A 144,179-nucleotide genomic window follows, 5' to 3' on the forward strand; every position below is an offset into this window, starting at 1 on the left:
AACTGACAAACTGTTGTTTAGAGGTTATAAATAACGTATAACTTCTTCGACAGTATAACTTGAATGAGTTAAACCAGCTCGTACTTCTAGCTGGATTCAGATATTGCTGTCAACGTAATTATTGTCACTAGTTTCCGCGAGTCAAAAGTTTGGGTAAGACAGAATTGTTAAAGAGTTATTTTTGATTTTATAGTGCAATCTTATTCATATTTGATGATTTAACGGTGATAATTGTTCAAACACTTCAGTTTCATATAAGTGGACGACTTGATATATGATATATAACACTTCCCCCACCTTTGTATCAACTTATCCTCCTGGATAATGTTCAGTTAATGTTTTAATTTATTTTAAAATTATTTAAAAAGAAGCAATTACTTTAAAAATCCTTTAACAATATAAAGAAACATTTGTTCCAATTAACTAAAATTAAATAACAACAATTATCACAACATGTGGTAAACATAGAACTCTTTATATTATAAACTATATAATCTTTTAACTTTAAATAAAGTGTTTTATACATCTCTCCTCATCACTGGTAGGTCAAGGTCACTTTTCAAAGTTATTTTAAGTCAATATGATAAATATTTTACAAATTCAACAGAAACACTTTAAACAGGAACAGTCTACAATAGTCAACTAAATGAAGTCTATTTCTTCAATATTATTAAATAATGTTCAATTTTCACAATGAACTCTAAAAGCGCCTCGACTTATTTACTCGTATTAATAGCTCTGACGACAGTCCATTTAAAATAACAACATTATTCAGTTATTTTTTAAATATAATAAACTTCAAACTGAATAAATTTTCTCAAGCTAAATTCACTAAGTTCAAAACAGTCAAATCATAACTTAAAAACAAACGTATTTACACCTGTTATTTTCACTTAATACTTGTCACAATAACACATATATTTTATTAATTAAACTACAAGTCTTAGTGGAATTTCCAGTAAAGCTAATTGCCTCTGCAGCTCTCCTGTATTTTTTACTACCTCTAAAGTAATGATTTGTGATTTCTCTGCTTCAGAGGGATTCTTGCCGTTTGCTATTTCGCTCAGCATTTGATACAAATAAAATCTCGCCCTGGCAGCCCCTTTTTCATTTTCTTCACGTTTAACTTTACCGGATCCTGGCAGCGCAAGAAAGTTATATTTGTCTAACAGAAAGCTTCTAGACATTGTTGGACTAAGAACTCCATTCTGCAAATATTCGAGTTGGAAAGCCGTGTGCTCCCAGGCCATTAGTCGACGGTCAGGGGTCATTTGTTGCCATTGTTGTGGAGGCCAAGTAAAATCGCAGCCATTTAGATGTATATGAAATTCATTATCCCCTTTCCAATCTCTTCTGCCCGGTGGCACCAGTGGCATCACTCCTACTTTCAACAACTCTGATGCTTTCTTACAAAAGTCATTTCCATCTGATTCACTGTCATTCTCTTTACTTTCTAGATCTACCTCCGTATTATTTTCTTCAAAATTAGATTCAGTTCTACCTATTTCCTTTTTAAACACCCTTCGCAACACTCCATCTTTTGACCTTTTCCATACCATCTCTCTCTTTGGCTTTCTTACTATTTCATCTAGCTCTGTCAACTTCTGATCTTCTCTACTCATTTCATCTAGAATTAATTTCGTAGCACGATATATTTCTTCATCTTTTTCCTTTTCTTCACCTAACATCTTTATTTTGTCATCAACTTCTTTTTCGACTTCATTCATCTTAACATCCTTTTTAACTTCATTATTCATCTCAACTTTTTCGTCTATCTTCTCTTCATTTATCTCATTTCCATCATCATTTTCATCTCTTATTTTACACACTTTCATTCTATTACCCATTACTTCATTCAATATACCATTGTCACATTTTCCTTCTCCACTAACACTTGAACACCTCTTATTTTCATTATCTTCACCTTCATTACTCATATCACTGACACTATTAACATCATCTTCAACTTTAAAATCATCATCATCATATTTCTTCTCATCACTTTCTTTTAAACACTTCTTTTCTTTATCACTTTCTTTTACACTATTATCATCACATTTCTTCTTCTCATTGACACTTAAACACTTCTTTTCTTTATCACTTTCATTTACACTATTATCATCACATTTCTTCTTCTCATTGACACTTAAACACTTTTTTTCTGCATTACTTTCGTTTACACTTTTATCATCACATTTCTTCCTCTCATTGACATTTAAACACTTCTTTTCTTTATTACATTTATCATCATTGGGTAAGACAGAATTGTTAAAGAGTTATTTTTGATTTTATAGTGCAATCTTATTCATATTTGATAATTTAACGGCGATAATTGTTCAAACACTTCAGTTTCATATAAGTGGACGACTTGATATATGATATATAACAATATGAATGACAGGGAAGGGTGGGGTTTGAAAAAAGAAGGGTAAAAGGGGTGATAATTACCGTAGACGAGAAAAACAAGAAGGGACACAATTCGGTTACCAAAATTGCAAGTAAACGATCAACAAGATATAATTTATAAGCAACATAGAGGTGCGCCGCATGGAGTAGTCCGCAGCATAAGCACTGCCAGGCAGTTTAAACCGGTTAATAGTGCACCAAGCCTCCCTCTTAGCCCTAAACAAATTCCCGCCAAGCAAAATTTAACGGTCCCCGTGGTTGCAAAAGGTGAAATAAGTATAATTTAAAAAAAACTTTTTCCCTAAAGAACGCAAAAAAGAAACATACAAAAGTTAACCGGATGACCATAACAAAAGTACACAATGTCTTATAGGAAGGCAGAGCAGCAAGAAAATCATCCACATGGGCCCGACGAAGCTAAGCTAGCTTACGGAACGTCGGTGGTTTTACTCAGGTGCCCGTTCGTGCCTGAAATAATGCACGGAAGGGCACCTGAGGTCTTCCTCCACCAGTAAAGCTGGAACGTCGCGATATGACCTATACTGTGTCGATGTGACGTTAAACCCAAAACAAAACAATATAAAACATCTTAAACATTTTGAAAAAAAAAGAGATTTTAGCTTTGTCAAGTAGACATTCAAAAGTAACGTAGATCATGAGAACAGAGTCTACATTGGATGCACCCCGATATTTAACTTACTTGTACAGTAAAGATGTAAACATACCTCTTAAAGCTTTGAGTTTTAACATGTAACGTCATCTTGTAGTCTTCTTTAATAGTTTTATAGTAATTCCCATGGGGCCATAATTGGCCCAGCCTGGGGTAACTTAGATTATTAGATTATATAGACCATAGTGAAACAATTAATTAATTCTTCTTGTGTAAAATTACCCTGTCAGGAGCATAAATATTTATCTTGAAGCATTTTGTAGCAGACATCTAAAATATTTTCTTAATGACAAACTCTATGCAGCTTCATTACTGGCTCTACAGGAAACATTAAATTTTATAATGGCCCTCTTGTTTAATTTTGATATTATGTCATCAAGAACCCGTTCATACACAGAACACACTTTTATTGTGGCATTTTGTCAATCAAAGCGTATATAGTTAGTAAATAGGTTAAAGTGAAAATAACTTTACGTTTTGCCGTAATTCCTGTCAATGTCATGATTTGCTTCGCATAAACGGTCGAAAACTAACGTGACCCAGGGAATTTCTATAAATATCCATCGGAATTAACTTGCATCGTCAATTTATAAAAAAGGGTGGAACAGCCTTTTTATTGTCTAGCCCGCTTGCGGTGCACTCGACTTAGTCGCCACTTTTTACGTATAGTTCGGTGTATTTGCGTCCGTGCGTAAGCTCTTCCGCACGAATTTTCCGGTGTATATCTTGCTCATTCTTTAAGGATTACAAAATTAATTGGTACAAATGTGCACCATAATGGGCTAGTATTTCGCACACAAAACCCAGGTTCACCGCTGAAAGGTCAAGGTCACATTTTGGGGCCAGCGCAAAACCCGTGTCAGGAGCATGACTTCGACATTTATGAAGGGATTTTGATAGAAATTCGGAATATGTTCTTCGTAGAGAGGCGGAGTGCCGCGCGAATAATTCAGGTGTCTATGATAATGTAGGTCACAATAAGTGGTCAAAGGTAAAATAACAACAACAAAAAACATTGAAAGTATACAGTATATATGGATGCATTTAATATAACTTAGCTCAAATGTTCTCCATGTCTCGCGCAAAATAAAAGTCAAGGTTATAAGAGATCAAAGGCAAAAAAATATTGAAATTTGTTTGTTGGCGCTGTTTCTTCTTCAGTCTTTGAAGGATTATAGAATAATTTGTCTGTACAAGCCATCACCATAATGGGTTGACATGTCGCCGCACACAAAACCCAGATCCACCGCTCAAAGGTTAAAGTTACACTTTGGGGTAAGCGCAAAACCCAAGTTAAGAGCTCAACTTTCACATGCATAGAGGGTTTTATATATAACTCGGGACAAATGTTCTCCATAGGGAGGGAGGCGGAGTGTCGCACGAAAAGTTCATGTGTCTGTGGTAAAGGATAATGTCACAGGGGTTTAAGGTCAAAAACAAAATATAAGCATTTATTTGCGAGTATAACTTTTTTAAACATAGATGAAATTCAATAATTTACCACAAATGTTATCCATGTTGACTTGAGTTGTCTCACGCAAAAATAAGGTCAAAGTCACAAGAGGTCAAAGGTCAAATAGAAATAATAACATTTGTTTGTTGGTGCTGTATCTTGCGTATGCTTAGAAGTATTATGCATACTAGTTAGAAGATTTTTAAATTGGTGAGCCCCCTTATGATGAGGTCAACTTAGTCACCACTTTTCTCTTTTGGCGGTTAAATAAGTATGTCCGTCAGTCCGTGCGTTCATTTAGATTTGTTTGGGTTATATCATTCTTATTTCCTGAAGGATTACAAAATAGTTTGATACAATTTTCACCATGATGGGTTGGTTTGTCACACACAAAACCCAGTTCCGCAACTCCAAAGTCAAGGTCACACCTGGGGTCGACCCAAAACACAAGTCCAGAGCGTATCTTCTAATTGTTTGACGGAATTTTAATATAACTGGGGACAAATCTTCTCCATATTGAAGCGGATTGTTCTTCGAAACATTTAGGTGTCTATGGCAAAGGTCAAGGTCTTACTTCATGACCAAAGGAAAATTACACATCAAAGCATTCATTTGTGAGTATAACTTCTATATACATGTACATAGATTGATTTTAATATTACTTAAAACAAATGTTTTTTATGGTGAGTTGAGTTGTCTTGCCTATTAATCAATCATTATTTGCTTTCTTTTATCTTGATTTCCTTGTCGGTTACTATTATTTCTTATATAACATTTTAGTGATAAGCCTCTCCCTTGCGCCCTGTCTTGTTTTTGTTTTGGGTCCTCCTTGGCTCCTTGCCGCTGTTTCTTGTTCGTGGGTCGTGTGGGGGTTGCGTTTATTGAACGCCGCTTTTCCTTGTTGATCTTGTTTGTCATATTTTTCGCAAAAGGTCAAGATCACAAGAGGTCAAACGTCAAATAAAAACAAAATTTGAATGTCTGCACTGTATTTTGCTTAGTTTTAAGAGGATTTTTGTTAAACCTGCTTGCTCTGAGCTCAACATAATTGTCAAAAAGGCTTCTTAGTGTTTGTGTGTGCGTGCATGCATCCCAACTTGTTCAGGCAATAACTTCTTTGTGCAAAGAGAAATTTTCAAATAACATGTTTTGAGTTTTAAGGCACAAATGTTCATCATGAGACTTTGTGTCATGCACATTAACCCAGGTCACCAGATCAGAGGTCACCTAAGATGATGCAATGTCAAGATTTTGCCTTGAGTATAGAGATGTTGTGATGCGCACTTCTCACCTTGATCTGAATTTTATAGGTTCAGGTTTGAATTAAGACGAGCACACGTTAGCATGACATGTATTATATATTTTTTTCCGTTATCAACTGCTGGTCAACCATGATTAGAACATTTAATCTTTCGAAATATATGGTCGACTCAGCTCAACCATACAATGACAAAATGAGCATAATGGCACTTTAACATTTGCAGTTATTGATTCTCCTTTTTCCAAGTAACTTTTTTTAAAGAGATCAAACTAAGATGTCAAACATAAACGTGTATCTATACGTATTTCTATTTAAGTGGGCTTTATTATATGTGGAAAATATAGACAACATGATATATATTCGATTTTTATATCTTTACGAAATTTATTTAATCATCTTATGAATGATTTGAGTTTTCTAGAAAATACGGGGTCATTATCAACTACTAAGCATAACATGCCCCAAAATGAAATAAAATATAATTATTATAATTTATTGAACATTTGTGTAAAAGTTTTTTGCGTAACAGTTCAAAGTTCAAAAGCATTTTTGTTTCAATTTAAGATCCGATTTAGTAGGCATTAGCTGTCGTAGATTTTATTCGTTCGTCTGTGGTGAATTGTATGCTCAAGCTGGCACTGAAATACATACATATAACAGTTTAATCCTATAATATATAATCAATTTATTCCTCTATCTAAATCTCACCAACTTTAATGACAGATGGTGCATTCTTTAATCACATGCTTTCGTTTCATATGACTCCATCGACATATGAACTGTACCAAGTAAATTACACAAATGTATATGAAATATAAGCAAAATATAGTTTGAGTTGAAAATTCGTTAAATTGGTTTTACTTTTTCTTGAGTTTGCCAATTATTTTATGCAATGTTTCAATAGTTCACATTCAGTTACAGGTACACTTCGTTAAGAGATGTACTTGGTGCGAAGTAACATTCCCACACAACTTCACCCCCCCCCCCAAACACACACCAGTCGAATGTAACTTTTAATCTCAATCAAAGTTTAAACATCATTAATTTTAAACTATTGGAAGGGAAGGTATTACTTCCCATTTAACTTTCGGGCCATTTTACCTTACAATTTCCTTAACTGACCTTATTACTAAACAATGCACTTTGAGTCAAACTAGAGTTTCTATCTATAAAGACAAACATACTCTGTCTTATATTTAGATTAAACAAGTTGATTAATGATCATTAATTTTGTTATACATTGATGAACCTCAATATTTTGGAAAGAATATTATTTATTTAAGTAAAAGGGACTATTTAATATGCAATTAAATTGAACTATAAAATAAATGAATTTTTTATCCTGACGCACAGAAAAAATTGCTAGTGAAGAATATAATGAAGGACAAGAACTTGTTCCAGAGTAGAAACATCATGCAAGTTTCCATTTATATATGGCATAAATTACACTGTAAATAAAAAAGATGTAATATAATATTGTAACATATCATGTTTTATAATACATGTATATGATATTAAATAACTGCTTGAAACAATTGAATAAAATGAATATATTATATATAGAAGTATTTTAATTTACGGACAAAAATATAACAAAACGTACAACAAGCTTTCTCGGTACATGCAAGAACGCCATCAATGCAGGTACATGTATTACACTCTATCTGTATGCTCTCTCCGTGTTGAATGTTTACTTTAACTTTATCACTCCCTTCACCAACTTCATATTTACAACTTTTACCGCCTGAAAAATCAACAGCTTATTTATTCATGCATGCAACTTTATTATGGTTAGATATACATTTGACAGAGTACCTATTTTTCACTTTTGTTTTTTTGCCCCTTATAACACAATGCTGGGACGTTGCTTTAGCAGATCGTTTTAAATTGCCGGATATATTTAAGAAATGATATCAGTTTTAACGGTGTTTATCGGCTATTTAACACCGGTTTGAAGTTTTTCAAAATAACCGATAAACACCGCTCAGACCTATATTTTCGATTCTAACATGATAAAATAATGAAGATCATTTAATGTCATTTTTTAAGCGGAGATTACTTCCGGTGCCGATTTTCGTTTTGCGCTGTTTGATTTCGCACCCTACTGTTGCTAAGTTATAGAAATTATTAAACAAAAGAAATAATAAGAAAAAAAGTTATTTTATCAAGTTTTCACGTCTCATGCTGGATTGTTTGATTAATCATTCTTGTATGTTTGAAATGACGTCATTGTAGCGCCTTTATGAATGAGATGTATAATGAGGATTACGTCATTACGCTGCATTCGGTTTGGCGCCGTTTTGTAACTGATATTGATCAAATCTGTGGTGTTAGTGTATAAGAGATACTATTTCAGTATTGTATGAAAAGAAAACATTATAACTTAAATATAAGAACTGAAAATATCAATTTAATGTTGTTGTTGTTTTTTTTCATTATTAAATTGCTTTATAAAGCTTTGTAAACTACATTATCTAGGAAGAAAACATAACAGCCGATTATACAAATAGACCCTAACAAGTGTTTATTGGCAAGTAAACACCGTTTTTTTTTTCTTTGTCTGTAGTGACACAATCACGAAGAGTGTTAGAATTATCATTGAACCTACACAAATATAGATAATACAGTATGTTGTTTATTACATATACAAAGTAACAGCTGCATCTAAATATCTTATTACTTACATTTTAATTGCAATTTATGTGACGTGATCTATGGTAAAACAATTGATTTTGGAATCATAAAACAAATAACACTCACATATACTACACTACTGTTAGAAAATAACGTATACATTACATATATTATTATCAAAGTAATGTCAAAGGTCGAAACAAATCCAAACGAAACGATTGTGAACGGGGGACGGAGAGTCTCGTTACAATATCATAGGACCATTTGGTAAATTACACAAATGGTATCGAACCAAGAATCTCCGGACTATTGGTAACTTAAACAAATGGTCCTGTGATATCGAACGGAGACATTCCAGACATTTGGTAACTTAAACAAATGGTCCTGTGATATCGAACCGAGACTCTGGACATTTGGTTATATCGAACCGACATTCTCCGGACTTTTGGCAACTTAAACAAATGGTCCTGTGATATCGAACCGACATTCTCCGGACTTTTGGTAACTTAAACAAATGGCCCTGTGATATCGAACCGACATTCTCCGGACTTTTGGTAACTTAAACAAATGGTCCTGTGATATTGAACCGAGACATTCCGGACATTTGGTAACTTAATCAAATGGTCCTGTGATATCGAACCGACATTCTCCATACTTTTGGCAACTTAAACAAATGGTCCTGTGATATTGAACCGAGACATTCCAGACATTTGGTAACTTTATCAAATGGTCCTGTGCTATCGAACCGACATTCTCCATACTTTTGGCAACTTAAACAAATGGTCCTGTGATATTGAAACGAGACATTCCGGACATTTGGTAACTTAAACAAATGGTCCTGTGATATCGAACCGAGACATTCCGGACATCTGGTTACCTAAATGCATGGTCCTGTGATATCGAACCGAGACATTCCGGACATTTGGTAACTTTAACAAATGGTCCTGTGTTATTGAACCGAGTCTCTCTGGACATATGGTAAACTAAACAAATGGTCCTGTGATATCGAACCGAGACATTCGGGACATATGGCAACTTAAACAAATGGTCCTTCGATATCGCACCGTCACACTCCGGACATTTGGTAAATTACATAAATCGTTCTGTGATATCGAACCGAGACATTTCGGACATTTAGTAACTTAAACAAATTGTCCTGTGATATCGAACCGAGACATTCCAGACATTTGGTACTTTAAACCTATGGTCCTGTGATCTCGTTTTTTCCGAACATATGGTAAATTACACAAATGGTCCTGTGATATCGAACCGAGACATTCGGGACATATGGCAACTTAAACAAATGGTCCTTCGATATCGCACCGTCACACTCCGGACATTTGGTAAATTACATAAATCGTTCTGTGATATCGAACCGAGACATTTCGGACATTTAGTAACTTAAACAAATTGTCCTGTGATATCGAACCGAGACATTCCAGACATTTGGTACTTTAAACCTATGGTCCTGTGATCTCGTTTTTTCCGAACATATGGTAAATTACACAAATGGTCCTGTGATATCTAACCGAAAATCTCCGTCCCCGTTTACACAAAATATTTGTTCATTGAATTTTTCTGACCATGTTACATTCCGTTTTAAAGCAATGTGATGTAATGGTCAGTGATGAACATAGTCTAAAGGGAAATATTAACTTTGATAGTTTGTAGCAGCCACATAATGTGCATAGACCAATAAGATCCTGAGATCGGGATACATATTTTTTTTAAAAAAGTAGTTGTTTGCTTTTAACTTCAAGGCCAGGATTCACGCTTTAATATTTCTCGAATAAAACATTTTATAGACATATCAGCTCACCTGGACCTTAACGTATTTTCATCTAAATGGTAGTGCATACAGGTGTAACATTTTCCGAAAATAAACAGCAATTGCTATATGTTTGTTACGCCTGAATATCTTTATAAAACCGCCACATTTGTCAACAATTTAGATGAAAGTATCGTTTATTTAATGCTATAATGTGATCAGTTGTTTAGTATGTAAATAACAAGATTTATTATATACTAGTACTTACAAATGAAATATTGAGAAATATTGATAAAATAAAATGCGTATTTTCATTTTCCGTATTTTCACTGTAAAAATTTATTTTTCACTGCAGTGCAACATATTTTCCGTATTTTCACTTATGTCTTGCCGGACTACTTTCTTTTAATTTCTGCCAGTACACAAAATTTAAGGTAAAGTCTTTCAAATTTTAATGTCAAAAAAGAGAAAAATGTATATAATAAACAGAAAATTCAAGTTTTTTTTCTATAAATACATGATTTATTTTCATCTTGTGGCATGAAAATTACCATATTTCACTTGTGGCTACCGCCACTCATGAAATATTTATTTTCATACCACTCGATGAAAATAAATCATGTATTTATAGAAAAAACTTGAATTTTCTGTTTATTATATACATTTTTCTCTTTTTTGACATTAAAATTTGAATAATAATAATAATAATAAAAATAATAATAATTGTATCATACATAATTTTACTCTCTAAAACTTAAGTGATTTTATAACTCCGCTACATCACTGACCTGATGTTGCAGTTTTTCATCAATACATTTATTGTGCGTCTATACAACGAGTTGAACAGCTTATAATATATATTATTTTAATAATACTACATATAGTGAAAAGGTCACGACAAGGTTTTGAATAGCAGTGACATTCATACACTCAATGATTTAATTTAAAACATGGTATAAGTTACTTAGTTAAATTGAAATTTTGTCGTCAATCATTTCCTCATAACCATTATTTGTAATAACAAATACAAATACAAAACACACACGAGTTTATGAATGAATAAATTAATATATAAATTAATTAATTAATTAATGTTTGTCTGTTTGTAATTAATTACAAACAGACAAACAAACATTAAACAAATAAATAAATGAATAAAAAAATTGTCGTCAAACATTTCCCCATAACCATTATTTGTAATAACAAATAAATAAAACAGGTACGATATTATAAATGAATATAAAAAACAGTCAAACAAACAACATAAAACAAACAAAAACAACAACAACAACAGTCAATAAATGGAAAAAATTCGGAATGATAATAACAACACATACCTCTGCACTTCGGACAACATTGTCCCTCAGCTGGTATCTCTTCGCAACCAGGTGGATAATAACATTTTATCACGGCACAGTCCTTTGCTCGGGCTCCTTTCACAATCATTAAATTAGAAAGGAGAACGAATGCAAGTATTATTTTGACCGAATCCATTTCTAAAAACAAATTTCAAAAAAGATAAATATACTCTGATGGGGCTTTACATAATTACGTACGAAATGATGAAGTTGTAAACAAATCAAAGACAATGTTTTATATTTTATAACATCTTTTCTTTGTTTTTCATAATCATCAACTATCTTATTTAACAACAAGTACTTTAGATTATAAAACAATTATTTTATTCTCTTGTCCTTTGTCACAATATGATTCTAGAAGATTGCTTCTTAAAACTTAAAGAATTCTTGTATAAGTCACATCATAAAATTTATGTGAGCAACTGTCTATTAGAACATAATTTTGTCTTTATTATATAATTTTTCATGCTTTTAATTAATTTTGATCTATCTTACAATTATAATATGATATTCGGGTTTTTATCTGAACTTTTCTTATAGTTTATTTCGAAATTATCTTACATTATTCTGATTACTTATCACTATATTTCCCGAATATGTCTCTTAATATCAAACACACAACAATTATGTAAATATTTACCTAACAACTTTCAAGATATATCCGTCTTATTATATAGCAAAACAGCGTAAAATAAAGAAAGTATATTTATTTAATGTTGATCAACAGGTATGACGAGGCTATATGCGTTATCTAAAATGTTTATGTTTTTTGTTACAACATCTGTTTATTTATTTTATATGATTACTGCCATGAGTCACGTATAATATTTTACATAAGCATCTATCTTATTGCCTTTATACATATGCACTCCTAAAAAGCAAGCAAATTGTTAAAGTGTATCTTAAAAAGATATTATCTAATTGCACTGTTTGTTCTAATGTTCTAGTCTAATGTTTTTATACTTTATAAATGATATCGTCGAAAATTTAAACACGGACATCGAAGGAATATTTACTCTAGACGAGCTAAAACTGTTCATTTAACTATTTGCCGATGATTCGGTACTTTTTGCAAACACTCAAAATGCACTTCAAGATTTACTAAACAAACTAGAAGCATATTGTGATACTTGGGGCCTAAAAATAAACACCGACAAAACAAAAGTAATGATTTTCGAAAGGGGCCGTCATACACAACATAATTTTATTTTATGTGAACAACAATTAGATGTTGTTAAATCCTTCAAATACTTAGGAACACACCTATTTAAAAATGGTTCTTGGTTCAGAACGCAAAGCAGGATAGCACAGTACGCATCATATGCTTTACACAACTTGTTCATTATTTTCAACCAAATTGAATTAACCAATAAAGATAAATGTAATCTGTTCGATAGCCTAGTTAGATCAGTCCTAAATTATAATGCACCAATATGGGGAAATCACGAATCAAAAGCTATTGAGTTGATACATTGTAAATTTTTACGTAAGGTGCTTGGTGTAAAAAAATCTACAAATCTAGAAGGGCTGTATGGTGAGGTTGGAAGAGTACCTATGAAAATATATAGAAAACTATTGATGATTAAATACTGGATTAAAATATTGACATCTTCCAATGTATTAATAAGAAAGGTTTATGATATGTTGTCAAATGATGCTAATCAAAATATTACATATAACAACATGAATTGGGCTTATCAGATAAAACGTATTCTAGAGGAAATAGGATTAGCTGACATATGGATTAATCAAACTAATATAGTCATCCCTTATTATTTCATCAAACAGAGAATCCTTGATATTTATAAACAATCTTGGTACACTAATATCAACAACTCTAACAGATTATCTTCATACTGTCTATTTAAACATACTTTTTATCTTGAAAAATATCTAGAATGTATAGATGAAAGAAAATATCAAATAGCATTATCTAAATTTAGATTGTCTTCTCATCAACTAGCTATCGAAACTGGAAGATACACAAATGTCGATCGACAACTTCGAATTTGCCAAGAATGTAATATGCGCATGATTGAAAATGAGTATCATTTTTTATTAGTATGCCCGAAATATAGAGAACTAAGAACCAAATATTTTAAACCATATTATTGTAGATGGCCATCAATCCAAAAGTTCATAACCCTTCTTTCATGTGAATTTTCAAAAAGTATTACCAATGTTGCTAAATTCATATATTCTGCCTTTCAACTAAGAAATACCAATAACAATGTTTAAATACACTGGCGATTTCTTTAGTATTTTATACTATCATACTATATAATGATCAAAGAAACGCAGTTTTTAATAGTTAATTTTTATTTACTGATCTAGTCACAGTTGCAGAAAATTTGTATTGTTTTTTTTGAAAATTGACTGAATGTACATGTTATCAATATACTTATCCTTTTTGAATTGATCATGTTCTTCTGTTAAAAATTTCATGTCTGTACTTCTTGCATTGTAAATGGCTATGTATGTATGTAAACACATATTATGCTAATAAACTATATATGTTATGTTGTAGTTTTTTATTTTTAACACGTCAGAGCACGCCTGGTAAACGATGTTTAGAGCTACCTCTTTTAGAGGTATACGGTTAATCGCTCTATCGCTACTTCCTAGCTAGTTCATTTTGCTTAATAATCAGGTGTCAAGTGTTTTCATTTTTTAAATATATTTTGTAAACTCTTCACCAAATATCGAAATTCGGAGAATACAATGGCAGGTAGATTTGATTATGATTTCAAAAAAAAACATCGTTGTTATAATTGTGTTTGAAATGTAGTTCTGGAGGCGTTTCCCAGTTAAGAAATTTTGAAACGGACCCTTTCATCATGAAATAGATTATTTTCTCTTTAATTTTCATCTAAACAGCGATTCATATCAAAAACAAAAACGTTTCAAGTAGATATAAGGTCTATAAATGAAATAAGATTGAAATTTGATCAAAACATTAGTTAATACAGAAAATATAGGATATTTGTTCTGGGAGACAGCTCTGTCGTGGAGCAAGTCGTCATGTCGCTAAGGAGACAGCTCTATGGTTACGTACAAAATACATTGTATGTAATTGTTTGTGTATATTCTATTCATAACAATTATCACGGCACAAAAATTTAACAAAAACAATAACAAATGTAATTTTATATATGTATATCATCGCGTAATGAAACATTACATTTACAGCGTTTGAATTGTTATCGACTCATTTTTTTCACTGCACACAGCTTTTACTTTTTATATGTAATAAACAGCATACAGTTCTAAGATATATGTGTAGATTCAATTAAGAAATAATATCGGTCTGATCGGTGTTTATCGGCTATTAAACACCGGTTTGGAGTGTTGATGGGTAGGAATTGACCACCTGGGTGGTTCATTTGCTCGCATCAAAACGACCACTCAGACCGATATTATTCCGATTCTAACAAGATAAAATCAGGAAAATCACTTTTTTTTCAAGCGGAGATTACTTCCGGTGCCGATTTTCGTGAAACGCTGTTCGATTTCGCACCCTACTGTTGCTAAGATATAGAAATTATGAAACAAGCGAAATAATAAGAAAAAAAAGTTATTTTATAAAGTTTTCAACAATAAAAACTTACTTATAAGTCTAGATTTTTTTATATACTTATAAATGAAATATTGAGAAATATTGATGGAATAAAATGCGTATTTTCATTTTCCGTATTTTCACTGTAAAAATTTATTTTTCACTGCAGTGAAACATATTTTCCGTATTTTCACTGGTGTCTTGCCGGACTACTTTCTTTTAAATTCTGCCAGTACACAAAATTTAAGGGAAAGTCTTTCAAATTTTAATGTCAAAAAAGAGAAAAGTGTATCTAATAAACAGAAAATTCAAGTTTTTTCTATAAATACATGATTTATTTTAATATTGTGGCAAGAAAATTACCATATTTCACTCGTGGCTACCGCCACTCATGAAATATTTATTTTCATACCACTCTATGAAAATAAATCATGTATTTATAGAAAAAACTTGAATATCCTCTATGTATTGTGTTTACAGTGCTCAATTTATCATTCTTGTATGTTTGAAATGACGTCAGCGTTTATGAATGAGTTGTATACTCACGATGACGTCATTACACTGCTTACGGATTGGCGCCGTTTTGTCAAAATATATATTAACTGATATGGATCAAATCTGTGGCGTAAGTGTATGTAAGTTATTATTTCGTTATTGTATGAAAAGAGAACAATACAAGAACTGAAATTATCAATAAAATGTTTTTTATTTTTGCTTTAAAAAGGCTTTGTGAACTATATAATCGAGAAAGAAAACATAACAGCCACATATACAAGTAGTCCCTAACCAGTGTTTATTGTCAGTTTAACCAGTATTTTCTTCTTTGTTTATAGTGACAAAATCACGGGGAGCGTTAGAATTATCATTATAAATATATATAGACAATGAAGAAAGAAAAGGTGTTTTAAAAGGGAAAAAGGAGAATAACTTTTTGACTAGCTTGAAACAATGTTAGATATTAGTACTTTAGCTAAAATGGAAACTCCCTAAGCATTTTAAATAGGGAACCAAGTCTTCTCAGAAAGCTTGAAAAACAAGTACATCAAAAGCTCAATAAATATTTCTTGTTACAACTGTCATATTCATATTTCTATTATCCCATATGAACGGTTACTATGTGACGCTTCAAATTTTCAGGGATGCTAAATTGTTAAGAGCAATGTATACATTATGTGTTCCTGTTAGATAATTGTGTGTGTACATTTGAAATGTGAAATCTGTAAACAGTGTTCACATTTGTACAGCTTACTACTCATCCTGGAGTTGGAATAAAAGTAAGCTCACTTCGTGAATGGTGTAACAGGAATAACTGCTAATATAAAGGAAATATTGTCAAGTAGTTTCTTTCTTTCTTCATAATGAAACCCGTGGTATCAACATCCTATATATCTTTTACATCGGAATCTTTTGACATTTTTTTGCAGATATCATTTTTTGTTCTTTTGAAACCATAAAGCTATCGTCTTGGCGACATGACTACCTCCTTCACGACAAAGCTATCTCGCAGAATAAATATCCTACATTTTCTTTAATAAATAGCTTTTGTGGTGATTTAAATTTAATTTTGCTTCTAGACCTTATATCTATTTGAAAAGTATTTGTTTTTAATCTGAATCGCTGTTTAGCTGAAAATGGGAGGAAAATAATCTGTTTCATGATGAAACAGTCCATTGAAACGCTAAATTCGCAACATTTTACTTAAAATCTTCTTACATGCCGGAATCAATTTTAAACAATGATAATTTTACACATTTCAAAGCATTCCCACTATTGACGAATAACAGTTGTTTCTTAAACCAAGTGAATAGTTTAAACAAAATGCATTTATGTATTTGGAGACTTACATAATTATATCCCTTCCAGTAATGTATACGAACAGATTCAATCAAAAAGAGAATCTTCGGGTTCATTTTTCCTTCTTAGTGTTGGTAATAGTTTTGTTGTAAAATGCTGAAGTAATGAATAATTCAACAATTTTTTTTTTGAGATTTGATATAAAATATATAGTTGATCTTTGAAATTATGGTTAATGCTGGAGGTATGTCAATAATTTTAGTAAACATATTTTAACGCCAAAAACTGTATTATGGAAAAGGATGCATACGCGGTTTGATTGAACATACTTATGGATGGTACAGGAGAGCGCATGCTAACACCCACACCCCATTACACCAGCTGAAGTAGAATTAAAAAATGGTGAAATGTTACGACGGTTATCAGGGACACGTCTTTGCCATTTATGAACAGAGGCATTTGGCCTTAAGTAAAAGAATGCGTGTGTCCTTTACGGGAAGTTCAAGTGTAAAGAATTAATTAAAAATACCACAAAAACAACATTTATGTCATGATGAGCGCTTTTCAAGGATTGACAATGTAACATCTTTGATTTAATGTACACGGTGACTTTTTACGGCCTTAACACTGCACAAACAAGACAGGCACAGTTTGATTTAGCCTATTCTTGAAAAAGGTAAAATTGAAAAATCTTGATAGAGATTCAACAGACTATGCCTTATACAAAATATCTATGCTCTGGGCCTGGTGGGTCTGTAGAAGATTTGTTTTCTTATAATTAAATTTGGTTGTCATGGCAAAAACAAATTATACATAGAATCATTCTTTGAACAACTTTGGAAGCACTATACCAAAGAAACAATCATGCCAAGTTTGGTTGACATGGGTATTTTTCAGGACCGTCCATGAACAAGCTCAAATAAAACCGAAACCTGTAACATTTTCAATTTTGCCGTGTATGATGTTCTTTATGGATTATTTTCTTTATTTTATTTTTCTATTCCATTAAAAGCCCAAACAAAAATATTTTGCCTGCTTTTAATTCTTTCGTTTTGTATTCCTTTTTATTGATTCCCCTTTTCTTTTTTTCCATTTTCAGTGTTTTCATTTTCATGCAATAAGGTAGACTGTCTGTCCAAATGCTACACATTTTTTTCACTTTTTTCAAACAAAATTATTAAACGTTTCGAGAAATGGTGGATATCACTCTTTAGTTTTATAATATACCGTCTATTGAATTTATACACAAAAGCAAACGCTTAGATATTAGGAAAATATTTTATTAGAATAAATGCGCTGCAATCTGCGGTCCCATTCCCGTGGTGAGATCTTTGTTACATGTTTAAACCTACGTTAATCACAAATTACAAATGTCATTTTCACGGTTGATTATATCACACACGTGTTACTCTTTCGATCTGTGACATATACAACTCAAAATGACATTTAGATATTTGTAATATTCACACATGTGTTGTAAAAAACATTTATTTTACGTGAGTCATCCCCCGCCATAAAATGTAATTCTTTAAATTTGAAGTTCACAAAAATGATACCACTGTAAAAAGCTGCTTTTATGTATTTTTTTCTTTTGTGTTATTAGAATAAGGTCTAGAACAAGTAATGTAAGTTTTTTCGTAAACAGGTTGCAGAGAGAGAGAGCAAATATATTGGTGAAAATTATACATTATACAAATGTTGTGCAAAATGTTTTGAAAGAAAAATGATAACGGTATGAACTTAAAACTAATTAACAGTCTGTTTCAAGTACAAAATATGGTAAACAAGAACCTTGAGCGTATTTATTTCACTCTTTATTGAGATGAAGTAAAAGAATTTAATAAAGACACATAGTCAAGTAAAAATACATTAAATTCAAATTAAATTCATCATTATGCCCTAGAAATGATTTTATTTCTTTTTCTAAAAAGCTTTTTTTTATTTTTTGTGTACTTTATAGTTTCCAAAAAAGTACTGAATTACCAATTATTATAATATTGTTTTGACAATTAGTACAGTTATATTGATTTAGTATTTTGTATGGAAGTCAAAATACTACTTTTTAAACCTTTTGTCATTTTTTGTGACAAATAATTTCACATTTAGCACTATGTCAAACATGCCCTAAGACCAATATTTAAACAATTTAAAAAACTCAAGTAAACAATTTGTCCGTTTCTGAGGCAAAATTTCCCTTTAAAGTAGCATTATGCCTATCCAAGGATAAACAGTGAGTGAACAATTTCAATAATTCCTTAAAAAAAAATAATTTACTTCGCGCGAATGATAAATGACTCATGTGTCCCAAATAATATCCATAAATATTCCTTGGATGTTGATGTTGATGTCCTGAACAATTTCCAATATCGAATGTTGATAAATCACTATTATAATAGCCTATTATGTAAAATACATGTATATGAATGTAGTCAATGCAGCCCAACTTAACAATAAAACAAGGGAAAATTTTTTGCCAAATACGTCCGTCACAAAATCAATTGACAAAGATGTGAGCATTTTAGACATATATAGGATATATGCTCCGGACACTATCCGGACAATATCTGGGTATTTTATCATCTCCAGTGACACCTTGTATATATTAACTTTAATAAAATGGTTTACAACCGTAGTCATGATAATGACCATTTTTGTTTCAATCCCTTAAATGATATATGAATAAATACCGGTAGTCTAAATACACATTTTCATATTTTTATCTGAAATTTGACCTCTATACTTGGTCTTAACCCTATCCGCAGTGACCTAAATTTGCACGTGGCACTCCGCCTCATAATGATGATTATTTTTGACAACATGTATTTAAATCCCTTCATACATGTAGAAATTTTGCTCCGGACAAGAACTTTTCAATGGCCTCTCAGTGTAACCTTGCCTTTGACCCAGAGACCTGGTTTATACTCGCGACACATTTCTCATAGTGGTGAACATTTTCTATGAAGTTTCATTGAATTTCATGGGTGAAGGAGATATGCTCCGGACAAAATCTCTATATTTTAACATTGACCTTGCTTATAATAACCTCAATTACATGTTTTACGTCCGAAGTAATGATAATAACCATTTGTGTTTTCAAACCCTCCATAATGATGACTTAATGGTCCAATACACATTTCATATTTTTATTTAAACGTTGATTCCTATGTGTGACCTTAATCTTGGTTGAAGGGAGCTGAATTTTGTACGCCTTATAATGGTGAACATTTGTGCGAAGCTATATTGAAATCACACACCATACATGTAGAAGATTTGCTCGGACAAAATCTTAATATTTTATCATTTTTAATAAATTTGACCTTGCATATACATGTATAAACCTAAATTACATGTTTCACAACCGTAAACATAAAGATGACCATTTGTGTTTTTATCTCTCCATAAATGATAACTAAACTAGAACATTGAACTGTATGTGAGACCTTGACCTTGGCCGTAGGGACCTAGGGATGAAGAAGATTTACACCGGCTCTTTGAAGTTTTATTAACAATCCCTCAATGTGTGTAGGAGCTATGCTCCGGACACAATTGGTCGCCGCCCGCCCTTCCGTTCGCAAGGGGCGTTCCTGTATTACATACCTTTTTTCGAATGGGCGTATAAAATGAGCAAAATGTCACTATAACATCTACAGGCATGCAAGCACTCGCTGATACACCATTAGGGACTCTTATTCACTTATGGCTGTTTATTAGCTCTACATGTTTTCTTCTTTTTTACAATTTTACTGTGCAGCACTATACTTCACTGACTTCTGGAAATAGTGTTTACAAAAGTTATATAACCTTATCTTCCACTGAGCCGGTATTTGAACAAAAAACTCTGATGATTAAGAGATAACTAAGAGCAATGAAACTATGTTCATTATGGTCGAGTATTTATTAAAGATACTTTATGTTCACAGTCATGCTATATTTTCAAGTCCTTGCATATGTTTAAGAAGATGCATGAAATGATGTTGATGTTATTAAAGGGATCTGAAAGAAGTTAAACGTAATACGTGATGCTTGACAAATTTCATATAAACTAGATAACCAGATGTTGTGAGATTATGTGTATCGTAGAAGCTTCGTCAACCGTCAATATGTATACCTTGTCATTTAACGTGCTGTTGCTATATTAAATTGTAAGACTGATTTATTCTTAAAACTGAAAGGTCAAAATTTACAGGTTGATTCAGTGTTTGATCATATTCGGAAAATATAGGGGTAAGTAATTAAAAAACTGTAAGAAAAGTTAGGAATAAAAAAGTTCGGATAAAAATTCCTACACGAGATACCAAGGTATTTATTATTATTTATGTTAAAAAATATAAAATTACAAGTAAAACAATTGTTTTGTCAACAGTCGGACAATACTTGTTAACTTATTTTGTAATTTAAAGGACCTCATTGATAATAAGGAATAGATGGTATGAAATACAAAGAAATGCTTATATTTTAGAAATTTGTTTTCAGACAAAGGTGGAATAGAAATGGATTCGGTCAAAATTGCGCTTGCATTTGTTTTGCTTTCTTATACAATGGTTGTCAATGGGACCCCTGTGAATAAGTGCGCATTAATTTTATGCTATTTACCAATCGATTGTGACAAATCGCCACCAGCTAACGGACAATGCTGTCCAAAATGCAAAGAAGGCAAAGGTATGAACAATGAGAAGTTGTTATATCATTCCGTAATTTTTTTTGATAAAGATTCATAAGATTCATAAATACGTTAAAAATGTATACAAAGTTATGTTTTCAGAACAGTATACCAAATTTAGTTTTATCTAGTAAATGGGCGACAAATTGAAGTTAATTGAATGATTAGAGTAAACCATATTAAATATAATCAAACTTCGCTTTTTCTGTATGCAAAATAAAAACATTTGATAATACTCCAAGGAAACGGAATGAAATGTTATAAAAGATGTTATAATGCAATAGTTCGTACATAGAAAGACGGAAAAAAGGTTTAAACTGTCCGACAAATGTGAAGCTAGAGAGAACGTGCTATCGGGATTATAATGTAAGCACCCTTTTTCTGAATGAATATTCTTTTAAAAATCATATTCTGTAAAAGAGCAATAAACATGATTGTACTGTATAAAGAATTACAAGTCTAGCTTATACTAGTACAATATTATCGCAATTTTTAGACCAGCATTATTTCCCATAAAATTGTTAGAAATAAGACTGACTTACTATTGTCTTCAAGAAATGAAATTTCAACACAGACGTATAATTAAACATTGCTTTCCATGAATGCCTTTTGAATTGCCTACGAAATGTTATTGTAATGAAAACATGTCTGCCATGACCCTCAGAAGACAAAATTAAATAACTGTCCATTTCGAACGTCAATTTTTCTTTCTGTTCCAAAACAAGCCTTCATTTTCAGTTTGAATTTCACTCATATGTAAGACTTTATTTTGCCACGACCTTTTGCATTAAATGTAGTGTTATTAAAAAAATACATTTTATTAGCTGTCTAACATGCTGTATACATGTATGATTAATGTATGGATTAAAGACTGCGACATCAGGTAAATAATTATCTTCTGAAGCAGTGTCACATTTATGTCAAAAAGGTAATGTTAAAAAGGTATGTTAAAGGCGTATGCCACATTAACATGTAGACATATAAGCAGATATGCTAGAGGGGTATGCCACATTAACATGTAGACATATAAGCAGATATGCTAGAGGGGTATGCCACATTAACATGTAGACATATAAGCAGATGAAAACTTCGCTTTGAAATTATATAAACTTTGCACGATTTTTGAGTATTTTAACAGAATCATTTTAAACAGAAAGATTGGGGAACGGCATGGGGGGGGGCAGGGCGATGGAGTACCGGGATCATTATCGGATCGTCTGACCTTGAAGGACATTTTGCTTATTCCAATATATCCTTGAAATATTTTTTGTAATACTGGTAAAGATGATTGAAATGTTGATTCTAATTTTGATAAAAATTTATTGAAATCTATCAAATTCTTTATGAATATGCCTAACTTCAATAAAAGAATGAATAAACTATTTATGGGAAGATGTGTTTCCTATAACAGGTCAAGTAAATTTGTGCTGTTCTTAAAAAAAAACACTTCAGTTTTCTAAATGACACTATATATTCATATTGTGACCACCAATATAACAAATCTGTTTATTTTATATTTACTAAGGAATTGTGTAGAAATTATCAATATTCTTTTTATCAAATTTGAGCAAAGTATATCTTTAAAGAAAATGAGTAGAATATATAGTTGAACAAGAAATCATTGGTTCGTTTATGAAGTATTATTTTCTGACATTTCTTTCAAGTACTGCTAGCTATACAGACAACTGTAAAATAGCACAAATCTGGAGTCAAGTGATTTGTATTATATGACGAGGGATATAAACGAGTTTACTCGTTAGTATTCCTAACTCCTGTTCATACCTACTAGACTTAATTGATGACAAATGTTTTTTTTTGTTTTTTGTTTTTTTTTCAGGCCTGACGAATATAATTATGTAGATATCATTAGTTATTTTTGCCAAAAGTTTAGGTTTCAGATACGTTCATTGAATGCCGCCCTGCCTCGTTGATCTTTGCTTTCATATTTTACAAACATTTTAACTAAAAGTTATTTTCGTAACAGGTTACACCCGAATTTAACAACCATTACATTTCATATCAGATAGAAATACAACATTATCGAGAGAATTCATTTGTAAATAAAAATATTTTATCCGAGACACTTCCCAATTATGTAATCACTACTTGATATGAAATGTGTCATGTCTTTTGCCATTGAATGTATTCCATGGGGAAGAAACTGTTATACGAGATTAGGTGCTTGTGATAACTGTCATGGACTTTTGTATATACTACAAAAACACTCATCAAAATGATAATATTCATCTTTAAAAAGTGAGTTTTAGGTGCTTAATTAAGCTAAAATGATTACGTTTGCCTTACATCTTGTATTTTATGTCAAAAACTAATTCATACGCTATTTTTCATGGCCTCTTGCTTAAAATTTTGGTTGTTTTGAGTCAATTTCACTCAAAACAATAGGAGAGAGATTATGCAGTCATTAAAGCTAGGGACTCAACTCAACTGAGACTTTTTATTTTACATAAAAGAATTATAACTATTTTTTCGGAATTTGTTTGCAATTTGATGTAGGTCAACAGCATTAATTTGTGTGTGCGATCATTTACTGATGTAATAAAGACATTGTGACGTATAATGATAACTTAGATAACAATATCTAAAAGATGTAGCATCTAAAACGATAAATCTTCAAAACAAACACAAGCACCCAAGTACTCACAAACCGTCCATGCGGGTGAAAAAGAGACAAAATACTCTGCCAAATGTATGTTCAATATCGATGAGTTGCAAACATTCACAAAGAAGCTGTGATTTTTCAGGACAGTCTTGTGACTATGAAGTTGGTGAAGGTAGTGATAAAATAAAAGTAAACATTCCGGACGCGAAGAGCAAAAAGATAGACTGTAATACGTGTACATGCAGTGACGGCGTGCTTGCATGTACCAAGATTGCATGTGGTAATTTGTTTTATATTTGTCCATGAAATCAATTTCTTTTTAAAATATTATACTTTTTATCATTTGAAATACATGTAGTCATTTACATTATGTTTCATAACATTTTCAATATTATTATGTATGCAATGTAATTTATGTTTATAATTAAGCGCAGGTTAAATTTCAAATCCTTACAATGCAAAAAAATGGAAGGGATAACGTTTCAACTTATAATTCGTCAAATTGAATATGTTATAATTGTATTATGTTACTCGAAATAATCTAAAAGTTAATTGAGTGAAATAATTTTCTAGGTTAGACTTAAACTGGAAACTTATCTAGATATATCAAAAACTATCTGATACTTAAAAAGTTAACAAACACAAAAGTTTTATAGATAAACAGATACTTATCTATTATTTAACTGGTAAGTGTTGGCAGTTCTGGGCACTTTTTAGTGTTTTTGGAAGTTAGATACTTTTTCGTTATCTAGCAGAAAAAAATATCTAGTTAGTCTGATAAATATCTGTTATCTTGTTAACACGAAAACTATCTAGTTAGTCAGATAGTTAACGCGATAATTGTGTGGTTAACATCGACAGACATATGCCACCATTAGTACCTTATTTTGTTGACGTCAAACAAATTGAAATAGTCTTGATGTGAAAACTGTCCAACGTTGGTAGAAAACTGCCAAATGTAAAGATTACAACTTCAATGATCTACCGAAATGTTTTTCAACTTAAAATATACACTGTTGTTATCTTTTTGTGCAGTTGGCCTTATAAAGTTTACATGTCGATGGGACCATATTCAATCAACAAACATAATGAAAACATGCAACAAAATTACAAACTTAAACATCTCTTGCTTGCACAGGATTTCTATATGTTAACTAATATGCTTTATTTATGTATTTACAGTGGACGCTTGAAAATAAATCTCACCATAGATGCTGACCACAAACGAAAGGATATGAACTTCTATTGCTAATATCTGTTAAATCAAACTTTAAAATGAAACTTTTACCTAATTACGGTTTGTTTTATTTACATTTACAGTACATATTTTTAATATTTGACCATACCCCGTCATGTACATTCCAGAACTGTCATAGGCGAAAAAAGAATATTAATTGGCATATTGATAATATAATTGTAAAAAAAGCTTAATGATGGAATAAAAATAAAAAAGATATAAAGTGTCTATATCATGTTGTTTTGATGATTTTTTATTCTTTCACATACAGTGAAATGCAAGATAAGGAGGTATAAGAATACGTGTATCATATGCAAGAAAATAGAGGTATAATAATACGTTTATGTATTAAATGCAAGATAAAGAGGAGTAAGTGTACGTTCATGTATTATATGCAAGATAAAGAGGTATAAGAATACCTTAATGTATTATATACAAGAAAAAGAGGTAAAAGTATACGTTTATGTTATATCAGTTATAGTTATATTGTATTTTGTATGGAAGTCAAAATACTGCTTTGTTTACATTTTTGAAATTTTCTTACAGATAGTTTCACATTAAGTACTATTTTCGACATGTTACACGCGTCTAACATGCCCTAAAACCAATATTTAAACATTTTAAAACTCAAGGTTGCCCTTTTTAAAAGATGCAAGAATAAATTCGTCTCTGAGGCATAATTTATCTTTAAAGAAAAAACATTATGCCCATCCAAGGATATACAGTAAGTGAACAGTTGCAATAATTCCTTTTAATTCTATAGGTTATTTCGCTTTAACGACAAATAACTCATGTGACCAAAGGTAATATCCATATATAGAGATGTGGGCATTATAGATATGCAAAAATGCAAGAAAGAGAGGTATAAGAATACGTTCATGTATTATGTTCAGGATAACAAGAGGTCCAAGATATCACTAGATCGTTCTACTGACCCATCGAACTAATCCAAGCAATTACCTAGACAAGCATTCTGACCAAGTTTCATGACAGGTGAGTCAAAAATGTGACCACTATGTGTTAACAATGATGTTCCATATTTGAACAGTTTTACCTAGTTTTTGACCCCAGGTGACCCATATTCAAACTTGGCCTAGGAATCATCAAAACATATTTTCAGGCAAATTTTCAGGATATTTGGGAAATATGAACGATATTTTACTCTTGTGAGCAAAGGTAATATTTATAAATATCCTTGGAAATGTGCCTACTATGTTCAAATTATGAAAAGAGTGGAACAGTCCTTTTATACTTATGATTAAGATGTATGTTATATCCTGAACAATTTTCAATATTAACAGTTGGTAATTCACCATTATAATAGTCTATTATGTAATATATATATACATGTAATCCATTCAGCTCAACATTACAATAAAACAAGGGAACATTGTTGAAAAATACGCCCGTCACATACGCTTTTGACAGAGTAATCATGAAAATGATTTGTGTTTCAAAACCCCAAAATGATGACTAAATGGTCCAATTCACATTTTCATATTTTTTTATCTGAACTTTGGTCCATATGTAATGACCTTGACAATGGTCTCATGGACCTAAATATTGCATGCGACACTCCGTCATACAATGGTGAACATTTGTACCAAGCAATATTAAAATCCCTCTATATATGTAGAAGATTTGCTCCGGACAAGCGATTTTTAATGTCCTTTACGTGTGAGCTTGACGTTTGACCTAGAGAACCTAGCGCGAGACCAGCTTCTTATTGTGGTGAGTATTTCTATGATTTTCATTAAATATCCTTCATGTGTGTAGGCTATATATTCCGGACGAAATCTCTATATTAAATCATCTTTAGTGACCTTGACCTTGCAATATTAAGCTGAGTTACATGTTTCACGTACGTAGTCATGAAATGACAATTTGTGTTTCAATCCCTCAGTAAATGATGACTTAATGGTCCCAGTTCACATTTTTATCTGAAATTTGTATCCTTTGTGTGACCTTGGCCTTGGTCGCAGGGACCTGATTTTAGCATACGATGCTCATCATTACAACTGTGAACATTTGTTCTTAGATATATTGAAATGCCTCTATGCATTTAAGAGTTATGTTCTAGGACAAACGTCTGTCAATGAACTCTTAGTGTGACTTTTATCTTTAACCTAGAAATCTGCGCGCGAAGTAGCTTTTCATAGTGGTAAACATTTCTATGAAGTTTCATTAAAATTCCTTCATGTGTATAGAAGATATTCCCCGGAAAATATTGGACGCCGCGCGTCCACCCGCCCGCCAAAGGAGTTCGTTTTTCAAATGGACCTAAGGTCACTTTAACATCTACAGGCATGTAACCACACGCTGATACGACAATAGGGACTCTTATTCACATATGACTGTTTATTAGCTCAACATGTTTTTTCAACTTTTTAAAGGATTAAAAAGGTTGCACGGACGGAAATAGTGTTTACAAAAGTTATATAGACTTATTTACCATTGATCCGGTATTTGGTATAATAAAAACTAAAAAAAATCTGATGATTTAGAGATAACTAAGAACAATAAATTTAAACTAGTCTCGTTAAGGCCAAGTAATCATACCGTTTGTTCACAGACAAGCTATCTTTTCAACTAATCTCTTATGTTTGAGGAGTTGTATTAAATGTTTATATGTTATTAAAGAGATCCTGAAGAAGTTAATAATAACCGAAACACGCGATGCTTAACAACTATCATAATAGGCATAGACATCGGTTACTTGAAGTTATTTTTGTTAATGTATGCTGATGTTATTGTAATATTTGCTTCTTCAAAAGACGAATTACAGGATAATCTTAATATTTTGCATAAGTATTGTAATCGTTGGAAATTATGTCTTAATAAGGCTAAAACAAAAGTAATTGTTTTCAGGAAAGGGGGCCGCCTGCCACAAAATCTTAACTTTTATTATGATGGATATCCTTTAGAAATAGTTAACAAATTTTCATATCTAGGTATTGTTTTTACGACAGGTGGTTCTTTTAGTGAGACTCATAAAACTTTATCCGGTCAAGCACAGAAAGCGATTTTTAGGTTAAGAATGTATCTGTACAAATACACTAATATTACAATTGAACACACTTTAGAATTTTTTGATAAAATATTTAAACCGATTTTTTTTTGTACAGTTCGGAGGTATGGGGTTTCACTAAAGCTCCACAAATAGAAAGAATTCATTCTTTATTCTATAAATCTATTCTTTATGTTAAAACCTCTACTCAGAATGATTTTATCTATGGTGAACTTGGTAGATCTTTATGCACAGCGTATTTTTAGAATAATTAAATATTGGTTAAAAGTTACAAGTAGTATCGAACGAAAATATATCAAATTGATTTACATGCAAATGTTAAGTGATATAGATAAAAAACCAAGGGTAATTAACTGGGCATCTCAAGTCAGAGACGTTTTAGGAAATTTAGGATTTTTCGAAAATTGGCTAACGCAGGGTGTTGGTAACCAAACATTGTTTTTATCTAAGCTAAAACAAAGAATTTCAGATGTTTTTATTCAAGAATGGACAAGTCGTATAAATTTATTATCAAGAGCAGGATTTTATAGAGTATTTGCAAAATTTGAATACAGCTTTTATCTAAAAAATGTTAACATAAGTAAATATTTTACAGCTTTAACCAGATTAAGACTGTCAGCTCATCATTTAAGTGTAGAAACTGGCAGAACATTTCCTTTAAGCATGTCAAAAATTAGAGGACGAATTCCACCTATTGTTTGAATGTAAATTGTATAATTCTATTAGGGAGTGATATATCAACCAATATTACGTAATAAACCCAAATATGTATAAAACTGCAGAACTTTTTTAACTCTCATTCAGTACAAATTGTAAGAAATTTAGCAATGTTTGTCTATAAAGGTTCCGGGATTAGAAAATAATCTACATTGCAATCTTAAAAAGTAATAAATATTTATATACTGTATAATTCTAAAGTTCCTTTCTGAACTTTCATACGTTCTTCTTTACATGTAAAAACATTTTCCTATTTCCAAACTTTACCCAGCAGGCACTTGACGTTGTTTCAACGTTGAAACAACGTTGAAATATGGTCGTGACGTTGTTCAACCAATATTCAACTATGGACGACCATACGGATATATTGCCAATGTATATACAACGTTGATTCAACGTTGTTTATGGTCGAAGTTTTACATTTAGTTTAATCATTATATAAACTTTTATACCACTAATTTTGTGATATTATTCCTTTATTGAATTAGTCTGTAAGTGATTTTTTTCAGGAAAATTTGCGTTACAATCTTTTTCCGTATATTCAAAATTAGCGCTTAAACAAATAAAGTTGGAAATAATTTTTCACTTCCTATTAACGCTTTAAATATTTGTTAATATGTTTTGTTGTTTGTTGTTTTATTTTCTAGTTCTTTATGAATAATATTAATTAATAAATTGATATTAGTCAAAACCCCGTTTATAAAATAACGCTGGCCAGGGGAAGTAATTGTTGCGGTCTATGATTTTGTTTGTTGTCTATGATTATCGTTCGTGCATATGGTGGCGCTGTTTGGAAAATTTGAAAACAACACGATTGGCAATTTATTTGGATTTCGAAGGTATTACCGTTATGTTTTACTTTAGTTTACTGATTATTTTCTAAAATATTATTATTTATTCTTTAAATTCTACTTTAATTTACTTTATGAAATAAATGAGAGATATAAACACATGAATGAGTTGATTTGACACGTTTTCGCGACCTAATTGAATGATTTGGGTTCGGAAGGCCTTATAAGAAGTTATTGATGTCATTGACAATTTATGATTTTACAAATCTTGTCTTTCTTTAATTTATTTTTCATATTATTAAACATTTGTCTGTACTATATCCTATTTAGAATTTAATCAATTTTAAAATTGAAACCTATAAAGTAGTTCGGCCCACTTAATTTACGTCCCAAAACGATTCGTCAATATATATAACTATGTTTATATTTTATTGATAGTATAATACAGTGTTAATTAGTTTGAAAAAAATACATTATAGTGATATAGATAAGTTAAATAACAAATTTGAGTGTTAAACTTTAAAGTTTAATAGTCGTAAATTTAATAATAAATCTATTTCTATTTTATTATATATTATTTTATATTCTAGATCCTGGTCCTGGCTGAAATTTAGAGTATTGCAGCTGTAGCCTGTATACCATACATTCAACACGAAAGGGACTGTCAGGTTTGTTAAATTGAAATTTATTCTTATTAATTTATATATTTGAATTTCTTTACAATACAAAGTATAAATTTTTCAACTACTGGAAATTTATCTTGTCTTAAAATATATTTCTATCGGAATATTCCTGTAACATTATTAATATAAAATTTACATGTTTGTTGATTTCAGGATGCTGCACAAAATGGTCTTAGCTAGAGCCTAGAATGTTAATTTCTTGGGAATATGCTGCAAGGAACTGACGGGGAGCAGTTTTTCTTACAAATCATAGGTGAGACTTTTAAATTATATATAAATAGCTTCTTTTTAAAAAGTTTTTGTTGTCCTATATACAGTATTTGCTGTCAATATCAAACTTAGCTATGTTTCAATTTCTATGCTGTTTTATGATGTAAATCTTAGAGAAAAGCATTTTAAGATAAAAACAAATCACTAAGTTGAGTAATTATATGTATAATTTGAGGTTGACCTAGTCACTTTTAACTACAAACTTCTTATTTTTATTTGCAGAAGCAGTAAGAGACAGCCAAAGAAGTACTCGAACACTCGACATACCCAGAAAGATCTAAAAGAAAAGATTGGAACAGATTGTAGCTTAATTGTTAAAACTATTAAAATGAATTTTAGCTGCACTTGAACTGTATTTTTGAAATAAAATGTCTGAAGTATTTAATATTGTCTTGATATTTTGTTAAACTTGCTTACTTTGCTTTATATCCAAAAATTAAAGTATGGTGGGTTTTCAACGTTGAAATGACATTGAAACTTCAACGTTGTGCCAACGTTGAAGCTGCAACGTTGTATCAACGTTGAAATTTCAACGTTGTTTCAACTTTCAAATCCGAATATAAATCCAACCTTATTTCAACGTTGAAATCTGACCATAATTCAACATTGAAACAACGTTGATGTGCCTGCTGGGTATTTGATACCTTTTAAATGTTCAATATGTTGTATCATGTTCGTTATTTTATTTTTCCTTTTTCTTGTCCTTTTCATAGTGTTTTTATTATCCTCTTGTTAAAACAATTTTTTATTATAGCAAAAACTAAAGGTAAACAAATCTTGATTATTGTTAACATTAAAATTGACATGGTTATTTCCCTTGTATGCGTCATACGCGTCTTGTACTTTCGTTTTCGATACAAGGCAATTTTTCAAATACTAAAATCCATATTTGTGTGTCAAAATCTGATTATTCATATCTGACATAAAAGCATGTCATGCTTTAGATTTTTAGTAGTAAAAATAATGGTCTTGTAATTTCATTTTCGATACAATGCATTATGTTACATATATGTTTATGTATACATTTGATACCAAATTTTATAAATATTTATATATGAGCATATTATGATAAAACAAGTAAATATTTATAACCATTGATGTTTAGTAAAAAGAACACATACACAACAAGGTAACAAACAAAATAATCAAAGAGATAAATATGTATGAAATTATAATTGATATGAATTAAAATGTGAATGACATCATATAGATTTGATAATATATGAATGTAACAATATGTTGAAAGCGAGTAATATTTTTATTCAATGTCCGTCAATGTATTGTAATGTATTGTGTAATGTATTGTATTTCTGAGAAGATTGTAATTTTTATTTTGTGTCAGGTCAAGGGCTTATTAGCCTAAACCAGACCGTTGTTATTGAAATGTGGATTTTGACATAAAAATTCTTCTTCTATATAAAAACAGATAAACAGATGTTGTATTTTTTAAAACACGTATTCGTCAACTGTTCTTATATACCTTGTCATGATACACGAATTTTACAAAGTAAGTCGGACTTATTCTGGAAATTAATCTTTACAATTTGTTAAGTGTTAGACATATTCGGAAAATATAAAGGTAAGTAATTAGAATGCAGTAAGAAAAGATGGGAAAAATAAGAAAAGTTAAAATACAAGCCCCCTTTATCAATAGTGAGATACCATATTATTCATCATTTACGATGTTAAAAAGCTCGAATTAAAAGTATTAAAACCTATCTCTAAACTGTCCAAAAGTCTCAACATTGAAAATATTGGAAACGGATTATATTGAGAAAAAAACAAGAAATTCCCTTTTTTCTTTTTTTTTTTTTCTTTTTTTTTTTTTTTCATTTTTGAAAATCACAATTGGACAAAGGACAATGGAATAAAACAACTGTTTAACCAACAGTCGTTCGATGCTGTGTATTATTATTAGTATATTATCGCAATTAATCGACGACATAAAGTAATAAAAAAATTCAATTTAGACCTAGTATTAGAAATTGCTTTCAATGAATGTCCTTTTAATTGCTTTCAAAATATAATTGTAATGAAAACTGAATGAAATGATTGCCATGTCCCGTATTTGACAAAATAAAGACACAGTGAATTTTCAACGTCTATTTTTCTTTTTGTTTCAAAACACGTCTTCATTTTCTGTTTGAGTTTCACTCATATGTAAGACTATACTTTGCCACGTCCTTTGATTTGCATGAAGTGTTAATAAAGAAATACATAATCTGAGCTGTCTTAGGTTATATCAATTACAAGTACACTTTAACAAACTGCTAGAGTATTAAATAGTTGCATTTTGTGTTTAAAAGGCATTTAAAGAGATCCTCAAGTGAAATTTTATACGTGACTCATTGCAGTGATCATATAAAATGATCATAAATAAACAGATGTTGTAACAAAAAACAAACAAGACATTTTAGATATACCGTATATAGCAACTGCCTCGTTATACCTGTTGATCAACGTTACATAAATATACTTTTTTTATTTTACGCAGTTTTGCTATATTATAAGACGGATATATTTTAAAAGTTGTTAGGTAAATATTAACATATTAATTGTATGTTTGATATTCAGAGACATATTTGGGAAATATGATAAGTAATTAGAATTATGTCAGATAAGTTTGAAGTAAATTATAATAAAAGTTCGAATAAAACATCCGATTATCGAGACTGGGATATTATTAATAATATAATTGTAAGCTAGATCAAATTAGGGCTTGAAATTTTTCTGAAATGACCCTAAAGGTCGCAATTTTGACAGTGCTAACGTTAATAATATGATGTGAATTATACAAGAATTCTTTAAGTTTTGAGAAGCAATGTTCTAGAATCATTTTGTGACAAAGGACAAGAGAATAAAATAATTGTTTTATGATACATATCTTAAAATCTAAAGAACTTGTGGTTAAATGAGATGGTTTATGATTATGAAAAACAACAAAAAGATGTTATGAAATATTATACATTATTCCTGACTTGTTTATAGTTCATCATTTTGTACATAAATATGTAATGCCCTATTTTTTTCGAAATTTGTTTTCAGACAAGTGCAGAAAGAAATGGATTCGGTCAAAATAATACTTGCATTCGTTTCCTGCGGGGAAAATTTTTAATGATATAAAGATATTTCATTTGACTGTTTTTAACGTTGTTTGGGGGGGATAAATAAACGTTTGTTTCAAGAATATAGTTGACAATTATCGATCAATATAGAAGAAGGTCTTTGGAAACTAGTGACCGTTGAAGACCTGAGACCGGAGAAGGTCGAACTTTAAACAATTATTCCTTTTCAAGAAAATGATAGAATACCATTTTCTGAATAATTCCGAGCAAAAAAATTAAAGTAAACACACAAGTTTACGCAGAAAATATCTATATTTAGTATGGCAGATGCCACTACGAATATTTTAATTTTGTAGATTTTCAGTGTAAACAATTTATTGTTTATAAAATTTGAGATAGATATTAAAAAAAATTGATAATTTTCAAAAACATCATTCAAGTTTTTCCATTTAAACGGTTTAATAATTATAGAAAATTAGAAATATCACGTAATAGTTTTTTGTTGTTAATTATGTGTAATTCGGACTAACTCCCTAGAGGTAATCCGTAACTTACCGGCAAACGGTATTTAGCAAGGTTTTCGAAATGGTCAATTAACCAATTATGTACGGCTTACAGATCACATACTCATCCATATACATAAAACATGTCATGTGCTCATCCATGTCTCAAAAGTTAAATGCGTACCAATACCCTGCGGTCTTCAGACCGCAGGGAATTACCCTTGAGATTGTGTTCATCGCTGTCAATTAATCACATTTCTTTAAAACTGAATGTGTAATCGTCAGAAAAATTCAATGAACAAATAGTTAAGTAAGTAATAGTTACCGTACGAGGAATAGGTCTGCATAGTGTTTACAGACACGGGTGGCGATTTGAAGACCGAGAGAGCGTAGCGGTCGAGGTTTTTAAAAGGCAACCGGGTCTGTAAATACTATGCAGACCTATTCCGAGTGCGGTAACTATCTTACCTACATGCTCTTTTGTTTTTCTATCCATACATCAGTTTTTAGCTCAGTATTTATTAATATTACTTACAAGAAACATATTACTTATGTATTTTATCCTGTTTAAGAAAGCATTCTAAAGCCAAGCAAAGATACCATCCGCTACGCTCTTGTAATTCATTCGTTCACAAATCAGGTGTTATTTGAATATTCTCGTGATTCTCGTGGGGTTTCATTAGGTAATGTACTTGTTGAGTTGAGTCACAGAAAATGAAAACAGAACTTGTCGAGTAGGGAAAGGTAAGATCATTATTTTGATATATGAATACATAACATATCAATAAAATAAACAAATACTGAGGAAGATAAAAAATATTTTCTAATCATAAAAAACGGAACACTTTATCTTTATACATAATAAATGTCCTGGTAAATAGATGATCAGGCTATTTCTTATATAATTAAAATATACTTTTTTCAAAAGAAAGTAAAAGACGGGGTTCTATAACTAAATATTAGTAATACATGTAGTTACACCGTTATGTAAGTTGGGTTTTGTTGTTGTTGTTTTTTATGATGGCTGATTTTAAATGTTCTTAGAATTTCATCCATGTTTGGAAGAATTTTCTTTAGGTGTATTCTTAATTAGCATCATCCGTTATAAGACCGCATGTAAGCACGAGGTCAAGAATGGAAGCGAAAGTCGTATTCTTGGTACTGGTATACAAAATCTAAATTGTGATGTAAAAATAACTAAAAAATGAGAAAAACGATCTTATACTTAAGATGAACTATACTCGCACTGAAAGCAATATTTTGGGAAAGAAAGATGCAGACATTGACTTTGATTCGATATGCACCAGTAATATAATCGTCGTATATATCCTATAAATGCAGAATTGTTAAAATAATGCAGAATTGTGCAAATTTAGACATAGTTGTGGAAATAAATACCGAAAACTTGTATCTTATGAAGCTATATAGTTCGGCAAATGTGTTAGGTATACCGAAAAGCAAACTTTAAAGAAAGGCTTAATGTGCGTCGTTATACGCCAGAACAGTAGCCAGTTCGTTTTTCTCACAAATAATCTGGAATATAAGTTATGAGGGTCCTTACAGTCGTATGCGCTAATTTATTTCGATTAATCTTTAAAATATATATCGACCCTTTTTCCTTTTCAAAATTGCCATTACCCCCCCCCCCCCCTACAATTCAGCGTTATTTTACGGTGAATATTGTGTAGTGTAATGCACGAGTTTCTCGACTTCACATATTTTCTATTGTATAGAGAACAATAGAACAATAACCGGTCGGTATCTATTTGCAGACCTGTTAACCGGTTGGTAAGTGATTTACTAGACCGCTTTTAACAAAGGAGCCGGTATGGAACGCCATAGCTGCCTTATATAAACACTTCTAAAGTGGTCATGTCCTTTTAACAGATAGTGCTGTGGTTCTGATAAAAGGTTATGTGGTTTTGATAAATGGTGATGTCGTGGTGATAGATGGTCCTGTAGTTTAAATAAATGGTCCTGTGGTTTTTAAAAATGGTTATGTCGTTTTGAAAGATTGTGCTGTAGTTTAAATAAATGGTGTTGTGGATTTAATAAGTGGTGCTGTGGTTTTGATAAATGGTTATGTCGTTTTGACAGATGGTGCTGTAGTTAAAATAAATGGTGCTGTGGATTTAATAAGTGGTGCTGTGGTTTTTTAATATGGTTATGTCGTTTTGACAGATGGTGCTGTAGTTTGAATAAATGCTGTTGTGGATTTAATAAGTGGTGCTGTGGTTTTGATAAATGGTTATGTCGTTTTGACAGATGGTGCTGTAGTTTAAATAAAAGGTGCTGTTGTTTTGATAAATGGTAATGTAAGTATGTATATGGCGCTGTTGCTTTGATACATGGTGCTGCAGTAATGATAAATGGTGATGTCGTTTTGATATATGGTAGAGTCACTTTGGTACCTGGTAGTGTCATTTTATATACGGTGTTGTTGCTTTGATAACTGGTGCTGTAATTTTCATAGATGGTGCTGTTGTTTTGATAAATAGTGCTGTGGTAATGATAAATGGTAATGTAAGTATGTATATGGCGCTGTTGCTTTGATACATGGTGCTGTGGTAATGATAAATGGTGATGTCGTTTTGATATATGGTGGTGTCACTTTGGTACCTGGTAATGTCATTTTATATATGATGCTGTTATTTTTATAAATGGTGCTGTAATTTTGCTATATGTTGATGTTGTTTTAATAAATGGTTATACTATTTTGATATATGGTGATGTTCTATTTATAAATGACGATACTATTTTAATGTATGGTGATGTTCTTTTTATAAATGGTTATACTATTCTGATGTACGATGATGTTCTTTTTATAAATGGTTATACTATTTTGCTATGTGGTGATGTTCTTTTTATACATGGTGATACTATTTTGATGTATGGTTCTGTTATTTTTTATTACGATGATGATGATCTATTTATAGATGACCTGTTTGTTTACTGGAACATTTTGATCGGTTATTTTAAATTATGGAGACCTTTGTTTTTCACCAACTTTTATACACTCTAATCTGAGTTTCATCATATCTTGACTGTTATTTATTCTAAAGTATTTCATTTCCTGCATAGATAACTTGCAGACAAAATCAGGCATGATCTTTTCATATTCAAAAAATGTCCACAAGTTAAAGGTTTTTTTTAAATTGCTTCCATTGTTTTCATCAGTTAAACATTTCAATTTTAATTTTAATTTATTAATCTCAGACATTAAACTCTTTCCTTCATGAGCATATTGTGAAAAAATGGCCGTTTTCATTGAAAAGCCTCCTGTTACAAGTTCAACTGCTATGGAACTATGAAAAATGCTTTGATACTGATGAAAATTGGCACAAGTGTTTACTGGACAATAGCCTGTGTCTTAAATTTCCTGTAAAATTGGCAACAGGGGAACGTCTCAAAATTGCCAAAAATCACTATTTTGCATTGGTTTTTCTTTCCATCAAAACAATCTGAGTTCAAAGTGCTACAACTTCTCAATTGATTGAGATGGAGCAAAAGGCTTTTCAGCGTTGATTACACGTTACCTTACGATCGACCTAAGGCTATTTTAGCCTGTCACATGTCCAAAATTTTCTTGGCGATGAGGGCGACTGTTGCCTACTTCAACCCCCCCCCAAAAAAAAACACACTAGAGGGCACATCCCCTTGAAGTACCATTTTGATGGGGTCGGCGCCGAAAAAATGGTCATTTTTTTAACAACATTTCTCAAACGAAAAACAGTGTCTAGGGTGTAATTAGGGCATTTTTTCACTGTTTAATGCCTCAAAAAGGGGAGGGGGTCTACAAGCCGTCAAAACACGTCTATATGAGGTAAAGGGTTAAAGGAGGTTACGCCATATTTTTCTCAGAAATAAGTTAATGACCATCTCCACAGTTCAGAAAGACATCACCATGTACAAAAATCACAGTACCATGTATAAAATGACAACACTATATACCAAAACAGTATAACCATATACCAAACGGCATAACAACATTTCAAAACGACATTATCATTTATCAAAAGCACAGAACTATTGATTAAAACCACCTCACCATTTATCAAATCCATAGCACGGTCTATTGAAACGACATAACCATTTATCAAAATTACAGTACCATATATAAATACCACAGGACCATCTTACAAAACGACATAACCATTTATCAAAATAACTGCACCATTTATAACAACCATTGCATCAACTAAAAGAACGACCTAATCATTTATCAAATCCACAGCACCATCTTACAAAACGACATAACCATTTATCAAAATTACAGCACCATCTATAATAACCATAGCATCAACTAAAATAACGACCTAACCATTTATAAAATCGACAGCACCATCTAACAAATCGACATAACCATTTATCAAAATTACAGCACCATCTATAACAACCACAGCACCATCTAACAAAACGACATAACCATTTATCAAAATTACAGCGCCATCTAACAAATCGACATAACCATTTATCAAAATTACAGCACTATCTATAACAACCACAGCACCATTTAACAAAACGACATAACCATTTATCAAAATTACAGCACCATCTTACAAAACGAGATAACCATTTTTCAAATTCACAGCACCGTCTTTTAACATGACTGCAACATATATCTAAATTACATCACCATCTATCTGAACGACATCACCATATATGAAAAAAACATCACCATCTATCAAAACCATAGCACCATCTATAGAAACGACATCATCATTTATCCAAAGGACATTACGACTTGATAAGAGTAAATATAAGGCAGCCATGGCGTTCCATAAGCCGGTAGGTAATTACGTATCTAATGTATTTAGTAATTCAAAACGATCGACCATTTTTTTGTTATAAGTGGCAAATATTACAAAGTGTAAAATACGAACTCTGTAAAATGTAAATCTAACCATAATAAAGTTGCATGCATGAATAAATAAGTGGTTGATTTTTGCAGGCGGTTAATTTTGTAAATATGAAATTGGTAATGGGAGTGATAAAGTTAAAGTAAACATTCTACACGGAGAGAGCAAACAAATTGATACATGTAATACATGTTTATCACATAATACGCGGCGCAGGAGTGTAATAAAGCCATTTAATAATCAAAAAAGGGCCATAATTCTCTAAAATTTGGTCGCAGCAAAAATTCCTTCCTTTACTACCATCTACACATTAAGGTTGTTCATCCCTGGAAGTTTAAGCAAAATCTGCCATCTGGTTTAAGAGGAGTTGCGTTCACAAAATTTCTACATTGTATATAATGAAAAAATAAAAAAAGGGCCATAATTCTGTTAAATTTGGTTGCAGCAAAAATTTCTTTCTTTACTGCCATCTACACATTAAGGTTGTTCATCCCTGGAAGTTTAAGCAAAATCTGCCATCCGGTTTAAGAGGAGTTGCATTCACAAAATTTCTACATAGTATATAGTGAAAAAATCAACAAAGGGCCATAATTCTGTAAAATTTGGTCGCAGCAAAAATTCTTTCCTTTACTTCCATCTACACCTGAAAGTTGTTCATCCCTGTAATTTTAAGCAAAATCTGCCATCCTGTTTAAGAGGAGTTGCCTTCACAAAATTTCTACATAGTATATAAGTAAAACTAGAAATGTGTCCATAGGACACGGATGCCCCCACACGCCAATGTTCTGTCAATCTTATGACTCTAGGTCAAATATTGTTTTCATTAATTTTTTTGGAAAACAGTTTGGTTTGTGAAATATACATTAAATAGTATGTAAGTACCTGTTGTTTGTAATAATCTTCTAGTCTTTGTTTAATCTTATACTGTACTTTTTTCTAGCTACATGTACCAGCCTTTCCAAGTGAATATTAAAGTAAATGATCTTTTATTTCCCTGAAAATATCAATTTAGAGATTTCATTTTCAAATTCATCTAATACTACTTTCTTAGTGTGTGTATATACAATGTATATATGTGTCTATACAATGTATATATATGTTTACACAATAATATGATTGTGTACAGCATGTAATGACATAATTAAAATTTGAAAAATTTATGATAATAAAATATTAATAGTATTTCTTCATATTACTCCACAGTATTACGGTACCACTAAAATAGAAAATGTTCTATCATTTTATTATGATATTTATTTTTTTACATGTAGATTTGTGAAAAAAATGTGAATATCAGTAGTGTCAAAAATTGTTAAATCATATAAAATGTCTAATTAACACTGATAAATTACTTCAACCATGTATTGAGAACAGGTATAGATCATTTTCAACAGTCTTGCTGTTGTGTTGACATTTTCGCGACATGGTTGTGTGCCTGCCTTGTAATCAAGAGGTCTTGGGTTCAAATCCCTTTAAGTGCCTGAAGATTTTTCAGGTTAACAATTATCAAGGTGGCAGTGATTTTTTTTTCAACTTTCAAAACAACCTGTGGCTTTATAAATGGGAAACTATAGCTTGATTAATCAGAAAAGAGGAAAAATTTCAACCACTGAAAATGGAATTTACCCATACATTTAAAAAAAGTGTAATTCAATTTAAAGGGGTTCCATTGAGGTATTTTGTCATGATGGGACTGAAATATTTTTTCCAGATAAATAATAATAATTTATAAAGGTCAAAATAAAATTATTCTGAAATATTCAAGAATGTGCCCCATTTGGTAGAGACGTAACGGCCGTGACAGACAAAAAAATGTAGGCGTATATGCCGGTTTTCCTGTAAAGGCAGACATCTGTGTAATATCAATTTGTAAAATCTGTCGATTTGCAGTCTAAGTATGATCGAAATGTCTTGGGTACGAAAGACTCGAGATCTCCAAATTACTTCGAAATTATTTACGAAAGTTTTAGTCCTCGGAAACAAATTGGCATCAATAAATAAACTTAAAATTATTATTCATCAAATTCATAACATATTTTGCTTTATAACTTCCTTTATGAGCTTAACAGGCTGATAATTATGCTCGTGAAGTAGGTCAAAAAATATACCGGAAGTTGTCGGATTCATTAAACCCAATTATCGGCTAATTCAGAGACGAATAGATTATCTACATCTCTGGCTAATTCTATTTCAATAATCCACTTTGCAATTATAAACTACAAAATTTATCCGATAATTAATGTCTTTTTCAAAAATTTCTGGAATATAATACAAAAAAAAATGTGATGATAAGGCGGATGATTAAGTTAAATATTGCAAGCCGTCAAGCACTATGACCCAATTAATTTACTATCCCATTCATAGAATTATGTGACCTTTCAAATTATATCCGCTACGTTTCTAATACCGTAATTCAAGCTCAATTGCACATTATTTTCAAAAAATAAATTTCTTGTCTCCTCTTCTGTTCGCAATAAATCGAAGTTTTCAGAAATTCAGAGCACTATTTTTCACTCGCGGCGGTTATGCGTCGGTCATGGTCGGGTGATCACTATGAATTCAGCTTACCTTGATATGTTAGAATACAATATAGCATATAGAGTGGCGATGAAACGTCACAGCAGTGGGCGTTACCCTGTATGGTTGGAAATTTCGGGTTTGTAAGTGCACTAGTTGGGACTACGTCCCAACTAAAAACGATATTACACTAGTGTAATAACACCTTGACGTGACGTCATTTGCGCTATATAGAAACATAGCGTTAAAGCGCGCTAATGTTAGCATTACACTATAGGCGCATCATTGAAAAATTACTCATTTTTACAGTTTTTTGTTCTTATTTTATATATGTGATAAATAGAATATTAAATTCGTGTAGATTCAATACTAAATTTATTAAACTCGTTGAATAAAACAATATTATGCTCGCCAGAGGCTAGCATAATATGATTTTATTCAACTCGTTTAATAAATTTAGTATTAAACTACACTCATTCAATATCCTCTATATCTGCAATGACGGTATACTTATATAAAGCTTGTTGTATGATTTATTTTACATTTGTTTTTATTCATTTGATTCAGGCAGTAATTTAATACCATGTAGTACATTTTACAATAATATATTAAATCCTTGTTTATTTACAGTATAATTTATACCATGTATAGACAATAACTTGCATGATTTTTCTACCCTGGAACGAAACATGGTCCCTTATTATCTTCTTCACTTGAACTTTTTCTTTTCACCATATGGTACTGTAGTGTTGCATATTGAATAGACCTCTTTACTTAGATAAACACTTCTTTCCAAAATATTGAAATTCATCAGTATTAACATAATGAATTATCATTAATAAACTTGTCGAATCTAAATTATAGATAAACTGTGTTTTCTGTCTCTATAAAAAGTCTTGTCTATTTCAAGAATGTTTCGATAAAGTGCATTGCTTGGTAATTTGTATAGTAAGGGAAACTGTAAGGTTAAAAGACCCGGGTGTGAAATGGGAAGTAAGACATTACCTGTCAATAGCTCAAAATTAATGATGTTAAAACGTTCCCAATATATTTTTGAAGGAAGCAAAGATTAAAATAAATATTGGCTTAAAGAAATAAATCAGGAGAATTTATAATAAATTCGACATAATGCAACTTAAGGAAAGGGTGTGCAGGTGCTGTTGGTTGTAACGCCGCAACAACTACGCCTGTTAACATGTATCTGAATATGAACTATCGTAACATTGTATAAAATGTTAAGTTTGGTAAACTGAAGTAAAAGGAAAACCATTTAACGGAATTTTTACTCAAATTATGTTTTACTTACATTGTTTATGCATTGTGTAATTTAATCTGGTTCCCAGCGTACTTCTGCAAGAGTACGTCTGGCGTGGCCCAAAAATGGCGACCTCCAGTGTAAGTACAACGGATAGGAAAAAGTATAAATGTTTGGACCATTGGCTGAAATTACAAAATAAAAGTTGTCTTATAAGCCTGAAACTGTAGCTCAGCAGTGATTTTGTCATAGATTTATTAATTTTTTGAGCAATTGCATTTTGATTCACTGTTATAGTGTTCGGATGATGCGAATGTAATGCCAATTTCGGATACTAAACCAAACTATATACGCTTGTAGATCTATCATAAAAATATAGTGAGAACAACTTTCTACGGTATTTAAAACTTATAGATACATTGTGTCCTAAACTTGGCAACAATGAACTGGATGGTATCCAGTGATACCCCTGTTTTATACAGATAATACTTCATACTGGAGACATGACAAGTGCATTATAATACAGTCTGATTTAGCCAACACTGTCTGCAAGTGCATCTTATCAGTAATGTTAACCAGTATGAAGGGGGACCAAGAAGCTTGGGCAGTTTTGTTCATTTATACTAATATTTATGAAAGTTATGTTTTGACATCTGCTGGTAGTATAAGATCCAAGTACATGTATAACAACATAGATACCGTATTTTTCATTGAACGTTGGATAGAGCTCCTATCCTAACTTTAAAACCAGCACAACAAACTCAACTTCTAAAATGTTGACAGGTCAGGTGAAAATTGTTTCGTTTACATATTGTATACAATTAACTTTAAAGGGACTCGCTTATGTTTTTGTAACTTTAAATGAAATGAAGTGTGGCGAATCATTGGGATTGTTAAACCCATGTTTTAAATTATTTGCCACCTTTTGTTTGCATACAAAATACATTTTGTACAATAATTGTGTTTTTTCTGCTATTTCGATATCATGGAGTAAGATAATGAATAAAATTCAGTGTTTTCAGATGCATTACTGTGAAAACTCATTTTTGGTTCCAAAACATGAGGGAGTCCCTTTTAAAGAGTTTCTGTCCATAAAACCATTATGCACCAGTCAATTGTAACCAAGGGAACCTAGATAAGGCCTTTTCCCTGCTATATTTTACACGAAGAAAAAACACCGCATTCACTCGGCACTGCAGGGCCACCTGAAAGGTAAAATACACGGCCCTTTCCCCCCGATATACCCCGGACCTGGGGGGGGGGAGGGGCGTGGTTACAATTGACTGGTGCATTAGTCAAACACAACTTTTAATGTAAATGTGTAAATTTAGTATTTTTTATTTTTTGAGCTTCTTGCTTTTAAATTTAAATTCATTCTTTCATATGTCTGTAGGCGTGTAGCATTAACATCATTTGACCTTCAATTATTTCAGGAAAGAAGAATTGCAGATGCAATAACAAATTATAATATACATGTGGGAGCCAAGATCTCAACTCTGAAAGAAAATCAGAGAAGTGCTGTAAAATATTTAGTGAGGGCAAGGACTGCATCTGCTCCCTTCCCACTGGTTATGGCAAATCACTGATATATGAATTACTGCCTTTCCTTGACACTGGGTGTCTAGTTGTTGTAGTAGTTCCTCTAAATGCAATTCTAAACCAGCAGATGGAAAAGTTAGGTGATTTAGCTATGTCCCTTTGCCCTGGGAAAGTTGACTTCAATAAACTTAAGACTGGCAAATATAGTTACCTTTTTTGCCACCCTGAACAAATTCTAGACAATAAAGCTCTTAATGAGGTTTTTCGCACAGAGGGACTCAGTGGAAGGAAAATTTATCTTGTGGTAGATGAGGCCCATTGCATACTGGAGTGGGGAGAGGAGTTTCGTCCGGACTTCAAACGATTGTTTCAATTAAGATCACTATGTAAATGCCAAGTACTGGCTTTGTCTGCAACAGTTACAGATGCTGGTAAAAAATGTATTTGTTCAAGTCTTCTTATGAAAAATGTTGAGATAATAAGTGAAAGTCCGGCCAAAGACAATATCAGTCTTACAGTGAAAAGACGACCAAGTCCTACTGCAAGTGGAAACAGTTCTACAACACCCTACGATTATATTTTTCATCCTGTTATAACAAAGTTGAAGCATGAATTACAAGATTTTGAGATCACCATCATTTATTGTAAATCCATGCAGTGGATAGGTTATGGCTACGAGACAGCCAGAAGAATCCTTGGCACGGACTTCTACGCAGGTGATAGCAAACTTGAGCATGCTCGAGTGGTGATGTTTCACTCTTCTATGGAAAAAGAATCTGGCCAGGTTTGTATTTGGGTTTTAACAGTTTATTCATTTCAAAATATATACTTGTTTAGGACAGACTTGAATACCATTGTGGTTTTATGTCTTATTTCACTAAAACGGCTTGTACAATACATAAAAATAAAGTAATGATCATTTCAGATTATCAATGTTTATTAAAACAAAATAATTTTTTTTAACAGCAACTACATTGATGTTGTTTTAAGCTTACAATTATAACTTCTATTAATATAAATGTGTAATACCAGTAAATAACATCCTTGCCATTCTTATAATATACAATACAGATTTTTGGATTGGTATGCAGTATGGATTAGGTACACGTTTTTCAAACTGATCCGATCTACAATCTAAACAATTAATCTTTTCATCAAACACAAAGTTTGTACAATTCTATTTCAATAAATATCTTCAAATTTTTATCAAGCTTTTTGACCACATAAAGTATCCACTGATGATCCTGTATAAACAAAATCATGTACCTTGTTACAGCTGAAGAACATGATACTGACATCACTTCAAAAACCAGATGCAGAATGTCGGATAAGGCTCATTATTTCATCTGTTGCATTAGGAATGGGGGCAGACTTGAAAAACGTTAAAAGGATAATACATGCAGGACCACCAACTAGTTTAGAAAGTAAGTTTAATGTACATTTAAATAAAAAACATATACCTTCCCACATGTTTTCACCATGAATTGTAGATGTAGAAATACGTTTAAGCTAGTTAACTTTATTTTTCGTGTTAAAGCTGCACTCTCACAGATATATTGTTTCGACAACTTTTTAATTTTTTGTCTTTGAATTAGCCAATGTTTGCATAAATATCTGTAAACAAGTGAAATGTGATAGCTAACAAAAGATCAGATCACAGTTTCCACATTTTACTTTCAAAATATATTTAACGCTTTAATGCTGCACTCTCACATATTGAACGGTTTAGGACATAAAACATTAATTTTCGAACGGAAATATAAAAATCTGCAATCTGATATTTTGTAAGCAATCTTTAATCATTGTTTTGCAGATATCTAAGACAAAAAAATAAATAAATGTAAAAACGGTATATCTTTTAGTGTGCAGCTTTAAAAAATGAGTTTTGGGCATAAAAAACAACAGTACATATGAAAACCTGTAATCGGATCTTTTGTCAGCAGTGTTATAACAATGGTTTCTAGACATTAATGCAAAAACTGGCTGATTCTAAGACCAAAAAAAGATTTAAAAACGGTATTATCAGGTAAATATCTGCGAGTGCCCCTTTAAGTAAATTTACAAAATATTCTTTATACTTCTGGTACACTCACAGCCAAGTTGTAATCTTTCTTACTAATTATGCCATTTTAATTTTCGTTAAAAACTACAATCAAAATATAATGGAGTCCTTGCATAGTTAGTTATTTTCTATGTCCCAAACAGAAAAGCAACATTACAACAACTCTGTAACAAACATCTTCATTTGTTGCCTTTTATAAAAAATCAGATAATGTGTTTGTTTTGATTATAAAACATGTGGCACTTGTGATTCTATAACCACTCTGAACACCACATGGAACAACATAATCAGAGTTCATTGAATACATAATACTTTAATATAGTGCTTTTAATATGTGCATCTTAACTGTTCTTTTGTTTTCAGCATATATTCAAGAGATTGGTCGTGCTGGACGAACAGGGTCTGTGGCAGAAGCAGTTCTCTACTTCAATAATTCTGACATATCAGGTCAATGTATGAGAAAGGATATGCAAGATTACTGTAGAAACAATGAAAAGTGTCGCAGGGATATCATCAATGATCATTTTGGCTTCCAAACCAAGGAAAAACCAACAATCTGCTGCAATTTTTGTGACTCTCAACTGTGTATTGAATGGGATTTTTCTAATTTAGCAATAAATAAGTGAAAAATCTCAATTAGGTTCTTCAGCACAGGAACAGATTTTGATGCACAAATAAAAGTTTAACAAAGTGTTCTTGTAAAAGATTTTTTTTAAATTACTGAAACATTACTTTCTAACCAAGTGTTCATTGTGTCATGCATAATAAAATGTAAATGCTCATGTACAGTACACAATACATCATCATATTTTAATTACATATTATGTTTAACTGTACTAAAATTATGATGTGTTGCTCAATTACAGTTAGTTACTGTATCAATTATTGTTCAAAGTTCATAATGTAGCAGCATTTTGTGATGCAGAATCCATTTCAATATATCAGCCATATACAATTTCTTAATAGGATTTTTTGGTACTTTTTTCAGAGATTCAGACTGACGACCACACACTTCCATGAATGGTTTTATTTGTCTCAGGTCTCTGATAATTTGTTTTTCATCCTCGAATGAAGATAGTTTTTTGTGTTTTGTGAGCACGCTGTACAACCCCAGTTTTTTTGTCAAAGTTGTTTGATATTTCCTCCATCCCAAAGAAAGCACTACTTCTTTTTACCAATGATTTATCAGTCACATTTGATCCCATTGACCGTAAATGTCCTTTGGTCAATCTTACAATATGTTCCATTTGAAGATCTGCAAGAATGATAGTTCTACCAGTGTTAACAAACAGTCCATAAATGCTTTCATTTGCTGTTTTTTCACTCAAGAGGGCAAATTGCTGACATAACAGTCTTAAAATCTCAAGAGCATATTTTGACTTATTCTTATGGCCTTTCAACACCAGCATGATATACTTCATGTGACAGAGCAAACGAATCCGACTTGGTGATTTCACAATGTCACATAGTTCGAGAAAAATGAGTCCAAGTTCCAATACAACTTTACTATATGACAATACAGCGTCAGTTCCATTAACATCCACATCTTCACTTGATATGTGCCGCCTGCTTTCAGATATTATGTTTTAAACAAGTGGTTGTACAAAAGTCGTCATCCAATGCTTTATTTCATTGTTTGTCATATTTTTGTGGTCTGGGAGGTTTTCTGGGGCTGTGTCAGTGTTCTTCAAATCAAAATACTGACATGTTGCTTCGACAATGTACGCCCTTATGAATGAAACTGCTAGGTCTCGACAGCTATCATAATGATTTTTGACGTCTTTACCTTCAGCATGTTTTCGCAAAAGTCTTACTTTCTGTGAGTAAAGTGTGAATGGCTCTGTACAGTCCGCTTTGTAAAGTATGTCAAAGAATGTTGCTAAAACAGTCATTTGAACATGGAACAGCTCAAATGTTATTGGAGATAGATTTTCAAACCTCTCGGATGCAGTCAGGGCTGCTGCTCTTAGTCTTTTTGCACCAGAAAACCTTTCTCTAGTGAGCTGGTCACCCCCTATGTGAATTTGAGGAACTTGGAGTCCAGAACCTTGATATAAGGTCTCACCTAAATCTTGGTATGTGTCCAAAATATCTACAACATCAGCATATTTCTGTTCATTTTTATGCTGTATTTGAAGGGGTATGACTGTGTTTTTCAGTTTCATTTTCAAAGGTGTTCCCCCTTGAATTTCATTACTTACAGCTGATTTGGCAAAATTTAGCCATGGAAAAAAGTCTGTTAATACCCTTGAAACAAGAATGCACATATCACTTGTTATCACTTTCCAGTCATTATCATGCATAATGAATTGCTCGGCTGGAAGCTGCTCAAGGTTGCACTGGGGTATTGTGTCTGAACAGTCATTGAATGAAACATTTTGAACAATGGCAGCAGATCCAAACCAATGTTCCATATGGCCAGCTTTACCTGTACTTTTTCTCTCGTTCGTGACTCCAATATTGAAGTTAATATTGTCTCCAACTATTCGAAATTTCTTGCCCTCTTGTATGGAATTGATCAGCTCAGTGTTAAAGCTGCCTGATATGGCTGACATAGTCTCCAACATGCCAGAATGGCTAAGTGATATACCCAGAGGCTGTAGCCGGTCATACACCTGTTGGATAGAGAAAACATATAAAATAGATAGTGTGTGTGTTGAGGATTACACCATATTACATCTCCTTACATTGAAGGTCAGTCTTTTTGGTTCAGAACAAGTACTAATTTAAGTTCACTGCAAAAACGTACAAGCCTATATTTAGTATTTATTTGTACAGGTAATACTTATTTTTTACATTTCTAAGGAGCACCAACTGTCATCAGAAAATATGCCCCACCTAAATGTACGACAACAAGTTTGGTGATAGGTGGTTGTATGTTAAATGCTACAATGGACACTGCAAAGACAGTTTCAATGGTCCTTTCTCTTGAAGGACTGATGCTTAAAAATTGGTTATGAAATATAACATAACAGTGATTTATAGTGAAACTTTTTGTAAATTAAATTAAATAATTAATGACTCCTGGCTGCTTTAATATCAAAATCATATTCAATTATAAACATAAACATGACATAAAGAGACCTATTGAAGACTTTGAATAGAAAAAAGCCCTGGTCTGTCACATTTACCCAAAATAGGTTGTTTCTTTGACGGTGATATCCTGTGGTCGAACTTCATTAACTGTTCAAAGTGAAGAGAAGAACCAGCAGGTGAACAGGAAAACATCAGCTAGAACTTGGAACGTAACTGCTTTAGAACATTGAGAAAACGTCAGCTATAACTTGGAACTTAACTGTATAACATGAAAAACAAGGGTTTCAACTATAACACAAGCAATTGGATGCTGAACTATATTTAAAGTAACATGCTTCGAAAAACTTCATAAATGTCTTATGATATTATATACATTTATGTGTGGTGTGCATATTACTGTATCTATTTTAATTTGTATGTTATTTGTCAAGTTCTCATTTATTGTCATATATTGTTTCCTTTATCAATGGTTACACCTGGAGAATATATACCTCATAGTAATGAAATAGTAAGGTTCATACATTTATGCATGTTTGTATAATATAAGTGCATGGTTTGTATTCTTAATTCACTATTACGGCATTTAAAGGAATTTTAAATTTTTGTTGATTGGCCTTTTTTAAAAGACAAATTCATTATTAAAAGAAAAAAAAACCCTTTTTAGGCCAAACTTTTTAACTACCGGGCCTTTGCAAAAAATTCTGAAACAGTTTTGGGCCAATGAAACCAAAACCATATACCTTTTGGTGGGGCGTTCATTTTCCCCCCTTTTAAAACTGCAAACAACCCTTTTTTTGGACACTGGAAACCAATTCATGGAAACCCTTCATTTCAACCCCATCCCCAAAATTTTACTGTACCCACCCCACTGGCCCAACAAAACTCTGTTTCAGCAAAATTTTTCCAAAATTTTTCCATTTTGGAAGGGGCAACCCAATTTTAAAATTTCAGCCAGAAAATTTTGCTTGTCTGTCACTTTTCAGCTACAATATTGTCCCAACTGAAAGTTGCTAGCTTTTCATATTGTTTTTTTTTGATTTAAAACACTCCTTCTGGTTGCACATTCTCTGGCCTTCCATTTCTACGTCATATAGCACCAAGGCACTTTCAATTCCTCTGCTAGAGACGAGCTCATTAAATCCTCTGGCAATTTGTTGAGGACTGCCTCTACCTGTTGCAAAATAAGTAACCACCATTACAGTTCTTTCCACAGTAAGACAACTTGAACAGCTGATTTCCATCAATGCCTGTAGTCATGCAAGATTTCATTCGTAATAACAATTTTTAATACCTAAAAACTTGTTTTATTAGCCCCAATCTTTCAACAGTTTTAAAAGGGAAATCTGATCTGGAATGAATTAAAGCTGAAGCTCTGCCTAACTCCATATAATAAGTGTATAAAGAATAATTATTGGTTTTTCTTTTTTTAACTTACAAAGCAACTCCACCAAATGAGCCTTTTCACCGTCCTTGAGCTCAGCATAATGACGAAAACGTCTTAAAGCAGCCTTGTGAATAGACTCTGCACCCTTGCCAGCTTTTTTCTGGAGTAAGACAAAAATCAAGTTGGATTGTCTTGGAAAAAACTTGATTTCTTGTAACAAGCAGAATACTTGACAACATCAGTCATTGGAAAACCTTGTGCAAAAAACTTGAAAGAAAAGTGGATTGAATCAAAATAAAAAAAATAATTTTGCATTTATCTAAACAATTGTTTTACTAATGGCACATACATTTAATAGTGACAACCGAAGAATATTAATTGCATTTGCAATATTATCTTGCTTTGATCAAGGGCTCTTATTCGGCCATTTGAATTAAGATATACACACAAACATTCAATTTAAAGCCCACATCATAACATCATGTGTACATGTATAACATCTAAAATGTTTCTAATTTTTGCTGCTTAGCATGAATTACTATGTATATCTTCAGATATATCAGAAAGTTTTAATATTACAATAAGAATTTACAAAGTATTTTCTATTTAAAAAACAAAATATTTAAACACCTTACAATATTATTTACCTTAAGTTCTTTTTTTGGCTCCAAAAATATCCATTCACCTTCCTCATGAAACACTTGACCTGAAACTGAAAAACCACAGAGAATGAGTGTTGGTATATCAAATAACCCGATACCTGACACTCTACAAATTGTAGAGTCAACATTAACATTTTTCATATACATTATCTAAGTGTTATCATTTTGGACCAGCAATGTCACACGGGGGCCCCAATTTAACATCCCTCACAGATTTGCTTGATACATCAGTTCACTTATTGCATTACCCATTCACTGGTGGCCATTACATACCTGTATATGGTTTGGACAATGTTTCAATATTTCATTACCAACTGTTAACATTCTCAACAATTTACCTGGTAGATATAGGGAGCACTATGTCAGTCTGAGTTCCTTGATCCACTGATTTCACTATTTCTCCTGAAGAGGAAGGGATCTGTTCAGTGATGTCCAGTCTCTTAAATGCATTTTTGCAGGAACGGCCTGTTAAACAATAAACTCATTTACAAATATGTTTTTTAAAAATGAGTTACCATGTTCAGAGTATTAAGAAACTATTGTGCTATCTATCAATTTAATACCAGAAATCCACATCCATTACAGTTGTATTACTAAATGTTTTTATAACATGTTCAAAGGCTTAACAATGCTGCAGAAATGGTGAATTGTCTATATTAAAGTACAAAATTGTTCATAAAAGCCGAATTTCCAATAACTATCTGTCACCATGGAAGCAACATGGATAACAGTATGTTCAAAATGTATTCAACCACCTTCATTTGTTCCTATCACAAGTGTGTGTCACATTGCCATTGAATACAGTAATGTACATATTTTTATTTTTAACATTTTTTTTTTATTTTTTATAATTTATTTATTTTGGTCAATATGATGAATATAATTATGTCTTATGAAAAATTATTCCACAATTTTTCATGAAAGAAAATTACTATCTTTATTTTATACAATAATTATACTAATTTTTTTTCATGAAAAATTGTGGAATATTTTTTATAAATATGACATTGAATCACTATCTTGACCAAAAATATAAATAATAAAAATATAAAAAATATAAAAAAATATAAAAAATAAAAAAAATATATTCAGGCAATATGACGAGCGCCTGTGGTTAAACTAAACCTGAAATAATTTCTCTTAAAACTCGTAATATGTTTATCTTACCTGTCCTTAGATTCACAGGAAATTTGACATTCATTGCCTCGGCACATTTTGTCCAGTACATAGTATCTGTACCATGTTGCTCATTACATCTTACATACTGGTGAAGGAACTGCTTTTCTTGGATCGACCAAGGGCAATGTCTGGCCACACGGTCCTGTAATAAAAATTAGTTAGTTTTTTTGTGTTTTTCATTTTTAAATTTAGCATTTATGTTAGGAAAACTATTTCGAAACATCAAATACATACCATCTCTCCCATTTTTTTTCTACCTTTAATATATATATTATTTTTTATGTTCTTTAGAAAATAAGTCCAAAATGCTAATAGGATTTTTCAAACAAAGAGGTAGATCAATGGTTTGTATTAAAAAGCATACAGTTATACCGGGGTATTTCAGAATATACAAAATCAGAAGTTTACCTCACACAATGATGTGCGTTTAGACACCTGAACTGGAGTTTTGCCTGTTGGTGTGCTGCTCTCTCGTTTCCGTTTGGATTTTGTTGGCGTTTGTTTGAGCTTTGATGGTGACTTCACATATGAGTGCTCAATACTGTCTCTCACAATTTTTGGCAGACGTTCTTCTGGATCAAACCTCGGATATGTGTGGTCCATTGTAAATATTGTTTCCCTGTTTAATGAATATTTGTATATATTAATGCCATACTCAGAACACTTAAATCTGACTAGTTACATGTATGTGTATTCAAATCATAAGTAAACACAAACTATGTTCTGAAAAAAAGGTGAACACACAAAAAAGGTGAATTTTTATTACCAGATTTTACTATCCGAAATACCTATATTCCGTTCATTGTCCGAAACCTATACAACTACGTAAACATCCGATTTCCAAACAAACCAAAGCTAACCAACACTACCTAACGATAGGAATCAATACAAATATATAAAAGTGAAATACCTACAGAGTTATAAATAGACGGTCCACAAAATATGTTTTTACCTTTAAGATAAGGAATGCACAGGAGGCAGCCATTTCCAGCGTGTGCCAGGCCCGATAATGAAATGGTAAGGGCAGGTAACCCAGGCTATGTGTAATTTACTTGATACAGTTCATATGCCGATGGATACAGTTCATATGCCGATGGATAAAGTTCATATGCCGATGGATACAGTTCATATGCCGATGGATACAGTTCATATGCCGATGAAGTCATTTAAACAAAAACATGTGATCATAGAAGTTTGTAAGGTTTATAAAGAGGAATAAATTGATTATGCGTTACATATAGGATTAATTAATTATATGTATGCATTTCAGTACCAGCTGGAGCATACAATTTACCATAGATTTTGACCACAGACGAACGAGTTTTACTTACCACAGCTAATTCCTACTAAATCGGATTTTTAAATTGAAACAAAAATGTTTTTGAACTTGGACCTTTTGCACACAAATGGCAACATATTCAACCAATATTTTATTATATTATAATATTAAATTGCATTCTTATGTACAGTAATTGATAGTGACACCACTGCGTACTTTCCAGAAATTTCAAATCATTGATACCAATGCTATAAAGATGATTAAATAAATTTCGACAAGGTTATAATGAATTACTTACAATATTATCTTGAAAATATATATCATATTGTTTATATTTTACGCCTTTGAAACATCCAAATGAAATAGTAATGGGTATAGGTACATGTTCAGGTGTGATATCGTAAAAATAAGTACTTGAAATGAAGTGGAATCAACAACTACAAATATTCAAGTGTGATTATGCTCCATGTTTTATTGTAAAGGACAAATATAAATCTTCCTAAAAATATGAAAAGGCTGCCCCATTTTATTTACTTTTTTATTTTTATTTTATTTATCGTATGGATATTTTTAGAAATTCGTCGAACCACTATTGTTATCCATCGTTTTTGCAATGTATATAATAATGTAGTTTAAAGGATTTATGGAAAATTGTTAAGTTATTTTGACCTTCACCTATTCACTCACTATATTTCCTTGGATGCTACAGATCTACAAACTTGTCATACATTTGGATTGGATGACTTGGGCATGGACAGTAAATTTAGTTCCGTTCATCAACAGGCTCAAATAAAACTGAGCCTGTAACATTTTCAATGTTTCCATTTTTGACGTTCATAAGGGATTATTTCTCTTTATTTTATTTGTCTTATTTCTCTTTTCCATGAAAAGCTCAATCAAAAAGAGACGGCATTGGCTTGGGATTCTTTATTGTTTCCGTTTTTCTCTATTTCCATTTTCATTTACAATCAAGTCGGTAGACTGGCACAATTTTTCCCTTCTTACAAACAAAATTATTAAACATTTTGGCAATTGCGGATGTTACTCTTTAGTTTTATAATATACTGCCTGCTCTTTTCTAATATCTACGTAGCATACAATGGTAATTTGTTGTTATTTTGTAAGAATAAGATAAACAAAATCAACAAGGAAAGGTGGCAGTCAATGAACGCAACCCCACACGGCCAAGCAACAAGAACCAGTTGCAAGATTGTAAAAGATTTGCTCCAGTTCTATGAAATTTCATTTTAATTCCTACATGTGTGTAGGAGATATGCTCCGGAAACAATTGGTCTTTGGTCTGTCCGTCCATTTTTCATGGTCGTTCCTGTATTACGACCATTAGTTCAAACGAACGTATAAAAATGAGCATAATGTCAGTATAACATCTATAGGCATGCAAGCACACGCTGATACATCATTAGGGACTCTTATTCACATATGGAAGTTTATTTGCTCTACATGTTTTCATCTTTTTACAATTTTACTGTGCAGTATTAAAAGAATAACTGCACTGACTTCTGGAAATAGTGTTTACAAAAGTTATATAACCTTATTTCCCATGGAACCGTTATTTAAAAAATCTTTGATGATTTTGAAATTACTAACGAAACTATGTTATTTATGGTCGAATATTTATTGAAAATACTTTCTACGAAGGCTATAAACTAGAAGATCCTCGCTTCTGGCCAAAATTCACGCGTTGCAGACAAGCTTTATTTTCAAGTCATTGTTTATGTTTAAGAAATTGCATGAAATGATGTTTACGTTTTAAAGAAATTTTAAAGAAGTTAAACGGTATACGTGATGCTTGACAAATTTCATATTCAATAGATAAACAAACGTTGTGAGATTATGTGCATCGTAAAAAGCTTCGTCAACCATCAATATATATACTTTGTCATTAAACGTGGTGTTGCTACATTGTGAGACTGACTTATTCTTAAAACTGAAAAGTCAAATTTTACCGGTTGGTTGAGTGTTTCATCGTATTCGGAAAATATAGAGGTGAGTAATAATAAAACTGTAAGAAAAGTTAGGAGTAAAATAAGTCGGATTAAAGACCCTACATGAGATATTAAAGGTATTTATCATTATTTATGTTAAAAAGGATCAAATTCAAAGTAAAACCATGACTCTCAAGATCCCAATATTCGAAAAATCAAAAACTGATCTTATTGAGAAAATTATACAAGAATTTCAAGTGTTTTGAAGTTTTCTTAAAAATTGTATTTGAATCATTTGAAGACAATAAAAAGGGAATGAATTGTTTTGTCAACAGTCGGACAATACTAGTCAACTTATTTTATAATTTGAAATACCTCATTGATAGATAATATTGTAAAATAACGAATAGATGGTATGAAATAATAATTCTTTAATTTGCTCAAAATTTCTTCACAAAAAATGTAATTAATATATATAGTGTAATATGTATAAGTTTATATTATAGAAATTTGTTTTCAGACAAAGGTGGAATGGAAATGGATTCAGTCAAAATTATGCTCGCATTTGTTTCTGCTTTCTTATTCAATGATTGTCAATGGGGCCCTGTGGGTAAGTGTGCAATTGAGTTTATGCTATTTACCTATAGATTGTGACAAATCGCCACACCAGCTAACGGACATTGCTGTCCAAAATGCAAAGAAGGCAAAGGTATGAAGAATGAGAAGTTGTTATATCATTCCGCAATATGTTTTGATAAATATTTAAAAAAGACGTTATAAATGTATACAAAGTTATGTTTTCAGTATACCAAATTAAGTTTTATCTTGTGAATGGACGATAAATTGAAGTTTAACCATATTAGCTATAATCAAACTTTACTTTTTGTATGCAAAATAAAAACATATGAAAATTCTCCAAGAAAACGAAATAAAATGTTATAAAATATGTAAGATGCAGAAGTTCGTACATAGAAAGACAGAAAAAATGTAGGTTTAAACTGTCCGACAAATGTGAGGCTAGAGAGAATGTGTTATCGGGATTATAATGTAAGCACCCTTTTATTCTAAATGAAAGTTCTTTTAAAAATTATATTTCTGTAAAGAGCAATAAACATGATTGTTTTGTATAAAGAATTCCAAGTCTGGCCTATAAAAGTACAATATTATTGCATTAATAAGCCAGAATTATTTCCCATATAATCGTACTTTGGTTTTCAAGAAATGAAAAGTTCAACATAGACGTAGTATTAAGAAATTGCTTTCCATGAATGCCTTTTGAATTGCCTACGAGATATAAAGGTAATAAAAACATGACTACCATTTGTATTATATGGCGAGGGATATCAACGAGTTTACTCGTTATTATTCCGAACTCCCCCATTCATACCTACAAGACAAATTGTAGTCTATAGTACAAGATATTGTTAACTGGTTAGATACCATTAGTTATTTTTTGCCAAAAGTTTAGTTTACAGATGCGTTCATTGAAAGCCGCCCTATCTCGCTGATCTTTGGTTTCATATTTTACAAATAAATAAATATGTTAACTTAAAGTTATTTTCGTAACAGGATACACCCAAATTTAACAACCATAACGTTTCATATCAGGTGGAAATACAATCTATTCGAGAGAATTCATTTGTAAATAAAAATATTTTACCCGAGTCACTTCACAATTATGAATCACGACTTGATAGAAATGCGTCATGTCTTTTGCCATTAAATGTTTTCCACATTAAATCATGTTACACGAGAGGGATCGAGTTCTTGTGATAACTGTCACGGACTTTTGTATAAACTACAAATACATTCGTCAAAATGAAAATATTCATCTTTGAAAAGTCAGTTATTAAGTGCTTTATTAAATTTAAGTGATAACGTCCGCCTTACATCTTGTTTTATTTGTCAAAACAAATTCATCAGCTATTTTTCATGGCCTCTTGCTTAAAATCTGGTTGTTTTGAATCAATTTCACTAAAAATAATAGGAGACAGATTATACAGTCATTAAAGGGACTCAACTGAGATTTTTTATTTTACATGAAAGAATTGGAACTAAATATTCGAAATCTATTTGCAATTTGATGTAGGTCAATAGCATTAATTTGTGTGTACGATAATTTGCTCATATAATAACAAATTGTGACGTGTAATGATAACTTACACAATATCTAAAATGTGTGGCATCTTAAACGATACATCTTTAAAACACACACACACCATACGCATGCACGCACGCACACGCACACACACATACGAACGCATGCACACACACACGCACACACACGCACACACACGCACACACGCACAAACTGTCAAAGCGGATGAAAAAGAGGCAAAATGTATGTTCAGTATCTATGAGTTGCAAACATTAACAAAGAAGCTGTTGAATCTTCTGGGCAATCTTGTGACTATAAAGTTGGTGATAAAATTAAGGTAAACATTCCAGACGGGAAGAGCAAAAAAAAGATAGATTGTATTACGTGTACATGCAGAGACGGCGTGCTTGCTTGTACCAAGATGGTGCTTGTGGTAATTTGTTTTATATTTGTCCATGAAATTGATTTATTTTTAAAATATCATTCTTTTTATCATTGCAAATACATGTAGTAAATTTACATTATGTTTCATAACATTTTCAATATCATTATTTATGCAATGTAATTTATGTTTATGATTAAGCGCACGTTAAATTTCAAATCCTTAAAATGCAAAAAATGGGGGGGGGGTGAATAGCGTTTCAACTTATAATTCGTCAAATTAATTTTGTTATAATTGTATTGTGTTACTCGAAATAATCTTAAAGTTAATTGAGTGAAATGATTTTTCGATTAGACTTATAAACAGGAAATATTTCTAGATAGAGTGATAATTATTTGATACAACACAAACGTTTTATAGATAAACAGATAATTATTTGTTATGTAATTGGTAAGTGTTGGCAGTTCTTGGCACTTTTGAGTGTTTTTGGAAGTTAGATACTTATTCTTAATCTAACAGAAAAAAAACATATTTATTTGGTATGATAAATATCTTGTTATTCAACACGAAAACAAACTAAATAGTAAGTCAGATAGTTGACGCAATAATTGTGTGATAACGTTGACAGAAATATGCCACCATAAGAACCTTATTTAATTGACGTCAAACAAATTGAAATAGTCTTTAATGGTGTGAATTCTGTCTAACGTTGGTAGAAAACTGCCAAATGCAAAGATTACAACTTCAATGATGAAGCGAAATGTTTTTCAACCTAAAATTTACATTGTTGGTATCTATGTGTGCAAGTGGCCATATAAAGTTTACATGTCGATGAGACCATATTCATAGGCTATTTGTCATGGCCTCGTGCTTAAAAACTGGTTGTTTTGAAATACTCAAAACAATAGGAGAAAGATTATACAGTCATTAAAGGAACTCAACTGAATTTTTTTTTACATGAAAGAATTGGAACTATATTTTCGGAATTTGTTTGCAATTTGGTGTTGGTCAATAGTATTAATTTGTTGTACGATCATTTTACTCATATAATTAACACATTGTGACGCATAATGATAACGTTTACAATATCTAAAACATGTAGCATCTTAAACGATTAATCTTCAAAACACACAAACGCACTCACGCGCGCACACACACATACGCACACACACACGCGCACAACGGGTGAAAAAGAGGCAAATACTCTGCAAAATGTACGTTAGGTATCGATAAGATGCAAACATCCACAAAGAAGCTGTTGGTTCTGCAGGTAAATCTTGTGACTTTGAAGTTGGTGATAGTATTGTGGTGAACATTCCGGACGGGGAGAGCAAAAAAGATAGACTGTAATACGTGTATGTGCAGTGACGGCGTGCTTGCGTGTACTAAGCTGGCTTGTGGTAATTTGTTTTATATTTGTCCATGAAATTAATTTCTTTTTAAAATATTATACTTTTAACCATTGAAATACATGTAGTAAATTTACATTATCTTTCATAACATTTTCGATATCATTATATATACAAGGTAATTTATGTTTAAAAATTAAGCGCACGTTAAATTTCAAATCCTTATAATGCAAAAATGGTAAATTGGGGGGGGGGAGGCTAAATAACGCTTCAACTCATAATACGTCAAGTCAAATTGATTTTGTTATAATTGTATTAACTTACTCGAAATAATCTAAAACTTGATTGAGTGAAATGATTTTTCGATTAGACTTATAAACTGGAATTTAATCTTGATATAGCGATAATTAACTGATATTTAAAAAGTAAAAAACACAAACGTTTTATGGATAAACAGATAATTATTAGTTATGTAATTGGTAAGTGTTGGTAGTTTTGGGCACACTTTTGAGTGTTTTTGAAAGTTAGACAATTATTCTTTATCTAACAGAAAAAAAAACATATTTAGTAAGTCTGATAAATATCTGTTTTTCAACGCGAAAAATAAATACATAGTAAGTCAGATACTTAACGCGATAATTGTGTGATTAACGTTGACAGAAATATGCCACTTTAAGAACCTTATTAAGTTGACGTCCAACAAATTGAAATTGTCTTTATGATGTGAAAACGGTCTAACGCTGGCAGAAAACTGCCAAATGCAAAGATTACAACTTTAATGATATACTGGAAAGTTTTTTTCAATCTAAAATATACACTGTTGTTATCTATTTGTGCAGCTGGCCATAAAAAGTTTACAAGTCGATGGGATCATATTCAATCAACAAACATAATGAATACATGCAACACAAATCCAAACTAAAACATCTCTTGCATGCACAGGATTTGTATATGTTAACCAATTTGCTTTATTTATGTATTTACAGTGGAAGCTTGAAAATAAATCTCACCAAAGATGCTGACCACAAACGAAAATATGTGAACTTCTATTGCTAATATCTGTTAAATCAAACTTTAAAATGAAACTTTTACCTAATTACGGTTTGTTTTATTTACATTTACAGTACATATTTTGAATATTTGAGCATACCCCGTCGTGTACATTCCAGCACCATCATAGGCGAAAAAAATTGGTATATAAGTAATATAATTGTAAATAAAAAGCTTAATGATCGAATAAAAATGAAAAAGATATAATGTGTCTATATCATGTTGTTTTGATGATTTATTATTCTTTCACATACAGTGAATGCAAGATAAGGAGGTATAAGAACACGTTTATGTATCATATGCAAGAAATAGAGGGATAAGAATACGTTTATGTATTGTATGCAAGATACAGAGGAGTAAGTGTACGTTCATGTATTATATGCAAGATAAAAAGGTATAAGAATACCTTGATGAATTATATACCAGAAAAAGAGGTTAAAGCATACGTTTATGCATAATTTATCTTTAAAGAAAATAGCATTATGCCCATCCAAGGATATACAGTAAGTGAACAGTTGCAATAATTCCTTTTAATTTTATACGTTATTTCGCTTTAAAGACAAATAACTCGTGTGACCAAAGGTAATATCTATATATAGAGATGTGGGCATTATAGATATGCAAACATGCAAGAAAGAGAGGTATAAGAATACGTTTATGTATCATGTATAGAATAACAAGAGGTCCAAGATAGCACTAGATCACTCTACTGACCCATCGAACTCATCCAAGCAATTACCTAGACAAGCATTCTGACCAAGTTTCATGACAGGTGAGTCAAAAATGTGACCACTATGTGTTAACAAGGATTTTCCATATTTTAGCAGTTTGACCTAGTTTCTGACCCCAGGTGACCCATATTCAAACTTGGCCTAGGAATTTCATCAAAACAAATTTTCAGGCCAATTTTCAGGATCTTTGGGAATATATGAACGATATATTACTCTTGTGACCTAGATAATATTTATAAATATCCTTGGAAATGTGCCAACTATGTTCAAATTATGAAAAGAGTGGAACAGTCCTTTTATACTTATGATTAAGATGTATGTTATATCCTGAACAATTTTCAATATCAACTGTTGGTAAAACACCATTGTAATAGTCTATTATGTAATATATATATATACATGTAGTCAATTCAGCTGAACATAACAATAAAACAAGGGAACATTGTTGCAAAATACGCCCGTCACAAAAGCTTTTGACAGAGTAGTCATGATAATGACCATTTGTGTTTCAATACCCTAAAATGATGACTAAATGGTCCAATTCACATTTTCATATTTTTAATCTGAACTTTGGTCCCTGTGTAATGACCTTGACAATGGTCTCTTAGACCTGAATATTGCACGCGACACTCTGTCACACAATGATGCACATTTGTGCCAAGCAGTATTAAAACCCCTCTATGCATGTAGAAGATTTGCTCCGGACAAGCGTTTGATAATGTCCTTTACGCGTGAGTTTGAGTTTTGATCAAGAGAACCTAGCGCTAGACCAGCTTCTTATTGTGGTGAGTATTTCTATGAATTTCATTAAATATCCTTCATGTGTGTATATTCGGGACGAAATCTTTATATTTAATCATCTTAAGTGACATTGAGCTTGCATATATTAAGCTGGGTTACATGTTTCACATACGTAGTCATGAAATGAAGTTAGTATTTCAATATCTCAGAAAATGATCCCAGTTCACATTTTCATATTTTTATCTGAAATTTGTACTCTTTGTGTGACCTTGGCCTTAGCCGCAGGGACCTGATTTTTGCATGCAATGCATTTTTGTTCTAGGACAAACGTTTCTCAATGAACTCTTAGTGTGACTTTGAACTTTAACCTAGAAATCTGGTTAATGCGCGCAACGTTTTTCAAATAGGCCTAAGGTCACTTTAACATTTTCAGGCTTGTAAGCAAACGCTGATACGACAAAACGGACTCCTTATTCACAAATGACTGTTTATTAGCTCAAAAATGTTTTTTAAACTTTTTAAAGGATTAAAAAGGTTGCACAGACGGAAGTTATATACCATTGAACCGGTATTATTATTTTGTAATTTTTTTAAATACGTATTCGTCATGTCCTGCTATATACCTTGTCATTATACATAGTAAGTCGGACTTATTCTGGTAATTAATCATTACAATTTGTTGAGTGTTAGATCTTAAAAGACATAATCGGAAAAAAATATAAAGATAAGTAATTAAAATGCAGTAAGAAAAGATAGGAAAAGTAAAAAAGTTTAGAGAAAGCCCCTTTTATCAAGAGTGAGATACCATATTATTTATCATTTACGATGCTAAAAAAGATCGAATTAAAAGTATAAAAATCTCTAAACTGTCCAAAAGTCTCAACATTGAAAATATTGGAAACGGATTATATGGAGAAAATAAAACAAGAAATTCCCTTTTTTTCTTTTTTTTTTTTAAAAAATCACATGTGGACAAAGGACAATGGAATAAAACAACTGTTTAACCAACAGTCGTTCGATGCTGTGTATTAAACTATTTTTATAATTTGTAGTACAGGTTGAACGTGATAGGTTGATAGTATTGAAAAATAACAGATGTATGTTATGAAATGCAAATAATTATTTCATAAAGTTATTCTTCAATTTGTTTACAATTTCATCATAAAGTTCTTATCATGTAGCGCCATATTTTAAGTATGTTTATGTTTTAGAAACTGTTTTAAGACGAGTTTTTTCCACCCGATCGAAATAATTCAAATCTAGCTTATGCAAGTGCAATATTATCGCAATTAATCGACGACATAAAGTAACAAGTAGAGATTTTGATGCTAAAGTATCAAGTCGCCGGATAGAAAAATGATTGTATTATCATAAATATAAGAAAATATAAGTTTAATGGTTCAAGTTTAAAAAAGAGGAACAATGAGTTGAGAAATATTTGCCACTGAGGCTTGTAAGGCAAGTGCTATGCTGGTAATTCTTCTTGTAATTGTACTATATACATATACTGTTGTACCATACATTGAAATCCGTATAGGTTACTAGTTCAGATTAAGATAATTACCGACAAATAATTACCGGTCATCGAATATTTGCAAAGTGACTATGAAAATATATATGTTTAATTATTTCATGAAACAATACAATCTTACTGTAAAAGTGTTGTACTTCATTATTATGGCTATAGAAAAAAAATATATAATTTAGTTGAAATCAAAACATGTATTATTTCCATCGTTACTTACACTATATAAAATTGACGTTTAATTGCCTTTCAGTGCAATAAACTATCAACACAACGATATTTTATTAATTTCTATTCCATTCCGGACCCCTAACGTCATACCGTTTTGGAAACCTGCATGACGGAAACCGACGGAATATACCGAAATCAACTATTACCATTATATATTTCAATAATGTGCCTCTTAAGCATAGCATTATTTTGGGATGTTCAACCTAAACTAAACTATTGAACTTTCTTATCGAAAGTTTTACAGAATTTCTAGGGCCAAGTTTAACCCTTTACCAAGAAGAAAGAAAAAGGTTTTGAAAATTTATTTTTAATGTGTAAAATATGAGTAAACAGGTTTTTCTAATGATATAAAGTATGAAACTGATTAATGAAATATAACTTATGTAATTATCTGTACAAAATTACAATGATTTGCATCTTATCAGTTACCACACCTTTTGCCAACCATTAACAAGTTACCTGTCTTATCAGCAATCTGTTACTATTAATAGATTTTATAACGATATACAACATATACATGTATAAACATGTAGTCACGTGATTCTTACGAAAGACCAGGGAGAATTTGTTTATAATTAGATAAAATGATGTAATATAATAGGTTTCATCAAATATAAACAACAAAAGAAAATCTAAAGTGTCGTTTCAAATATCATTCATGATTTATATATTATAAAATAGAAATGCTTGACACATAGAAAAAAGTAAAAGTATCCCTAATATTCAATGACTGATCCTTGGGGATACGTTATTAATGCATTTTATGAAAGTTGTAATGTTGGCTTTTAAGATGTCAATATGTGCATATTTCATTTCACTGAGCAAAGTTTTCATATGTTTGATTTTTTTAGATTACTGAAAAGTTATTGTTGTCTTTAATTGTTCAATGATTGATATGCTTTGATTTTCAGATTTTAAGGGCTTCTCCTTCCATAGGTATAATATTAAACTGTTACAAATATAGTCGCCGGTTTCTACCGGCGACTAATAAAAAAAATCAATTTGGACCTAGTATTAGAAATTGCTTTCAATGAATGTCTTTTTAATGGCCTTCAAAATATAATTGTAATGAAAACTGAATAAAATGATTGCCATGTCCCGTATTTGACAAAATAAAGACACAGTGCATTTTCAACGTCTATTTTTCTTTTTGTTTCAAAACACGTCTTCATTTTCTGTTTGAGTTTCACTCATATGTAAGACTATACTTTGCCACGTCCTTTGATTTGCATGAAGTGTTAATAAAGAAATACATAATCTGAGCTGTCTTAGGTTATATCAATTACAAGTACACTTTAACAAACTGCTAGAGTATTAAATAGTTGCATTTTGTGTTTAAAATGCATTTAAAAAGGTCCTCAAGTGAAATTTTATACGTGACTCATTGCAGTGATAATGTAAAATGATGATAAATAAACAGATGTAACAAAAAAACAAACAAGACATTTTAGATATACCGTATATAGCAACTGCCTCGTCATACCTGTTGATCAACGTTACATAAATATACTTTTTTTTATTTTACGCAGTTTTGCTATATAATAAGACGGATATATTTTAAAAGTTGTTAGGTAAATATTAACATATTAATTGTATGTTTGATATTCAGAGACATATTCGGGAAATATATGATAAGTAATTAGAATAATGTCAGATAAGTTTGAAGTAAATTATAAGAAAAGTTCGAATAAAACATCCGATTATCGAGATTGAGATATGATTAATAACATAATTGTAAGGTAGACCAAATCAGGGCTTGAAAATTTATATAATAAAGACAAAAATAATTTTCTGAAATGACCCTAAAGGTTGCAATTTTGACAGTGCTAACGTTAATAATATGATGTGAATTATAAAGAATTCTTTAAGTTTTGAGAAGCAATGTTCTAGAATCATTTTGTGACAAAGGACAAGAGAATAAAATAATTGTTTTATAATGCCTATCTTATAATCTAAAATAGTTGTGGTTAAATGAGATGGTTTATGATTATGAAAAACAACAAAAAGATGTTATGAAATATTAAACATTATCTTTGATTTGTTTACAAGTCCATCATTTCGTACGTAATTATGTAATGCCCTATTTTTTTCGAAATTTGTTTTCAGACAAGTGCAGAAAGAAATGGAAATTCGGTCAAAATAATACTTGCATTCGTTCTTCTTTCTAATTTAATGATTGTCAAAGGAGCCCCAGCAACGGACTGTGCCGTGCCGTGCCGTGATAAAATGTTATTATCCACCTGGTTGTGTCGAGATACCAGCTAAGGGACAATGCTTTCCGAAATGTAAACGTATGTGTTGTTTTAACATTCCGAATTTTTAGTCATTTATTTATTTGTTTGTTTGTTGTTTATTTGTCTGTTTTATTTATTCATGAATTTATTTTATTCATCTATTTATTTGTTTGTTTCTTTGTTTATTTGTCTGTTTTATTTATTTATTTATTGATATTTATTTATTTATTTTCATATTATTTATTTATTCAAAAACACGTATGCGTTTTGTATTTGTATCAATTTTGTTATAACAAATTATGGTTATGGGCGAAATGATTGACGACATACGTTCAATTTTTAACTAAGTAACTTATACAATGATTCATAATAAAGCATTGAGTGTATGAATGTCACTGGTATTCAAGACCTTAACGTGACCTTTTCACTATATGTAGTATTGTTAAAATAATGTATTTTATAAGCTGTTCAGCTTGTTGTTAAGATGAACAATAAATATAATGATGATAAACTGCCACATCAGGCCAGTGATGTTGCGGAGTTGTATTTCAATCACTCCAGTCTTAGAGAGTAAAATAATGTATGATACGATTATTATTATAATTATTCAGAACATCTTATTATTTACATACTATAAAACTAGTTATAGCATATGGTGCTGCCATTTGGGGGACTATGAAATTCTCTTGTATAGAAGCTGTGGAAAATCGCGCTATGAGATTTTTCTTAGGTACAGGAAAATATACTCCAAGCCCTGCTGTAGCCGGTGATATGGTTTGGGATCCAGTTTATGTTTAACAATTGAAATGTGTTGGTAACTTTTTGTGTAAATTGTCAAATATGGATCAAAACAGAGTAAATTTCAAGATATCAAAATACTGTTATAACCTTGCAAGTAGAAATTGTAGCAACTGGCATTTTAGGATTAAAAACCTCTTTATAAAATTGGTTGTGTAGATTTTAGTGACTGTACATTACCACAGAATAAAAATGTTGTTGTTGATACAATTGTGAAGAATGCAATGGATGTATTGATAGATGAATGGATAAGATCAGTTCATTGTATATTTAGTAAATCCGGTGATGGTAGAAACAAGTTAAGGTTATATCATAAATTTAAGTTTGATTTTGAACAGGAGTATTATGTCAATAAAATTATGTCTTATCGCCATAGATCAGCTTTGGCTAAATTTAGATGTGGTGTTGCACCAATCCGATTGGAGATTGGCAGATACGAAAGATTAAATGTTAACGATAGAGTATGTCCTATTTGTAATAATGGCATCGAAGATGAGATGCACGTATTATTGCATTGCCCCCAGTACACTGATATTCGCAATAAATTATTTGAAAATGCGGCTGAAAATTGTACTTTGTTTAATTCTTATAATGATATTGCCAAGCTTTGCTTCCTCTTGTCAAATGATGATATTGTCAAATATACAGCAAAATCCTGCTACGAAATACTTTATGTTAGAAGAGATTTCTTGTACCAGTAAATATATATTTTAATTGCTTCATTTTAGATGGAGGGTGACAATACACAAACTTTAATTTCAAAAATTTGAAGTTGATGATGTGTGTGTCTCACCTCCTGCCTAAAATGAACATTTTAATAGCAAAAGAACTTTTATTGTAAAAAAGTTATAAATGTTTTTTAATCCAACTAGAAAATTTTATCTTTCTGTTTTGATAATCACCACTGACCAGTTCATCCATGGTCTGACCATGAGAGATATATGATTTTGTAAGACATTTTTTATTATGCGCAATAGTGCCACTTTACTAAACTCAGTATTTTAATAACGAATACCTTATGGCAGATTTTAGGTTGAAGTCAGTGGTTGTTACCAAACTTTTAGTTTGTATAAAGATAAAATAAGTATGTATAAATGATTTTAGTACATTTATAAGGAGACAACCATTTAGGGTTCAGTAAAGTAATGAGATTTTATTCTTCCATTTTAATATTAACAACCCTAATGTAATTACTCATACAGTTATGTTGTAGGTATAAATAATAGTACATTTTAATTATATTAAGTATAACATTCAATGCTTGGAATATGTTGTTTTACTTATAAATGTCTTAGAGATATTATGATGTGTTTATATTAACATGTAAATGGGTATAATTATGTAAATAAGGGAGGTAAATCTACAGTATATATTATAGATCTCTGTAATGTGGACTGTGGAGTTACCCCTCTTATAAACTAGAACAGTCTGCTATAATTCTTAAAAGAATGGCTGTACAATTTACTGTATGTATATTGTTTTAATTGTATATGTATGTATAGATCAGACTATAATAAAGAATAAATAAATGTGTCGTCAATACAAAAAAAAAAAAAAAAAAAAAAAAAACAACAAAGAACATACGACTAGTTAACTTTTAATACAGGATACTTTTATATAATTTGTTGACAAATGTTGCGGTTTCATAAAGATACTGAGGCGTAACAAACATATAGTTTTTACACCTGTATGCACTACCAATTAGTTGAAAATACGTTAAGATCCAGGTGAACTGACATGTTTATAAAATGTTTTATTCTAGAAATATTCAAGCGTGAATCTTGTCTTGAAGTTAAAAACAAACAACAACATTTTATTTTTAAATATGTATCTCGGATCTTAAGATCTTATTGGTCTATGCACATTATGTGGCTGTTAAACGCTATCAAAGTTAATACAAGTAAAATGGTTTCCTGCGGGGAAAATTTTTAATGATATAAATATATTTCATTTAACTATTTTCAACGTTGTTTGGGGGGATAAATAAACGTTTGTTTCAAGAATATAGTTGACAATTATCGATCAATATAGAAGAAGGTCTTTGGAAACTAGTGACCGTTGAAGGCATGAGACCGGAGAAGGTCGAACTTTAAACAATTATTCCTTTTCAAGAAAATGATAGAATACCATTTTCTGAATAATTCCGAGCAAAAAAATTAAAGTAAACACACAAGTTTACGCATAAAATATCTCTTTTTAGTATGGCAGATGCCACTACGAATATTTTAATTTTGTAGATTTTCAGTGTAAACAATTTATTGTTTATAAAATTTGAGATAGATATTAAAGAAACTTTGATAATTTTCAAACACATCATTCAAGTTTTTCCATTTAAACGGTTAAATAAATATAGAAAATTAGAAATATCACGTAATAGTTTTTTTGTTGTTAATTATGTGTAATTCGGACTAACTCCCTAGAGATAATCCGTAACGTACCGGCAAACGGTATTTAGCTAGGTTTTCGAAATGGTCAATTAACCAATTATGTACGGTTTACAGATCACATACTCATCCATATACCTAAAACAGGTCATGTGCTCATCCATGTCTCAAAAGTTAAATGCGTACCAATACCCTGCGGTCTTCAGACCGCAGGGAATTACCCTTGAGATTGTGTTCATCACTGTCAATTACATCACATTTCTTTAAAACTGAATGTGTAATCGTCAGAAAAATTCAATGAACAAAAAGTTAAGTAATTACGTATCTAATGTATTTAGCAATTCAAAACTATCGATCATTTTTTTGTTATAAGTGGCAAATGTTACAAAGTGTAAAATACGAACTCTGTAAAATGTAAATCTAACCATAATAAAGTTGCATGCATGAATAAATAAGTGGTTGATTTTTGCAGGCGGTTAATCTTGTAAATATGAAATTGGTAATGGGAGTGATAAAGTTAAAGTTAACATTCTACACGGAGCGAGCAAACAAATTAATACATGTAATACATGTATCTGCAATGACGGTATACTTACGTGTACCGAGAAAGCTTGTTGTATGATTTATTTTATATTTGTTTTTATTCATTTGATTCAGGCAGCAATTTAATATCATGTAGTACATTTTACAATAATATATTAAATCCTTGTTTATTTACAGTGTAATTTATACCATGTATAGACAATAACTTGCATGATTTTTCTACCCTGGAACGAAACATGGTCCCTAATTATCTTCTTCACTAGAACTTTTTCTTTGCACCATATGCTACTGTAGTGTTGCATATTGAATAGACCTCTTTACTTAGATAAACACTTCTTTCCAAAATATTGAAATTCATCAGTATTATCATAATGAATTATCATTAATAAACTTGTCGAATCTAAATTATAGATAAACTGTGTTTTCTGTCTCTATAAAAAGTATTGTCTATTTCAAGAATGTTTCGATAAAGTGCATTGCTTGGTAATTTGTTTAGTAAGGGAAACTGTAAGGTTAAAAGACCCGGGTGTGAAATTGGAAGTAAGACATTCCCTGTCAATAGCTCAAAATTAATGATGTTAAAACTTTCCCATTATATTTTTGGAGGAAGCAAAGATTGAAATAAATATTGGCTTAAGGAAATAAATCAGGAGAATTTATAATAAATTCGACATACTGCAACTTAAGGGAAGGGTGTGCAGGTGCTGTTGGTTGTAACGCCGCAACAACTACGCATGTTAACATGTATCTGAATATGAACTATCGTAACATTGTATTAAATGTTAAGTTTGGTAAACTGAAGTAAAAGGAAAACCATTTAACGGAATTTTTACTCAAATTATGTTTTACTTACATTGTTTATGCATTGTGCAATTTACTTGATACAGTTCATATGCCGATGGATACAGTTCATATGCCGATGGATACAGTTCATATGCCGATGAAGTCATTAAAACAAAAACATGTGATCATAGAAGTTTGTAAGGTTTATAAAGAGGAATAAATTGATTATGCGTTAACTATAGGATTAATTAATTATATGTATGCATTTCAGTACCAGCTGGAGCATACAATTTACCACAGATGTTGACCACAGACGAACGAGTTTTACTTACCACAGCTTATTCCTACTAAATCGGATTTTTAAATTGAAACAAAAATGTTTTTGAACTTGGACCTTTTGCACACAAATGGCAACATATACTTTTCAACCAATATTTTATTATATTATATTTGATTGCATTCTTATGTACAGTAATTGATAGTGACACCACTGCGTACTTTCCAGAAATTTCAAATCATTGATACCAATGCTATAAAGATGATTAAATAATTTCGACAAGGTTATAATGAATTACTTACAATATTATCTTGAAAATATATATCATATTGTTTATATTTTACGCCTTTGAAACATCCTAATGAAATAGTAATGGGTATAGGTACACGTTCAGGTGTGATATCGTAACAATAAGTACTTGAAATGAAGTGGAATCAACAACTACAAATATTCAAGTGTGATTATGCTCCATGTTTTATTGTAAAGGACAAATATAAATCTTCCTAAAAATATGAAAAGGCTGCCCCATTTTATTTACTTTTTTTATTTTTATTTTATTTATCGTATGGATATTTTTAGAAATTCGTCGAACCACTATTGATATCCATCGTTTTTGCAATGTATATAATAATGTAGTTTAAAGGATTTATGGAAAATTGTTAAGTTATTTTGACCTTCACCTATTCACTCACTATATTTCCTTGGATGCTACAGATCTACAAACTTGTCATACATTTGGATTGGATGACTTTGGCATGGACAGTATTTTTAGTTCCGTCCATCAACAGGTTCAAATAAAACTGAGCCTGCAACATTTTCAATGTTTCCATTTTTGACGTTCATAAGGGATTATTTCTCTTTATTTTTCTTGTCTTATTTCTCTTTTCCATGAAAAGCTCAATCAAAAAGAGACGGCATTGGCTTTGGGTTCTTTATTGTTTCCGTTTTTCTCTATTTCCATTTTCATTTACAATCAAGTCGGTAGACTGGCACAATTTTTCCCTTCTTACAAACAAAATTATTAAACATTTTGGCAATTGCGGATGTTACTCTTTAGTTTTATAATATACTGCCTGCTTTTTTCTAATATCTACGTAGCATATAATGGTAATTTGTTGTTATTTTGTAAGAATAAGATAAACAAAATCAACAAGGAAAGGTGGAAGTCAATGAACGCAACCCCACACGGCCAAGCAACAAGAACCAGTGGCAAGATTGTAAAAGATTTGCTCCAGTTCTATGAAATTTCATTTTAATTCCTACATGTGTGTAGGAGATATGCTCCGGACACAATTGGTCTTTGGCCTGTCCGTCCATTTTTCATGGTCGTTTCTGTATTACGACCATTAGTTCAAACGAACGTATAAAAATGAGCATAATGTCAGTATAACATCTATAGGCATGCAAGCACACGCTGATACATCATTAGGGACTCTTATTCACATATGGAAGTTTATTTGCTCTACATGTTTTCATCTTTTTACAATTTTACTGTGCAGTATTAAAAAATAACTGCACTGACTTCTGGAAAAAGTGTTTACAAAAGTTTTATAACCTTATTTCCCATGGAACCGTTATTTAAAAAATCTTTGATGATTTTGAAATTACTAAGAACAACGAAACTATGTTATTTATGGTCGAATATTTATTGAAAATACTTTCTACGAAGGCTATAAACTAGAAGATCCTCGCTTCTGGCCAAAATTCACGCGTTGCAGACAAGCTTTATTTTCAAGTCATTGTTTATGTTTAAGAAATTGCATGAAATGATGTTTACGTTTTAAAGAAATTTTAAAGAAGTTAAACGGTATACGTGATGCTTGACAAATTTCATATTCAATAGATAAACAAACGTTGTGAGATTATGTGCAGCGTAAAAGCTTCGTCAACCATCAATATATATACTTTGTCATTAAACGTGGTGTTGCTACATTGTGAGACTGACTTATTCTTAAAACTGAAAAGTCAAATTTTACCGGTTGGTTGAGTGTTTCATCGTATTCGGAAAATATAGAGGTGAGTAATTATAAAACTGTAAGAAAAGTTAGGAGTAAAATAAATCGGATTAAAGACCCTACATGAGATATTAAAGGTATTTATCATTATTTATGTTAAAAATGATCAAATTCAAAGTAAAACAATGACTCTTAAGATCCCAATATTGGAAAAATCAAAAACGGATCTTATTGAGAAAATTATACAAGAATTTCAAGTTTTTTGAAGTTTTCTTAAAAATTGTATTTGAATCATTTGAAGATAATAAAAAGGGAATGAATTGTTTTGTCAACAGTCGGACAATACTAGTCAACTCATTTTATAATTTGAAATACCTCATTGATAGATAATATTGAAAATAACGAATAGATGGTATGAAATAATAATTCTTTAATTTGCTCAAGATTTCTTCACAAAAAATGTAATTAATATATGTAGTGTAATATGTATAAGTTTATATTATAGAAATTTGTTTTCAGACAAAGGTGGAATGGAAATGGATTCAGTCAAAATTATGCTCGCATTTGTTCTGCTTTCTTATTCAATGATTGTCAATGGGGCCCCTGTGGGTAAGTGTGCATTGAGTTTATGCTATTTACCAATAGATTGTGACAAATCGCCACCAGCTAACGGACATTGCTGTCCAAAATGCAAAGAAGGCAAAGGTATGAACAATGAGAAGTTGTTATATCATTCCGCAATATGTTTTGATAAATATTTAAAAAATACGTTATAAATGTATACAAAGTTATGTTTTCAGTATACCAAATTAAGTTTTATCTTGTGAATGGACAATTAATTGAAGTTAAACCATATTAGCTATAATCAAACTTTACTTTTTTGTATGCAAAATAAAAACATATGAAAATTCTCCAAGAAAACGACATAAAATGTTATAAGATATGTACGATGCAGTAGTTCGTACATAGAAAAGCAGAAAAAAATGTAGGTTTAAACTGTCCGACAAATGTGAGGCTAGAGAGAATGTGTTATCGGGATTATAATGTAAGCACCCTTTTATTCTAAATGAATGTTCTTTTAAAAATTATATTTCTGTAAAAGAGCAATAAACATGATTGTTTTGTATAAAGAATTACATGTCTGGCCTATAAAAGTACAATATTATTGCATTATTGCACAAGTCAGAATTATTTCCCATATAATCGTACTTTGGTCTTCAAGAAATGAAAAGTTCAACATAGACGTAGTGTTTAGAAATTGCTTTCCATGAATGCCTTTTGAATTGCCTACGAGATATAAAGGTAATAAAAACATGACTACCATTTGTCTTATATGGCGAGGGATATCAACGAGTTTACTCGTTATTATTCCGAACTCCCCCATTCATACCTACAAGACAAATTGTAGTCTATAGTACAAGATATCGTTAACTGGTTAGATACCATTAGTTATTTTTTGCCAAAAGTTTTGTTTACAGATGCGTTCATTGAAAGCCACCCTGTCTCGCTGATCTTTGTTTTCAAATTTTACAAATAAAAAATATGTTAACTTAAAGTTATTTTCGTAACAGGATACACCCAAATTTAACAACCATAACGTTTCATATCAGGTGAAAATACATTATCTATTCGAGAGAATTCATTTGTAAATAAAAATACAATGTATTTTACCCGAGTCACTTCACAATTATGAATCACGACTTGATAGAAATGCGTCATGTCTTTTGCCATTAAATGTTTTCCACATTAAATCATGTTACACGAGAGGGATCGAGTTCTTGTGACAACTGTCACGGACTTTTGTATAAACTACAAATACACTCGTCAAAATTAAAATATTCATCTTTGAAAAGTCAGTTATTAGGTGCTTAATTAAATTTTAGTGATAACGTCTGCCTTACATCTTGTATTATTTGTCAAAACAAATTCATAAGCTATTTTTCATGGCCTCTTGCTTAAAATCTGGTTGTTTTGAATCAATTTCACTAAAAACAATAGGAGAGAGATTATACAGTCATTAAAGGGACTCAACTGAGATTTTTTATTTTACATGAAAGAATTGGAACTAAATATTCGAAATCTATTTGCAATTTGATGTAGGTCAATAGCATTAATTTGTGTGTACGATAATTTGCTCATATAATAACAAATTGTGACGTGTAATGATAACTTACACAATATCTAAAATGTGTGGCATCTAAAACGATACATCTTTAAAACACACACACACCATACGCACGCACGCACGCACACACACACAAGCACACACTCATACGAACGCATCAACACACGAGCACACACACACGCGCGCACACACAAACTGTCTATGCGGATGAAAAAGAGGCAAAATGTATGTTCAGTATCTATGAGTTGCAAACATTAACAAAGAAGCTGTTGATTCTTCTGGGCAATTTTGTGACTATAAAGTTGGTGATAAAATTAAGGTAAACATTCCGGACGGGAAGAGCAAAAAGATAGATTGTATTACGTGTACATGCAGAGACGGCGTGCTTGCTTGTACCAAGATGGTGCTTGTGGTAATTTGTTTTATATTTGTCCATGAAATTAATTTATTTTTAAAATATCATTCTTTTTATCATTGCAAATACATGTAGTAAATTTACATTATGTTTCATAACATTTTATAAATAATATATGCAAGGTAATTTATGTTTATAATTAACCGCACGTTAAATTTCAAATCCTTATAATGCAAAAATGGAAAATGGGGGTGGGGTTGAATAACGTTTCAACTCATAATACGTCAAGTCAAATTGATTTTGTTATAATTGTATTAACTTACTCGAAATAATCTAAAACTTGATTGAGTGAAATGATTTTTCGATTAGACTTATAAACAGGAAATATTTCTAGATAGAGTGATAATTATTTGATACAAACACAAACGTTTTATAGATAAACAGATAATTATTTGTTATGTAATTGGTAAGTGTTGGCAGTTCTTGGCACTTTTGAGTGTTTTTGGAAGTTTGATACTCATTCTTAATCTATCAGAAAAAAACATATTAATTTGGTCTGATACATATCTGTTATTCAACACGAAAACAAACTACATAGTAAGTCAGATAGTTAACGCAATAATTGTGTGATTAACGTTGACAGAAATATGCCACCATAAGAACCTTATTTAATTAACGTCAAACAAATTGAAATAGTCTTTAATGGTGTGAATTCTGTCTAACGTTGGTAGAAAACTGCCAAATGCAAAGATTACAACTTCAATGATGTAGCGAAATGTTTTTCAACGTAAAATTTACATTGTTGTTATCTATGTGTGCAAGTGGCCATATAAAGTTTACATGTCGATGAGACCATATTCATAGGCTATTTTTCATGGCCTCGTGCTTAAAAACTGGTTGTTTTGAAATACTCAAAACAATAGGAGAAAGATTATACAGTCATTAAAGGAACTCAACTGAATTTTTTTTACATGAAAGAATTGGAACTATATTTTCGGAATTTCTTTGCAATTTGGTGTTGGTCAATAGCATTAATTTGTTGTACGATCATTTTACTCATATAATAAACACATTGTGACGCATAATGATAACGTTTACAATATCTAAAACATGTAGCATCTTAAACGATTAATCTTCAAAACACACAAACGCACACACGCGCGCACACGCACATACGCACACACACACACGCACAACGGGTGAAAAAGAGGCAAAATACCCTGCAAAATGTACGTTAGGTATCGATAAGATGCAAACATCCACAAAGAAGCTGTTGGTTCTGCAGGTAAATCTTGTGACTTTGAAGTTGGTGATAGTATTGTGGTGAACATTCCGGACGGGGAGAGCAAAAAGATAGACTGTAATACGTGTATGTGCAGTGACGGCGTGCTTGCGTGTACTAAGCTGGCTTGTGGTAATTTGTTTTATATTTGTCCATGAAATTAATTTCTTTTTAAAATATTATACTTTTAACCATTGGAAATACATGTAGTAAATTTACATTATCTTTCATAACATTTTCGATATCATTATATATACAAGGTAATTTATGTTTAAAATTAAGCGCACGTTAAATTTCAAATCCTTATAATGCAAAAATGGTAAATTGGGGGGGGGGAGGCTAATAACGCTTCAACTCATAATACGTCAAGTCAAATAGATTTTGTTATAATTGTATTAAGTTACTCAAAATAATCTAAAACTTGATTTTCAAAAGTCTTATAAAATGGAATTTTATCTTTGATATAGCGATAATTATCTGATACTTAAAAAGTAAAAAACACGAACGTTTATGGATAAACATATAATTATTTGCTATGTAATTGGTAAGTGTTGGTAGTTTTTGGCACTTTTGAGTGTTTTTGGAAGTTAGATAATTATTCGTTATCTAACAGAAAAAAAACATATTTAGTAAGTCTGATAAATATCTGTTATTCAACGCGAAAACTAACTAAATAGAAAGTCAGATAGTTAACTCGATAATTGTGTGAATAACGTTGACAGAAATATGCCACCATAAGAACCTTATTAAGGTATTAGGACCCTAATGGGCACTATCAGGAACTAAAAAATTGACATCATAAGTCAGATGTATACCTTAAAGTACACCTGTATGCAAAATTTAAACAAAGTTTACCGTACAGAAAACAAGTTATGGCCACTTTTCTGAACTCAAGCTAGGATGTTATGAGGGCCCTTTTTTAGAAAGTAGGAACCTTTAAATAATCTGCAATAACATTCTAATGAAAAATGTTTTCCCCTTAATTTTTGGTTAGAAACAAAAAGTACCATTCAGCTAACAATCCAAATAAGCAAAATTATGGTTTCTACTCAAAATTTATGAAATCTGTATAAAAATGTTACCCTACCCCACCCATTTTTACCACGTGTCTGACCATTTTTCTACTTAGGGAGCCTAATTTAAAAAATTCTTAAAATTTACCCAAATGAGTGCCTATTTTCAAAGTTTCCCTAAATTTTTAAAAAAGTATATTGGTTTGTCTTGTAAAATATGAAATACTTTTACCGTCTAGTTTTGATTATATTACACTTTGAAAATAGCAGGTACCATATTTATTACTAGATTTAGCATAATTTAGCCAATAAATACCTATATAAATTTTAAAAAATCAAAATTATACACTTTTTTCTTTCCAAATGGGACATGAGAGATACATAAATAATGTTAAAAGAAAAAAAGAAAGAAAAAAAAGTTGACTCTTCTGTGGATTGAACCCATGGCCCTCATTTTCAATGTAGTTAACAGTAGATCTAGCCTATTTGAATACTCTTCAAAGCGGAGGTAATGCATTAGGGTGCTAATACCTTAAGTTGACGTCTAAGAAATTGAAATTGTCTTTTATGATGAGAAAACGGTCTAACGCTGGCAGAAAACTGCTAAATGCAAAGATTACAACTTTAATGATATACTGAAATGTTTTTCAATCTAAAATATACACTGTTGTTATCTATTTGTGCAGCTGGCCATAAAAAGTTTACAAGTCGATGGGATCATATTCAATCAACAAACATATTCAATCAACAAAAATCCAAATTAAAACATCTTTTGCTTGCATAGGATTTGTATATGTTAACTACTTTGCTTTATTTATGTATTTACAGTGAAAGCTTGAAAATAAATCTCACCAAAGATGCTGACCACAAACGAAAATATGTGAACTTCTATTGCTAATATCTGTTAAATCAAACTTTAAAATGAAACTTTTACCTAATTACGGTTTGTTTTATTTACATTTACAGTACATATTTTTAATATTTGAGCATACATCGTCGTGTCCATTCCAGCACCATCATAGGCGAAAAAAAATGGCATATAACTAATATAATTGTAAATAAAAAGCTTAATGATCGAATAAAAATGAAAAAATATAATGTGTCTATATCATGTTGTTTTGATGATTTATTATTCTTTCACATACAGTGAATGCAAGATAAGGAGGTATAAGAACACGTTTATGTATCATATGCAAGAAATAGAGGGATAAGAATACGTTTATGTATTGTATGCAAGATAAAGAGGAGTCTGTGTACGTTCATGTATTATATGCAAGATAAAAAGGTATAAGAATACCTTGATGAATTATATACCAGAAAAAGAGGTTAAAGCATACGTTTTTGCATAATTTATCTTTAAAGAAAATAGCATTATGCCCATCCAAGGATATACAGTAAGTGAACAGTTGCAATTCCTTTTAATTTTATACGTTATTTCGCTTTAAAGACAAATAACTCATGTGACCAAAGGTAATATCTATATATAGACATGTGGGCATTATAGATATGCAAACATGCAAGAAAGAGAGGTATAAGAATACGTTCATGTATCATGTATAGGATAACAAGAGGTCCAAGATAGCACTAGATCACTCTACTGACCCATCGAACTCATCCAAGCAATTACCTAGACAAGCATTCTGACCAAGTTTCATGACAGGTGAGTCAAAAATGTGACCACTATGTGTTAACAAGGATTTTCCATATTTTAGCAGTTTGACCTAGTTTCTGACCCCAGGTGACCCATATTCAAACTTGGCCTAGGAATTTCATCAAAACAAATTTTCAGGCCAATTTTCAGGATCTTTGGGAATATATGAACGATATATTACTCTTGTGACCTAGATAATATTTATAAATATCCTTGGAAATGTGCCAACTATGTTCAAATTATGAAAAGAGTGGAACAGTCCTTTTATACTTATGATTAAGATGTATGTTATATCCTAAACAATTTTCAATATCAACTGTTGGTAAATCACCATTGTGATAGTCTATTATGTAATATATATACATGTAGTCAATTCAGCTCAACATAACAATAAAACAAGGGAACATTGTTGCAAAATACTCTCGTCACAAAAACAGAGCAGTCATGATAATGACAATTTGTGTTTCAATACCCTAAAATGATGACTAAATGGTCCTATTCACATTTTCATATTTTTAATCTGAACTTTGGTCCCTATGTAATGACCTTGACAATGGTCTCTAGGACCTGAATATTGCACGCGACACTCTGTCACACAATGATGAACATTTGTGCCAAGCAGTATTAAAATCCCTCTATGCATGTAGAAGATTTGCTCCGGACAAGCGTTTGATAATGTTCTTTACGTGTTAGCTTGATTTTTGATCAAGAGAACCTAGCGCTAGACCAGCTTCTTATTGTGGTGAGTATTTCCATGAATTTCATTAAATATCCTTCATGTGTGTATATTCGGGACGAAATCTTTATATTTAATCATCTTAAGTGACCTTGAGCTTGCATATGTTAAGCTGGGTTACATGTTTCACATATGTAGTCATGAAATGAAGTTTGTGTTTCAATCCGTCAGTAAATGATGACTAAATGGTTCCAGTTCACATTTTCATATTTTTATCTGAAATTTGTACCCTTTGCGTGACCTTGGCCTTAACCGCAGGGACCTGATTTTTGCATGCACTGCATTTTTGTTCTAGGACAAACGTTTCTCAATTAACTCTTAGTGTGACTTTGAACTTTAACCTAGAAATCTGGTTAATGCGCGCAACGTTTTTCAAATGGGCCTAAGGTCACTTTAACATTTACAGGCTTGTAAGCAAACGCTGATACGACAATAGGGACTACTATTCACATATGACTGTTTATTAGCTCAACATGTTTTTTTTCAACTTTTTAAAGGATTAAAATGGTTGCACAGACGGAAATAGTGTTTACATAAGTTATATACCATTGAACCGGTATTATTATTTTGTAATTTTGTTAAATACGTATTCGTCATGTCCTGCTATATACCTTGTCATTAAACTAGTAAGTCGGACTTATTCTGGATATTAATCATTACAATTTGCTGAGTGTGAGATCTTAAAAGACATAATCGGAAAAATATATAGATAAGTAATTTAAATGCAGTAAGAAAAGATAGGAAAAGTAAAAAAGTTTAGAGAAAGCCCCTTTTATCAAGAGTGAGATACCATATTATTTATCATTTACGATGCTAAAAAAGATCGAATTAAAAGTACCTATAATCTCTAAACTGTCCAAAAGTCTCAACATTGAAAATATTGGAAACGGATTATATCGAGAAAATAAAACAAGAAATTCCCTTTTTTTCTTTTTTTTTTTTAAATCACATGTGGACAAAGGACAATGGAATAAATCAACTGTTTAACCAACAGTCGTTCGATGCTGTGTAATAAACTATTTTTATAATTTGTAGTACAGGTTGAACGCGATAGGTTGATAGTATTTAAAAATAACGAATGTATGTTATGAAATGCAAAGAATTATTTCATAAAGTTATTCTTCAATTTGTTTACAATTTCATCTTAAAGTACTTATTATGTAGCGCCATATTTTAAGTATGTTTTTGTTTAAGAAACTGTTTTAAGACGAGTTTTTTCCACCCAATCGAAATAATTTACATCTAGCTTATGTGCAAGTGCAATATTATCGCAATTAATCGACGACAGAAAGTAATAAAAAAATTCAATTTAGACCTAGTATTAGAAATTGCTTTCAATGAATGTCTTTTTAATTGCCTTCAAAATATAATTGTAATGAAAACTGAATAAAATGATTGCCATGTCCCGTATTTGACAAAATAAAGACACAGTGCATTTTCAACATCTATTTTTCTTTTTGTTTCAAAACACGTCTTCATTTTTTGTTTGAATTTCACTCAAATGTAAGACTATACTTTGCCATGACCTTTGATTTGCATGAAGTGTTAATAAAGAAATACATATTCTGAGCTGTCTTAGGTTATATCAATTACAAGTACACTTTAACAAACTGCTAGAGTATTAAATAGTTGCATTTTGTGTTTAAAAGGTAATTAAAAAGATCCTCAAGTGAAATTTTATACGTGACTCATGGCAGTGATCATATAAAATGATCATAAATAAACAGATGTTGTAACAGAAAACAAACAAAACATTTTAGATATACCGTATATAGCAACTGCCTCGTCATACCTGTTGATCAACGTTACATAAATATACTTTTTTATTTTACGCAGTTTTGCTATATAATAAGACGGATATATTTTAAAAGTTGTTAGGTAAATATTAACATATTAATTGTATGTTTGATATTCAGAGACATATTCGGGAAATATATGATAAGTATTTAGAATATTGTCAGATAAGTTTGAAGTAAATTATAAGAAAAGTTCGAATAAAACATCTGATTATCGAGATTGAGATATGATTAATAACATAATTGTAAGGTAGACCAAATTAGAGCTTGAAAATTTATTTAAGGTCGCAATTTTGACAGTGCTAACGTTAATAATATAATGTGAATTATAAAGAATTCAATAAAGAAGAAATGTTCTAGAATCATTTTGTGACAAAGGACAAGAGAATAAAATAATTGTTTTATGATAGATATCTTATAATCAAAAGTACTTGTGGTTAAATGAAATGGTTTATGATAGTGAAAAACAACAAAAAGATGTTATGAAATATTAAACATTATCTTTGACTTGTTTATAGTTCATCATTTTGTACATAAATATGTAATGCCCTATTTTTTTCGAAATTTGTTTTCAGGAAATGGATTCGGTCAAAATAATACTTGCATTCGTTCTCCTTTCTAATTCAATGATTGTCAAAGGAGACCCAGCAACGGACTGTGCCGTGATAAAATGTTATTATCCACCTGGTTGTGTCGAGATACCAGCTAAGGGACAATGTTGTCCGAAATGTAAACGTATGTGTTGTTTTAACATTCCTAATTTTTAGTCATTTATTTATTAGTTTGTTTGTTGTTTATTTGTCTGTTTTATTTATTAAGCAATTAATTAATTAATTAATTAAATAATTAATTAATTAATATTTATTTATTTATTTATTTTTATTTATTTATTTATTTATTATTCATAAACGCATATGTGTTTTGTATTTGTATAAATTTTGTTATTACAAATTAGGGTTATGGGGAAATGATTGACGACATACTTTCAATTTTAAACTTATACAATGATTCAAAATAAATCCTTTGGTGTATGAATGTCACTGGTATTTAAGACCTTGTCGTGACCTTTTCACTATATGTAGTATTATAAAAATAATATGTTTTATAAGCTATGCAGCTTGTTGTTAAGATGAACAATAAATGTAATGATGATAAACTGCCACATCAGGCCAGTGATGTTGCAGAGATGTATTTCAATCACTCCAGTCTTAGAGAGTAAAATAATGTATGATACGATTATTATTATAACTCTTCAGAACATCTTATGATTTTACATAGTATAAAACTAGTGTACATACGACTAGTTACATACAGGATACTTATATATGATTTGTTGACAAATGTTGCAGTTTTATAAAGATACTCAGGCGTAACAAACATATAGATTTTCGGAAAATTTTACACCGGTATGCACTACCATTTAGTTGAAAACACGTTTAGATCCAGGTGAACTGACATGTTAATAAAATGTTTTAGTCTAGAAATATTCAAGCGTGAATCCTGGTCTTGAAGTTAAAAACAAACAACAACATTTTATTTTTAAAATCTGTATCTCGGATATCAGGATCTTATTGGTATATGTACATTATGTGGCTGTTAAACGCTATCAAAGTAAATATTACCCTTGAGATTGTGTTCATCACTGACCATTACATCACATTTCTTTAAAACTGAATGTGTAATAGTCAGAAAATTCAATTAGCAAATAGTTAAGTAATTACGTTTCTAATGTATTTAGCGTTTCAAAACGATCGATTATTTTTATGCTATAAGGGGCAAATAATACATAGTGAAAAATACGAACTCTGTAAAATGTATATCTAACCATAATAAAGTTGCATGCATGAATAAATAAGTTGTTGATTTTTGCAGGCGGTAAATCTTGTAAATATGAAGTTGGTAATGGGAGTGATAAAGTTAAAGTAAACATTCAACACGGAGAGAGCATACAGATAGAATGTAATACATGTACCTGCATTGATGGCGTACTTGCATGTACCGAGAAAGCTTGTTGTATGTTTTACTTTATATTTGTTTTAATATTTTCATTTGTTTCAAGCAGTAATTTAATATCTTGTAGTACATGTTACAATAATATATTAAATCCTTCTTTATTCACAGTGTAATCTATGCCATGTATAGACGATAACTTGCATGATTTTTCTACCTTTGAGCGAAACATTGTCCCTAATTATCTTCTTCACTAGAACTTTTTCTTGTACCATATGCTACTGTAGTGTTGCATTTTAAATAGACCTCTTCACATAGATAAATAATTCTTTCCAAAATATTGAGATTCATCAGTATATAACCTAATGAATTATCATAAATAAACTTGTCGAATCTAAATTATAGACACGCTATGCTGTCTGTCTTTATAAAAAGTCAAGTATATTCCAATAATGTTTCGATGAAGTGCATTGCTTGGTAATTAGTTTAATGGAAACTGTAAGGTTAAAAGGCCCGGGTGTGAAATGGGAAGTAAGACCTTCCCTGTCAATAGCTTAAAATTAATGATGTTAAAACTTTCCCAATAAATTTTTTAAGGAAACAAAGATTAAGATTAAATATTGACTTTAGAATTTATTATAAATTCGACATAATGCAACTTAAGGGAAGGGTGTGCGGATGGGGTTGGTTGTAACGCCGCATCAACTACGCCTGTTAACATGTAAGTGAATATGAACTATCGTAACATTCTATAAAATGTCAAGTTTGGCAATTTGAAGTAAAAGGAAAACCATTTAACGAAATTTTAACTCATGCTGTTTTACTTACATTGTATATGCATTGTGAAATTTACTTGATACAGTGTATATGCATTGTGAAATTTACTTGATATAGTTCATATGCCGATGGATACAGTTCATATGCCGATGGAGTCATATAAAACAAAAACATGTGATTATAGAAGTCACCATCTGTCATTAAAGTTTGTAAGGTTTATAAAGAGGAATAAATTGATTATGCGTTAACTTTAGGATAAATCAATTATATGTATGCATTTCAGTACCAGCTTGAGCTTACAATTTACCATAGATGTTGACCACAGACGAACGAGTATCATCTACCACAGCTAATTCCTACTAAATCGGATTTTAAATTGAAACAAAAATGTTTTTGAACTTGGAACTTTTGCACATAAATGGCAACATGTACTTTTCAACCAATATTTTATTATATTATATTTGATTGCATTCTTATGTATAGTAATTGATAGTGACACAGCTGCGTACTTTCCAGAAATTTCAAATCATTGATACCAATGCTATAAAGATGATTAAATGAATTTCGACAAGGTTATAATGAATTACTTACAATATTATCTTGAAAATATATATCATATTGTTTATATTTTACGCCTTTGAAACATCCAAATCAAATAGAAATGGGTATAGGTACACGTTCAGGTGTGACATCTGAGTGTGATATCATAAAAATACTTAAAATGAAGTGGAATCAACAACTTCAGATATTCAAGTGTCATTATGCTCCATGTTTTATTGTAAAGGACAAATGTAAATCTACTGAAATACAAAAAAGGCTGTCACAATCTTTTTCTTACTTTCTTTTTAAACTGAAAAATAAATTCGTATGGATATTTATAGACATTCCTTGCATCGTTTATGCGATGTAAATAACAATGAAGTTAAAAGGATTTATGAAAAAATGTAAAGTTACTTTGTCCTTCACCTATTCACTCACTTTATTCCCTTGGATGGGCATGATGTCACTAGAACGATTTTTTCTTCTCATCTAAATAATTTAGAATTAAACATGAGTACCACGAATGTCCACGATGACCTAAGATCGCTAACCTGAGATTCATGCTACGAAAGGTTTAAGCCAGTGATGATGTTAAATTGGTTTTTAAGTTTAAGTGTGTTTTTATATTATTATTTGTAGATCAAAATGCTTCATGATAAAAGTCTTTACTAATGGCAATGCAAAAGAAGACTTTTTTCTTAGAGGGTCTATACAAACTTAATTACAGTTTGCAGGTTTGACACCATTGGTATTACTTGGACGACAAGGTATTTGCATTGTTGTGTCATAAAAGAGGAATTAAATGTATAATCTTGTATTTCTATGTTAATTAGGTGACCCGGGGGTCAATTTGACCCCATACGCATAATATATTCATCTGCTAAGCAGCCGAACATCTTATGATTTTGAATAAGAAGCATGCTATACTGCGGAATGACACAATTTATTTTGCGAGTCGTTAATGAGTATATACAACAATCACATACATCATTATTGTGGCTACAGATCTACAAAATTGTAATACATTTGGATTGGAGGGCTTGGGCTTGGACGGTTTTTTCCAGTACCGTCCATGAACAGGTTCAAATAAATCCGAGCCTGCAACATTTTTTATTTTGCCGTTTTTGACGTTCTACAGATTTTTTTTTCTTTATTTTATTTTTTTATTTATATATTCAACTAAAAGCTCAAACAAAAAGAGCTAGCTTTTTTTAACTTTGTTGTTTGGGAAGTTCTTTATTTTTTCTTAATTTCAATTTTCAGTGTTTCATTTATAAACAAGTAGGTAGACTTGCTGTCCAAATGCTACACAATTTTTCACTTCTTACAACCAAAAGTATTAAACGTTTCGGCAATTGCGGATGTCACTATATACCGTCTGCTTTTTGCCCATATAACCGTGGCATATTATGGACATTTGTTATTACATTGTTAGAAGCCTTTAACTAGGATTGTATAAAATAAACTTAGATATTAAGAAAACATTTAATAGCAATTAATGCGCTGCAATCTGCGGTACCGTTCCCGTGGTGAGATCTTTGTACTCGTGTTTACCGTTTATGGTTAAACCTCCGTTAATCACAAAATGCAAATGTCAATTTCACGGCTGATTATGTCAAACACGTGCTACTCTTTCGATCTGTGACATAAACAACTCAAAATGACATTAAGAAATAAGATATATTCACACATGTGTTGTCACAATCATTCATTTTGCGTGAGTCATCCCACGTCATAAGATGTAATTATTTAATTTTGAAGTTCAAAACGATACCCGTCGAGGCTAATAAAATCCAGGAAATCATGATGATTGACATATTTAAATGATTTAGAAAGGTAGTTGGGGATAAAGGGATAAAGTTAGGAGATACGGTAGCACAACGTACTAATTGCAACACGTTTTTATCGAACTATTGCTGCTTTTCACAAGACAAAAATATTCAATTCTTATTTACAGACTATCAGAATAAATCATCTTCGAAAATCCTGCACTTGCTCTGCATTGACGAGACTTCATTTATAAAATGGAGAGAAAAACAGAATCCAGTAAGAAACAACATAACAAAATTGAAAATGTTTCAGGCTCGGTTTGATTGAGCCTGTTCATGGACGGAATTGGAATGACAAGCTTATGTCCTCGCCCCTAGCACATGCTTAAGCCGAATTCAACAGGAATGGTAATTTTTGTCATGTTTCAAATTAAAGATAGTAGTAAACACATTTCAAAATTTAAAGAAAATAAACAAAACAAACAAAACAAAAAACAACGACGATTCAGAGATTCCTGTTCAACCGAAAATAAATCAGTTGGTTCTGGCTTTTTTTTATGACTTGCGAAGGGAAGATTTTTTTTTATTTTAAGACACACTGATCAGTGTAAAATTTATATAGTGATTTCCCAGTATCTCCTTGTGACTGAGAAGTTGCTTTTAAGGGTCAATGCATCAGATTTGCAGTCACTGCTTATCACTGCGTGATCGTCAGAAGCAACTAAATAGGTTCGAATAACTGTAGTCTATGCATCTCCTAGCTCAAGTGGGTGCACAAAACTGTTATGTAGTAAAATATACCAAATGAAGAGGAAGATAATGGAGCGTGTTAATACATATATCTGATTTTCTGTCATTTCAAACAAAAGAAGTAATAAACAAATATACCATTTTCATTAAATGTGATGTCTTCGTTTGTTAATAAATTGTAGGATATGGCGAAGTTCTGATTCCAAGCCCTGATCCATCCATCTATCCATCCATCTATCCATCTGTCTTTCTTTTTTTATTTCTTTCTGGACTACATTTATTCTGTCCATATACCTCATTTATACAACTAATCTTGAGTTTATACACTTTTCTTGGATAAGAGTTTTTGTGCCAGTTCATAACTTTAACAGCTTGAATACTTAAAAGTCAGATTTACAACTTTATATCAAAGAAGTATCAGACATAAATGTTTTTGTATCTTAAAATTTATCATGTTTACACTTTCCACATATATATGAGATATCTGTTTGCATTTCATTTTTGTTCTTAAATATTGGTTAATAAGCTAGGTTTGTGGAAGTTTTTGCCTCAAACGGTAACCTTATACCTCGTGAGCATATTGCAAAAAAACTGTTTTCATTGAAAAGCCTGTTACAAGTTCAAACTGCTATAAAACTATAAAAAATGCTTCAATACTTATCAAACTTGGCACAAATCTTGACTGGACCATAGCTTTTGTTACAGCATGCTGGATCTTTTCCTGTTACCATAGCTCGGGGAACGTCTCAAAATTGCCAAAATCAATATTTTGCATTGTTGTTTTTTCCATTAAAACTGATTTCAAAGTGTTGCAACTGATAGAGAAAAAAGGCTTTTCAGCGTTGGTTGCATGTTACCATAAGATCGACATGATACCATTTCTGGCCCCTCACATATCCAAAATCTTCTTGGCGATGAAGTGAACTGCCGCCCCCTCCAAACCCCTCAAACAGAAGGGGCACATCCCCCCCCCCCTCTGCCTTCCCATTGATGCACAATTTTGATAGGGGCGGTGCCGAAAAAGTGATCACTATTTTTAACAACATTTCTCAAACGAAAAACCGTGTGTACATAGGTCATTTTTTCACTATTTGAGGCCATAAAATAGGGGGGATCGCCAAAACAAGCCTAAATGAGGTAAAAAGTTAAATTTTCAATCAAACCTAGAACGCAATATATTCATTTTTGTTCACTTTTTCATCTTTGCGATTTACATGTAATCACAGGCCAGATGAATCTCTATGATATTTGGTACTATAGATGCATCATTAAACAAAATCTTACACGTTTAAGTTTAAACATACTCCTATGAATTAACATTTCAAATAAGTTCATGATGCTTATACCTCTTCGAGACCCTTAACCGTCAATTCAATGGTTAAATATTGATGCATTGCCGGTATCAACAATAACAAACTTACTACTTTGACAGTGGACAAGAAATAGTTTCGTTCAAATATATGCTTGCATTTGTTCTGCTTTCATATTCAATGACAGTGGATAAGTGTGCATTGACTTTATGCTGTTATCAAGTCACCTGCAGCTAACGGACAATGCTCTTTAAGATACAAAGAAAGCAAAGGTATGAACAGTGATAAGTTGTTTGTCATTCCGCAATTCATGTATAAAAGTATATTGTAAATGTATGCAAAGCAAAGTTTTATCATGTGAATAGGCGACAAATTGATGTTGATTGAAAGTTAACCATATCAAATATAATCAAACTTTGCTTTTCGTATATGCGAAATAAAAATACATGTTAATGATCAACATTATTGTTTGTCCAATCACATTTTAGTATTTTTCAAATTACTGCTTAGTCTTACTTTGGTTAATGTGTACTAATATGTCGTGTAACCAGTCTAACAAATTTCAATAATGCATTATATTAGGGAAGAGTTAGAGGTGTGGTTTGCTCTCTGAATTGTAAAATATCTAGGTTAGCATAACAATGCCAACGTAAAAAATAAGGCGAGGTCAGGTGTTTACAGGATACAAGGATACACTTAATTAATTTATTACATAGATAATAGAGATGGGGCATGCAGAGACAAATGATTACATAGTAACTTTTTTATATCCTTTTGACTCCAAGATTATAGATAGCAGACTGTTTTAAACTTTATATTTTCCAGAAAAAGTAACCAAAACATTATCTTCTTTCACTTGATAGGAATGAAAGGGCCATTTATTTAGCATATCTAAATGTGACATGTTAGAAACTTGACAAGGTGTAGACATCTTGTAGAGCGAAAGGGCGGAGCTATATTAGAGACTTGCCTATAATTAACATATTTGGTTAAAAAAATTAATGTTGCTCATTAAATAGGTTAATGTTAAACAATACGCATTAACAAAAATAATTGATCGCATGCCTGCGGCAGGCTTGACCAATTATTTTTGTTAATCCGTATTATTTAACACTAACCTATACATAATATGCCAAGGCAACGGAATAGACATGTTATGAAAGATGTTAGATGCATCGTATGTATCACATATTGTATTCAGCGCAGGGATCGAAACAGACAAGGTGGTGGCGTTTGTACAGTCGAACTTCGTTCTCTCGAACTCGGAGGGCCGGTGCAAATTTGTTCGAGAGATCGGTAGTTCGAGCCAATCGAGGTCGAACTATTATTACGCTGATCATATGCCTAAAGGTTTTTAACACACATCGGTCGAATGATAAATACGTCAATATAATTGTTTGTTAGTACATCAGTTCGTCAAATATGTCATATTCAGAATTACTATCCTAGTGTTTTCAATTAAGTATTAACGGTATGTTGTGTTAATCTATAGTCATGCATATTGTAATTGGTTGAGTTCGATTGGGTAATCAGACCAAACTTGTTGAACAATGTTCAAAAACTATTTATATGTTTATAATGGGATAAATTTAATTTTAGAAAATAAATTAATGAACTATTTAAGAAAGGTTTTACAGCAGCATTTATTTGTAGTCATTTACTAAAATCAACACAAGTACAAGTACCATTCTATAAATAGATAGCACTGCTACAATTCACGTTACATGAACTACGGTTGTAATTAAAGCCGTCCGGGTAAACGTCATTCTTTATTGACTTTTGCGTATTTTACTTATTTCACGAGTTATTTTCTTTTTATCGTTACTATAAACGGCAAATCAACAATATTATGATAACAAACAAATCGGTTACAACACCTCTTATTTTGTATCAATTAACCTTAATTGCCTTTGTCACGATCACGAGGTGTTAAAAACATGTGTTGCCGACTGTCATTTATTTGGACATGTCGACTTGTTTTTTTTTTTGTGTTCGCCCGAAAAGGTGTGATTTTCACAATATTTCTGCCGAAGGGACCAGAGATCAGGTTCGAGAGTTCGAGCGATTGGTGTTCGAGCGATCCGAGGTAGAACAATATATATTGAAAAGGAATTTTGCCGGGACTGGGCGATGAGTTCGAGCAAAGGGAGGTATTCGAGCGATCCGAGTTCGAGCGAACGAAGTTTAACTGTATTTATATCAGTTAGGATTTATCCTACAACACATGTGATGATCTCAAGCATGAAGAATTAGAAGCTACATGGATTGATATACTTTTACCAAAATCAAAACCTATCTTATGTGATGTTATTTATAGACCTCCTGTGCAACTAAACTTTTACACAATTTTAGACTTTTTATGCTCGTCAAGTAGTGACTTTTTACAATGTGAATCTATAATTTTAGGTGATTTTAATACAGATGTGTCTAAAGTTAAGTCTTATCCTCCTTATCCTCTTTTGCAATGTTTTAAGTCATTTATTAATATGTTTCATTACAAACAATTGATCTCAGAACCTACTTGAGTCAGTATTACAAGTGCAACTATTATTGACTTGATATTGGTGTCTGATAATGATAAAATTAATCAGTCAGGTATAATTCATACTTCATTTAGTGATTATAGCTTAATATTTTGTACAAGAAAAGTCAGTAAAATTCCCATTTGTTTTCACAATGTCACTTTAAGATCTTTGAAAAATTATAGCAAAGATGACTTTCAAGCTAGTCTTCTAGATACTGACTGGTCTCCTGTTTTGCTAAGTGATAATGTAAATGATGCTTTCGAATATATTTAAACAGTTATTTTTTATCTGTGATAGACAATATAGCACCTGTGAAACAGACCAGAATTAAACAGAGAACAGAAGCATGGATTGGCTCAGACATTCTTAGTGTAATTAATGAAAGGGATAAAGCTTTTAATAAATATAAATGTGATAGAAACTGTGATAATTATGACTCATTTAAGACTCTCAAGAACAAAGTTCAGTATCTTGTTGCAAAAGCAAAAAAGGAATATTTTACTAATACACTGGATGAGAACAAAAATGACTCAACCTCTTTATGAAAAACTGTTAAAAATCTTGGTTTGCCTTCCAAGAAGGGTTCATCTTCAACCAGTTCAAATATTTGTTTAAATATTGATGATAATGTGTGTTTTGAAAAGAAACTTATTTCTGAATCATTTAACAAATTGTATACAACAGTTGCATGTATACTTGTTGAAAAGTTACCAGAAAGTATGCATAAATTTGGTACGAATTTTGTTAATACCTTTTATGCAAACAAAGGTGTTTTTGCAAACAGTTTTTCTTTTTCCATTGTTTCTGAAAGTAAAGTTCTTAAATACTTAACTCCTTTAGGTGTCAAAAAAGCTACTGGCTTAGATGGTATACCCTCACGTTTTATCAGAGATGGATCCCAAGTTATTGCTAGTACCTTAGCTCATATCATAAACTTATCCCTTATCCAAGGTCAAGTCCCTGATGATCTTAAATCTGCAAGAGTTATTCCCCTCTATAAAAAGAACGACAAATTGTTTGTTGGTAATTAACGGCCTGTGTCCATTTTAAATGTTGTATCTAAAATCCTTGAAAAGGTGGTTTTTGACCAGGTTGAAGCTTATTTTAAGGATAAAGATCTGCTGTATAAATTTCAATCAGGTTTCAGAAGTAGCTTCTATACTGATACTTGTCTGATTCACCTTACATACTTTATCAGGTATGAAAATGATAAAGGTAATGTTGTTGGTATGGTGCTGCTGGATTTGCAAAAAGCGTTTGACACAGTCGACCATTCCATTCTTTTAATGAAACTGCAAGCATCAGGTCTTAGTATTGACGTCCTAAATTGGTTCAAATCATATTTATCAGATAGACAGCAGCTAATAGATGTCTCTGGAACTTTAACTTCCAATTCCAAAATAACATGTGGTGTTCCTCAGGGCTCAATCCTTGGACCCTTCTCTTTTTAATTTATGTAAATGATATGTCAGCTGTGGTCAAAAACAAATTGCTTTTGTATGCTTATGATTCTGGTATCCTTGTATCTGGTAAAAGTTTATCTGTTGTTGAAAAGGCATTGACAGATGATATGGAATTGGTCATCCAATGGTTAGTGGACAAAAAGTTGTCATTGCACTTGGGTAAAACCGAGTCAATTTTATTTGGGTCCAGGCAAAAGCTTATGTCACAATTTAACCTGCATATAACCTGTTCTGGTACATCCATTGAATCAACTTCATCTATCAAGTATCTTGGGATTACTATAGACCAAAATCTGTCATTTTGCACCATGGCCGAGTCTGTTTTTAAGAAGGCCAACTGTCGGTTAAAATTTCTTTACTGCAAGAAAGAGTTTCTTACTCAGCATACCAAGACACTTCTGGTTATGTCTCTTATTCAGTGTCACTATGATTACGCATGCTCTGTTTGGTATAATATCTTGACACAGTCTTTAAAAAATAAGTCACAAACTTGTCAAAACAAAATAATGAGATTTGTACTTGACTTGGACTCCAGAGTCCACATATTGACCCATCCCACTTTAAGTCCCTTAACTGGTTACCAGTCCACAAAAGAGTTGAACAGATAATGTTGTGTCATGTTTTTAAGATAAAAATGGCCTATCTCCGGATTACATGTCTGAACACTTTATTTCACAAGATTCCATTCATAATTATAGTACCAGACTTAGTCAAAAGGGTGGATATTGTCTACCTAAGGTCAAATGTCAGGGTTCTAAATCCTTTGCTTTCTCTGGTATTAAATTATGGAATGATTTACATGTAAAGTTAACGGAGATCAACAGGTTACAAAGTTTTAAGGTTGCCATCAAAAGCCATCTTATGAACAGCATTTAAATTTTTTTTAAACATGTTTTTTTCGGCTCAGGATTTTGAATTGTCTGCTATTTACCTTATTACAATTTTAGTAATGTGTGTTTAAATCCTAGCTGTAAACAAGAGTATCATTAACTCAAGATTTGACTGTGATATACATTTTTATGATTTATTGGTATTTTTAAACATGATTATATTTATGTTTGCCTCTCTATGTCATGCCGCTAATACAAAGGATCACAATGGAAATAAGAGCTTTTTGCCCTTTTTTGTGTTATCCTTGGTTTTGGTGAGCATGTCATAGTTTTACTCGTATGTGATATAGTATTTAATAATGCTCATTATTTTATCCTATGTTATATTGTCAACTATGTATATGCTTCCTTTGCCGAAATAAATCTATCTTTCTATAAAGCAACGAAGTTTCACTCTGTCCGACAATTATGAGGCTAGAAAGAATGTGTTATCGATAGAATCCTTTTTCTGAATGAAAGTTCTTTTAAAAATTGTATATCTGTAAAAGAGCAATTAACATGAATGTTCTGTATAAAGAATTACGAGTCTACCTAATACAAGTACAATATCACAATGAATCGATAGTATAATGTTCTATAAAATCGTTTGAAATAAAACTGACGTACTATTGTCTTTAAGTAAAGAAAATTTCAACATAGATGTAGTGATAGAAATTGCTTTTCATTAATGTCTTTTGAATTGCGTACGAAATATGTTGGTAATCTAAACATGATTGTCATGTCCGCAATACAACAAAATAAGGTAACTGTGCATTTCCATTTCCAAAAATGTCCATTTTTTTCCTTTTGTTCTCCAAAACGCCTCATTTTCAATTTGTTTATCACTCATATGTAAGACTTTACTTTGCCACGACCTTTGCATTAAATGTAGCGTTAATAAAGTAAAACATTTAATGAGCTGTCTCACTAGCTTTATAAATGTATGATTTATGTATTGATTAACGACTGCGACATCAGGTAAAAATATTATCTTCTGAAGCGGTATTATACAAGATATCCTCAACTGATGACAAATGTTTCGGGTGTTTTTCAGGCCTGACGTATATACAGATATCATAAGTTATTTTGCCAAAAGTTCAGGTTTCAGATGCATTCATTGATTGCCGCCATGCCTCGTTGATCTTTGTTTTCATATTTTACAAACACATTAAGTATTTTTTCGTAACAGGTTACACCCAAAGTTAACAACCATAACATTCCAAATCATGTGAATATACAATGTAATCGAGAGAATTAATTTGTTAATAAAAATATTTTATAAAAGTCACTTCCAAATTATGAATCGCGACTTGATATGAAATTAGTCAGTTCGCATGACTGATTCAGAAGCATGTCTTCAGTAAATGTATTCATATAGGTATACAATCATTAAAGGGACTCGACTTGTTGTTATTTTTTTGTGTTTTTCTTTATATGACGAGATACTAACATTTTATGATTGTGTACAATTTGATGTAGATCAATATCATTAAGTTGTATGTATGACCATTTACTCTATAATAAACACATTGCGATGTAAAATGATACAATGAATATATACAATATGTAAAAGATGCAGCATCTTAAGGATCAATCTTAATTCAACAACTCACACGCACACGCAGGCAGGCAGGCACGCGCGCGCGCACGCACACACGCACACACACACCGTTCCTGCGGTGGAAATGTTCTGTGGGTGTAACATGGGCAAAAACACTCTGCCAAACGTATCATGTATGTTCAGAGCTGATGAGTTGCAAACATTTACAAATAAGCTGTTGATTTATCAGGGCAATCTTGTAACTATGAAGATGGTTAAGGTAGTGATGAAATTAAAATAATCATTCCGGACGGGAAGAGCAAAATGATTGTAATGCGTGCACATGTAGTGACGGCGTGCTTTCAGTCACCAAAATGACTTGTGGTTATCTGTTTTATATTTGTCCATGGAATTAATTAAAAGAAATATTATACATTTTATCATTGGAAAATATGTACTAAATTTACATAATGTTTGATAATAATATATTCAATATTATTCTATATGCAGTGTATTTTATGTTTATAATAAAGCGCACGTAAATTTCAAATAAAATATTTCGTCTGACAAACTAAATAAATAGGAAAACCATTTGTGGGGAGAGGGGTTTTATAACGATAACTTATAATTCGACAAAAGTTCTATAGATAAACAGATAATTATTTGTTATTTGTTATTTACTGATAGGTGTTGGCAGTTCTTGGCACTTTTTTGGAAGTTATATAATTATTCGTTTTTATCTATCTATTTATTTATTAGTTTATTTAAGTCTCATCCATTACATGTACATATAATACAAATATACATTCAATAAAACTTAAAAAACATGTAAATGGTCATTCTTATAAAGAATTATAAGAGACTATATGTATGTTATTAGAAACATGTTACAATTATCATAAAATACAATCCACATTTAAAAGGTTAGATCAGATTAAAACATTACACAGACAGGTATTTTACATAGTCATATATGAGCATATAAATATATATTAAAAGACCTAATCATAATACAAGGATTTTGCACGTTTTTCTAAAATAAGGTAGCAGGATTTTGCAACTTCTCTAACAATACTACCATTGGAAAGTAAAAAATTCAGCTTGCTAACATCATTTAACATAGGAAACCCACTACTAATATACATTGCTTTGTCTAACAAATTTTGTCTGATGTCTAAATATTGTGGACATTTCAAAAGAACATGAATTTCATTTTCTACTTCTGTATTACACAATGGACATATTCTTTCTTTGACTGCTAGTCTTTCATAGCGACCAGTTTCTAGTCTAATTAGAGCGACTCCACACCGAAATTTTGCACGTGCTGATCTATGCTTATATGGGAGCAGTACTTTGATATAGTTCTCAGTTTCAAAATCAAATTTGAAATTCCTGTATGTTCTCAATTTATTACTTCCAGACCCATGCGAACTATATAACCCATGTAAAGATTTAATCCAATTATCTAGATACTGGTTAAAATAGTTTACTTGCAATTTCTCTAATAGAGTCTTCTTATATAAATGTACATTTTCTACATCAATATATTCACTACAATGATATCTTTTGAACAACTCGTTTACTGTAAAATACCAGTTTTTACAATGCATACCAGATAAATGTTTACAAAGATTGTACACCATTTTATTTATTCTTCTGTCTAGCATTTTTGAAAATCTACAACACAAGTTCACTACACATTTTAGTTGTCCAGAAAAAGTTGGCTCCCAGCCCATGTCACCTGCAACAGCAAGATTATGTGTGTATTTACCAGTTCCCATGAAAAAACGCATGGCCCTGTTTTGTATTGCATCTATACAACTGAACTGTCTAGTGCCCCAAATGCCTGCACCATATGCAACGACTGGCCAAAAAAGACTGTCGAATAATATTGTGTAAACATGAAATGGCATACCACCTTTTGCCTTGAATTTTGCAATAAGTAATCCTAAGGCCCTTCCTGCTGCTTGTGACACAAACTTAGCAGTCACTTTATAACATAAAAATTAATTTAGCATCAGACCAAGATAGGTATACTTTTGAGTGTATTGAAGTACCTCATCGTTGCATTTAAAACAAACTGAGATTTTTGCATAGACATTGTTCTAAAGTGTACAACATTATTTTTGTTCATATTGATTAACATGTGGTTATTTTGACACCATTCACCTAGGCAATCTAACATCAATTGTAAATTTTGTTCATTTTTTGCAAGTACATGTATAACTACATGTATATCATCTGCATATAACAATATTGATAAACAACTACCATTTTCGACTTCGATACCAAGCCCTAATACATTCAATTGTATGGCTTAATCATTTATGAAACAGTTGAAAAGTACAGGAGAAAGAATGCACCCTTGACGTAAACCAAACTTTATATCAAACCAATCAGACATGTATCCATTTAACCTAATACAAGACTGAACATGTGTATAAAGTGCCATAACCGCTTTCAACATTTTATTATTTACCCCCATTCGAGCAATACGGTTCCACAAAGTGGATCTATCGATTCAATCATATGTTTTTTGAAAATCTATAAATGCAGCAAATGTAGGTAGTCGTTTTTTTTTCAGTCTAGATTCAATAATTGATGTCAAAATCGCCAAATGATCAATTGAACTTCTCCCCTTTCTGAAACCGTTTTGTTCATCTGCAAGCTTATCATTGTTTTCCAACCATTTTAAAAGTCTGTCATTTAAAACAGAGCAATATAACTTGTACATTGTTGCCGCTAAAGTTATCCCTCTATATGAAAGAGGGTCACTAGGATCAAACATATTAGATTTTGGTATTGGGTCAATAATTCCCTTGCCCCAGTCTGTCTCTTGGTATCTTACCAGTTTCATAACAAACATTAAAAACTCTATGCAGAATGTGAATACAGGTATTATTTCTAAATATTTCATAGGGTATGTTATCTAAACCACTAGCTTTATCATTTTTTGCTTTCTTAATAGCTTTTATTACCTCAAAAATAGAGGTATTTTCACTAAATTTTAGAACATGTGTTTCACTATGAAAAATATTATCATCTTTATTAACATAGTAATTTTTATTTTTCCCAATATCTTTCCAAAATTTATTTTGATCAAGTTCAACATTAGATAACAATTCTAACAGAAGAAAAATAAGTAAGTCTGCACAATGTCTCTTTTTTATCGTGTTAATATGAAAACTAGTTAGTCAGATAATTAACGCGCTAATTGTATGGTTAATTGTTGGCAGAAATATGCCACCATAAGAACCTTATTTTGTTGACGTTAAACAAATTGAAGTAGTCTTTTGTAATATGTAAACTGTCTAATGTTAACGTTAGTAGGAAACTACCTAATGCAAAAATTACAACATTCAACAAGAAAAGCATTGATGCAAAGCATCAAATGCGACGTCAAAAAATTTGATCAAATTTTGTACCGAAATACTTAACAAAAGATGTGAACTTTATAGCAGTACCATTACATGTGACCCAGTTTAAGTTGAAACTTAAACCAAAATGAAATGATTCTGTCTTGTCAAGATGCACAGACAATATAAAGTCAATTAACCAATCTTATAAGACTCATGCCATAAAAGAGAATTTCTTAAGATTTATTTTACCAGATACAAGGATACCTGAGTCATCATCATATAATAAAAGCTTATTGCATAGGGTTGCAGACATGTCATTGACATACATAAGACATAAAAGAGGACCTTAAATGAACCTCAGTGGGACACCATAGGTACTCGGAGCAGTAGTAGAATGAGTACCAGCCACATTCACCAGCTTCTGTCTGTCAGAGGTAAGATTTGAACCATTTAAGAATGTCATTACTTATGGCAGATGCTTGAAGTTTCATAAAGAAGAAGAAGAAGAACTACTTCATGTTCAGTACAGTGTGATCAATTGTATCAAATGCCTTTTGTACATCTAAAGTATCATGCAGTACTGCCTTGTCCATTTAAAATTTAATAAAATCTGTTACATGAATCAAACATGTGTCAGTTGAAAAAACCACTTCTAAACCCTGACTGAAACTGCTTGACCATGACTCGAACCCATGACTGTCAGAAGACCAAATGAGCTATCAGGTCGGCTACACATTTTCTCTTTAATAATGAACACTTATAAACCAAAACATATTTTCAACTATATTGATTTGTGTCCTTAAATTTCTGATGATTACAGAGCATAGTGAATTAAAGTCAGGGTTATATGCAGTCACAGGATGAGAACACTTTTCAGCTTGACCAGAACTCAAACCTGTGACGCACAGAATAATGTACCGAGGCTGTAGCGATTGAGCTATCTGGCCGCTTACACATTGTATCCCCTAAATAGTGAACAGTTCTAAATGGTGACAGAAACTTTTAGATTTTTAAATTAACAAGTAGATTAATTCTTAATTAAACTAATAAGAAAAAAAACCTTACATACATTAGTCTTAATCAAAATAATAATTTATTTATATATTGTATAATTATTTTTACTAAAAAGGGCTTAGACAGTTATTGGTTGTGGCATTATTAATAACAGGTCAATTTAAAAGTGATCATAACTGTACTTATACATGTACAGTATCTATTTTGTACAGATAAAAAACTAACCTTTTTTCTATGATTAGAAATTTTATGAAGGCTCAATTCACGGGGGAGGAAGTGTTACACGAAGGATGGAGTTCTTATGATAACTTGTTCAGGAGTTCTTGTGATAACTGTCACGGAGTTCGTTGGAAAACATCTGTATCTACTACAAAAACACTCGTTAAAAATTGTTATTTTCATCTTTCAAAAATGAGTTTTAGCTGCTAAATTAAACTTTAATGATTAAGCTTGTTTTACATCTTGTATTATGTGTCAAAAACTTATTCACAGGCGATTTTTCATCGCCTCTTGCTTCAAATCTGGTAGTTTTCATTAAAATTTCCAAATTATTTGCCAATTCACAAGTTTTGACCGGTTTATTTCTGGTCTTTATCCTTGCCAGACATAATTACCTAATTATAATGCAAAATTGCAAACATAAAGCACCGGCTAACAGATTTATATCATATTTTTCAAATGTCCCGGAGTTCTTGTGATAACTCTGAAGATGTCACAGAGTTCTTATGATAACTTTTGTTATTGCCAGTGTGTTTCTTGCGCTTAATCACGGCACGTTTTAGCGTTTTTTATTATTCAATGATATTGTAAATTATTATGAAATGTAGTACGCTCATCATTTGCGCAAAAAATAGGTTATATAATGTTGGTTTTGAGTGAATTTTAGTTCAAGAGATATTATTTCTTACCCCCGTTTCTTTTTCATAGTATTTTTTTTTTGTTTGACGCAGATTTCGTAGACTGGAAAAAGGATTTATGTACTGGTTTCCTAGCAGTTTCCGGCTCCTAGCAGTATTCTGGCCCTTTATCATTTTCATCCGGGCATATGTAGTCTTATTTTTTCTCAGTTAAGCATCTATGTTACTTCATCAATCAGAGAAACATTTGTTTTCTATGTAAAACAGCAGTTATAATAGTACAGCGATTAATATGTTTTAAAGTTTTGTCTGTTGTTTTAAGTTACGTAAGAGAACTTGCGACACTTACAAGCCTCACCTGGAGAATTCTAGTTTGAATGTCCATGCACAATAACTGAATCCCATTCTAGGTAAATCACTACTTTTAAACAATATATTTGAAGACGACACGGAAAAATTTGGGAAGTTATATCTATTTGAAAAACCTAGCTTAACATTGCTTAATTGGTACTGAATTATATTCAAAATAAAATAGGTCCGAAAAACTGCTATGAAATTTTGAATAAATGTGAGCAAAGGTGTTACATCTCAGGTCTTTATTCCATAAAAATGTAAAATAAAAGAGCAACATTAAAACAAGGTAATGCTGGACAGGTACCTAACTTTGTTCTATCAAAGTTTGCACTCTTCGGTAGACAGATTTTTATTTTATTTGTTAAAAAGTGCGATTTGGGGCCAGGAACTGCTATGAAACAAGTAGGGCATTTATGTACATGTACGTGATAAAATGCGCTTTGAAATACTCAAATATGGTATTTTCATGTATATTGTTCTGTCGATATATTTTTCCTTTGCAATCTTAGTGGAGGAAACTCTGCTACTTTTGCTTTAATTGATAATAAAAATATAGTCAAACTTAGTTCGCTCGAACCTGGAGGGACAGTTCAAATTTGTTCGAGCCAACCGCAGTTGAGTTTTTATCATGTATCGTACTTTTTTAAGACATAGGTGTGGAAATTATCCTGGTTATATACTGATTTCTTATGGTATAAAATGATACAAATTACTTAGCCCTTAGGTAAGGGAAGCATGCCTATATATTGTCTGCTTAAGAAAGGTGGTTGTTCTCTTACTGAGAACAACGTGTACGTTTTGAGACATTTTTGTTTTGTGGGTTTAAGCAATTATACTGATAAATATCAGTGGCCGCTGTTCAATTTTACTGTAGGTGATAGCCAATCACCTATTTATCCTTTGCAGACACTTTAGACCAACGTTTTATCCACATTTTTGTGCAAGGATGATCGTACTGCATTTCATAATGATTTACAATCTTACTGAATAATAAAAAACGACAAAACGTGCCGTGATTTAGCGCAAAAAAAACACACTGGCAATAACAAAAGTTATCATAAGAACTCTGTGACATCTTCAGAGTTATCACAAGAACTCCGGGACATTTGAAAAATCTGGTATAAATCTGTTAGCCGGTGCTTTATGTTTGCAATTTTGCATAATAATTAGGTGATTATGTCTGACAAGGATGAAGACCAGAAATAAACCGGTCAAAACTTGTGAATTGGCAAATAATTTGGAAATTTTACAGAAAACTACCAGATTTGAAGCAAGAGGCGATGAAAAATCGCCTGTGAATTAGTTTTTGACACATTATACAAAATGTAAGACAAACTTAATCATTAAAGTTTAATTTAGCACCTAAATTCATTTTTGAAAGATGAAAATAACAATTTTTAACGAGTGTTTTTGTAGTAGATACAGATGTTTTCCAACGAACTCCGTGACAGTTATCACAAGAACTCCTGAACAAGTTATCATAAGAACTCCATCCTTCGTGTAACACTTCCTCCCCCGTGCAATTGTATTTTGCATCAGGGGCATCGGGCGAAAACATGAAAATGCAACAAACGAACCACTTTTTGGTAGATTAATTGTATTGCATGTTTTCATCTGGGGCCCGGTTACCTTTTGTACTTTGTTGGTTTTCATCTGGCACAAATCACCTACTATAAAATTAAGTGCACAAATTAGTTAAAGGGCAAGGAACAATCTGCTCTATGAAAAGTCTGTTGTTGGGTTGACTCTGGAGACCTGGAGGTTGAGGCTGGTGTCCCTCCATTACAAGTAGATAAGACAGAAGCTGTCCTTTTCAAACTATGCACATGTTAGAAAAAAATTAGAATAACTATTCAGAATATGAGTTCTTGAGACTTTATTAATTACATTGCTCTTCCGAGTTTAAGGACATCTTCAATCAATACATTTATTATCATTTATAACTTTATTGAAAGTCTCATCCCTTTAATAATAATGTCATAACTGTAACTCTTTAAATACAGAAATATTATAAGTCTCATCATATCAATATACTAAGATACACATGTATGCATATAACATTAATAATTCCCAGTTTCTGTTCAATAAATATGAAATCCTAACATTAACATAGGTACTAATGGATGGAATTCAAAATCAAGTAGAAAAGAAAACTATAGTGTATAAACTCTATTATAATACAATGTAACTAGTTCTAGCCAGTTAACACTGGGTATAAACACCTATAACCTGTAGACTAATCAATATGGATGCAATTTATAAATTTAGATGCAAGTCTCATCCATCATATAAATTGTTAGTCTTTAAATACAGAAATACACATTACACTGTATATCCATTTACTATGATACACTTGTTGTCCCTCTTTTAACCTACCATAAGACTGTACTATATAACTAACTGCATATATATCAAGTGTTTAAAATTGATCACTTTAGGATGTTATCCTTTCTCTGTTTTAATATATGGACATGAGCACCTATATGCATAGCTTTAATTTTCTACTTTTCATTTTTACCAAAGGTTACTTTGTTAACAATTTATATACAAACACATAGAGAATAATAATTAATTTCAGTGTTTAGAAGATTCCTGTATCAGAATACGCGAAGGCATGTACTATCTGGACAAACATTTTATGTAACAAAAATAGTAAGTAATACCTAAGTTAGACAGAAAAGAACAAATAATTTAGTAAACATGAGTTAGTTCCCCTTAAAATAGAGAAAACCTGAAACCTAAAATAACAACTAAATCAGCAGAATTATGAAATGTTGCATGCTCAGTTTTATTAGGCCATGCAAAGTAATGGTAGAAAGTATTCATAAAAAGTTAGATGGTCATGTGACAGCAGTAACTGCAGAAAATCGGACAGCTTTCAACATCCAGATACTGGTACACTTTGTAAAAGCAATCATTCTGTGCAATAGATGAACGTAATATGGATAAAATCAATACGATGCAGTTCCATTACCTATCCTAATACTCATTTGCAGGTGAACGTTCTTCTTGTAGGACAATTTTGAAAATATATAAATGAATGAAAAAGAATACGGCATCAATGTAGACCACAACGATATTCGATCTCCGGGTTTTAGTATTGCCAATAAAGCTAAGGGACAAGATGTTTAACTGAGCCTACAATTTCGTGAAAATAATATCACAATGCACATTGTTTTTACATGAAGTTAGTATATACAAATATAACAACATATTTGTTCACTTGATTTTTACGAATCAAAACAAAACTAATCATCAACTGCTAATAATAACAGCTCCTTCCAAAGGCCAATAAAAAGCATTCCATAAGAGACGACGCCGCTTACCGACGTCGCAAATGATATAGCGAAATATTTTTCAACTTAAAATAGACACTGTTCTATATGTAAACTACTTTGCTTTATTTATGTTTGGCCACAAATGAAGGAACATGAATTTATATTGCCAATATATTTTGAATCGAACTTTAAATTTAATATTTTATCACTGAATTAACCCTTATTACGGTTTGTTTTATTTATATTTACAATATTGACCATACGCCGTCTTGTACATTCCAGAACTTTCATAGGCGAAAACAAAATTGATATATTAATAATATAAATTGTAAAGATAGAAAAGCTAAATGATGAAATAAAGATAAAAAAAAGATATAAAGAGTCCATACCATGTTGTTTTTATAATTAATTATTCTTCGACTTACAGTGAAATGCAAGAAAAAGTTATATAAGTAAACGTTCATGTATTATTGACTAAATTAAGGGGTATAAGTATACGTTCATGTATTATTTAAAAGGAAAAGAGATATAAAATTATGTATACGTTCATGATTTATAAAGAAGACAAAGTTGTATAAGTATACGTTCATGTTTTATATTCAAGAAAAGGGTTATCAGTATACGTTCATGTATTATATTCAAGAAAAAAGAGCTTTTAGTATACGTTCATGTATTATCTTCAAGAAAAAAGAGCTTAAAGTATACGTTCATGTATTACATTCAAGAAAAAAGAGCTATAAGTATACGTTCACGTATTATATTCAAGAAGAAAAGAGCTATAAGTATACGTTCATGTATTATATTCAAGAAAAGGGGTATAAGAATACGTTCATATATTATATTCAAGAAAAAAGAGCTTTAAGTATACGTTCATGTATTATATTCAAGAAAAAAGAGCTTTAAGTATACGTTCATGTATTATATTCAAGAAAAAAGAGCTATAAGTATACGTTAACGTATTATATTTGAGAAAAAAAGAGCTTTAAGTAAACGTTCAAGTATTATATTCAAGAAAAGGGGTATAAGTATACGTTCATGTATTATATTCAAGAAAAAAGATCTATAAGTATACATTCATGTATTATATTCAAGAAAAGGTTAATAAGTATACGTTCATGTATTATATTCAAGAGAAAAGAGCTATAAGTATACGTTCGTGTATCATATTCAAGAAAAGGGGTATAAGTATACGTTCATGTATTTTATTTAAGAAAAAAGAGCTATAAGTATACGTTCATGTATTATATTCAAGAAAAGGGGTATTAGTATACGTTCATGTATTATATTCAAGAAAAAAGATCTATAAGTATACGTTCATGTATTATATTCAAGAAAAAAGATCTATAAGTATACGTTCATGTATTATATTCAAGAAAAAAGATCTATAAGTATACGTTCATGTATTACATTCAAGAAAAAAGAGCTATAAGTATACGTTCATGTATTATATTCAAGAAAAGGGGTATCAGTATACGTTTATGTATTATATTCAAGAAAAAAGAGCTTTTAGTATACGTTCATGTATTATATTCAAGAAAAAAGAGCTTTAAGTATACGTTCATGTATTATATTCAAGAAAAAAGAGCTATAAGTATACGTTCACGTATTATATTCAAGAAAAAAATAGCTATAAGTATACGTTCATGTATTATATTCAAGAAAAGGGGTATAAGTATACGTTCATGTATTATATTTAAGAAAAAATATCTATAAGTATACGTTCATGTATTATATTAAAGAAAAGGAGTATAAGTATACGTTCATGTATTATATTCAAGAAAAAAGATCTATAAGTATACGTTCATGTATTATATTCAAGAAAAAATAGCTTTAAGTATACGTTCACGTATTATATTCAAGAAAAAAAGAGCTATAAGTATACGTTCATGTATTATATTCAAGAAAAGGGGTATAAGTATACGTTCATGTATTATATTCAAGAAAAAAGATCTATAAGTATACGTTCATGTATTATATTCAAGAAAAGGGGTATAAGTATACGTTCATGTATTTTATTTAAGAAAAAAGAGCTATAAGTATACGTTCATGTATTATATTCAAGAAAAGGGGTATTAGTATACGTATATGTATTATATTCAAGAAAAAAGAGCGATAAGTATACGTTCATGTATTATATTCAAGAAAAAGGGAAATTAGTAAACGTTCAGTTTGTGTACTATATTCAAGAAAAAAGATCTATAAGTATAAGTTCATGTATTATATTCAAGAAAATGGAGCTATAAGTATACGTTCATGTATTATATTCAAGAAAAAGGGGTATTAGTATACGTTCATGTATTATATTCAAGAAAAAGGGGTATAAGTATACTTCCATGTATTATATTCAAGAAAAAAGAGCTATAAGTATACGTTCATGTATTATATTCAAGAAAAAGGATCTATAAGTATACGTTCATGTATTATATTCAAGAAAAGGGAGCCATAAGTATACGATTATGTATTATATTCAAGAAAAAGGGGTATAAGTATACGTTCATGTATTATATTCAAGAAAAAAGGGTATAAGTATACGTTCATGTATTATATTTAAGAAAAAAGATTTATAAGTTCATGTATTATATTCAAGAAAAGGGGGTATAAGTGTACGTTCATGTATAATATACAATATAAAGACTGAAGTTTAAGAATACGTTCATGTATTTTTATATGCAAGACAAAAAGGTATAAGAATACGTTCATGTATTATATGCAAGAAAGGTATAAGCGTACGTTCATATATTATATCAGTTAAAGTTATTTTGTATTTTGTACGGAAGTTATATTACATTTTGTTTAATTAAAATGTATATACAAGATAAAGAGGTATAGGAATAAGTTCATGTATTAAATACAAGAAAGGTATAAGTGTACGTTCATATATTATATCAGTTAAAGTTATTTTGTATGGAAGTTATATTACATTTTGTTATTTGCATGACAATCAATTCACATTTATAGCTCTATTTTCTTTATGTATTAAACGTCTGACATGCACAGAAACAATTATTTTAACATTTTAAAACGCAAGGTTGCCCTTTTTAAAGAAGTAAAAATGTGTTCGTTTCTGAGGAATAATGTACCTATAAAGTGCCATAATGCCAATACAAGGATATATAGTAAGTATTCTATTTAATTCTATTATTACCTTCGCATGAACGATAAATAACTCATGTGACCCAAGGTAATATTTATAAATATATCTCGCAATTTGCCAGTAAATTTCAAATTATGAATAGAGTGGGACAGTCTTTATATACATATGATTTAGATTTATGTTATATCCTGAACAATTTCCAAGATCAATTGTTGGTGAATCACCGTTATAATAGCCTATTATTTGAGCTTAACTTGACAATAAAAATGAGCATAATGTACAACTTTAGGGACTCTTATTCACATTTGGCTGTTTATATGCTCTATATGTTTTTTCTTATTTTATTTTTACATTTTTTTTGTGCAGGATTCAAAAAAAAGGCTGCACTGAGTTTACAAAAGTTGTATAATTGTATTTCCCATTGAACCGGTATATTCTATTTTTCTTTTAAAAGAATAAAAACTCTGATGATTTAAAGATAACAAAATACAATGAAACATTTTTTTATTATGGCCAAGTATTTATTGAAGATGCTTTATGCTCACAGGCAAGCTAATTTTCAAATGATTGCTAATGTTTAAGACGTTACAGTAAATGTTGATTATGTTATTAATGAGATTCTAAAAAATTAAACGTAATATGTGATGGTTGACAAATATCATATAAAATAGATAAACAGATGTTGTGGAAAAAAACTTTTAGGTATCATGTGTATCGTAATGCTTCGTCAACCATTAATTTTTATATATACTTTAATCATTACACGTAGTGTTTCTACATTGTAAGACGTTCTTATTCTCTTATTCTCGAAACTGAAAGGTGATATTTACGATTTTGTTGAGTGTTAGATCTTAAGAGACATATTCGGAAAAATATTGAGGTAAGTTATTAGAATACAGTAAGAAAAGTAAGGAATATTAAGAAAAGTTCATGTAAAACCCCCTTTATCGAGAGTGAGATACCATATAATTTATCATTTACAAATCAAAAGTATTAAAAGAACTTTTTTCTAAATTGACAACAGGTCTCAACATTGAAAATATTAAAAACGGATTATATTGAGAAATATTATACAAGAAATTCATTTTTTATTTGTTTGTTTTTTTAGAAGCAATTTTCTAGAATCCCTTGCGGACTATGGACAATGTATTGAACCAACAGTCATGCGATATTATATATTAAACAAATTTGAAGTTCAGTTTTAGCTTGATTCATAGATAATAATGAAAAGTTCCTAAAAGTTATTCTTTATTTTGCTTGCACTTTTCGTTACAATTATGTAGTGTCATGTGTGTATGTTTATATTCTAGAAAAAAGGTGGGATAGAAATGGATTCGGTCAAAATAATGCTTGCATTTGTTCTGCTTTCTTATTCAATGATTGTCAATGGGACCCCTGTGGATAAGTGTGCATTGTTTTTATGCTATTTACCAATCAATTGTGACAAATCGCCACCAGCTAATGGACTATGCTGTCCAAAATGCATGCAAAGCCAAGGTATGACCATAACGTTATCGGGAATATGTTTTTGATATATGTTTAAAAAATACAATAAAAACGTGTACACTTATGTTGTCGCAACAATATGCCAAATTTAGTTTAATCGTGTGAATGGGCGACAAATTGAAGTAACCGAATTTTTGAAAGTTAACAATTCTTTAAATCGAAGAAAACACAGAAAAACAAAGTTTTAACTATCCGACAAATGTGGGGCTAGATGATGTAATATCGGGATTAAAATGATACCACCCTTTTTTATTTTAGCAATTAGCATGATTGTTCTGTATAACGAATTACGAGTCTGGCTTATACAAGAACCGTTTTATTACAATGAATCGACCGGCATTATTTTGTTTTAATCATTAGAAATAAGACTGTCGTACTATTGTACTATTGTCTTCAAGAAATGACATTTTCAACAAACATGGATGTAGTACTAGAAATTGTTTTCCATGAACGCCTTTAAAATTGCCAACGAAATATAAAGGTAATGAAAACATGATGGTCATATCCCCTAGACGACAAAATAAAATAACTGTGAATTTCCAATGTCCACTTTTCTCTTTGTTCCAAAACACGTCTTCATTTTCAGTTTAAATTTCACTCATATGTAAGACTTTGATATGTCACGACCTTTGCTTTAATGTAGTGTCAATAAAATGAAATATTGTATAAGCCGTCTTACATATGATTAATGTATTGATTTAAGACGACGACATCAGGTAAATAATTGTTTTCTGAAGCGGAGTCATATCAATGTTGAAAAGGTAATGTTAAATCGATATGTTAAAGGCGCATGATACATTAATATGTCGACATTAAAGCTTATTTAAACTTTTTTATAAAATTAATATAATCTTTGCACGATTTGAGAATGTAACAGAAACATTCTAAGCAAAATGATTTGGACGGGTTAAGGTCATACATAGAAATACATCTAAAATACTCTGTCAAATGAATGTTCAATACTGATAAGTTCCATACATTACCATAAGATCTGTTTTTGATACTTCAGGAGGGCAACCTTGTAAATATGAAGTTGGCGAAGGTAGTGATAAGATTAAAGTAAACATTCCGGACGGGCAGAGCAAAAAAGTAGACTGTAATACATGTACCTGCAGTGACGGCGTGCTTGCATGTACCAAGATTGGCTGTGGTATTTATTTTACCTATGTCGATAAAACGAATTTCTTCTTAAAGCATTATACTTTTTAACATTGTAAATAGTATATTAACATTATATTGCATTTTAAAAATATAATTGTACATCCTTTTTCATTTATGCATTGTAATTCATGTTTATAATCATTTTATAAGTTTTTAAAGTGACAAACGTAAGAAAAGAAAAAAAGGGGGCAGTTGGGATGGGTTGGGGGCGGGGGTGTAACGTTTCAACTTTCGATTCGTCAAATTGTATATATACTCGTATATATACGTTACGTGATTGATTGAGTGAAATAATCTTGGATCAGACCGAATGATCTTCAGTTTTTATATAAATGCTGTAAAATAAAAGAAAATACTTAAAAAATATTCTGCACGTAATCTTTGATTATGAAATATTTATTATTATACTCATGAAAAGTATCTTCTTATTTTGTTGACGTTTTATTATCGAATTAAAATAGTATTTTGTGATGAGAAAACTTTCTAATGTGGATAGGATAATACCTAATGCAATGATTACAACTTTAATGATAAAGCGAAATGTTTTTCAACTTAAGGTATTCACTGTTATTATTTGGTCTGTGCAGTTGGCCTTATACAGTTAATATGCCTATTGGGCCATATACAATCAATAAACATAATTGAAGCATGAAACAAAATTACAAGACTGCACATCTATTGCTAAAGTTTACTTGCTTAAATACAAAAATCATTTGACTGTACAGGATTTATATGTGTTAACTAAATTTTTATACATGTATTTATATATTTCAGTGGAACCTTGAGAATAAAATTCACCATTGATGTTAAGCACAAACGAACGAATAATAACTTTTATTGTTAACACCTGTTGAATCGAACTTTAAATTAAAACTTTTATCATTGAACTATGTTGTTTATTTATTTTTGTAATACTTGATCATACCCGTTGCGTAAATTCAAGTTTCATAGGCGAAAAAGATCTTTTAGTTATTAATATATGAATATATTTTATAATTGTAAGAAGAAGGAACAAAAGTGAAAAAAGATTCAAAGAATTTATACCGTATTGTTCTTTTTACATTGTTTTTTTTTTCATTTTTCTTCAACATACAGTCAGAGGTATAACTATACGTTATTGTATCATATCTGAGTATAGCGCTGGAAACAAAGAAATTGGCTTTATAGGGTTCCCAAATATTCTCAGACCTGTTATATGAAATAAAAGTCACTCATATTACCTTATTAAAATTGTATTTAACTAACATTAAAAATGTATATATAAAGGAGAAAATTAGTTTCACAAATAAAGCTGCATTCACGAAAAAATAACTCCTTTATAAGCGGTTGTAAAATATACAATAACTCCGACCTTAACGGTTCTACAATACACAACTACTCCGACCTCCACGTTTGTACAATATACAATTACTGGCTTTACAACTCAGTGAACGCCAGCCGACAATTAATAACATCAAAAATAAAGAATAAACAGGCTTATTCGATATACTGGCATTGTCTGTCATTTAAACATCTTGCAATGCATTGTATGTTTAGACAATAATAGAATAGTATATAAAAACATTGAAAGCGTAAACGCAGAATTTGATTGGAGCATAGATGTTGACGAGCTCCGTCATACCACCAGTATGTTGCATTGTCAACATCTGAACTGTATATGAAAACATATGCCTAATCATGCTTAATTAGGCCACTTACCTCTGATTCTGTATTTTTGATTCTACGAATGCATTGATAAACCTCGCCAAAACAACTATTAGCGTGAGTTTTCACACACACACACAAAATAATATTTAAAAAAACTTATACATAATCATTATATTCGAAAGAAAGTGAATCGAACAAGAGAACAATTCGAGAATGTTGTAAGATCTTTTTAAAAAGATCCGTCCTGCAAATGCAACACAAGTATAAAATCACATTGTTATGCCTTAAGTGGAAACAAACAACATGGGATTTGAGTCTATCAAGAGTTTAATCTTGATCGTTCCAAAAGTCGTGCTGAAAGACTCATCCTTTTTGTCGAATATATTTACCTGTACTATAGCCTTTTGTTTATTGAAAAAAGTTAGTTGCATGTGCAACAACACATCAAGTTGTGTAAGGTTACAAGGAACAACACTGAGTACTTTTTTGCAGACCGGACGATGTTTTGTAATTTAAAACATGTTAACTCGATCAATTCTTGTTAATATCAAAGTATCTTAGATGGTTTGGTAAATTAGCTGATCGAGATTTGTAAAACATGGAAAATGATTTTTTATTTTAGTTACGCAGTGATCAATACATACAGCGGAGAGAAATCTTATCAGTATAAACAATGATAAAGTGAGAGTTGTTATAACGTATGTGTCATGTTCAAATATGACTGCAATTATTTATTCTTCATTGTTTTCTTCACACGATTTTGAGGATTGTCCATTGCCCCGATGTTCATTTATCTTCAACCTTGTATACGCCGTGACACCTAAAATAATAACGAAGCATGTAAAAACTAAATTCAATATGGAAAAAAGGTATAGAATATAGACAATATAAACAAAGCTTCTATTTTTTCAAATAAATGGATGACATTCAAAAATGCTAAATTATTACTAGTATAACAAGGATGTCGTATTAAATGGTCTTTAAAGAGCAGAAATATGCACGAAAAAACATTCTAATAGCGGCTGTAAGGCATAAACAGTAAAATGGATTACTGAAAGAAAGACCAAATTATTACACGTTAAAAAAATGCTAAAGGCTCGGTTTGATTTAGTTTATTGCGGAAGTAATAATTGTAAGATAGCACCGGCTTATGCAGAGCTCGACATTTGAAGTTCAAATGTTGTTTCATTTATTATTCCGAAATATCTGCAGATGTGTCCATATGGTGGTTAACGTGAGAATGCCACACTTCCGTTGTAAGCAAATGAACAAATGTGGATGACAAAGTCTTAAACAATTGGCATCACTAAAATTCTATGGAAATTTGAGAGAGGATTAGAATTTTCAAAGATTGTTTATCTCGGAGAACTATATAAAAAATAATAAAAGAAATATCCTGAGGATGACAGTACTTAATTAAACCCACAAAATTAGAAAACGACTTTATTATAAAAAAAAGTTTAATACCACAAAAAGGATGTCTGGTCTGTCTTGTTGAAGTATATTCAAGGATTGGCAATGAAATGTCTTTGATTAAATATCTCGTATGTAGGTGCTTAATGCAGTAGAAGCTTTGGGCAAAACAATGCTTATATGACGATAAAATAGGGGAAACTAAAAGAACACACAAAAGTCTTCATAACTGAAAATGTTACTGGCTTGTTATGACTGAGTCTGTCCATGAGCGTTTGTAGTAAATGGTAATGTAAAGTTTATTTTCTTTTAATACAAAAGAGGTATGTAAATATAGCAAGATTACCGATTATAGTCAATATAACGCCGGCTATTTGGTTAACATTTGGCATATCATTAAACAAAATACATCCTGTAACGATGGTTACACAAAATTTAAGGTGACCAATCATATTATATCTGTATTATTCGTTAGGGAATAACAATATACATAATTTGAAATTAACTTTTATTAGAAAGTAACACTTTGTGAACAACATGCATTTTAAAAAAAAAATGTTTGTGGAAAAGGTATTTTTCATTTCAATGTTTTTACTATTATTAACAAGAAGTATCTTTTAAAAAGATACTCGGCCAAAGTAAAACTGGTAAAATTGCATATGTATGTTGTTAGTTTTCCATGCAAACAATGACAAAATCATTTAATGTAAGATTAAAGATCTTTAAAAATGGAACTCTTTCAGATGTACACAATGTTTCAAACGAACATGACTGTTTCGTAAGTGATATCTAACACAAACATCTACGCATGCGGTAGGCAATTATTTATATATATATATACTTTATTAATATGCAACAATATATGGATATTATGACTTTTATTTCATTTGAAGACAATCAATCATATAATATATTAGACTCTTATTGAACTCCATTAACTTGGGATACCTGATAACTACAAGTTCTGATATTATTCTAGTTATTTTGGATGAATGATTAAAACTCAGATCTTGTTTTAGATAAATTTAGTAATTTCTTACCTAAAATAAAATGTTCACTAGAAAATAAAATGAGATATGAATGCTGTTTTAAATGTTTTGTGGGAGAAAGTATTAATAAATATAACACAAATATCTGAACAATTTAACTAGAAAGTTTAAGAGCTATCCTGTACTTTTTATTTTATAGCTATCAAGACATATTAGTTTAGAGCTATCTTAGAATGACAAGAACTATCCTTTACATTTTATCTTAAAATGGCCATTGAGATTCACAGATTTCATTTTGTAATTTGAAAATGACCAATGAAAAATCTTCTTATATTCAGCTGTTCCCTCTAAATTTTCTAATGGAGTCAAACTAATTTGAGACCGGCCTCTGATCCGAAAAAAAGAGTAAAGTTAGTTTAAGAAATTGAACCTTTATTGTTATACGATAAGAAATCAAAACGGACGAACCTTGGGAAACACTGTAATGGGACAAACATTCAAATGTTACAAAATATAAGTATGTGATTAAAAAGGATACGTTACAGGTGACGTATTTCCAATAATCCAATATATGGATATATTTACAAGCCACGCAAAAACACCAGATAGAAAAACAATAGCCTGAAACAGTCGAAGGTTAATCGTTTTGTTACATAATATCATTACATTGACATGAAAACAATGACGAAGAAACAAACTAATATATTTTAAAACAATATATCAATGAAATAAATGCATTTTTGGCAAAAAACACATTTTTTAAACATTTGTTGTTGATAACATGTATGTAATTTTTTAAAATTTACATTAAAATTACATTTTGTCTAATTTGTATGCATTTTATTTATATCGAGTGAAACGTTATTATGAAGTATAATTGTAAACAATATACGTACCCAATCTAACACAGACCAAGAAATCCAGATGTTCGGAATCTTGTCGAATGATGTTGACAGAGAGATAGGTAAAATCATCAGAAATGAGGAGATAGGTGCTTGATAAAACAACAACTGCAGAGCGTCGACATCTAATTCTTGTTGTTTCATACCAACCCACTGCAATCAACATGCCAAGATATTTTTTTTTACTTCCTACATTTTGATTCTTCGGTATTAAATTTCGTAATTGCATAGTTCATATTCTTATATTGTTTTTATTGCTTAAGATCAGGACTGTGTACATTTTGCGAAATCATACAAAATCATAAAACACGTATTGTATTGTATGCACAATCAGACAGAGAAATCCATATTGCATACACACGTGATTCGGTACGACCTCAATGGAGATACGACCTTACGTTATTATTGGAAGAAAACGAAAAGAAGTGAAGGTTATTGGAATTCGAAAGATTGCCGTGTTTTACAACTATCTTTCCGTGGCCTTAATAAAGGCGGTACTGTAGCTCTTGCTTTCCTTGCTTAACAAAATTAACTTTTAGTGAGATACATGTTCCAGATCATACTGTTCTAACTTATGATGCTGAATATGGCCTATGAACAATCACAAGGCTTCCAGATATTTCTTCAAGTTTGCAGAAATAAACATACAAATGCATGATTGATCATTTCAAAACACTTCCATTCCAAGTTTTAAGCATTTACATAAATCAGCGTGTAATTGATGGTATTTCATAATAAATCATCTATCACGGTATTATTTATCACAACAAAAAAATCCATTATTAAAACTATATCATTATCAACAATGAGTGGTTGAGCAGATGTTACAAGATTTGTTAATAATTGCTGTGACATCGTCGAACAAAAACAACACAAAATAATGAAGGAAGGGAAAAAATCAAACACCGCAACAGACATATTGTGACAGAGCATTAGATGAATGCATTTAAAGTGTTGCCATGACTGTGTAGTGATGCTGTGTCACATCGCACTTGGGGTCCAACGCACTTTGGGGTCCGACACAATATATTATACATTTGGGATAGGGCAGATATCTATGAAGGCTTATTAGAGTCCTGTCCCAGTTAAAACAGTTTACATATATACAGTTCATGGCATTATCATGCACAAATTCATTTTGTTGAAATATATCAAAGACATTTTCAAAAAAGAGATATTTTGCAATTAATAGATAGTAAACCAAACATCTTTAAATTTTAGGAGTATATCCACTATTTATGTATGAGAGAACTTTATAATATGAACTCAATTTAAGATATTTCAAGTGGTAAAATTAATAAAACTTGTATCACTTAAGCATCAAAAAAAGTTCGACCGCCATCTCAAGTATTCCAATGTCGCAGATCGAATATAAGTCACTGCTCAGTATTTTAGAAGAACTCAAATGACACCTTCAGACCTCTGGAACCCAATGTGCGTTGATATGTAGCATATTATCGCACTTTAGGGTCAATTTCTCGATTTTGACCCAAAGTACGATGCGAAGTACTAGTATAACGCACTTTTAGGTCGGACCCAAAGTGTGTTGACCTAAAAGTGCGGTGTTACAGAGGTGTAAGATATCTTCTTTCATTTGTGATACGGACAGTATCTTTTGAAGCTTGCCGGTTCATAAGAATGTCAACGATAACAGAGTTACCATGTTTTTCTATCTAAAGAGGTTTGTCAATCATTATCACTTAATAATAATGCAGAAAGCGTTGTTATATTATCTGAAAACTACTAGTACTGTTACACCCTATCTACTTAGATTACAAACAACAACTTTTTGACAGTACAGTAACAAGCATTACTTTCTTTTTATAAGTAAGCATATTCATTTACCATGAAATAAATGGAAGTTACAAACTTCATTTACCACCTAATTAATAAAAGTTAAAATAAAAAAAGAGGAATTAAGCAAAACTTACCACTTGATAAACAGAAGTTACAATCACCCCGAGAAGCGCACAAGTAATTCCTGGCATATTGAACTTCACATCATAGTATGAGTTGAGAAATACACCAAAGGCTATAGGAATCTATAACGTTTTTATTCATAGATAAGGTATTATTGTATTATTATATAATAAAAAAGGTTGTTTTGAATGCCAAATTATGAGTAAAAATGGATGATACAATAAAGACAAATTAACCTTATATCACGTTTACTACTACATTGAGAAATCATTGTGTATTATTTTGAAACTATGGTATATATGTACATAAATACATCTTACCATTGTTATTTGTTGATATATATTAGTACTTTTGTTATAGCACACGAACTGTATTAACACTATACACGGCGTTGTCAGCATTTTCATTAGCTGACTCGTTCCGACTGTGTTATACTGAAGTGACAAATTCGTGAGCACTACAAATCCACAGAAAGTTACTGCCAATGGAAGTACCTTCAATACATCAATTTGCTTGAATTTAAAAACACCAAATCCTAGACATGCGAATAAAAGCAAGAATGTTATTTGAAAATGAATTGCTACGAGCGAGTAGCTAGTCATTAATTCCTTTGTATAAATCCATTTATTAAAGATGATTAGTAAAGGAGCACTTATGAAATTTAATGAAAATGATAAAATGAATCTATGATCACACACATGAACGGAGTCTGTACTTTTGGTAATTTTCATGATTTCGTAATTTTGACTTATTATCCTTAAATATTGTGATATTTTCACAAATATAAATATTGAGCATATTTACATATGTTTATATATGATACAAACATGTATTTATAAAAGAAACAATGTATGGAAAAAAAAACGAATAGCTTTCGGCAAAAGTTTAATCATTAACCACTAAATGATGGTTAAATATATATAAAAAAAAGTATTGAACATCATGAATATGTTAACAGTAATACAATTTGACAGCTAGGAATATCTCATTCAAGTGTAAACATGAAAATATTTCAATATTTATAAGATATGTAGATAAACTGTATATTTTATTTGACGTATTTGGTATTTGATTTTGATAACAAAAATACGTTATGAGCAGAACAGATAATTTATTCAGATTTACACATAGTACATCATCTTGAAGATACACTATAAGAATCTTACACCGGCTGCCGGTACAGACCGGAATATCTATCTCGAGGGTAACTGTTTACAGCGGTTTCGAGGCTCTGCCGAGTTTCCGCTAAACAGTTATTCGAGAGCTAGATATTCCGGTCTGTACCAACAGCCGGTGTTTGATTCTTTTTCTTGTATATTACATGGCAATTATTTTCGGAACAGAAATTATGAAAACTGATATTCTCACTACGCACTTTTTCTTATAGTAGCGTATGAACATACAACTTCATTCATAACGGAAAAATGATATATAAAAATATATATATGCCAACATGAGATGAAATAAGAAAACACTAATGTTTTAAAGTAATGTAAAAAATTTGGTACATATAAATCAAAGCAAATAATCATGTATAATGAGAGAGAAGAGGTTTCGTAGTTGTCTCTCTATTTATTAAAGTTAATAATAAAAAAAACAGTTAATATTGAAATGCTTAAAGAGAGCGTTTTTGATGAACGGTGTTAATTGTATGATTGAAATACAAAAGTTTAATAAATTAATAAATACACGATCTTTTGATTTAAATGCCTTTATGTATTTTTTTTCTTAAAACTGAATAATTATCTTTCACTGCCCTCAAAATATTCCATTAGATGTTATTGGTACATTCAAATAATCAAAAGATGGATTATTTATGGTGAAGTCTGTTTGAGAAATTAAACTTTTAGCCTCTTCTTTATGATTAGACCTTATCTAATTAATGAAACAAGATAGGTTTTGAGTCATTTGATCCCTGATAAAGATTTGAATCTAAAATTGCTTTGATTTATTCATTAATGAAGAGAAATTTAGATTGTTTTAAAAGTAGGTGTGTTGAAGTAACGTATAACAACATGTTTATTTTTTAATTCTTTGAATATTTTAATAACATTTACATCAGGAATAACATCAGGGCAAATTGTGAAGTCAAATGTTTGCAAAAATCTCCCAAAGCTTGCTGCAACCAGCAATTGCGTGCTTTGATTTTAAATATGGTATAGCATGTAACTCAACAATTCTTTATTATAACATTATGGCATGTTAATATGTTTACCTAAATATTGTTTAGCATGGGTGTAAACAATACTTTGTCATCTCCTTATAAAATGTTCATATGTTTAGATAAGTATTGTTTATCATGGGTGTAAGCAACTTTTTATTATCGCTTTGTGGCTAAATGTTCGTTAAATAATTTCTTACTTCCTGTCATTTTCATCACATATATTTATTTTTATTTCCCTATAAGTGTGAATTTCTTAGTGCTAGAGGCATGAACTGTATTTGTTTACCTTTTCCCCTATTAAAATCAATTCATATCGATCATTTAAGTATATATCTTTATATTGATATGCACTATATATTGCGACCTCGAAGTTGTTTTACGACAAGCGTGTAATGTTAATATTTCAATTAAAAAAATTATAGTGATAAAGTAGCAATTTAATTCATTCTTACAAACAGAAATACTGCTTTTTGTTTTGAATGTTTCAAACACTTTTGAAAAGAGGAAAGTAAAACGATTATAAGTAATGATTATTATGCTACGAAAAAAGACAAAATTAATTATAACGTCATGTTTTTCTGAAGTATTTTAGAATATAAATCGACATTTCTAATCTTAAAAAAATCAACAAATTAATCAAATTATTACTAAGAACAATGATTCAAGTTAGGTATCTTAACTATTAAGCTAGTGTAATATTTCAATATAACGCTACAGTTATAACAAAATAAAATGTCTTCTTCTTCTTCTTCTTCTTCTTCTTCTTCTTCTATAACCGTTCTTATGTTTTGGTATTAAGTTTCATGATTTTTGTTAGATTTGATATTGTATCAATTGAAGTTGAATTTTATATTCACTCAGCGTAAGCGTAACATAACTTGTACAAATTATACAAAGCTGGTATTTATTCACGGCAAAAGAATTACCGCAGACCCCAGGGATTTTATTTGAACAAACTTGGTAGACACTGACTTGAAAATGTTTCATGCCAAATATTTAAGCTATAGCTCTTTTGGTTTTTAAAAGAAGATTTTTTTTCTTTTGGTTGCCATGACAACCAAAATCTCCATGGCATTAAATTCTTATAACAATTTTTAAAGTTGACTACCAAAGAAACATTCCAATGAAGTTTGGCTAAAGTGGCTTTGCGGTTTAAGAGATGTCGTTTGAAGTAAAAGTTAACGGACGGACAAAGGACGAAAAGCGATCACAATGGCACAACATGTCACTTTGTGACAGGTGAGCTAAAATTACACTATATTTTCATATTGTGTCAACGTGAAGTTTGTAGAATTTTAAACATATCATATCTTCTTTGTGAGAAGTAAAATCGTGTTTATTTTATGTTTTCAAAGATACTGTGTAGCAATTATCTTTTATTTTTCTAATATCGAATTTGAGCAAAGTATATCTTCGAAAATGTCATCAATGAATTCAGTGAATAATTTGAATCGGGAGATAATAATGTTAAAAGAGATGATGTTCAAGCTTGCATATATCAACTTGCTATAAGCATAAGATACGTGATTGTTATCCGACCAAATCCAATTTCATAACGGATTTAAATAAACTTTGCGGCCGAGCTTTTACTTATCATTTAAAAACATAAAAATGTACAAAATAGCATAATACCCTTTTTTCAAAACTTTTATGAAAGACTTGAAAAGAAAATTTATGCATGTTTGCTTTGAGAACATTCTAATAAAGAGCAATGTATATTAGCTAAATGAACCGGCATACAGAAAATTAACTACATTAAGCCCTTTTAGAGGTTTTAAATGATATATTCCTAGAGCGTTTGACAATAAAGTTGGAATCGAGCCGTGTAGTAGCTTAACCCATACTGTTATAACATTAAAGAACTTTCTGCTTCTAAAAGTGCCTTGTACAAAGACATCAAATTGTTTTGAAACAATATACTTAACACATTCGTTTAAATAAATCCTTATACACTTTACTTGATATTAGTGTATATACCATTATCTTGTACTTATTTCAACCAATAAATTCATTTAACTATTAAAAACTGAAATCCGTTCTTTCATCACCATTTGTTTAAAAAAAAATGATAATACATAAAATCTGGGATTAAACGAAAGTGTTTGATTTTTATAAAACGTGTATAAAATTTTCACAAATTACAGCAGTTTAAAAAAAACATACATTAAACTCTTATCATTGTTATGTTTTATAAAAGTTGAAATCTAATATTTGTAAACAACATTTTTCAGGATCATTACAACTGTTGCAATACAAGATAAATTAGCATGTTTACCTGATCTGATTTCAAGCCGGTACAACTCATTTGTTAATTACAGTTGAATACATCATTTCTAATTGTTTTTCATGATACCTGCGGCGACCACAAACTGTGAGGGATTATAGTGACAAGTATATCACATTGATACATAAACAGAGGTTCTTGATGAATTCTAGGATTGTCATATTTGAGTCCAAATATGAACGTCGTCTACAACGTTGTCATTTTACTCGCGATTTGCGTCTCCTCTTCAAAATGCAGCGGAGGACAATTTTTGATAGAGACTCTAACAGCTGAAGGTAAACACTTTTTTTAATTTACTCGTTATATGTAAAAAAAAGTTTAATCTTGAAAGATATTGGAAAGTTCCTGTGAAACGGTGATTTATTTTTGTAAATGAAATAAAATTTCAATGATTACAGCACCCAGATTCTTTTGCATAGATTCTATGTGATGATAAGAGATGAAACATTGTAAAGTACCATTGTTTTTTTGTATTTCAATACCTTTTTGGAATCATCATACAAGCTATTTTATTGTACCCTTATATGTTGGTAAAAAAGGAAAAAGTAATTAAATGAAAGACTGGTGTGAAAGTTTCATCATTCCTTTCCTTATAAGATTATTGCCTCAATAAACTCATTTTATTTGTTATTTATTGTCTTTTCTTTTGGATATGACAACTTTTTCTTATTTTCATTTCACATGCTCTTCGGTTGATTACTGAACTTTGCAAGTGAAGTTATAATTCATTATTTCACAATGATGTCATCAAATATGATTTCACTGTAGTTAAACTATATATATGAATGAGGACAAATAAAATATATCATATAGTAATGGAAACTTCATGGCAAGATATAATGTGCGTGTTATGAAAACCTTATAGAATTATTATTAACATGAACAGTGAAGTATCATGATAATTTGAGAGTGCAAAACGTTACACCAGCATAAAACTGTAAAACAAAAAAAAAGTAGAATAAATGTTTGTTTGTTAGTTTTTTTTTTTGTTTTTTGTTTTGTGTTTAGTGCAGAAGTGAAGAAACATTTGTTCTTACTTTGTTCAAAAGTCTAAGTAATATATCTCAAAGAAGGCTTCTTTTTTCATAGAAAATGGTTATCCAGTTCATTACTGTGAATGGAAGGGTTCCAGATTTTTACCGGGCACCAACTTTAAGGATTACGATAAATGTGTACAATGTAAATGCAGCAATAAATACCTGTCATGTAACTCGTAAGTATACAATCATGTGAATTACTTTTGTTGAAAAGTCGCATTTCATTTATTAAAATAAATCAGCATATGACCAGTATGCTTGTTTTAATAATCCATAAAGACAGTTAACTGAACTTAAGGTGAATTTGCACAAAAACATATTGTCATGGAATCATGTATATGATTATCTCAATGGCCACTACGATAAAATGTTGTTAATGTATAATTATTTTCAGACCTTTTAGCAAATTGAAATACATTGCTGATATGAATGAACATTATCAATAAAACTTAATTAACTTAACCTGGGAAAATACAAATATTGTACAACATTTAACAGCTGATCAAATCTTCCTGCCCTAACATGATGATTCATAATGATACAATTACAATTTATCATGTTTTCCTCCCACCTTATATAATGCTTCGTACAAAAATGTTGTTACCAAGTTTGTTAACATAATGTATCACTAGGTGTTCATAGTTTGCTATTTTGTATTTAGTAGCAATTCAGCGTATCGTAAGGATAAAGCATCATTGTAAGGTCGCAACATTTTTATAAGTTGTTTTTCAAGAAGGAAATTATATAGTATTATATATAAATGAACAAAATCGTCAAGATATTCTTCAACTGTTGAAGTAGTTCTAAGATGAATAACTATTATTTAGTTTACTTTTTAAGGTTTGTAGATACAATGTACTATAACTTTCGTTTAATTACACTTTATTGGTACACATTCATTTGTTTTATTATGTTTTATCATGTGACACTATGATAATTATCTATAATAAGTTTATGACGGTTTGGTTGCATGTGATAAATGCTGTACATGATATAAGTGTCGTTTTACATACAATATCAATCATCGATGTTGGTAAAACATATCAATTTTCTCTTATTTCATTTGCAGATTGCTTGAGACAATAATTCTAAAGCCCGAGGACGATGAATTATCTGAGTGCAAACCTGTTAAGACTGGATGTGAAGTCAAATGGGTCTTAAAGACCAGCGTAACTATCCAGTGTCCTGTCCACAAGATTCCAAAGCACCAAGCTGTCATTTGATTGTTCTATCTTACAACCATACTTATTCCATACTAATTCTAATAAACTAATGCTTATTACACAATAAATTTTAAATGAAAATGATGTATGCACTTTGTTTATCTGGACTCCATCTTATTTGCAATGGTTAGTCCACTCTAAGGATGGCGCCAGCAACTTGCCGAAAGCTTAATCACGTTTGATATAAATGTGTTTTTTGTGGTTTTTTTTTTTGGCTTTTAAACTGAGCTCTCTGTTGAATAGTTTTGTGTTGAGCTAAAGCGGAGGATGTTTCATGTTCGATTATGTGAACCAACAAATTTTTATTTCACAAAATGTGTCTCCTTAAATAAAAAATAGACCAGTTAATAGTTGATAAAAATTCTAGCAACCTCATTTTACGGTGTTTCTAATTGAAATTGTATCATGAAAGATGAAAGATGTTCATAGTGACATGGTATTTTCCATTGTTGGAAAATAAGCTTTTAAAGCGAATATTTCTATAAAATGTTCCTACCTGTTTAAGCTTTGTTGTGATTGAGTGGTCTACAAGACTCGAATTTTTATATTTTAATTTACCCTTTGTCATATACTGTTCACATTTACTGATAAATAAATGAATTAATAAAATGAAAAAATAAAATAAAATATAGAAAATATGCCAATATTTAACATCATTGAGTTTAAAAAAAACTTTCTGCAACTGCATACACTATTCAGCAATAGTTTAACGTTAAAACACCATAATAAAAAAATAAGGACTCAAAAATGTTTCTTTTTTGCAAATGATAAACTTAAAAGCAAATTCAAATTTTATTGCACTTCGTATAACACAAAATTGTACCGTTAATGTGTACCATTATATACTCTGCTCTTATGAAAGCAGTTTATTTTGGATTATTGGTATGAAATACCAATTTGTTTCATGTGCATCTATTAATAATGAGAAACGTTGGGTCAATCAAACCGAGCCTGCAACATTTACAATTTTGTTGTGTTGGACTTTCTTTAGGGATTATGTTTTTCTCTATATTATGGTCACATCAGTGTTATTTGTGCCGTGTGGCGGCCGTAAAAAGTCTCCCCGTACATTTAACCAAAGATATTATATTTTCGATCCTTGAAGATCGTTCAGCACGACATTATTGTTGTGTATACATGTTATGTGGTATTTTAAGTTTCTTCTATTTGGCCTTTTTCATCTTGGGTGGTTCCAGTATTCCTACTTGAATGCTGTCTAATCACCCTTAGGATATGTTGCCTGCTTTTCAACTTGTCTTTTGGCGTCTTATCTGTGAAGATCGTTCAGCACGACATTATTGTTGTGTATACATGTTATGTGGTATTTTAAGTTTCTTCTATTTGGCCTTTTTCATCTTGGGTGGTTCCAGTATTCCTACTTGAATGCTGTCTAATCACCCTTAGGATGTTTCAAAATTCAAAATTTCACCATTTCCGTGTTTAAATGTTGAATTCTGCTTAAGCCGGTGCTAGGGGGCGTGGACGGTAACTTGCACTTTCCAGTACCGTCCATGAACAGGCTCAAACAAACCGAGCCTGCAACATTTACAATTTTGTTGTGTTGGACTTTCTTTAGGGATTCTGCTTTTCTCTTTAACATATAGAAAAAAGTACCTGTTAAAAAAACTTATAATGTTTATCTATAATGAAATTGTCATGAGTATTTGTTGATTTATTACAGCTGACAAAAAAGTAATCAATCTCATTCTATATATCTATGAAATGACAAAAATATTTAATTCTTACCTCGAGTTATTTTAACAAAATTTACCATGGCAACAAAACAATTCTCAGTACAGCAATAATTGATTTTATTTGAAGACTTATATCATAAAGCTCTTGGGAAATAAACGTTTTAAGTCTCATTAAGACTACCTTTCAGTTTTCAATCATAAATTCTCATTTCGCAGATATAATATTGATATCTAAATATGATTTCCCAGTTTGAGAATATTTTTTTTCAAATCAAAATTTTAGTTGTCAAATCATTTTACTTTTTGGATTTTGAATGGGTTGTATTATTTCGCTTTTTGAGACCATGCCATGTTTTATCCTGTGTTGCGGAATATTTAATCATGGCATGTGTATACAAATTGTATTAAAAGTGTTTAGGGGGTATGAAATTAGAGTGTTACTTATTCTGTTTTATTGTTTAGTCCAACAACCCAACCCAACATTGCAATTACAACCAAAGCGAATGATACATTTCACAAGGTTGAATTTCTTTTTATTAATGTCTTTTGTGAAATACGTAAATAGAATCTAAACAAACCGAAAGAATTCTATTTTTTATGAACAGACTATGTATAAAATACTAAAGATGACCAGTCTATAGGTAACATTAATTAATGGACTAACAGATTGAAGTAAGAAGCTACTTTAAATACCGCTATATGCTTTATAAAGATTCAAAGCACTAAAGCAATTTTGATTTCTTGTTTGGTATTATATGGCATAATATGGCATATATGGACTTCATATGCGCACATTTTATATGTGGCTGTAAACATGTCTGTGAAAGGGTGATGCCCATTCAGATAGGCTTTTTAACCTCGTATCGCTTAGCAGCAGTTTTGTTTGTTTGGGTTTATCGGAGACACTGACTTGTCATTCAGTACGAAACAAAATAATATGTAAAATAGAGAAAATAAGAATCCCTAAAGAAAGTCCAACACCGCATAATTGAAAATGTTGCAGGCTCGGTTTGATTGAGCCTCTTCATGGACTGTACTGGAAAGGGCAAGTGACCGTCCACGCCCCTTGCACCGGCTTGAGCAAAATTCAACATTAACTATGAACTGGTACAATTTTGAATTTTGAAACATCCGCAGGTGTATTCATATGGTGGTTATTATGGAACCTTCATTGTGACACTTAAGTGCCATACCATGAAAAGCGGCATATGGTAAGTAAAACAATGGGTGTTCCCCTAAACGAGAAAACAATGGGCGGAATTTAATAAAATGGAATTTTGAAAGGGGATCAGAGGTTATGAAGCCTGCATATCACAGATAAGACGTCACAAGACGTCAAAAGACAAAATTAAAAAGCAGGTCACATATCCTAAGCTTGATTCAACAGTATTCAAGTGAGAAATACTGGAACCACCCAACAAGAAAAAAGCCGTATAGAAAGAACTAAATTACCACAAGCACAACAATAATGTCGTGCTGAAAGATCTTTAAGGATCGGAAATATAACGTCTCTGATTGAATGTGCGGGGCGACTTTTTACAGCCTCCACAAGGCATAAACAACGCTGATTTGGCAATAAAATAGAGAAAATAAGAATCCCTAAAGAATGCCCAACACGGCATAATTAAAAATCTTGCAGGCTCGGTTTGGTAAGCCTGAAATAGGTTGTTGGTACAAAAGGTTTAGTTAAATCTTAGAATACTTCCTTTATGTAATCAATTATTGTTTTGGATGGACGTGAGGCAAAGTGAATTGACTTGGTAAAATCTATCAAAGACATTTGAATGATAATGGCATTCAAGAAGGAAATGAAAGGTAAAGGAAAAATCCATTTGCACTGACATATCAAAAGGCTGTTAACAAAAACAATCTGAAAAATCGATTCCATTTTAGAAAAATTCAAAGATATAGTCTGGTTATTTATTATTTATTTAGAGGTGACAAAACCATGTTGCACTTGTAAGGCAGAGTAGAGGCCATTGAGAAGCAAACAAATCAAAACACTCATGTATTACCATAATAATCCTTTTTTAACAAAAAAAGAGAAAAAAAGCTGTATTGTTTTATGTTATTTAAATTCTGGTATGACCGTTTAAAAGAGTCTTGCCCATCAGAGTTTGACGTAAATTATATATCACTTCATTACATTATATTATTGGTCATCCCTCATTGCTACAGAGAGCAACTCATTATAGATGAGGAGAATGAGCTTTTATGACATTCGAGTGTTAACATTACATAGTATCATAATTATGGAATGTAAGGAATCTGCTACTCATTACATTTACATGTACGTTATTCATTATTTTCAAATGCAAATATTGTTAAATAATTGTTATTTAATAATGCAATGTCTTAAAGCATTTAAAAAATTACTTATGTCAGTCAAATGCACACTAGTTACACATTATATTATTATTATATTGTGTATTTAATATCTTTTGTCGTAAGTTAACAATGTACTTCTAATGTTTTTCTTTTAAAAACTATAATTTACATAATGTTACTCATCTTTTGGAATAAGTGTACTTTAGATTGCATTAGTTTTGATAATTAATAGGCAAAATGTTCAATAGTTTATGTCTTTTGAAATTTCAGTATATCATAGAGTATATGTTATCTACTAATCTAACTTGTAATGAAAATTACGTTTAATGCACTGTTTCTCACAAAATTTAGTGATAAGTACAAGAAGCTTCTCAAATAAAGATAACAGATCGTAAAAAACCCTAGTTTTATAACAGTTTAATTAAGTCATTTGCAATAGAAAAATAACACCAAAAAAAAAACATTTGTTTACACAATTTCAAGAGGTCAGTGCTCATTTCGAAACCTTGCACATTTGATTTAACATTATCATGTCTTCATATTTATTTCTTCATCTTTTCTTTTAAATAGACTGATTAATGCCGTATATAAACTAGTTTATTAACAACATTAGCAAAATCATTGTGTAAAACAGTAGAAACTTTCCAATGTTGATTGTCTTTCTTATTTCGAAACCTTGCACATTTGATTTAACATTATCATGTCTTCATATTTATTTCTTCATCTTTTCTCTTAAAAAGACTAATTAAAGGGACTCCACTGAGGTTTTAAAGCCTAAAACCGTAACATTTGAATTTCTAACATAAATGAGCTTGACACTTTAAACAAAAATTCAAACAAAATCGTTGTTAAAGACAGAGATAACTTTCCAATGTTTTGTCTCTTCTAATTTCAGCGTAAAACTTCTTGGAAATAATGCATTTTCTTGTAATTTAAACAAAATCAAAGTCTTCGGACATAAACATATTCTTTCAAAAACAGAAAAAAAAACAGAAAAAAATCCTATACAATTGCGCCTTGTCCGTAACATTTCAATGTACAATTTTCAATATGGCTTATATAATATTTCCGATCCTCAAATATCGTTCAATACGACATAACTGTTGTATGTATTATTTTTAGTTTTAACTTTTTGGCATTTTCTAGTTTAGTGGTTCCAGTATGCCCACTTTAATAATGTTGAATCACCCTTAGGATGTTGTCTTCTTTTAAATTTGTCTTTTGACGTCTGATCTGTGATATACAGGCTTTATAACCTCTGATCCACTTTTAAAATTCTTTTTTGATAAGTTTCGCCCATTTTTTTTCTCGTTTAGGGCACACGCTTTCTATAACTTTGGGATCATACGCCGCTTTTCATGGAATGGAACGGGAGTGTCGCATTGAGGGTTACCTGATAATCGCCGTATGAACACATCTTCGGATGTTTCTAAATTCAAACTTTCACCATTTCATGTTTAACCATTGAATTCTGCTTAAGCCAGTGCTAAGGGACGTGGACGGTGGTTTGCACTTGGCAGTACCGTCCATGAACAGGCTCAATTAAACCGAGTCTGCAACATTTTCAATTTTGTCGTGTTGGGCTTTCTTTAGAGATTCTTATTTTCTCTATTTTAGTCAAAAGATAGAGAAAAGTCTACAAATACATATTTTACTTCCAATTAGATGTAGTTTCAATTTCTAGTTTAATCTGATTAGAATATATGTCTTTGCATGCATACTTTATCTATTTTCATTCTTTAAGAATATATATTTTTTGCCATTTATATGCGTTCATTGGAGTTATTTGTTAAGAAAATAAGGTGCATGAGTATAATTAATCAAAATAAAATGATTTTGATCTGTTAACTACAGTAAAGAATTTTTAGGGAATAATGATAAACAGAAAAAAAAATCTGGAAACAAAGTGATCCCTCGGAAGCATTAATCACAACAAAATTACATGTAAATTGCAGATTCGGTTTCATTGAGTCTGTACAAGTCATGAGGAATAATGAATAAATACAACATCCCTCACGCCCCGAGCACCGGCTTGAGCGTTACTTAATTTTCAACACTAAATAATGCTGGCATCTATGATCCTAAAGAACTCCAATACCCGCGAAACTACAAATACCGTCAAAGAATCTTGAACTCAGATTTCTTTAGGCTTGTTTATTTTAAACAACCTATCAGAAATTAAATCGTATAATTTGTGCAAATGGTGCGTTCTTTTCACAGTTACTAAAAAGGCTAAGGAGATATAATACAAAACGGTTCGAAGTTATTGCTTCTTTTATTTCACAAGTAAAATACGCATGATTCTGTCAAAAAATATCAGATTATCAAATTTCAGCACAAGACTGGAGGTCTATTTCCAAAATTCCATATTTAAAATGTTCTGGAGAATTTGTTTTGTAATACCCCTTTTTACTTTACTATTTCTAGAACGACCAATTACATTTTCAGATTTTGGTTCTTTACCTTTTAATGACTTATGAAATCAATGAGAAAAAAGAAAGCCCTTGGCCTGAAAATATGTAAGTTTAAAATACTAATTGAAAATATTTTTGAACGTTATACACCTTTTCGATTTCAGATCTAATAGAAGTAGTTAAGCAGAATTGACGAACAAGTGCGCATAAAGGCCTTAAACACATTTCGAAATGAGCAATCGAGTTGTGTTTGATGTCGGTGGGCAAATATACAGTATGTCTTTAGCAGCCATACAGAATGGACCATCGTCTAAACTAAAACAATTATACACATCAGGAAGAACTGTCTCGGGACCATCACGCATAGAAATTGACAGACCAGTTGATTTGTTTGCCTCAGTGCTGGCTTTGTATCAGACGGGAGAACTCCATTTTTCAATGACGTCATGTCCCGGAGCGTTCTTAAATGAACTAGAATTCTGGGATATTTCACCGGAAGTGGTTGAAAGTTGTTGTTATGAACGGTAGCTAGGCTAACTTTTTCACAATTTTTAAAGTATTTTATTAGTGACATATGGTGAACTGTTATTTCATAGATCGTTTATCTCGCTGAATATATTTTAGAATTTGATAATAAGCTACCGGGTAATATCTAACAAAGAATTGTATTTAAGATGAATTTCCTTTATAATGTGTCAGTTTTAAAACAACCTTTGTACAATAACATCATCTGTACATAAAGATACTCTCCATTGTAGATTACAAAGTTTTGTTGACGAACAAGGCATCTTCAAAAAGTTCCGAAAAAGTCGTGAAGAATGTAAGAAACAGTCGCGTCACCCAAGTCACCTTGCTAATAGTTTTCAGGGGAAAATCTGGAACATTATTGACTATTCGAAGCCGTCTGTTCTTGGAAAGGTGATTTGTGATTATTTCAATTCTACCTAAATGTAATAAAATACTTCAGACATAGAAAATATCGACCATAATCAATTAATCATTATAATAATATACTAATGATAAATTATTATTTCTAGTAGATTATCATAACGTTGCACGTGCATATTCGTTTCGTAAAAAAATCATCGTCTGATAGTTCATGTGTAATCTGTATTTTAACAAATTTAAGTAAGAATGTTTGTTATTTTAGATATACTTCGTTATCTCCCTGTGTATGGTTCTGCTATCTGTTTTTACGTTAGCCTTCAGTACCGATCCCTATTTCCGTAGAAAAATAACCAACTGCGAGCGTCTTGAGTATATGAAATCATCCGGTATGAAACATGTTGGACTGGCTGAAAAATGGTTGAAACGTGACTGCGAAAACGACGCGTTTCCCGATCATTCAACATCGTTTGATTTTAAACGACCGCAAGTTGACTCTGAAAATGCATGCAAACCCAGTGCTTACATACCCTATGAAAGTTATGAGATGGTATACCTAAATGAATACGAGCACAAAAATGAGACCGATCAAAGTACTAATGCAATCATCGGCGGATTTGATACTACTCCGTCTAGAGAAACAAATACAGAAACTAACTTTTCTTTAACTCCGTCATTAAAAAATCAAACAGAATCTTCAAAGGTTGCAGACGAAATTTTAAGCAAAAAGATTAAAGGAGAGTTTGTCCTGTTGCCTGTTTTTCAAATACAAATTGATGCTTTTATGATACTAGATACCGTAACGGTAGTTTACTTTACATTAGACATGTTGCTTCGGATTATCTTCTGTCCTTCCAGGAAATTCCATTTTCTGAGCATTATCAATTTTACAGACGTGTTAGCTCTCATTGGAACCTATATGCATATCATATTGATGGAAGTATTCAAGCATGAGAAATATCGAGACAGTTGGATGGATGTCCTCAAATATTTACAAGTTTTACGATCATTACGATTGTTGCGGACTGTTTCTAATGTACGTGCTGGACAGGTTTTAGCTTATACGGTACGGGAGAATCTAAAGGATCTGTTGATTATTGTATTGTTACTGGTTGTTGGTGTGAGCTCATTTGCAAGTTGCTTATTTGTTGCAGAAGAAAGAGAAGATATTCAAAGTATTCCAGTCGGCTGGTATTGGGCATTAGTTACCATGACAACCGTTGGGTACGGTGACATAACACCAAAGTCTGCAGTTGGCCGAGTAATCGCAAGTTTATGTGCTTTTACAGGAATCGTTCTTCTAGCTCTTACTGTACCAATTTTTGCAAACAATTTCCTAACCCTTTATAAGTATGCTAACTCCGAAAAAGCCATTTTTAAGTTCAAGCAGACGAGATCAAAATTCATAAAAGAGGGACATGAAAATACCGCTTCATTGGCTCAGGGGATAAATGCAAATTAAAGTATAAAGATACAAAAGAAAAAAGTCTAGAATATAATAAGAAGTCTTATAATCATTTTTGTTGTTGTTGTTTTTTTGTTGTTGTTGTTTTTTTTGTTTTGTTTTTTTTTGGGGGGGGTATCTTTTGTTTTTATTAAGTGTATTAAAGACATTGCAACTGAACTTATAACTATTTATTAAATGGCATATATAGACGCCTTTGTTCTATGTACTTTAGCATTTGCAAAAATATCTATGAGTTGATTGGTGCTGTAATTATGGATTATTGCTTGCTCATGGTTGGATGGGGTCACATGATTTTGTATATTAATATAAACGAGTAATGGCGACTGCTGAGCCTCGGTAAGTTCATAATGTTTATAAATTTAGATTAGAAACATTTCCAAAAATTTGCCTATCATATGCACTTTATATCTTTAAATATAAATAAATATATCCGCCTTCGGATCGGGAGGTCGAAGGTTCGAGCCCCACGGGGAGCGTTAATTGAAGGATGAATGTTTCTCGTGGGACTCGTTCCGAAATGGCCGCTTCGTGAGCCGCGAGGTAGTTAAAATGAATGGTTACCGATTTCTATCCGCCTGGCGCCTGGCATAGTGGTAGGAATTGGGAGGTACATGGTATGCAACCAAAAGGTGTCTCATAAGTCAAAATGGCTGGCCCTTTCAGTAGGGGTGACACTATAATAAACAAGACCTTTACCTTTTTTATAAATACCAAGTGCATATTGTCCTACGTTTTATGGTTTTCGATAAAATTATTTGATTTTTAATAACAACCTCGTCAACCTCGTTATTTTAAAGACAAAGAAATACAGAACAACATGTTTTAATTGTTATTCGTAGAGCAAACAATTATAAATACTTCCAACTACCCAAGTCATATTTTAATGTCGTAAACTTCACACCTTTCTGTTAAATTGTCTTTGCTTCTGATAAATGGGACAACAATTTTAATTGTAAAGAACTAAGGTGAATTGTTTATAGCGTTAACTTTATGAGAAACGAAGGAGATAAAAATAAGGAATGTATCGCATAATTCGCGACAATGGCGTCCAGAAATGTACCGATTATTGTACACGTAACAATAACAATTGATTAAGCATTTGTTATTTAGAAAACAAAAGAAAATATTAGATGTCAATATTATGCTTGGTTTTGTGTTTTAGTGAAGGAAGAAAGCTTAATTTTATTCATTTCGGTACAAAATTATACCGTCTCATGTGAATAACTAATTTACAAACAATTCACACAATGCTCTTGGAAACCATAAAACGCAGGACAATGGACTTATTATTTATATTTACCATTAATTTTGAGATGTTGTCATGGTAAAAGGAAATTTAATCAAATTTTCGTATCCACTATTATCTAAGATTTGTTTTTTGTTTGTTGGTAATAACATAACCCTACAAACCTTATAACGAACCCAAATTATTAAAAGCGTGTTTTGTTTTGTGTGTGTGTGCGTGCGTGCGTGTGCGTGCGTGTGTGCGTGCGTGTGTGTTTCCTCAAGAAATAAAAATTGATTTCTTCTATGACAACGACATTTTGGAGATTGGCCTCCTCCCAGCCCGTGCGGAACTAATACACGAGATTTAAAGAGCATGTGTTTGTACCTTAAATGTTATATCTTACAAATAAATATATTTGAAATAATTAGAACAAATGAGAATAGAAAATTAATTGTTACAGTGTGAAATTTAATACCGCCAAGCCTATTAATCAGCATCAATTTATTTAGTATTATCAAACCTTTCACTGATAGATAATATAAATGAACACTAACCTTTGTGTGAAAGGTCAAAATAAGAAGTTCTTATTGGCTAATATGTAATAATCATCTCTTTTCTTTTTTTCCCCGTTGGGTGGGAATTGAAATAAATTTCACTTCGGTCAGAGAATTTCATGCAAAAAGAACGATTTTACATCGTACTCATCTTATTAAAGAAGTTCTACATATTAACCTTCAGGAAAATCCCAGGGTTGTCGTATCCCTATTGTGCTTGTTAGAAATTATGTGCAATTATTTGTTTAAATTAATTTTATTCAAAATGATTCTTTGTATCAAATTTCATTAGCTGTTCCTCGACTGACTTTAATTTTATATTTGTTGATTTTATAACATGTTGAATATGTAAACTATATTTAAAAATTCATTGGAAATGAAGCTTTGCAATTAAGATGCTTTTGTGTGCTTTTTTATTTTGTTTTTATTTATTTTGTTTAATTTTGCTTTTGTGTATTTGTAGGACATCTTTCTTTTTGAATGTAAAATAGTTCTTCATGTCAAACCTGAAATAAATTGTCACACCTCTAAAGTTGAATTTATTTACATATTGAGAGTCTCGTGAATACTGACACAATTATACAGTAAAAGTTGTCCATCCGTTAAATCATTAAATACTGTCAAATAAAAATGTTGCGGTGATTATCCCTAGGCCTCAATAATGCTTATAAATCACTCGTAGGTGCATAAATTATTAATGTTTATATCTTTTCGGTTGGGTTTAACGTCGCACTAACACAGATATTGTTGTCAATACAATGCAGATATGATAGTTGCCATATTTTGTGTTATGACATTTTGTTTGAAACAATTGCTTAGAAACGTATGCCAACCTTTTAAGTGTTGAGAATTGAGTAACGCTCAAGCCGATGCTAGGGGCTGTGAGGGATGTATTCATTATCCCTCATGTACAGACTCAATCAAACCGAGTCTGCAATTTTCATGTAATTTTGTTGTGATTAATGCTTCCGAGGGATCACTTTGTTTCCAGATTTTTAAGCTTAGAGAAGAGTAGTTTTATGATACATTTACAGGCAGACACAGGGAGACACAGGCAAAATTTTTATTTCTTAGTTTTGAATTTTTCATTCAATATTCTGTAAATGTCAAAGTGAATACACTAGACAGACACCGAAACAAAATTTTTCTGATTATCAAGATTAAAATGGTGGTTTCCTAAGTTGACCAACGTGGGTCAGATAAGAGCATTAAGATTGCAAATAGTTCTCACAGTGAATCATGTAAACATTAAATAACATGTAAAATAAATGACTTAGACTTGTTTCAATCATACAGTATCCACAATATATGTTATTGTTTCTTCTAGGGTTTGTTCAAGTCACATGACTTGTTTAAAACTATTTGGTGATTCGATTCTGTTGGCGTCTAAATTTCGTTCAACATATATATAGATATATTTACGCTTCAAACCAAAAACACATAGAACTTATACAGAAAGTCATGCTGGGACTTTAAAAATGTCATTTTAGCTTGATTTGAGTACATAAAATCATTTTAATATATTCGTCATCAATTCGCCTTAGGATCCCTTTAAAAATGAAACTATTACATTCTCCGAAATTATTTAAGTTTTAATTCTCATTTTTAAGAAATTACGAACTTATTTCTGTCTGCGAATATCCAAGTGGGAGAACGACTAACATATTTTACCATTGCATTTAACAATCGGTGTCAAAGTCTTACAAACACATTTTCGAAATATCATGACCAATACGCAGATTGCCCGAGAAATTGATGCATTATCTGGATTTTGCAAAGAAACGGAGCGCGTCGTTAAAAGGTCTAAACGGAAATTTTGATTTTGTAAAATGTCATAAAATGACAAGCACTTTAATTTAAAGTAATAATTTTCTTTTTTGTTAAGCAACACAATAAAAACCGTTACGTTTATGTAACATAACTAGTGGTACAATTTAAAAACACAAAACAAAGTGTGAAAAGCGTGGATACCTTGTGTTTAATTCTGGGTAAGTTTTTTGTCTGTTTATTTATTCCTGTCTATTTTATATGCATTACATTAAACATACATAAACCATGGAAAAAATAATAATAGAATAAAAGATAAATTTGCAATTATAAGAGACTTGTTGTTACATAATGTTAACATCTAAAAACTTAAAGTAAAAGAAAGATTATCCTAAATAAAAGTAACTTCAGTGTTATGCATACCTAAATATATTGTTAAAATTGGTTGTACGGTGAACAGTATAAAGGTATATCTGATTAAAAACTGAAGTGATTACATGTTTAGCCATTTCAAAATAAGAAGCTAATTGTCAAAGCTGAGAGTTTTGAGTGAGACTATGTTCACATGTATTTATGAATTATGTGCAAAATATTCAGGCGGAATGTACATGTAGTATGTTAAATATTAAAACATAGTTATGTTATAAAATTGTACATCTAGCTCACCTATTAAAGATCATGTAACTCATTTTTTTTGGTTTTATTTCATAAATATGATGCTCAAATGAAGATTTATCAATATCGTAAGTTCCAAGAAGAATTATTTGTAAAGATATATAGAATTTATATTTCATGTAAACAAAGGGAGCTAATTAAAATTTATTTTCTATAAAGTCTAAGCCAAATTTTTCAATAAGTAATGAATGCATATATTTTGAAGATTACATATAATGCGCATAAACATTTGCAGTATATGTAACATATTCTTGGATTTTTGAATATTATTTTAGAAGAATATTTATATAGATATATAAAAATTCACTTAAATGTTGTTACATCATTAATTACAACTTACAGGATGCAAATTAAAAACATTAAGGCCATTCAAAATCCTAACTAAAAGAAAAATTAAAAAAGAGGGAATGGTAATTTTTTATTTATGCAAAATAGTATAGCGAAGTTGAAGAGTATCTTAAAGGGAAAGACAAGGTTAGAATAGAAACTTGATTTCAGAAAAAGAATACTATAAATAATAAATCTGCAAATTTTCTGCCGCCAAATAATAATATTAAACGAATGATAACGAAATTTAAATCGCTAAATCACCGATTTCTACAAATCAGTTGGCGCGGCCATGTTTGTGTATTGGCCGTATAAAAACAGGTGCGCGTGATGTCATTTCCCCACATCTTTAGATTTATGATAAATCTAGTTGAATCGTAGCGAAATATTTATATAATAAAGTATTGACCAGACAATTTAATTTTCACAGGAGGTGTTGAGGAGATTTTTTTATGGTTCAAAATACGTAACAATATCCAAAAAAATAATAAAAAATAAAGAAACAAATAAAAAATCAACGTCTACCGGTCGCACCACTTCAGGCCAGTGATGCCCGTTACTCCAAACAATGCTATGTTCATTAAAGTCTCATCTTAATGTAATTAAACAATATTTCACAGAGTTAATAAATACACATGTTATTATTAAACAAAGTTTCACAATCAAATAATGCAATTAAATAAACAAACGCACCAACGAATAATTGGCTGTTAATTATTGAACGGCGATAATTATCATTATTATAAAAATCCTACTAAAACGCGTTCTTAATAATACATGTAATTAAATTTTTGCAGTTTGATTCTGACTTTCAAATTAAAAAGTGTGAACATATGTTAGTAGTGATGTACACATTTCAAAAATATAAGCAACTCTTTTGAAAAGTAAATTGTTAACATGTCTGTCTGTCATGTCTTAGCCTAATATTAACTGCAGGCAAAATATTTTTATTGGCTGCTCAAAAATCTCATTTGCATAATTTATTCACACAATTGCTGGTTCTTACTACTTATGTCTAATAATGTGCATTATCCATTTTAATTGTTCCTAATTTGCCCCAAATGTTCCTGTCACACTGTGTTCTAACGATTTTTATTGCTCCTTGTATGCCTCTGTGTCGACAGACCTTTTGATGATGCACAATGTTGCCCTGATTGGTTAATCACCCTTGTCAAATATTCTAATGACGAAATAGACATCTATTTTTTTACGCTTCATCAGTGAACTGAATGACCCTAGGGGGGATTAAGTTCCGCACCTGTCAAGTTATACTGTAAATTACAGCATTTCATAAAATAGCAACACATTTTTGTCAGTTACCAATAATCATTTTAAATATTAAGTAGATTTATGATTTTTTGTTTTATTGGATTAAATTTACGGTAGTAGAAATGCGTGTCTGTATGGGAAATTTTCCTACGCCATTTTATTGTTAGCGTCAATGTCGGAAAATAGCGTCCTCAGCAGATCTCTGCATATTAGATTTAGTTGATATTTTACGCTGAGAAAAAGATACATGACCGGCGATGTACCCTATTCGGACAGCTTGTCTAGCGAAAATTAAGTACAAAATAAAAGGATATATCGTCAATTTGAAGAAGTTTCTCAAAGTACCCAAATTAAATTGATGGTTTATCTTTGAAACCTAAGCAGTCATTGCTTAAATCATGTGGTGGGATCATTAGCAAGCTTGAAAATCGGACAAATGATAATTAATGCCGCGGCGTCTTCAATTAATTAATTAAAGCAATTCAGTTCCATATGATGTTTTCATAAATAATAAATAATGTACGCAATATAATTAATTAAGTTCTTCATCAAGATATATTTCAGTTGTACCAGCGTGTACACCTTTACCGGAAGTGGGTATAACACGTCACAATCTCGGTCTTGTCTGTCTCGCGAGAATGACAGAACGCAAAAAGGGCGGCGCCCATGAACTTATTTCTCAAGTAAAAAATAGTGTCTTAAAACACGAATTTCTCACTTATAGGGTTGATGTCAACAGAAAAACTGTCATGGTACCTCTTTTTAAATGATGAATATTTATATTAGACAGACATCAATCCATCCATTCCTATTCCTTTAACAGGTTTATCAAATGTAATTGTTGAACAGTATAAATATAAGTTTGTTTTCTTATTTCATTTTTGTAACCGTAAGAAATGATAGAATTTTGCTTGGTGGGGATTCATTTTATTTACACGGTCTCGTATAAGGTTTGGTGCACCATTAACCAGATAAAACTTTCCAGTAGTGTTTATGCTGCTGATATTTTCCAGACGGTGCCCCTCTATGTTCCCCAGAAGAATGTCTTTTTATTGCTACATGCTAATTGTGGGGACACTGTGTCCCTTATTATTTTTGTCGTCTACAGAAAATATCTTTTTTCAAGTTTTTTATTCATTTTTCATTTATTTTGCACCCCACGTCTTTTTCCTCTCTCTGGTCCCTTTCCCTGCACCATGACCCACTACATGTATTCATTCTTATACAGAACTAGACATTCACTGTATGGCCTACAACAATTTAACATTTTACTAGTCAATTTATTCCAAAATATTTCTCTTTCAATAAAGTTAATGAACGTCTTCTAGTTTCTACAATATGAACTATTCTCAAAATATCATTTCATTATCTCTTCCAAATAATAAAAAATCTAAAAGATGTTTGATTGTCCATTTTTCCCGGACAATGAATGTTGGTATTTCTATTTTATCATCCTTAGGATATGATGCCTGGTTTTTAATTGTCTTTAAGCGCAGAATTCATAAGATGATAATTATCCCCCCTCCAAAATTTCAATTTGTTCAATTTGTCCCCATTATAAGGGGTATTTAGATTTACCATTGTCCGTCCGTCCGTCTATCCGTCTGTCCGTTCTCATTTGTGTCACACGTAGCTCAAAAAGTATTTGACCTAGAGTCATGAAACTTTACAGAATTGTTGCTTACCATGTGAAGTTGTGCACCTGGGGTCTCGCTATATATCCCGGATATGTTTTGTTTTGTCATAGTTATTGTCCTTGACTTACTAAAAAATTGCAATCATACATAGCTCAAAAAGTATTTGAATAAGGTCATGAAACTTTACAAAAATCTTGATCAGCATGTGAAGTTGTGCACATGGGGTTTTGCTTGTAGATTCATCAGGTATTTCTAGAGTTATTGCCCTTCACTTACTAAATAACTGTTCCATTATGTTGTGTAATTTGGTGCTTGAGTTAGAAACAACCAACTTTACAGGAATAATGATCAACATCACCGTGAAGCTATGCACCTGTGGTTTTGCATGTGAATATTTTTCAGCTTTTTGAGTTATTGCCCTTTACTTGGTTTAAATCTTCAATTTTTAACTTGTTCATGTATAGCTCAAAAAGTATTTAACCTGTAGGCCTGAAAGTTTACAATAATGTTGGTCAGCATATGCACCTTGGGGTTTGCGTGTGCATATATTCAGTATTTGTAAAGTTTTTGCCCTTTACTCAGTTGAAGAGTTTTAGTTTTCAACTTGTGGCACATGTAGCTTAAAAATAGTTGACCTAGAGTCATAAGATTTACAAAACAATGGAGTGTTGGGGCACCCGTGTCCTATGGACACATGTCTAGTTATCGTATATGCCACACTTCATGGAATGGCACATTTATGTTTCCATAATCACCCGACTAGTTCTATTAATTAGTTCAATGTTAGATTATGCAGATTTTTTTAAAAACATAAAGTAGGAGGGGGCGAAGAGAGTGCTGGAAGAATATTAAAAGAAACGGTTGGGCATTTTAATTTCTGTATTATATATTCCTGTACATGACCATATTTATATCAGGCTCAAAAAAGTCATATCCAAGAGAAGTATTTTAGTAAATTGTGTGATGTTAAATAGTGGTTATTTAATTTGTATTTAGCAAACAAACTGAGATAAAAAAAAGTGTTTAGTGTCTTCCAATTGCATATTGGGCTTTTATGTTGCAAGGACTTTTGGAAGTAATACTAGTGACCGATATGTTTTACCAGGTATGAGAGATATGAGATAGCGATCGAATTAACCATTTTTATTGAACAAAATACGCTTATACTTGTAGAATTCTGCTTTTGATTGGTTCTTAAACAGTTTCATGATACAGGATATAGAAGAAACACATTGTGTAGCATATTTAACAAATTTTAAACATGCCATGCATGCCAAATATAAGCACATTTAGGATAAAAAAATCTGCTTTTGCTTTAAAAGAGGCTTCCAATAATGAATTGGTCTGATATTTAATACAGAATAATTGAAATCCTTTAAAAATTATTCTGCTGAAATATTTCACTTATAAATTCTTAACAAAATTGCCAGTGTAAATTTGAAAAACAAAGATACAATTTTTTTTATGAACGCCTTTAATTCTGATTATTAAAAAAAGTAAAAGTTGGATATGACGCGAGACAATCATGACACAGTTCAAACATGATTTTCAAATTCGTTTGTTAGTATGCGGTGTTTGGACATACTGGGCAGCATTGTCCGTCAGGAATGTACTGACCTTCGCAGAATTGCATCGTACATGGAGTTGTACTGCAGTCAGGTTCTGAAATTACATAAACAATGATCTAAATATGTGTACATATTTATATTAACATTTCAATAAACTTGTAGTTCTTATACATCTTTCCTCTGTTTAAGTTATGAAAATATAATACCATGGTACCCAGAGTTGATAGAATTAACATCGATTCAAATGTTGTTGAAGTCTATCTTTTCGTTCATATTTACATTGATACTAACTCAGCTTCCGTTGTTGCCTGTTCTCGCGTGTAGAAGGGGCATCTTTGGAGCAAACGTGTGACAACTATACCACAAAATATTTTCAATTAACGCATTTGTTACATATTAAAATAAAATTTTAATGGATGTTTTAAAATCATCACTATTTACTATAGACTTGTCAAAATCATACAAGATGTTGATAAAGAAATGAAAATGTCAAAAATCTAGTAGTGTGCAAAGTTGCATTTGCTCATCATAAGTGATTGATGATATGATTTTTTAAACGAAAAACTTCGTGTTTGATGCACAGATGTACACATGTTTGATGCACAGATGTACACATGTTTGATGCACAGATGTACATATGTTTGATGCACAGATGTACATTATAAGATGATCAGTATTAGAAAAATGACCATATACATGCAGAACTTGTTTGTTAGAGAACTTTAGTGATAGGTGTAAACTTATTCTTATAGAAATGCTCCGGCGGAATATGAAGCTTTTATATCAAGTTACCTCTCAACAATAGCATGTGTGTTGGGCAACTTTTACAGACATATAGTCAATACCTTGTTAAAAAATAGAGACTTACTTATTGGTCCTACTGGTTTACAAACGGGACAACATCCTCCGGGTGGTGTATACTGATTAGCACATCGTAATTGAGGACACATGACACCACGACTACATCCTCCTATTTTAAAGAAAGGTAAAACATTTAGAAGATCAAAGTTGTTATCGAATTTATCGATTATCGATACTTTTTTCTTGCGTGATACATAGGTTATCATATTCATCATAATGCATTTGCAAATTAGAATAAAAAGCATTGATGAATGATGGATGTAAGCACATATCCATACTATCTCCGGAAACGATATCTAACATATATTAGTATGCAAAGGCATCTTTGGCCATTAATGCTGTTTACAATATCAGCATGGTTTTCAATGGAAAATTGAAATCACAAACCTCTGGGTGGCATACACGAGTGTCCACATCCGGTACTACAACACTTCTGGTTGCCTGGACAGTTTGAGTCATCTGTACATAAAGATGCACATATTCCAGCTGTATTTCTGTTTATGCGTGGACACCTGCCAGGTTTTGGACCTTAAATTCAAAAAGGTGGTTGTAATAATAAATTAATTTGCAAAAGTTGATAATCAGATGTTTAACTTCAACTCAACTCAACTTTATTAGACATTTTATGTGGCCAAAACATATGATACAGCATGAAAATATGGTAAACAAAATGATCATGACGTGAGTTCACAATAATAGTTCATATAATCATATTAATACTATTGGTAATTAATAGTTCATATGTTACATATAATTATGCATAAATAATTAATATGGTACATTAATTTCAATTTACTAAAATAACAAATGCACTAACCTCACACAATATACAAACATAAATTTCACTTTAACTTATTCAATTTCTTTTCTTAATTTAAGAGACATTTTTTAGAAATCTGGCAACATTATACTTAGATATTTAGACATATATATTTCTCAAACAGGAGCCCTGTCTTTGCATTGCATTTCATATTGCATAAATATTTTTTTCTTTCTCTCTTCTTATTTATTTATTTATTTATATTTTGCAATATTTGCATAAATCGAATTGAATCCAATGTCTACTTGTGGTTATATCTCTCAGCAATACTATTTACTAGTAATTTGCTGGTATTAAATTAAATGTAGTCGACATGTTATTCCTTGAAACGACATTTTTTGTTTAATGAGAACGTATTGAATATTTGGCAATGCATTTATAAAGTGAACTATGTATTAAATAAGATAATGAATATACAGTATGTTAAGAGAAAAATCTGAAACATGACTAAGATAAAAAAAAAGTGAATTGTGAAATGTTACCTCGGCAGACGGGACAGCATTCGCCTTCGGGTGTTACTGGGTTTATACAGTCCGCCATTGGACAGAAAAGTCTTGAACATATTTCCGGAAGAGGAGGCGGGCGTCTTCTGCGACCAACGTATTGTCCATTACCAACAGCGAATAATCCGAATAAAAGTATAATACATGTTAAGGAATTCATGTTTTATTTATAAAAAGATAAATAATTACAAGAAACGTTCTTTTTTCCAACTTGTCTTTCAACTGAAGTTATGGTGATTTTTAGAAAAGTTTTGA

General features: G+C 31.1%; 11 protein-coding genes and 1 long non-coding RNA gene across 18 annotated transcripts; 7 read left to right on the forward strand and 5 right to left on the reverse strand.

Moving 5' to 3' along the window:
• Positions 1 to 6,149: 6,149 nt before the first annotated feature.
• On the reverse strand, positions 6,150 to 12,317 carry LOC132715934 (kielin/chordin-like protein). Its single transcript, XM_060699046.1, has 4 exons — positions 12,191 to 12,317; positions 11,530 to 11,688; positions 7,394 to 7,534; positions 6,150 to 6,428 (listed from the first exon to the last, which is right to left on the reverse strand). The coding sequence occupies exons 2-4, from the start codon at positions 11,684 to 11,686 to the stop codon at positions 6,418 to 6,420; spliced, it is 309 nt and encodes a 102-aa protein (XP_060555029.1). The 5' UTR covers positions 11,687 to 11,688; positions 12,191 to 12,317; the 3' UTR covers positions 6,150 to 6,417.
• A 1,934-nt stretch (positions 12,318 to 14,251) lies between these two features.
• On the forward strand, positions 14,252 to 25,645 carry LOC132715939 (uncharacterized peptidase C1-like protein F26E4.3). Its single transcript, XM_060699056.1, has 4 exons — positions 14,252 to 14,274; positions 21,374 to 21,559; positions 24,323 to 24,460; positions 25,363 to 25,645. Exons 2-4 carry the CDS (start codon positions 21,391 to 21,393, stop codon positions 25,371 to 25,373), a joined length of 318 nt encoding a protein of 105 aa, XP_060555039.1. The 5' UTR covers positions 14,252 to 14,274; positions 21,374 to 21,390; the 3' UTR covers positions 25,374 to 25,645.
• Positions 25,646 to 29,431: 3,786 nt separating this feature from the next.
• Positions 29,432 to 31,268, forward strand: LOC132715940 (uncharacterized). The gene is made up of 4 exons (XR_009623749.1): positions 29,432 to 30,001; positions 30,544 to 30,621; positions 30,790 to 30,889; positions 31,129 to 31,268. It is a non-coding gene; the product is annotated as an uncharacterized LOC132715940 (long non-coding RNA).
• Positions 31,269 to 33,422: 2,154 nt separating this feature from the next.
• Positions 33,423 to 85,784, forward strand: LOC132715938 (kielin/chordin-like protein). Of its 6 annotated transcripts, none has more exons than XM_060699054.1 (4): positions 33,423 to 33,442; positions 82,807 to 82,966; positions 84,104 to 84,244; positions 85,242 to 85,784. In XM_060699054.1, exons 2-4 carry the CDS (start codon positions 82,810 to 82,812, stop codon positions 85,250 to 85,252), a joined length of 309 nt encoding a protein of 102 aa, XP_060555037.1. In that variant the 5' UTR covers positions 33,423 to 33,442; positions 82,807 to 82,809; the 3' UTR covers positions 85,253 to 85,784. The 6 variants fall into 6 exon arrangements, with proteins under 6 accessions (XP_060555037.1, XP_060555038.1, XP_060555033.1 ...); XM_060699055.1 differs by lacking the exon at positions 33,423 to 33,442 and adding an exon at positions 33,482 to 33,504; XM_060699050.1 differs by lacking the exon at positions 33,423 to 33,442 and adding an exon at positions 66,001 to 66,033.
• LOC132715950 (ATP-dependent DNA helicase RecQ-like) lies at positions 44,091 to 47,332 on the forward strand. Its single transcript, XM_060699069.1, has 4 exons — positions 44,091 to 44,095; positions 44,588 to 45,428; positions 45,921 to 46,068; positions 47,070 to 47,332. Exons 1-4 carry the CDS (start codon positions 44,091 to 44,093, stop codon positions 47,330 to 47,332), a joined length of 1,257 nt encoding a protein of 418 aa, XP_060555052.1.
• On the reverse strand, positions 46,061 to 49,957 carry LOC132715935 (uncharacterized). Its single transcript, XM_060699047.1, has 2 exons — positions 49,838 to 49,957; positions 46,061 to 49,321 (listed from the first exon to the last, which is right to left on the reverse strand). Exon 2 carries the CDS (start codon positions 49,271 to 49,273, stop codon positions 48,293 to 48,295), a length of 981 nt encoding a protein of 326 aa, XP_060555030.1. The 5' UTR covers positions 49,274 to 49,321; positions 49,838 to 49,957; the 3' UTR covers positions 46,061 to 48,292.
• On the reverse strand, positions 52,059 to 54,007 carry LOC132715937 (uncharacterized). The gene is made up of 4 exons (XM_060699048.1): positions 53,920 to 54,007; positions 53,376 to 53,586; positions 52,956 to 53,109; positions 52,059 to 52,253 (listed from the first exon to the last, which is right to left on the reverse strand). Exons 2-4 carry the CDS (start codon positions 53,568 to 53,570, stop codon positions 52,123 to 52,125), a joined length of 480 nt encoding a protein of 159 aa, XP_060555031.1. The 5' UTR covers positions 53,571 to 53,586; positions 53,920 to 54,007; the 3' UTR covers positions 52,059 to 52,122.
• A 22,649-nt stretch (positions 85,785 to 108,433) lies between the features above and the next one.
• Positions 108,434 to 111,234, forward strand: LOC132715941 (protein jagged-1-like). 2 transcript variants are annotated; one of them, XM_060699057.1, is made up of 4 exons: positions 108,434 to 108,560; positions 108,991 to 109,177; positions 110,196 to 110,336; positions 111,122 to 111,234. In XM_060699057.1, the coding sequence occupies exons 2-4, from the start codon at positions 109,009 to 109,011 to the stop codon at positions 111,130 to 111,132; spliced, it is 321 nt and encodes a 106-aa protein (XP_060555040.1). In that variant the 5' UTR covers positions 108,434 to 108,560; positions 108,991 to 109,008; the 3' UTR covers positions 111,133 to 111,234. The 2 variants fall into 2 exon arrangements, with proteins under 2 accessions (XP_060555040.1, XP_060555041.1); XM_060699058.1 differs by having other exon boundaries at positions 110,199 to 110,336.
• Positions 111,235 to 114,880: 3,646 nt separating this feature from the next.
• LOC132715947 (solute carrier family 35 member E3-like) lies at positions 114,881 to 117,335 on the reverse strand. The gene is made up of 3 exons (XM_060699066.1): positions 117,230 to 117,335; positions 115,293 to 115,451; positions 114,881 to 115,017 (listed from the first exon to the last, which is right to left on the reverse strand). Exons 1-3 carry the CDS (start codon positions 117,284 to 117,286, stop codon positions 114,922 to 114,924), a joined length of 312 nt encoding a protein of 103 aa, XP_060555049.1. The 5' UTR covers positions 117,287 to 117,335; the 3' UTR covers positions 114,881 to 114,921.
• A 4,410-nt stretch (positions 117,336 to 121,745) lies between these two features.
• LOC132715948 (uncharacterized) lies at positions 121,746 to 124,010 on the forward strand. Its single transcript, XM_060699067.1, has 3 exons — positions 121,746 to 121,941; positions 122,756 to 122,879; positions 123,773 to 124,010. The coding sequence occupies exons 1-3, from the start codon at positions 121,842 to 121,844 to the stop codon at positions 123,924 to 123,926; spliced, it is 378 nt and encodes a 125-aa protein (XP_060555050.1). The 5' UTR covers positions 121,746 to 121,841; the 3' UTR covers positions 123,927 to 124,010.
• A 6,572-nt stretch (positions 124,011 to 130,582) lies between these two features.
• Positions 130,583 to 132,727, forward strand: LOC132715949 (potassium voltage-gated channel protein egl-36-like). Its single transcript, XM_060699068.1, has 3 exons — positions 130,583 to 130,886; positions 131,121 to 131,280; positions 131,513 to 132,727. The coding sequence occupies exons 1-3, from the start codon at positions 130,594 to 130,596 to the stop codon at positions 132,707 to 132,709; spliced, it is 1,650 nt and encodes a 549-aa protein (XP_060555051.1). The 5' UTR covers positions 130,583 to 130,593; the 3' UTR covers positions 132,710 to 132,727.
• Positions 132,728 to 141,300: 8,573 nt separating this feature from the next.
• LOC132715942 (WAP four-disulfide core domain protein 3-like) lies at positions 141,301 to 144,165 on the reverse strand. The gene is made up of 4 exons (XM_060699059.1): positions 143,904 to 144,165; positions 142,989 to 143,129; positions 142,609 to 142,710; positions 141,301 to 141,834 (listed from the first exon to the last, which is right to left on the reverse strand). Exons 1-4 carry the CDS (start codon positions 144,082 to 144,084, stop codon positions 141,734 to 141,736), a joined length of 525 nt encoding a protein of 174 aa, XP_060555042.1. The 5' UTR covers positions 144,085 to 144,165; the 3' UTR covers positions 141,301 to 141,733.
• Positions 144,166 to 144,179: the final 14 nt, after the last annotated feature.

Source organism: Ruditapes philippinarum, unplaced genomic scaffold (assembly GCF_026571515.1).
Source record: "Ruditapes philippinarum isolate M1 unplaced genomic scaffold, ASM2657151v2 ctg3137_1_1_1_1, whole genome shotgun sequence".
Classification (NCBI taxonomy): Eukaryota; Metazoa; Mollusca; class Bivalvia; order Venerida; family Veneridae; genus Ruditapes; species Ruditapes philippinarum.

Excerpts from the sequence above, each read along its gene's own strand:
- LOC132715950 (XM_060699069.1), top strand. Across the intron at positions 45,429-45,920 it reads TGGAAAAAGAATCTGGCCAG|CTGAAGAACATGATACTGAC; the intron begins GTTTGTATTTGG and ends ACCTTGTTACAG. Across the intron at positions 46,069-47,069 it reads ACCACCAACTAGTTTAGAAA|CATATATTCAAGAGATTGGT; the intron begins GTAAGTTTAATG and ends TTTTGTTTTCAG.
- LOC132715938 (XM_060699050.1), top strand. Across the intron at positions 82,967-84,103 it reads ATGTTGTCCGAAATGTAAAC|GCGGTAAATCTTGTAAATAT; the intron begins GTATGTGTTGTT and ends TGATTTTTGCAG.
- LOC132715942 (XM_060699059.1), bottom strand. The coding sequence starts at position 144,084 with ATGAATTCCTTAACATGTATTATACTTTTATTCGGATTATTCGCTGTT. Across the intron at positions 142,711-142,988 it reads CTCGTGTATGCCACCCAGAG|GAGGATGTAGTCGTGGTGTC; the intron begins GTTTGTGATTTC and ends TCTTTAAAATAG. Across the intron at positions 141,835-142,608 it reads TAAACCAGTAGGACCAATAA|AACCTGACTGCAGTACAACT; the intron begins GTAAGTCTCTAT and ends ATGTAATTTCAG.
- LOC132715934 (XM_060699046.1), bottom strand. The coding sequence starts at position 11,686 with ATGGATTCGGTCAAAATAATACTTGCATTCGTTCTCCTTTCTAATTTA. Across the intron at positions 7,535-11,529 it reads ATGTTGTCCGAAGTGCAGAG|GCGGTAAAAGTTGTAAATAT; the intron begins GTATGTGTTGTT and ends TTGATTTTTCAG.
- LOC132715948 (XM_060699067.1), top strand. The coding sequence starts at position 121,842 with ATGAACGTCGTCTACAACGTTGTCATTTTACTCGCGATTTGCGTCTCC. Across the intron at positions 121,942-122,755 it reads AGAGACTCTAACAGCTGAAG|AAAATGGTTATCCAGTTCAT; the intron begins GTAAACACTTTT and ends CTTTTTTCATAG. Across the intron at positions 122,880-123,772 it reads AAATACCTGTCATGTAACTC|ATTGCTTGAGACAATAATTC; the intron begins GTAAGTATACAA and ends TTTCATTTGCAG.
- LOC132715939 (XM_060699056.1), top strand. The coding sequence starts at position 21,391 with ATGGATTCGGTCAAAATTGCGCTTGCATTTGTTTTGCTTTCTTATACA. Across the intron at positions 21,560-24,322 it reads AAAATGCAAAGAAGGCAAAG|GACAGTCTTGTGACTATGAA; the intron begins GTATGAACAATG and ends GTGATTTTTCAG.
- LOC132715941 (XM_060699057.1), top strand. The coding sequence starts at position 109,009 with ATGGATTCGGTCAAAATAATGCTTGCATTTGTTCTGCTTTCTTATTCA. Across the intron at positions 109,178-110,195 it reads AAAATGCATGCAAAGCCAAG|GAGGGCAACCTTGTAAATAT; the intron begins GTATGACCATAA and ends TTGATACTTCAG.
- LOC132715935 (XM_060699047.1), bottom strand. The coding sequence starts at position 49,273 with ATGTTGGAGACTATGTCAGCCATATCAGGCAGCTTTAACACTGAGCTG.
- LOC132715949 (XM_060699068.1), top strand. The coding sequence starts at position 130,594 with ATGAGCAATCGAGTTGTGTTTGATGTCGGTGGGCAAATATACAGTATG. Across the intron at positions 130,887-131,120 it reads GAAAGTTGTTGTTATGAACG|ATTACAAAGTTTTGTTGACG; the intron begins GTAGCTAGGCTA and ends TCTCCATTGTAG. Across the intron at positions 131,281-131,512 it reads AGCCGTCTGTTCTTGGAAAG|ATATACTTCGTTATCTCCCT; the intron begins GTGATTTGTGAT and ends TTGTTATTTTAG.
- LOC132715947 (XM_060699066.1), bottom strand. The coding sequence starts at position 117,286 with ATGCCAGGAATTACTTGTGCGCTTCTCGGGGTGATTGTAACTTCTGTT. Across the intron at positions 115,452-117,229 it reads TAACTTCTGTTTATCAAGTG|TGGGTTGGTATGAAACAACA; the intron begins GTAAGTTTTGCT and ends TGTTGATTGCAG. Across the intron at positions 115,018-115,292 it reads CTTGGTCTGTGTTAGATTGG|GCTATTGTTTTTCTATCTGG; the intron begins GTACGTATATTG and ends CGACTGTTTCAG.
- LOC132715937 (XM_060699048.1), bottom strand. The coding sequence starts at position 53,570 with ATGGACCACACATATCCGAGGTTTGATCCAGAAGAACGTCTGCCAAAA. Across the intron at positions 53,110-53,375 it reads AACGCACATCATTGTGTGAG|GACCGTGTGGCCAGACATTG; the intron begins GTAAACTTCTGA and ends TTTTTATTACAG. Across the intron at positions 52,254-52,955 it reads TCCTGTGAATCTAAGGACAG|GCCGTTCCTGCAAAAATGCA; the intron begins GTAAGATAAACA and ends ATTGTTTAACAG.